General features: G+C 40.9%; 1 protein-coding gene across 1 annotated transcript; it reads right to left on the minus strand.

The window, feature by feature from the left end:
- Positions 1 to 20300: 20300 nt before the first annotated feature.
- Positions 20301 to 110493, minus strand: ZBTB20 (zinc finger and BTB domain containing 20). The gene is made up of 5 exons (XM_034074575.1): positions 110324 to 110493; positions 53712 to 53808; positions 46263 to 46449; positions 26345 to 27952; positions 20301 to 21769 (listed from the first exon to the last, which is right to left on the minus strand). Exons 4-5 carry the CDS (start codon positions 27930 to 27932, stop codon positions 21351 to 21353), a joined length of 2007 nt encoding a protein of 668 aa, XP_033930466.1. The 5' UTR covers positions 27933 to 27952; positions 46263 to 46449; positions 53712 to 53808; positions 110324 to 110493; the 3' UTR covers positions 20301 to 21350.
- Positions 110494 to 144179: the final 33686 nt, after the last annotated feature.

Genomic DNA, 144179 nt, shown 5'->3' on the forward strand with positions numbered 1-144179 from the left:
AAAGATGCTGGCATAACAGGAAAATCATCTGCCTTTTAAAATGTATGCTCTTTGCATTTATCTCGACATGAGTCTCTGCCCCGCTGTACTCAAATGACCAGGCACTATGGAGACAGGACACTGCCGGGCACAGAAAGATCCAGGAAGGATTTGGGGCGGTGAGCCCAAGGACCACATATGGGTGAGTTGCACACTTGTGCACATGTAGTATTTTAGTTGTGAAAGAACTGTTGCCATTTTGAAAGACAGAGAGGATGTTTCCATATGCCTTAAAAGTGCAAGGGCCATTTCTGGATCATAGTAGTTAAATACGCAGAAGTTTTACTATGCTTAATAGTCAAGTCCATTTTTTCTGGCAAAGGCAGGGTCTTCAACCAGAGTTAGATCGTATCAGTTCACAGCTGGGAGTGGGTGGGTAACAGCTGAAAGCTGGTAGACAAAAAGTGTCACACCAAGGTGCATCCAGAACTGACTTATTCGGTGGGAAAGTGTTTTGCCTACCCTGAACAAGGTTCAAGGGGCATTATGTGATTAACACAGCCAAAAGACCAAGAGTTTTGACAGCAATAAGATCTAGCAGTGGGGACTTAGGTACTACAGGGAAGGCAGCTGTATCTCACATACATGTGGCTAAATCCATCCTTTGTGTACCTCCTTTGACTTCATTGCAATTACATCTGCTTGCACCAGGAATGAATTTGCCACATGTGGTTCTGGATTTCATGACTGTTGGCCACTTAGGAGCCCAACCCTGCAAAACACTGTGCTAGAATACTTCAGCTTGCAGAGCTAGGATCAAAGAGGCTTCTCTCTTCTTTTGTTTGAGATTGTTTTCTTTCTAGCATATCTTTTAAAGGATGCTTCCATAATAAGGAAGAAGAGGGGAGCTTTTTCTTAGCCTTTTCCACTGTGTGGCTGTGTGTTTTCCTTTTTTTTTAATGGCAAAATGTGTTTGTGTTTACTTCCAGTGCATTTTTTTTTCTCAAAAAATTCAAACCAAAAAGGAAACATTACATTTCCCATCCTTCAAAAAGAAAACAGAACCAAAACAGACCGATAAAGTACAATACAATTAAAATCAGGCATTATAAAAGACAACATGATGTGCAACAGGAATACCAAAGAAACAAAAATAAAATATATATATATATTAGGATACAAGTACGAATGAGCCAAGAAAGCTATCTAACCCCACTACCAGATGATTGGTAAGCATTGGTTAAGAAATAGGTAAGGCTATTCTGAGATTTCTAACTTAACATAGTTAACCACTGCTTCTCTCACACCTTCACTTCCTAAATTTTTCAACTTTCACTCACTGGTCTTTTATGTCTTGAAACTGATTTTTTCTCCTTTTCGTATTTTTTGGTCTACAGTAGAATTACATATCAACAACAACAGCAAAACAAAACTCAAGCTCGTTGTGTGATTAAGTTGGTGCCACATCCGTGATGCAGAAGAAAGAGGACAGACAACAGAACAACTGCATTCATTTTTTCACACACAAAGCATATTCGAGGGCAACAGCATAGTCGACTGAAACAAGTTTGGAAGGGCGAGCAGCAGAAGCTGTAGGTTTACAAGTTCATCAGCAACCAGAGCCTGGTCTTTTGCCTTTACTGGTGTCCTTGAGGACAACAGTAGCTCAGTTGCTGTGTGGCTCTGCCATTCTTGTCATCTGGAGCAACAGCTGACCTGCCATCTACTCACCACTAACTGCACTCCTGGTTTGATGGAAAACCAAAAGGAAAAGGAAAAGTAAAAGGCTTCTAGCTGAGGCTATCTCTTGGTCACCTTGGGTGATGCGACAAATCCCCAGCCACGGTGATACTACGATCAATGAGGGAGGTCATTTGGCTGGCACGCTGTTTGGGAGCAGTCTTGAAGCAAATTCAGATTAAGGTGATGTGACAGATTGTTTAGCCTCTTCTATTAGGGAAAAAGTAAAATACTTCCTGTTAGTATAAATTCTCTTAGTTAAGTAGGGATGATAAAACATATGCTCTCTATTACTTTTGAATTGCTTTTGTAAATGTCAGCATTGCCAGCCATCAGAAATGTGTTCCCTACAAACTAGGCTATAGCACTGTGACTGAAGCTCCATCGTGATTCCTGGCATTTTCTTTTTTTCCGTGGAACTTTTGAAACTTAACATTTTCCTCAAGGGTAAGCTTTAAAATTACCATAATGTTGAAAATATCACTAGCATCTTATTGAACCATAACTATGCCACACAGTCCCAGCAAAAACTTAAGCTTATCCTCAGTAGTGCTTGTCAATGTTGAGGAAAGGAACATACAGAAACAACACAATCAAACAGTACACGGAAGTTCTGTTTTGGATCTAGCCCACTGGCCAAAGTGATTTTCATTCAAGAGAAAAGGTGCAACAATGAAGCAGGATGACAAATGGAGGAGAATTATGGAAGTTAGTGTTTCTCCATCTGGAGAAAAAAATAGGGCATTAAGTTATGCGGCATCTCTGGTCAGCAACGCATGTTTTGGCTTCTTAAAATAAACCTCAAGTTATCCTTGGTTTCTCAGTCAAGCACTATCTACGTGGGGCTTTAGTACCATGCTGAAAAAAACATAAGTTTGTGCTATATTTAAATGCAGTTCCAGTTAAACTAGCTTCAAACTGACCATGTGAAAAGGAACAACTTATTTAAAAGCCATTAAAACTATACAATCACACGCTCAGGGACTGGTCTGGTCAAACACTGTAACTGAGTGGGAACATAGGCTGGAATCTGGCTTTTAAAAAATGGGTTAGTTCCTGTTTACATGTACTAGACCAGCTTTGCTGAAACTGAGTCAGCTGGAATCAGGTTTAAACAGACTGAATTCAAACCTGGGTTTGGAGCATGGCTCAAAGCCCACTTCTTCAGGTTGCAGTACTTTTTAAAAACTAGTGCAAATGGCATCTTATCACAGCATTGCAAGCATGCAGTGTTCCTCTCCTTGTCCAAGCATGGTTGCCATCAGGTCACACCACAAGGGAGGTATATGCAGCAATCAGTCAGCCAGAACAGCTCAAACTACACAAGTTCTTTCACAGCAGGAAAGGCACTCTGGACACAGCAGGCTCAGTAAACCCTCAGCTTCACCTTTTTCTGGAGCAGTCCACTACTCCTCTTTGACAATGCAAACCTACTCTGACAGTAGCAATATATGCAGCTGCCTTGAACAAGAAAACAAAACAAAAACTCACCTAAACAAAAAAGGGGAGTATTGGCTCATAATGTGAATTAACTTCAGCAGACAGACTTCATTTCTTCCCATATCATGACTCTGTAGTGCTCATTACTCTTAAGAAGAGCAAATGCCACTTTACAAATTAAAAGTGCTCTCCTGTTTTATGCTCCAGTATAATGCTGGCTCTCAAGTGAACTGTGCTTTTGTTGGGCATCCACTGCCTCATTACTGGAAGATGACCCTCCAGTGGTTTTCATCTTCTAGGATTCCTGCAGATGGCTCAGAAAGAGACTGCATGTTCTTCTGTCCTGCTTGCTTTCAAGGGAAGAATCATTCAGTAGTTCATCTAACAGTACATCAGGGGATAGCTCCAATTCTTCTCTTCCAGTCCTTTCAAACTAGAATGGATGAAATCTGAGAGTGAAAGTCTCAGAGCTTGTCAGAAAAACACATCCCTAACTCTGAAGTCTTTCCTGGTTCCAGACAGACCTGTTCCTTCCCACCTTAACTCTTGTGTATTAGTCCTTCTCTAGTTCTTGATTTTTCTCGAGGCAGTCCAACAGACTGACAAGCAGCAGTCTGGTTTGCGTTGTGCAGCCCTGTGTAAGGTCTGTACTACCCATTCCTTAGTCCTAACGAGGCCAAAATGTCTTGGCTTCAAGTCAAAGGAGCAATTCAGGGCATAAATAGATTTTTGACCATTCAATTCCTCTAGACTTCCCTTAGCAGCTGGATGACTACCTCCCCTGTTTTGTCCATGAAATCTCCTGTGTACATTAGTCAAGCTGTTCCTCCCCTACTGGACCAAAGCAGATGCACTCATGATTTAACACTCTGCCAGTTGCTATGCACAGCATTTTTCATGATCCTGTTTTACCTTCTGGCTGAAGTTGTAATTTTAGTCTTACTGAAGAGATCCAACACAAACTCTTGAGAGTTTAGAGACCACAAAGAGCTATAGCAGAGATGGATCTTGCTGCACATTGTTACTGTTTTCTTTTTTCTCATATTATGCTTGTTACAAAGTCAATGACCACAGGCCACAGGCATAGGCCAACATACATCTTGACTGTAAAAATCCTTTCCAACTTAAGCCTCCATCTGGCTCCAGCCGAAACTCTTCATAATGCTTAATTATCTGTTTGATGAGAGAAATCAGACTGAAGATTTTAAAACTGCAGGCAGCATCTTTGCCTAAGCAAGAATATTCCTGTCTGAACTTCACATCATCTTTCTTGTCCAAATGTTTCTCCTGCTCCCTCTGCCCCAAAGGCTGGACTGGAACACCTTTAATTGAGTGTTCAGGATGACTGTTTATTGCACTGTTCCCATAACAGCCTCGGAAAGAAGTGCTTTGTTTTCAGTGACCTTCCCCTTTGGTAAGCCTGCTTTGTGCCTTCACTTCTTAAGCTGACAGATCATGTTCATACTGAAGGGATGCTAAACAAAGTTAGACCTCTCTGAAGAGACCCTATCTGACAATGCAAGTTTTGACATCTGAACTAGGAATTGGTATCTTTATGTTGGAGCCTTACACTGGTTTTCATGCTGAGCAGTTCTCTTAACTCTTCACAGCCCCAAAGAACACTCTCTAGGAAAAAAGGGGAAAAGATCCATAGCACCCTGAAACCTGTGATGTCTCTTCAGTTTCTATTATACTGCTTCATTTATTTATTTAACAGAAGCTACCCAATACAGCTATCTCAGTGTCTGACTAGTTGCTTAAAGTAAAGGTAACCCAAGTTCTCTTTCAACCTGGTCAGGTTTATGATACATCCCGTTTTCTGTGCCTATCCCTTTCTCTTCTCACTTCCTGCTTAATTGGCCCCTTCCAATCCCACCACATGTAAATACGTTTCAGTAGTGCAATGCAGTGCAGTGCAGTCATACTTAGTGCAAAAATAAAAAGCCTTATCCAGACCAAAAAAGCACAAACTCCCTCCCCATCCCACCCAGCCCCCAAGAAATCAGCTCTCAGTAAAAGTATACGAATGCCCCAAAACAAAGGGGGATTTGCAGTCTCCCAGCCACACTTTCACATGCCTCATTTTCTTTCCTCCCACTTGATGTAACAGATAGGACATTTATCAAAAACATAGCAAGTCAAATGACAGGAATTGGAAAGGAGACAAGCCATTGTTTGGGGGCTGCAGAAAGAAGGGAGAACTAAATGGATACAGCAAAAAGGTCAGTAGTGGTTTTACACAAAGTTGTCAGATGCAAACTTTGCAAGGGCACACCTTACAAAGGGCATGTGTAAGTGTGGATAAAAAAACCTAAAAAGCTTCCCTGTTCCCAGTATACAGTCCTTATTTTAACAGTGCCCAAGCTAAAGTTCTGTAGTGCAATCAACTCTTCAAAGTGGCAGCTCTCTGCGGCCACCCTAAAACAAATGGACAGATCAACACTAACTTTAGTTTTCTCCCTCTCACGAGACACGCACGTGCATGGACAACTCCCCCCATCCTGCAAATACACAAGTACATATACTATATAAAAGGGTTTTTTTTTTCATGGCCCTTCTAGGCCAACGGTGGGAAAACCAGGAATTTTAATGACAGGCATATAAGCTCTTAAGTACCTCAAAATGAAAACACATAAGAAAAACAAAATAAAGCTCACTAATAACAAAGGCAAGCAGGTTACCAAATCCCAATCAGCCCATGCCTCCCCTAGCCTATCTATCTCTTGAACAAAATAAATACAACATCTGCCAGGGCTTGCCACTCATTAAGATATCACTTGGGAAAACACAACAAAGACTTTGGGGTACTCACTGGTTTGGAGATTAACTTCAGTTTGGACAGCCACAAGAACCTCCATCTAACCCTTATAACTACTAGAAAGGAGTGTGGGCAACCACTAAAACAGTGTAAGAGGCCACAACAGGGAAGAAGCAAGAAAGGGAAATGTAGAGGAAAAGGAACACATTAGGGCAATACTGCTGCTGCTATACTAACCTCACTGTAATTGCTCAGTATATAGAGGAATATTGCATGCTGCTTCACTTAGGCTCAGCCACATGCTTCCTCATGCCTTCTACTTCTTCTCTCACTCCCTGTCCCTTGCTGAAGATGGCAGCTCACCCCAGAATGCGAGCAAAAGCAAATTCCAACAACTAAACCAAATGGTAATAGAAAAGCAGGTTCCTCCCTTTTCTTTCCCTTGCAAACACAGATGAGCTGTGCCCTTGCCTCCAGCACACAGATATGCTGTTTCATCCTAGTGCAAAAAAGCATTTTACATGCACAGAAATAAGGAAAGATCCCAAGAGAAAGAATCTAAGCATGGGTGCAGGGATGCTGAATATCCACCTCAAAATCAGAAAAGTACCACGACTTTCTCTGTTTATTACCAATGAGCCTACCATGAAAACTAAAGAGAGCACAATGCAATTGTTAGCCATGGCAAGGCGCTAGCACCTAAACCCAGTCTGGGCACTGAGCTACAGCGGTGTGTCCGTGCCAGAGCATACAGAAGTCACAAAACAGATAATGCTTGCTAGCTCTTCTGTAAAACCTATAAAGACCAGTTTAACCAGTATAACCAGCTAACCATCAGCACTGAATTTTCTTGCTGTGTGTACTTTGAGGGTGTTTGCTGAACTGGTAAGCTCACACTAGATTATGTGGGTTCCCATCCATTCTCCTGCATACCCAATGCAGTAGCACTTTAAAACAGAGATTCACAAAAAGGCTTGATATACAATCTGAATTTGGGGTTCTATAATCAGATATTACAAAGAAACATCTTTATTTCACCCACACAAATACGTGATCACCATTACAAAAAAGTATGGCCAGAGTGCTTCTGGGTAAACCAGTTGGAAATCTAGAAACGAGTAACTTCAAATATCCAAATACCCAAATGCTTTTACATTGTTCTGGCGATAGGGAAGTGAGACAGCAAAGGTGTAAATTAAAGTAATTGCTGTGTGTCATATATCTACACTGTGGCTCACTATTTAAGATAAATACACCATCACCAATCAAACCCAAAGAGGCTACATACTTGTGGAATGGAAGACTCAAGCCTGTTCATGACTCTGGACAAAAGAAGTCCCATGCCTTGTTGAAAGGGAAGCAGCTGTCTTGCCCCATACAGTTCATTTGAATTTAGCCTCCTAGCAAGGAGAGACTATTTAATCATGGATCCCTTAACACAAGTAATATGCCCAGTCGAGTGAAACCAAATCTCGAGTAAGTTTTATGAAGGATAGAAACTCCAGGCAGAAACATACAAATTATGGGAACTGTCCTGTGGCATCTTCAAGGGGGTATATGAAACTAGCTTTTAGGACTGCAGCTTCCTACAGGAGTAGGTATGCTTTTTCTGTCAATGAACACACACTGAAGTCAACAAAAGAGCACGTGGGGCCTGCCTGAAGAGTTTGGCCTGCTGAGTATCACTCCAATCAGTTTCCAGGATTAAGTACAGGCCTCACTGATGCTGACAAGAAAGGTCATGCAGTATGCCCTCTCTGAACTGAGCAGCCTATTTATCTACCTTCTGTTTGACAACAAAAGCTCATTATGGGTTGAGTTTATGGGAAACCACCAATTTTCTGCTTCATTTCATGGTAAGAATTTCTTTGACTGAACTTTGGAGCAAGGATCTAGGGGACTGAATGTTCAGTACATATGAAACTGAGAATGAATTCCACATTTAAAAGGATCCCTATGAGTTTCACAACAGTCCAAGCTACATCCTGACATTAGGACAAAGGAAACAGGGCACCCCAAAGACAATGTAACTTGCTGAAGAACTTGTGAACAAGTAGTTCTGACTCCAATAAATGAGTGATGCCTCTTCCACCAATATATAGGAACTGTATTTTTTCTTAAAATATTCATACATTTAACAAAAGAGCAGCAGCAGATACTGGAGATTCAGGTTTTTTTCCTCTAAGTGGCACGGGTGAAGAGCAAGTCCCTTGTATGGAGTTCAAGCATTCCTCTCTCCTGGGAGGCCCCCCCAGTCTTTGGTGCAAGCACCCCCAAGGTGGGGGACTCTCCTCATTCAACCTTGAAGCAAAAAGCTTTAAAATCCCTTTCTGTCCCTGCACAGTAGCATAGAGCAACATTCTCTAAGTACAAGGTTCTCCCTCTCGTGGTGACAGTGTTACCTACTTCAACTGTTGTGTTCCTCAAAAGCTGTGTAACACACAAAAGAAGTGCAAATAGGAGCTGAACATAAATGCTGTCGACCACAGTAAAGTGAGACCACAGCCTTGCATTAGCCATGGAGGTCTACTTGGTCAACGAGGAGATTGAAAACAAAAGCAGTAATGAAAACCATATACTAGAATAAAGCTAATATTTGGCCAGAGCCTTCCCTTGATGTTTGTATCAGTCAAGGAAAGCCTCCAATGCAAGAATCTATAAACTGTAAAGCCAGTATCATCTTCTGTTTTGTCTCTCCTTAGAAAAGCAGAAAATATGCACATATGAAACAAGTTTCTTAGAACATCACAATTCTCAAGATTAGTATTTCTTCAGAGAATGAAAAAGAAAGGATACATGTTCAAAAAAAAGCAAGATTTCTGGATTCACAAATGACTGACTGTGTTTTATGTAAAAGATATGTTAAAATAGTGTTCACCAGCTGATTATTTTGTTAGTTTCACTTTCCTTTAGGCAATTGTATCTGTACACACTGCGTTCTAAAAGTACAATCTCTAGTGTGGATAATCTACCTGTTTGGTACCATCCTGTTTGTAAAACCACTTCTTAGCCTAAAAATATAAACTGTAAACTGTATAACATGCAAAATGAACTGAGGTGTTTAAAAAAGCATTAGGAAAAATAAAAGGCAACAAAGAAGTTAAATCAAGAAACACATTAAACTAGTAATTATCCTAAATGAATTACTGAACCTTACAAAGGCTTAGCAGGGGAAACGTGGAATGGGTATGCAGCCATTTAAATTATCAGGTATTCTCAGTGAAGTGAGAACACTCTCTGTGAAGATATGTATGATTCAGCATTCAGTCAAAGGAAAAGGCAAAGATCATGGTCAGAAAATGTGGACCACTGAATCAGCACTATGTTGCAGTAGCTAACTGGAATTTATCTGTGAAATGGCACCAGTTTGGCTTGATAGGACAAAGTCCATCTTTTATGTAATAGGGTAATCTAGTTTTGTTACCTGCATAATGAATTTTGAGAGGATAGTTTCCTCCTTCCCTTACAAATGGGTATACACAGAATAAAGAAAAGCCAGACTTAGAAATCACTGCTGGAAGACCATAATTTTTAAACTGCAAGTAGAAAGAAAAAGGATGTGGCAGTGGCCTCCATGTTAAGTGCAAATGGCAGATGACAGAAGTCTGTAAGGAAAGCCAGCACTTGATGATTCCTATGCTTGAAGTTCTAATTTCATTATCCCAAGATGCAGCACAGGTAACTCTTTCCCTCTCTTCCCAGTCCAAAGTAACTTTTAAGTTCACTGATTTGCAGTGAGAGAGATTTCCTCATTCTCAGTGAAAGCACAGTTTGTAACTGATGTGACCAATCTCTTATTTCCTCCAGTCTTCACAGTTAGGAGAAACGAGATATAATGGATACCTCCTCCACAACCCTTATCCACTTGATTTTGCACATTTTCAGTCAGGATTGACATGAACGTCAGCTGAGATGTATCCGAATTAGAAAAGCAAACAAATTTCCATGCTCCTACAAGTTTGCACTCTTACGAAGTTTGGATCTAGCCAGCTATTGCAAGATGACAATACAGAAAGGACTTGGGTGTCCATTTGCTTCCCCTGGGCTATTTGGATCAAGATGTTGACACCACTCTAGTGACATTCTTTTTCAGCAGCTCTGTGGTGACAATTAAAATCTAGCGGGACTGACTCAAACTTCAGAACCAACAGCAATGAGGCATGAAGATGGTAAAGGCAACACTCACCTTGGAAAACTTTTGAACTGAAACTCAAAAGAGGTTTTTTCACTTGAAAAAGTGAGGATCAAGTGGATAAGTAAAGATGCAATTGGAATATATTAATAGTGGTGGATGGAGGTATTTTTAATCCAATTCCTGGCAAAACCACTGGCCACATTTAGCATAACTGCACAGAGAATAATACTTATTCTACCCCATGTTCGTGTGGGGAATAATTTTAGGAAACCTTCAAACTCTAAAGAAACGAACTTGGAAAGAGTAAAAGACCACTTGTGGCATCTTCCTCCAAGGCTAGGAATGGAAGAGGTAAGTCTGACATACACTTCTACAAATGAAATAACAGGGTATCTTAGAAGAGAGCTAACAGAAAACCTTAATTGTCATGATTGTTCTTCTGATATGAAAGGGTAGCAGGGAACAAACTCTAACTTTTTGTAGAGCCTAATACTGTTTTTTACCTTTTCTTAAAAAAATTTACTTTCCTACGTCTTGCTACACAGAGATTTAAAAAAGCTGAAAAAAATACTTGTAAAGACAATAAAGAAGCCAATAATATGAAAAAGCACACTAGAGCTGTAATAATTACTGTTAAATGCTTCAAATAGCTGCAGCAGTTGATTGGGTTGTGAATGATACATATGAAAAAATTATTTTTCTATGATCATAGGCAGATGCAAAAGTTAAATGATTATACTATGTATATATATTGATATAGAATTGCTATATATATTGTGTACTGTATGTTCTAGTTTTCAGAAATACTGTATTGTAGTGTACTGTACTTAGCTAAGCAGATCTAAATAGCAACTTGTCATTTTCCACAAAGTCACTAGTACTGTTAACGAAAACCAAAGTCTATTTTCTCCAGTAAAAGAAATACATACTGTTACAGTCACAGACATTTTGACTATAGAGAGACAATGTACATTGAACCAAAGAAAAACCCCAAACCAAAATAAAAATCTCACCCCAAAATCAACCAGCCAAAATTGTTGCGTTCATCATCTTATTCAAAAGGGGAAGGGATATGCCACCAATCTAAGAAGAGGAATATCATTTACTCAACTTTGCATGAATGAAAATGAAAGAAAAAAAATCCCTCCTGAATCTCCAATTATCCTTTATTGGACAAGGAGAACCCCCCCAGTTGGGCAAAAGAGTTAGAAGAATAAAATGCTACTTTTGGGGCCAACACAATACCAAAATAGGCAGCTGTAAGCAAAACGTACATATTCATCCCACTAATTAAATGGGCGCAAAGTGAGTTGTAGAAACCCTGCAGTTCTCATGGATTCCATACTGAATACTCTCACTGATGAGGTTCTCCTCCCCCTGACAATCCACTGGTTTTTCAGACACACTAACCATGTTCCTGATAAGATTTTGGTAAAGACCGAGGGAGAGAAAGTTAAATGCTAATTATTAGTGACTTCACATTTGGAATGGATTACTCAGCTTACTTGTAAAGATATTCGTAGTCAACGTATTTCAGAGTATATGAGGTGGGGAAAGAGCTGTTTGATACGGTGGTTTGGTTACTAGAGACTCCAGATCTAGAGTATTTTAGAGCTTATCAATACACTGCATTGCTAACTGTTTAAAGACTTGATAATTTTTTTGCAGTTCTTTTTAAGGAGCAATTATAGAAGTGAGATTTTTTTTTGTTTAGATTTTATCCCTTTGTCAGGTGAACATGTTGAAATTCAATGGAAGTACATGACTGGCCTCAACAGTTATCATTCCAGAGCTGGAATGGATGCCCGTCTCTGCTAGTGAAGACTGCTGGGTTGGACTGTTCCATTTATTTTGTAGCTGAAAGACCACACAAGGCTCTGAGAGGCACGCTGCAGCCTTGACTTCAAGAATGAGTACTCACAAAAATATACTGGACTAAATGTGGGTGGCACATTTTGAATGAGGGCAGACATCCTATTTGGGCAAACATCAAGTTAAGAGCATTTGGCTGACAGAATGTGTTTTATGAATATATGTGTGCATATATACTGCATGAGTAGTATAGTTATTTTTCACTAGATTCATATAAATTTGTGCCAATGCTCCACGGTTAATATTGTAACAGTTATTTTATCTAAAGACTTCCCTGAACTATGAATGTCCACACAATTAGCAACCTGTCTGTAAAGCCAAAAAGAAATAGCGAGCTACCTACCTACACATGCACACATACACATGCATACTCATACATACATTTGCATTCACACACACACAGGGGCCATATAATTTGGTCTTATTCAAAGATACCATAAATACCAACAGACTATGTGACAAATGAAAGTAAAGGACTTTGTGGGAAAAGTGAGAGGAAGAAAGTTGTGATGTATTTCAAGGAAGCTGGGTGAATGTAGTCCCGCTTCCTGAATGTGGTGGTCCTCTCTAGACAAACAGCATATATTCAACACAGGGGCTAAACTTTTAGGAGACTTTATACGGTTCAACAAAGAACATGGTAATATCCAGGTGGCAAAAAGAAAAGGAGCAAACTGAAATAGAAAAGGTGCCTAATTAAATATATAGATCTCAGAGATACCTGCCTGTTTTGTAAGAACAGGACACTGTAGAATCGGACACTTGAGCACAACAGTAAGCATCTAATCAAGCTCTGCTCTTTTCTCAAGCATCACAGGACTGTGAAATTGGCAACAAATCAGCAATAAGTCAACTATATGAAGTGTGCACACTGTAGAAGTCTGCAGTTCTGCCTGAAAAATACCTAAAGCAAGAAATGCTTTGGTACACTGGTACCAGATTTTCCAACAGGGAAAGTCCCAGTAGGGACATTATGAAAGCATGTGGGCTACAGTAATACCTAAGCCTAACCTGACAGCATTTACAAGGGATCCTTGGGGTATGGCTGCATGACTGTGCATGAAATTTTGTAGCACAAAAAGGCCTCAAGTGCTAATAAAGTTTGCATGAGGTACAGAAACAAGAACGTCCCTATGGGTTGAACTGGATAGAAGGAAGTTTTCACACATGGTGGGATATTGATGGGTCTTTTCTTTGTATAATGACTTTGCTGCAGCAAAAGGATATTGTTAGGATACCTTTTTCTTAAAAGAAATCACAGCCAAGCCAATCAAAGCTCCTACGTTTATCTCCAGTGACACAAAAGTGCAAATACAGGTTGCACTGATAAAAATTAGGAACAGAATTTGTCATTGGATTTCTCTCTTATGAATTCCGCTGGTATTGGTGGAATTCGTAAGAGGAGGAGGCTGGAGTCAGCAGTCAAATCACACAGCCTTAACCCCGTATTATTTGGTTTAGGAAGAGGATTAACCCTCCAGTATTTTACAGAGAGCTGGTGCCACCCAACCCAATCAAAAGGAGATTGCTTTGGAAAAGGACCAAAACTAGAGCTGTGACTGAAGATAAAAAACAGCTGAGAAGCACCATCCAATATGAAGAGCCCACTATGCCTCACTAATACTTCTTTACCTGTTCTCTATCCTCAAACAGGAAAGTATAAAACACTTTGTACAAAGGGAATGTTTTAGATGAAACTCTGCTACAGATAAAAAACACAAGTACACTGCATACTGCTCAGACACATTTGTTTTAAGGCAGCAATTGTATATGAGGCTGTAGTGTATTCAAGGCTGCAGTGTATTTGCTTCCCAAAGAAGTAGCTTACTGGTCTTCGCTTTTTGGAAAACAGTTAAGGACAAATGTTTAAATAAGGGGTTTAAAATATAGTTAACAGAATGTCTGGAAGACCCTCTTGATCTGCTTACCTCAGTGTTAACACTCCTTTTCCTACGAGAAACATTAAGTCTTCCTTGGGCCTATGTAGTTGTGAACAAAAATCTCAGTTCACCGACTGCAGGGAAGTCAGTTAGTGAAGCAGACTTAGTTCTGGTGGTGGAAACTGTGATCATGTAGAGCATGAAGAGTCATGTTAATGTAGCAGAGTTCTGCATATCTTCAGTTGGCCTCTTATTATTTTAAAAGCTTTTAATGAAGTGCTCTTGGGGAACCTGGCATCTAAACCCCACATCTAATGCTTCTCCTGATGTGACTGTGCTAGAAATATGTTTAGAATATTTGACTCCTTGTATTTTAACATAAACCTAGAAGCTCTTGATTAAAGTTATCAGTTGCAACATGAATACTGATTTAAAGCACATTATGGGTCCAATTTACTTTTTTACTTTATTCATTCAACTCTGTTTCTCCTACACTTGGACTCCTTTGCAATGCCTGGGGATCAAGCGCTACCTCAGAGGCTAAAATGCAAAAAGAAGGCAGCACCATTGCTAAATATATAATGACAAAATATCTATTAATATTTAACTTTGTATTTATCTCACTAAACCATAGATTTTAAACCAAGATTATCTAAGTGTCCTATTAATTATTAATTCAGAACGGATATTTGTCTAGATACCGGCAGACATACACATGGAAACAATTATTTTGTTGTAAATTTTGTATTTGTATAACCACTGTTTTCATCTTAGTTACTCCTGATCTATAGCAGAGGGGGGTCAGAAACAGAAACATTGAATGCGTAACATTTTGTCTGTTCCTAGAGGCACTAATCTAGTTGATTAATTATCAGCACTGGGAATAATTAAATGGATTTACACTATTACCTAACACATCTTGTTTCTCATTTACATATTTTCTTAGAAATACTAAACAAAGATTCCCCCTTGTGCTTCACAAAAATAGGTCTAAGAGAGTAAAGCATTCTTATTTTTCAGATGAGTTGTCTCTCCGTCAGTGCCTCCCTTGTGGATCAAATCTCTCTGTTCTATGCCAAAGAAAGCACAACCTACCTTTTTGTTTTGTCTGAGTTAGTCTGAAGAATATCTAAAATTAATTCCAAATTTCCCAGGTTAGTCATCTGCCAAAATATGTGGAATCCTTTGCTCCTGCTGAAATGAACTGGATCACTAAGTAGCTTTAAATGAAGTTAGCTGAGAGCTTGTTACTTCTGGCAGATCAAATAAAAAGATTAGCAGAAGCAAGAACATAGACTTGGCACAGCCAGAACAAGCCCCTACGAATGTAGCATTAAGCCACCTGCACATTTGGCTCTTACTGGACATGCTGCAGAAACTTGGTACTTCCAATATCTGCCCCTCTGCAAGGCCTTCCTACCTGATTCTGGACACTCAAGTGCTGGGAAAGGTTTTCATTGCATTTACACAAACTCAAGACTTCACATTTAATGTAGTATCTGTTGTTCCTCTCATGAGCCTTTCTTCAGCAGAGTTGTAATGACTTAGGAGACAGATCCTACTAAGTGACAAGCCCCCTGGGAGCAGATGAGGCTCAGACCCTGTGAGGGCCAAGTTCTCATTACATTACACCTCCTCCACAAATTTTCACAGCCAGCATAAAAACAAATCAGGGAATGTGAAAAGCAGCTATTTGCTTTAGGCTGATCAGATGCTGCTTCAATTAGGCTACCTGCTGATTCATTTCTATCAGGTTTATTTCAATAGCTCAGAGGAGCTGGATGCTGAATTGAAAGGGCTGGATTACCAAGGTCCAGTTTTCCTTGACAGAACAACCATTAGGTGCTAATTTGGTATTGTATTTCTTTATGAGTAGCAAGTCATCTTCAGCAGTGAGAGTTGGAGGATTTCCTTCATGTAAGACTGTCAGAAGGGTCACAGATCCACAGTCTTAGGCATACTGAAGGTCTGTTTGTGTTCCAAACGGCTTGGGTGCTTCTGATTTTGGATTGGACTCAACACTCTGGCAAGTAATATGTTTTGTACCTTCTCCCTGTGGGATTTGTTTTCATTACTAAGAAAGAGAGGCAGAACATGCTAGCATAATACTCAGTAAAGGCAAGAGACGCACTCCTCCACCATGTGAATGATCCAGCATTAATCCAGTAGCTCACAATTGACTGAAATCAGTCAGTTTGGGGTTGGTAAGTAGTGAGGCGGGTGATGGTATCTGGGTTATTACTCAACTCTCCTTTGGATGAAAAATAAATTAAAAGAAGAAAAATAGGTACTATTTGGCCTCTTTGATTTTAGAGCAAAGGGGAATCTCATTCTCTTAGAAAGTCAATTAAATGCCACTCTTCCCCTTCCACTGTGGATATGAGCTGCTTTTGAAAACAACTAACAGCATGGGTCAGAAGTGGGCCTACTGGGAGCAGGATAGTTGCTGAGAAAGTGTCCCAAAGGCAGCTCCTTCAAAATATCTATACCTATTTCCCTTATGATAGGCTATTAATAGGGGTTTTGTGAGAGGAGAGACAGATTGAAATATCAAATTACAATTTCTAGTCTGGTTTACACTATTGGTATGTTCCCATTGTTTACAAGTTGTACTTGCAAGTCCTCTGCAAGAGGTCACTGTAGGAGAACCTCACTAATGCACACACCCCAGACATGCACACACACACACTCGCTAGCTGTTCTCTCCTTACTGACCAGCAGACACTGATGTTGTGGTCCTGCATTCCTTGTGGATTCAGATTTCCCAGAGAGAGGCAGACTTTAGCAGGATGGGCAAGAGAAATTTTGGTTCTCTGATTTATGATTCCACATAATTCAAGAACAAGGGTGTTTCGATGAACAGCAACAAAATTAACCTGAAAAGGAATCATTTCAACAACATCGTAATTAACCTGAGGAACTCACTTTGAGAGGATAGCACTGAGGCCACCTAGGAATTAATAAGCTAGATCTTTAAAGGATAATGAGAATCATCTGCCACAATATATATGGGATAAAAAGTTAAGGCCATAAATTATTACGTCTTTAGGTTATAAGCAGATACATAGCTAATGAGGAATCAAAATAAATCTCTCTTAGGATTATTACTTCATAATTATCCAGCATGGGTCCTTCATCTTCATCCAAATCATCTATAACTGGCCACATGTCAGAGATGGAATACTGGGCAAGGTGGACCACAGGGTAGATCTGCTCTGGACAATCCTACATTTTCAATTGACTTCATCAGCCTCAGCAGCAGTAAGAGAAGGCACTCACCTCTCATCTACTCTAAGGCTTACCTTATTGCACTTTGGCCTTGCAGAGAGGTCTTGATTTGTATGTTTGAATTTACATTCTATTTAATATCCTTTTCCATTGCAGAAGCAATATAAAGAGAGCTTTAGGGAAAGTGAGAATCAGGCTCAAGGAATGCAGGATGTTGCATGCTCCATCAGAAGGATGTGTGCTACAGTCTGCTCCTTCTCATCTGTATCATTTTATCAGGTGTTTTGAAGGAACCCTTTCAAGCATGGATGTGTTCAAGCACTGACAACACCAGTCTGTAGATCATTGTGACTGCTAGTTTAGCACAGGTATTCTTTCTGCTAAGGAATATTGTAGCAATACATGAAGCTTGAAGATACCTGTAACATTCAGATTTCAAAGTAGTAAATAAATATTTAAAACTTTATGGATGGGAGGAAGCATTATTTAAAAGAATTTCACATTTCAAAAGATAAAGGGCCTATGTTTGATCTCCTAAGTTCACGGAAAGGCATTTAAATAAGTGATCTGATGAGCACTTCCAGATACATTCACAGTCACTGTGCAAGCTGCTCCATGTTTCGCAAGATCACGTCACTAAGTTTTAAGTCTGGAAGTTCAACAAACCAGTTTACGTTTCAGGCAGCCATTTGTGAAGACCTTAGCCTAAATTCTTTGAGAAGTGATTTAAAATTCAACCTAATATGCCTTTTGCTTTAATTTAATAAGTTTATATTTTTAATTGGCCCCTTTCATTCATTTACTCACAACTGATCTTTAATTCACTTTAAATTTGTTAGGCCCCATAATAAATTTGCATTTCAAAAATGATACTTCTTCAATTTAGGGAAGGTTGAAAATCGACGAATTAAAATTGAGATAGGATTTTCCTCTCTAAACACTGTAGTGTTTGGATTTTGTTGATGTAAACCCTGATTCTTATTTCCTGTGTATTAGAATATCTCTTCTGGTATCAGAACCATATTCCAGAATATGCTACATCTTGACTATAGTTTACCAGATTCAACAATGGTGAATTAAACAGCTTTTTCCCAGACCTCAGATGACAAATGAGCAGCTACAGATACTTAAGCTGGGTAAAATTCTTCATTAATTCCTTATATGGGAGAACACCGAACTCTTCAATCATAAAGATCCCAGGAAAAAACTCACTTCCCCAGAGAAAGACCTTCAATCCTTTTGCACAGGTTCACCTTCCCCATTTTCTTCTACACCTTTGTCTCTAGAACCTTTATTTTCTGTTCAGATTTAGTGTGGCTTTACATCTCAGATATCAGTTCTTCATCTATGTGTCTTAGGCTTTGTCTTTTCACTTCTTCATTTACATGCCAGCATTGTTTTTACCAAGTGTGGTTATGAAAACAACATTTGTTAACTAACTCGTGCTCCTTCTCCAGCCCCTTTGAACTACCCAAACAAACAGGTAACAAAAACCAGATGTTACCATATAAGAGACTTTTTTGCTCTGGCACTCACCTCAAAGTCTCTTTATGCTGCCTACTGCAGCTGAGAATCAGGGCTTCCTCATTAAGGATCTGCTAAAAAATACCTTCCAGGGTACAGAAATATTCTAACACTAAACCACCTGTCAGGGTTTTTTTCTCTCCAACATAAATCAGTAATGGAACAGGCGCAGAACACAGCATGAGGTTACCTGTGTTGAATCACAGACATCCGATACAGAAGCCGCAGGTGTAAAGAACACACAAAGTTGTGTGTGGAAATCTATCAAGTCGAGAGTTAGAAAGTTGTCCAGCATAAAAGAATGTCTCATGTGAAATGCTCAGTGTTCACAAGCAAAAGTTTTGTAAACTTAAGAAAGCTTAATTTAAATATAGACACAAGTAAGAGCTAAACTAGCAATTCTTCTTTTTTTTCTTTTTGCATATTTTTGTTAGGTGCTTCTTCTCTGCCTAAAATATAAAGTCCAGAGTGCAGCTGGTGCAAGTCCTAGCTATGGATTTCAAGCAAGACAAAGATAGTGTCAGACACTGATCCAACTGAACTAAGGACCCACATACTTTGGGAGTTGGCTTTGGGGGAAAAATTCTTACACAAATACACAGAAGACAACCAGGGAGAACACCAGCCCAAATACAATAAAACAAAATACAAAACACGGACATACATATGCAGATCAGGAATCAATCTTTCACACTGATCCTACATTCCTTGCATAGCTTTGCATATGCAGAGAATGTGGGATGTGGCCCTTCAGTTACGTGTTTTTGCAAATGAAGAAGGGGAGATTATTTGCAATGGTAACATTTGAAGTTATTTTGGCATCAGCACAAATTACCAGGGGCAGGATCAGATTCCCACACAAATATGGAAGCTCTCTAGCGAGCAAGGCAGGGATGAGAAAACAATACAGCAGATTAATTCTTGTCCAGTGACCAAAAAGAAGGGAATTCCTAGTTATTACACACCTTCAAAACTTTCATTACTTTTTCAAAGAAGAAGAAAGAAAAGGCTACAGATTCTACCATCCCTAAAACCATAGGAACTTTGCTAGAAAAATCTCTTTCTCAAAAGGAACTGCCCTTCAGCAGAAATAAATTCTGAGATGGAACCAAAGGAAGAAACAACAGAACCTTGGTAAGAGCCAAAAAGAGAACCAGGTAATTCAAAAACAAAGTAGCAGTTCAAATGATACTGCAGGATGCACAAACTCTAATAGATAATCTCACAGATGACTTCACAGAGCCCCTCATCGACCCAGGTAATTCTTGATTCCATTAGAAAAGAGAGAGAGAGAATAATACTAGGAAAAAAAAAATTAAAATTAAGAAACAACCTTCCTCTTTTTTTTAAAATAAAAATCAAGATCATCTCCCCTCCCCCCTTCTATCTGGAAGCAGGTTAGCTAACCTTAACAGTCTCAATTTAAAATAAAATATATATTTATATATAGATTCATATATATAATAAAAGAGAAGATATTAGTGGCAGTGTACGCAAAACAAAAAAAAAAGAAAACAAAGAAAAATTACTTTTAACAATCTCACTTTTTTTGCTTTTTTTTTACACAAATACTGTTGTAAATATATTAAAAAAATCAGCATTCTATCTGGTAAACGTCACTTTTGCCCCTCTATAAAATTTTGAATTAAAAAAGTCCCAAGAACTCTTTTTTTTTCATTATTATTCCCCTCCCCACCCCCCCCCTCTATTCCTCTTTCTTCCACAAGAATAAATCCTGATGCAACTTTTGTATTTTTTTTGCAAAGATTGTGGGAACTAACCCTTCTCTTGTACCTAGATCCATAGGTTGCAACCTCTGATATCTTTGATTTTCCTCTGTGTTTCTCTTTGCCTTCTGTGAAAGTCCCTCTTGATTGTGCTGAGGCCCTGGGCTCAGCGAAGACACTGAATAAATTACATAAAAGCCACCGTTGCTCGTTGTCTGAATCTTCTTGGTTTCTGCTATAAGGTGGTGGTGGTGGTATGGAAAAAGCAGCGGGGAGGGTGCGCCAGACAGCATGGGATGGAGCAGAATCGTGGTGAGGAACCTCTGATTCTTCTTCCTCACCCTGCAGGGACTCGACACTATCCAAGCCACACTGCCTTGCACTCCCCTCAGCCCTTTCGTGTGTTTGTGGATGCGTGTGTGTGAGAAAGCAGACACGTGGTGGAAACCAGCAGGGCCTTGTTTCCTCTGGTTGCTGCTCAACCAGAAGCAAAATATTCCACAGTTCTAACTGGATACTGTGAAGTCCAAAAGCGGTCAGCATTGTGAATTATGTCCATTGAAACACTGCGAGCGGTGTACTTATAACGACAGTAGGCCTTGTAGATTTGTAATATATTTGTTTTGCTTCTTTTTTTTGTAGTGCTCTTCACAAGTGAGAAAAAAGAATTTATTTTTTTTTATTTTTCGTCTGTTTTTTGATTTTTTTGTGTTTTTTTGTTTGTTTGTTTGTTTTTTTGTAGTAAAGAAGGGTTGTATTTAGAGGCCAGTAGCTAGAGATCCAACCAGTGGAGCTCATGAAGCACTACCTGGCCTTAAGGCCACCATCCAAGGGAGGCTGGGAAAATTATTACTCTCCCAACCTCCGGAAATGTAATGTACCAGCAGGCAAAAAACAGTTCTTCATGTAGTACAAAAACAACAAATCGAAACGAACCCAAAAAAAAAAAGGAGGAAAATAAAGGTAAAAATGAAACAAAAATAATTTCTTAAATTCTAGTGCCATAGCTTTTTGTTGTTGTTTCTACTTTTTTTTGTTCATAACAAAGAGAGAGAGAGAGATTCTACTTATCCGTCTGACACATGCATCCTCATGTGGTCGTTGAAATGCTCGATTTGGTCAAACTTAGCTGGACAGACAGAGCAGACGTACGTGGTCCCCTCCGTGCAGGCCACCACCCCGGCAGGGACAGCCCTTGCGCCGGTTCCGGTGGCTCCAGGCGTGCCGTTGGTGGCACTGTGCAGAGCCACATGCCTCTCCAGCAGGGTCTTGTGGGAGAACTTCTTCTTGCAGATGTAGCACTCGTAGGACTTCTCCCCGCGGTGGAGGCGCATGTGCACATTAAGGGAGCTCTTCTGGGTGAAGCGCTTGTTGCAGATACTGCACTGGTACGCCCTCACGCCAGTGTGTGTCACCATGTGTTTGATTAGGTAATCCTTTAAAGAGAAGGAGCGCCAACAGATGCTGCATTGGTGGGGTTTCTCACCTGCTCATTACCAACAAGAGAGAGAAAGAAAGAAAACAGACAAAAGGAGACAATAAAATTAAACCGGCTTGGTACAACTCTTTGCAATAAACTAACGGCAAGTCTCACAGGGGTATTTGGAGATGTGCTCTGAATAAGGAAGAGTAAGTGTTAATAAGCGTGTTTTGATGCACAGCACTTTTTTGCAATCAGAGGTTCCAAAATTCTTTACAAAGAGTGCTGCAGGTATTTCCAATCCACACACAGTTAAAAGGAGCTCAGGTGGTTTCTTCAAGTTTGCATAGTAGATACTGACAAAGACAGGACTACAGTTAAGATGTCCTGGCATCTACTCTCAGTTTCAGTGGCACAGCCTCTCCTGCCTAATGCTCCTGCCTTCCTCCTCCTCATGCTCATTTCTAGGAAGGTCTTAGTCAGAATCATAGAATGGTTTGGGTTGGAAAGGACCTTAAGATCATCCAGTTCCAAACCCCATGCTATGGACAGGGACACCACCCTAGACCATGTTGCCCAAGGCTCTGTCCAGCCTGGCCTTTAGTGTCTCCATCTCCCTACCTGCATGAAGCAAAAACATGGACAAACCTAGTGATTACTAGATAGCTGACCTGTAACACAACCGTTTTTGTCAAATTGCTTTACATTTCTCAGGCGAGAAATGCTAGACATTGCCAAAGGAATTCAGCATGTTATGAGAGGTTCATTTTTGTTTCCCCTTTTTCTGGTCAACTCTTATAGCTGAAGCATGGATAAGAGCAACTGAAAAGGCAACTTCAGTATATAGAATTGCCTAGGCCAGCCAGTACCATGTAAAGGGCAACCTAAAACCTCCAGGGTAACAAACATGAAACTTAAATGATTTGACTGCCAGTGAAATAAAACACCTTGTCAGATAAATCAGAGATACAAAATACTTATCTACCACTTGTGTGGCCAGGGCTGCTGTAAAACTGATTCTGGCAACTTCTGTAAGTGAACTCTGATCACATCCAGACAAACCAATGGCTACAAGGATGAACTGAAAAAAATACGTAGCTGAGCTGACGTGATTGGTTTGTCCAGACTACTCTTAACTCCTCCTCATGCTGAAAGTACTTCTGCCTCATGTTTCATGGTATTAGGCAACATTTTCATATGTTGCTGTACTGATAATGTAGACAATACCCAACACTCTGAGTGCCCCACTAAAAGCCGCTTTTTAGTTTGATTTCTGCTTCACTTCTGGTATATTTCAGGTGTGGTAATTCATGATCCCCAAAGCTGTCAGGGAAAGAGATGGTACCACAGCTCTGCAACAATCAAAATGAGCCTTTTTCACTGACTGAAAAATGATTTTAATTTGGTCATTCTGCAATTTTCCTTCTAGCAGATCTTTCCTTTATTTTTTCCCCCAGACATCCTGCTTCCTCCTTTTTTACAATCTGACACTGTTTTAAATCCTGAAGAGTTATCTTCAAGGCCTGTTACACACCTGTGGTAATGTATCATTTACTCTTTGTATAGTGAGATTACAATACATTACTTATATTCAATTTTAAGAGATCATTAATATGTATTGGATGGTAAAGACCTACTTTTTTATCTCCCCTGAGTCTCTGTTTCTTTTGATTTCACAGTTTGCACATATGATGGTGACATCTGTGAATGAAATCCACATGCTGCTCTTCCTTGCACCAGTGATGAGTTTGTCCCTACTTGGTGAAAGACACTTGGTCAAAACACATTAAGTCTTTACTTTCCTGCTGGCTTTGCTGAACATAGTAGTGTGTCGAGTGTAGACAGGCCAATATGCTTGACGCGTGTTATGCGGAAAATGATCGAGTGTCACTTATAATAATGTCTGATAACTTACAAGAGACTGATTATATTTACAATGCTTATTTTTGCCTTAGGCAATATATTTCCCAGAGTTTGCAATAAGTTGGTCTCCTCTGCTCCAGACCCTGTTAAGACTATACTATAAAAACATCCCAATTTTTGCCTGCATATGTTTCTAAGATACACTGGGTTCCAGCTTTCTAATCGTAGCTTCCAAACCTTTCTGGGATTCCTTCTCTTCTAAGAATCTCAAAACTTTTTAAGTTTTCTTTTCCTTTTTTTTTGTATGCAAATATATGTCCTTCCTAAGTGAGCACTGCAGGTTATTTATTCCCATGATTCTTCATGTTGAAGTCGGCAAAAACTGCTCAGTGAATTAAATGTGCATATCTCTCCTTGTGGTTCTTTGTTTCATATTTGGCTGGCTTTAGACAGCAATGTGGGACAGTTATTGGATATTAACCACAGCATGATATGTAAGAGAAGGCAATGATGGCTTGTATAGTACACAGGCACTGCATGCATTCTAGCACTAGTATTTCCACAGCATTGCATGTCTTGCAGAACAACACTGTGAGATATGTTAAAGCCAATCCAGGGCACATGGAAAAATATCCATTTCTAGTATGTTTGTGAGTGTGTAAAAGAAAGGGAGGTAGGTTTTCATTGCAGGCAACCTACATCAGAATGTAGTTTTGGGAAGCATAAGATATATAGAGATGAGAAGGCCTTTAGGTTGGTGAATTCTGGTTTATGATTAGGCTTCTCCATGTCTTTTCGTACGAGACCCCAAACAGCAAGACTAATTCAAACATTTGCATCTCCCATATCTTTCCTTTTTCCCATGGAATCTTTTCCAGAGCCACTTTGCCAGACTTCTTTTAAGAGGACTGAGGAAAGTCTCCCTGAGAGTGGGCACAGCTGCCTCCTCTCAGTTTTCATTACGAACCTGCTCAGCACTAGCCAAGGTAGCAGACATCCTTTCTCTGAGGCTGTACATAAAAAAGGTTATTTTACAAAGGGCTTTCCGAAGCCCTGCTCTCTGTTGGTTATGGTGCAACTATTCTCCCAGCCACTCCAGAAGCCAGTCTGTTCCTAAATGAACTTTGCAATCATTTGTCTACCTGAATCTCTCCTTGCCACCAAAATTCATTATTTTGGGAATTCTCAGACCCACACAAATAAGGTATTATTTAACAATTAGAGGTGCCTATCAATTTCTTTGGTTGACTTTATGTGCAGGAGCTAGGAATATTTATGCCAGATCTTCCAATATTGCTTTTATCTGACTCCAAATATCAAATGCAGTGCACAGCTGGGGTGGGGGAAATAAAGCACCTAATCTCAGTGAAGTGTTTTGTGAAGAAGCCTTTCTAGCTTTTACAACAAGGGTGCACACAGATATATTTGACTGTGTTCTGAAGAGGTAATTTTTTCTGAATAACACAACACTATCTAGTATTTTCTACTCATCCACAACAGAAAAAGAGAGAACATAGGCAGACACAATGGGTAATCTTGGGATTCCGGATTCTTGATCCTTGCAGTCATACATTTTGTACCAGTGCTGAGAAGTTGACCTTTTTGTATATATGTACATGTACAAGTCTGCCTTAGATGCCTAGGGCAATTTTTCATTTAAGTGGCAGTTACAGGTAAATAGAAGTTAAAAGTTTACATGTGCATATGGAAGTGAAAACTGCTGCATACAATGGGGACTCATGACTTACATTCCTCCCATACCTTGGGCAATTTCTCCAGGCTCTCCTTCATGTATCACAAACCCAGCATTTATTTTAGGATCTGACGTCAACAAAACCACTGCTTGGTGAAAGAAATATTTACTCTTTCTCTAAACTAGAAGTTCTCTCCAACATCAGAATAAGTTGAGGGCTAAAGCAAGCAAAATTTAGTCCTGAACCCAGAATAGCTTCTTCATATAAGACAGATCTATCTCCTTGAAGTCTTGTAACTTGACAAAACTAGAAAAGGCAGTTTTGGCTTCATAGTAAACACGGCTACCTACATCATCTCAAAAGACCATATACCAAAGCAGTTGCATTTTTAAACAAAATGGGTCCTGATGTTGTGTTCTACATTTATTATTTAAAATTCCCCTTACATTTTTAAATGTTTCAGTGTGCACAGCTAGTGAAGCATCTGACTTACCACAGGGGATTACAGCAGTCAGCTTCAGTGAAGTACAGAGGAACTTCCTGAAAACACTCCTAATTTACTTTCTTATAGGAATATAGAAGATTTAGAAAATATGTGGCAGTGTGTCTAACACACAGGCCTGGAACTACTGCTGCCATTCCATGAGGAATGAACTTGTTCTAAACTCATGCCAATGATCACCACTTGAACTCCTGTAGCTGTAACACTTACAAGGTGCCCTTTTTTAGTAGATGTAGTTTTTCTCCAATGACTTGTAATTACCTTTTCCTCATGCCATTTCTACTTAATGTTGCCTGGTCAGCTTACAAGGGACAACAAACCTCTACCATTTCCTTGAATGGGTGCAGAACACATTTCACTCCAAGTGAAATGAGCTTGTTTCTGTACCATGCACAGTTAGGCCCCATAAGGGACCTATATGTTTCTTCAGGGGCTCAACTTCAATGCAGCAAGCTGGGAAAGTGTTCAGTGATACCAGCTCCCTCCTGTTTGTTCAGGGGCTGTTGGTAAACAGAATCTAAGTCCATGTTTGTCAAGGACTTTCTCTGGCTTCATGTATAAGCCAAAGGAACATACTCTTACCTGTGTGTACAAACATGTGCTTGACGTAGTTCTGTTTGGCGGTGAAAGTCTTGTTACAGAGAGTGCACTCATAAGGCTTTTTTTCGCCTTGCCCACCTGCTGTGCTGTGGCCCGCAGATGGGGCCAAGGGCTGTGGGGCTGGCAGCTGGGCAGTAAAGGTTGACAGGCCAGGCTGGGACACTGTTACAAACTGTGCCTGTTGGCCAGCTAAAGGCTGGGGCAGGCTGAAGAGAAAAGGCTTAGGGCCACTGCCAGCAGACTGTGTGGTGAAAAGGGCAGGCAGGTAGGTGTTGCCAGCTGTGCCAATGACCTGAGTGTTGCTGGTCAGAGTCAGTGGCATCCTCAGATTGCTGGTGAGGGTTTCTGTCTGGCGTAAGTAGATCTGTGTGGTTGGCAATGGTTGGGCAACAGTTGTGTTGACAGAAGGCTGCAAAGCCCCCTTTTCGGTGCTGTTATTGACTGTGAGCACTTTGTTGTCCATTTCAACGTCATTGCTTCTCTCTGGCGAGGAAGAGTTGGCATCTACATGCTGCTGCTGCTGCTGCGGCTGAGTGCCATCAGCAGGGACGTCATTTTGATCTGCTTGAGAAGGTTCTTGCTGCCCATCCCGGCCTAGACCAGACATAAACTGCTGCTCCATGGAATCGGGCTCAGTGCCAATGGAGGAACTGACCCCCGAGTCAAAACTCTCTCCTTTGGGCTCACTCTCAGTGCCTTCTGCTTGGTCAGTGTCCTCAGTGCATTCCTCAGACTCATTGCGCTCAAGGATCTGCACCCTCTGTTGGCCATAGTAGTCATAGTCATCCTCCATCTCCTGCTTAATATGGATGTTGCCCATCAGGGTTTGAATTCGGACAGGCCGTGGTTGCTTGCGGCAGTGTGTGGTCTCTGGAGTGGTGGAGAGGTATCGCTCCATCTGTTGTGATCGTTCATGGATCCGGGTTATCCAGCTGGGGTCTTCCATGTGATGGTCCCTGGGGAGCCCCAGGGCTGTTTCATGGTGGCTGACCACAGCTCCACTGTAAAAGGAGCGCTCCCCACTCCCATTTTGCATGGAACAGGCATAAAGGGCTGAATAGATCCTGTCCACACTGTGCTGTGAATGGCTCTGCAGGTAGCCAGACTCTGTGTCGGTGCTCTGCCCCGAGGTGCCTGATTCGGGTGTTCCCCTCGGTGTCTCCTGGCCAGAATCTTGAATGACCGGGTAGACCTCTCCCACATTTTGCGAGACAATCCTTGTGCACTCATCAATCACAGTCTTGATCTGCAGGATGCTGGCAGCTGTGAGGATTTGGAGGGCCTCTGACTGTGAGACCCGCAGCACCCCGCTGTACATGAAGTCAATGAGCTTTTGCACAGACTGGACCGACACCACTGAGGGGATCTCGATGTCGCTGTAGCCCAGAAGCAGCTTATCCTGGAAAAAGGGGCTGCCAGCCGCCAGCACACAACGGTGGGCGCGTAGCATGCTCCCGTGGATGCGGACCGTCACGTCACAGAAGTGGCCACGGTTGCGCTGCTCGTTGAGGGTCTCGAGCACAGAATTGCTGAAGTTGTGAAGGTTGATGCTATGAATGCGCTCTGTCATCCCCTTGCAACTGATGTTACCTGGAGCAAAGCAGGTGACAAAAAAACAAAAACAAAACAGACTGAGTCTTGTCCTCTGCAGAGCCATAGTCAGGGCATTGGAGAAGGTGACTGCCCACTGGGCACACAAACCAGATTATACTGTAAAAATCACATGCCAAAGCACCGATAATGACAGCATCTTTGTAAGGCTGGAACTAAGCTCTGCTACTCGTTTGCAGAAGCTCAAGTCCTAAATTAATAGGAAAAAGTTTTAAAGCCAGTTTATCTGGTTTTAAAAAGCCTAGAGACAGCCTGAGCTCACAGATTAGAAGTGGATTTTAGGTTGTTCAGATGTGGACCCACTCCAGAAAAGATCAGATTCTTACTTTAATGACCCTTTAGATCAAGCTGTTAATGTAAAGAGTGTGTATGAAAATGTCATTTCTATCTAGATTGGTATTTCAAGGAATTTGGAGCCTGTGCTTTATAGTACAGTTACTTCTATCTAAAAAACTGGCAGTCACTTTGTAAAATCCAAATCTGGTTAAAGATTTAGGCTGTAAATGTTCCTAAAATCCCACGCACAGTTTTGTCTGGGGTTGTGGTTTAGAACATTTGCTACCCAGTAGTGACAAACAGTCCTCTGTAAGAACCCAAAGCAAAAAGTTAACATAAGTTGTCCGCTTCAGTTTTAGCATATCCCCAGTTCTGACTGGCACCAGAATGCCATCACATAAAAACAAATGTTCTCCTGCTGTTATTTACTTGACAGAAACTGGAAAATTACAGACATTTACTCTAAGGAAGACTTTGTCTTCATTTGCCTGAATAAATCGAGAATAGTTTAGAAAAGCACCTAACCAATTCAGGTACAGAGCCAACATAACCTTCACAATTGACGTTTACAAGTGACTAAAAAGTAACTTCTTCATGTTTCAGTCCACTCTTCCCTATCTCCATCTTGCTTGCTTTGGTTTTAATGCTTTTCTATTTCCTTCCATGTTCTCTACTTATTTTTTGTCTCTTTAGATTCTGATGGGCAGAAACTATGGTTTGACTTTTCAACTATGAAAAACCAAATGCCTTCTACGTGGTAAACAAATAAGACATTACTAATAATTCCTTTCTCTTAGCATTTGTAGTGCATGCATCACCTTGGTTCCTAGAGAAGTATGCAGAGAAAAGTAATGCAAAATCATCACTAGTATTACAGTCTTTCTGTTTTGAACGTTCCTACTAAAGCTATAACCCCTCTGCCACAATTACTTGTTTATGTATGAGAATCCAAAAGTGAAATCTGGTAGAAAAGCATGAGTAAATTAAACTAGCTTACTGTTACTGTCTGCTTTAACAGAAATATACAGAACAAATACATAGCATTTAAAGTGGTTTAATCTAGATGCCTTTTAGCTCAACAGTGTCCCTCTGCTCCAGCCTAAGGGGTCCTTTACATCTCATACATAGATACGCTCTCTGCAATTTGCAGGAAAATGTGGTATCCTCCCTGCTCTGCCTTTTCCTTCTCATTTATCCACTCCTGACATCTCAAGCACCCTGTATCCTGGTGGTTCAAAGACAAACCACCTTGAACACAGATGGTTATTTTAATTCTCTGAAACAGTCGAATGATAAAAGGAAAGCACAAAGGTCAGGAACTGGAAATCCTGATGGGACCAAGCTGAAGAAGTCTGATGTTAACAAATGTAAACCAGACAGTATCAGAAGGGTACTAATTTCCATGTGAGATTAGAGCACTAGGGGAAAGCTCACATAGTAGGAACAAGGAGGAAACTACTAATAGTATCATGGAGGTTGCGTATTACATCTGTCTTGTCCAATAGCTCTGCTGGTTTCCTCTGATGTGACTGATCATAGCACTAGAAAATATCTCAGAACCTGGGAGACTTTACTTCAAGGGCACTGCAACTATTATTACACAAAATAATGTACAGAAGAGATGCATTCCCCTCTTTCCAGAGTCATTCTCCAGAGGCTTCCATGGCAGTTCCAGATTCTTTCCTTCCCAACATGTCAGATCACATGAGGATTCAAAATGTATTTACACAGAAAGTCAGAATCCTTGTTCTGAAAGGAAGAAAACTTGATAAAAGCTTTGTACTGGTGGGGAAACAGAAGGACTGAAGACTAATGATAAACAGATGACCCCTCTTTTGAAGACCTCTTGTAGGCCATGGCAAATGATTGCATTGCTACCCATTTATCTCTATCTCCCTTTTCAGTAGTTGCCTATCAGTATGCTAGAGATCTTTCCATCAGAAAGTATTGATCATTACTTGGTTTGACTCTTGGGCTCCCTTTCCATGCAAACATGTCTCTAACATTTCTTTACTCTTTCACATTAAATTGGAACAACTACCGCTTCTTTAACTGAGAAACAACTGAAGTTCACTCCTTAAGGATAAAACAAGAAGGGTGGGTGGAAGAGACACACAACAGTAAAAAAGCTAGTACAGATTTTGAGGATATTTCTTCTAGGCCACCATCCTTGACAGTCAACACTGAAAACTATGCCTACCCAAAGTACAGGAAACAAATAATCCACAATTGTGTCCAAGATGCTACTACACAAACCACAGCAGTAGAAGAGAGCGACTTTAACAAATTCCAGGGATTGGTCTGTAGCAAAACCTGCTATTCCACGCAGCTCCTCTCCCTTTCTGCAGGAAACTGTCCAGATCCAAGTTTTGTGGTTGTCCCTTACTGTATACTGATATAAGCTGAATGTCCCAAGGGGATGCTCCCCATAAAGTAAATGCTACATGCCTACAAAGACTGCTAGAGCCTTCGACAAGCCACAAAGTGTGTCAGCTCTTCATAAGAGACCCAGCTACACACGCGCACACTCACCTACTTGTGCACAGAATGCCTGGCTCAGGAAAAAGACTGCTGTCTCAGGCTCTTCTCAGGCCTGCCACTCTTTTAAATTTGAGACAGTGGGAACCTTTTTATGAAACTCAAGTGGTCTTTGTTAAGTACTCCCCCCTTTTTTGTCCAGTAAACATGATGTAGAGATCCCAATGGACTTAATTCTGAGAAACTCCTGTAAAATGGTTTTGTCCCTTTTCTGTGAAGTAAATTCTGATTGGAGGGGTATTCACAAACCATATAGGAAAGAATGGGTGTGAAAATGCAAAGGCCATTCTTACCCAGATGGGCAATGAATAGGTGTTTGCCAGTTCAGGGAAAAAAAAGGGAAGAAAAAAGCAGGAAAAAAAGAAAATAAAAAAAAAGCTCAGACAACTGCACACATTATGCACACTTGCAATCCTCCTGGGATGCAATTTGAAGCTGGCATGGCATAAAGGTGAAACATATTACTGTGCAACTTTGAAAAAAGCTCCGTTTGCCCATATGCAAATGTACCGATTAAACTGTCAGCCTATTCACAGAAACATGCATGGAATTCATCCTCGATTGGTAAGAAGGAGCACAACGTGGATGGGAAAGGAACAAACTTTTGTGTGTAATACATGACTGAGTGCTTAGATTAGTGTTTCCCTGAATTTCATCCACCCCTCCTGCTGACTTTTATGCTATGGGCATTCAAAAGAAAGTAGATTTTACCATGACAATAACAATGACAACCTCTCCAAATACAGTACCAAAAGGGAAAGCAATGGCAGAAGGAAACAGCAGGCAGTGGACGCTTGGAAGATACTATAGAAAATGTGCAAGTGTAGTAGTGAAGTACACCCAGCACGGCTTGAAGGCAGTTTTCTATTTGCCAAGCTACCATACATAGACCTACATAAAACTACAAAGGTGATTTTTTTTGTTTTGCCAAAAACATAAAGAATGATCCCAGCAAAAACATGATGCAGAGCTACAAAGATGTATGGAATACTGAAGACAGCAGGTCATACACAAGTAGGTATGACATACAGTAGTCATACATATATGACTTATTTAGTCAGACATGCAAGTATTTGATAAGGCTTCATTAGAAGTATTTTAGGCTTTTTTTTTGTACAGCCACTAGATGTCCCTTTCTGCAAAGCCAATGCTTACAGCTTTAATGCTCATAACAGAAAGATATCACAGAATTTGATTTTCTCTAGTGTCCTTTAAAATCACAGTATCTCAAAGCTCATTGCACAATAATGACTACCATTTCTAGAAACACAGTGGTGATGAAACCACCACAGTTTCTGAAACTCGGCAGTAGCTCAGTACATAGACTTCACCTGAAGCAAAACTGCCTAGGACACTGGAATCCAAGCTCTTTTTGGAAACTTACTGTGTGGTCTTTCACAGGAAAAACTAGCAGAGTGAACCCCAAAGGCTCTAGTCTCACTTTCATACTTATGAGGCAAAGAGAATAATTGTCCTCTATCCCTTTATCTTCTATCCTTGAGAATTGGTAGGCTTGCCAAGAGAGAAAGAGATTGCATTTTTGCCTCAATTTTCTGCAGTAGCATTTAGAAAACTGTTTGGCAACCCATCTCTCTGATACTTGAGACAAGATTATTTAGAACTAGCTTGATACTGTTGCCTAGTTTGTCTTCCTGTCAAGATTCTCAAGTCTCACATTGAGAGGAATACACACTTTGAGAGACAGCACAAAAGTTGAAGGTGTTACACTTTGTATAACGTGGTATTCTCATCACCAAATGCAAGCACTTTCTTAGGTGGACGAACACCCTGGGCTAAGACAGGGATGTCGAAGTTAGGACTGGTAGGCTTTCTTCCCACTGCTGTTTCTCCATGCATCTGTAATCCAGCAATTAGTGTCTGGGAGCACCACAAAAGCCAAGTAACCTGCTGCTGCTGCTGGAGACAAGCATTATAATCTACTTAGTATCTTCCTCTACTATGTGCAGTTTTGGATATCTCTAATCTTTAGTCTTTGCACTAAGTGTTGGATGACCAGTCTCCTGACTGCATCACAAGGATGCATTAGGTTCTTCAGACAGTCATCTAGTGGAAAAGGAGTACCTTTTCCTTAAAGTGAAAACAATTTACCTACACTATCTCTTCAGAAATTTGTCAAATATGTTTGCAAAACCCAGCAAAAACCAACACTGGGGGATTTCCACTCTCTCTCCAGACAGATAGTCTAAAATCCTTATAGCAAGAACGTTTTCACAGTATTTAAGTTTGAAACTGATTACTCATTCTTTCCTCTGGCAGAGACAGAGAACTATTAACTGCTTTCATCTTATATATTGGAAACTGCTTCACTTTTCTTCTTTAGACCTTACTTTTCCTAGAAAGTATAGACTCAGGTCTCTCACTCCCCCTCACTGGTTGTATGTGCTCTTCTCATTCTTGTCTCCTTCTGTCTTCTATCCAGTTTGTCCTTCTTTCATTTAAAATGCAGTGCCCTAAAGTGGATAAGTACTCTAGCTAAGCGAGGTGGATAAAACAGTTGCTTGAGACACTTTGTATACGTTACTCTTTAAAGACCCTACAGAATAAATAAACCCAAGCAAATAAAGTACTGTTATCAAAACAAAATCCTACAGATTCTCATTAAGAAATGCACATCTCAGTAAAGAATCCTTAACTTGGAATGAAAATCTCAACTCTTGTATAAATATGACGCTGGAGTGAAAATACAGCATTTCCATCACAACACATGAAAGCTACTGCAGCCCCACAATTTCCACACCAAGTTTACTCATTCCACACATTAGTGCCTCCCGTTCCCAACTTTGTACCATAACCATTGGAGATGCTTTCTTCAGCTCTGATGACCTGATTCATCCCAACTGCTGAAGTTTTATTTTCTGTTGTTCTCAAGTTAGTTACTCTAAAATAAAATTGGATTAACAGAGCAAAAAATTCTTATCTAGTGTTTTGACACACAAAATTAGCTCTGCATCAGGTTCCAACTCTCTGAGACCAAATTTAGTGGAGCAACATTTTTTCCACTGACAGAACAGACTTGAATTAAAATCCTGAAACCCTGGTAGAGGCTGACTTCTCAGTATATCTCTATGATGCTAGAAAGGCTGATATAGCAAATCCTGCTCAGACTGATTCTCCTGTATATTTGGCCTCATTCTGAGCAGAGGCCTGCAAGAGGAAATGTTTGTATGGAGTTTCAGGAACACAGAAGAACATTTGTATCCTCAGCAGGAGATCTGACCAGGAGCAGCCCTTGCTTTCTGTTGCTTTAAAGGTTTGCTGGAGTTTTCACCCAATCATCTGCTTGAACATCTTGAAAATCAGTATCTTCTTCTATAATATCTATCCAAAACAAACACCAGATGACACTACACAAATTGCCCTAACCCTACCAGATTGTTGTTAGAATCAAAATATGTAGCAGTCTACATTTAACAGGAAGTACTGTATTTTTACCAGCACAACGTCTATTAATGTGTCAGTAATATACTCTATGGAAGTTGTGTTCTGAAAGCTGTCAAACTTCTCTACATTTCATAGTCTAATAACTACATTCATTTGAAAGAAATGCATGCACACACAAACACAACCTTACTCTCCAAGGAACAAACATATTGAGTAGATGTCTAAGAAGAAAGAGTTTGCTTAAACTTTGTTCAGGAGACAGGCTTTCTCTGTCTTTTTTAGCATCTACCTAATGATGACATATCCATTTTACATAAAGCTGAAGACTAAACCAAAGGTGTCTGTACATAAAATTGCTTCTATATCCAGTCGGCATTAATTCCCAACGTAAAAGCCTCTTCAGCCTACACACTTGGGGAGCAGTCAGTGAATCACCTTTCTCTGTTTCACCTGAAAGACTGAGAGAGGTGTCCATCAGCACTAATCCTGTTTGCTCTACAACCTGCAGGCAGCAATGTCTGTGCCTCAGCTTGCTGCATTTGTAGAACAAGGAGCATCATGCACCCAAGTCAGCAGCAGGACTGCACACCTTAATCTTCACAAATTGTTCTGTGTTGCTTGGATGTAGAACACTACAGGAAGATCAAGAATTAACTCCACAGGTATCTTGAAATTTTTTCTCCAGGGTTATGAAAATTAAGCTTTCCTCTCAAACTACTCTAGTGACTTGTTCCTTTATACCTCTTTATGGTGAACATCCTCTTTATAACTGTGAAATACCATGTATAAAAAAATTCCAGTTGATAGCAGTCTGGTGGCCATGGGCTTCGAAGTGTTACAGCACACTCAGTTATTTTTAAGTTAAAGAAATACTCCATTTTTAGCCAGGGCATTTACTTTTCCAACTTTCACTCCAGTTTGTATTCTTGCTATTTTAGGAACTCCAAAAATACTTTATGAGTAAAGAAGGTATACTCATAAGCCATTTTTATGCGCAGGCACATATTTGGGGTACAGTCCAATGTACCTCCACTGTAAACACTGGCACACATATATACACACTGTTTCTCTCAGTTCTCTCTCAGACCTTGTCTGCAGACCCTTTGCTGCTACAGCCATGCCATCAGATCCCCCTGGTATAAACGTTGACTTGTACATTTATGGGGGGATGCTTCTGTAGGTATCTACAACATCTCTATGCAACATATACCACATTAGCAGAACAGCCAAAGCTGTTGTCACACCTGCATTAAGAGGGGTATCAAAAGGCTTGTCATATCATTACAAGGATGTTAATTTCTGTGCCCTATTTACATTGGCAAAAGACAGGCTCACCAGATTGCATTTTAACGTTAAGGGAGAAAACTTTGTACAACTGCCCTCTTGGAATCTGAAACAGAGAAAACAATGTAGCCACATGATGGCACTATTTCCTAGGAAAAGAAATGAGGCTGTGCTAATTCCCTCCTTCAGCAGGGAACAATTTTCATGTTCTACAAGAAAACTGTTTCAGCCGTACTCGCTTGTTCCCAGGGAGCTCACATACAATCCTGCCAAGCCCCAGCATGGCCTAACTGTTTTAACTGGTTGTAAGTTTAAGGCAGTTTGGGTCTTTAAAAATCTAGGTGCATCTATTGCTCGTTTTACTTCACAGTGCCAGGTGTTGTTACTCAGTGCACGTACTGCACTTGCCAGACCTGCAACGGGAGAGCCACTGGACAGGAAAGAGGTGAGATGGGCCAGTGATGCTGGTGAAGTTACAGTGTGAACACTCCTAACTCATAGAATAGGGGGATGCTTCTTGGAGAAAAAAAGAACAAACATTGTGGAAAATATAGGCAAATAAGATGATTGATCTTGCTGTCCTATGGTTCTGGTCAGAAGTTTGCCATAGTCATTAAGAATACCTTCACCTGCTTGAAGGGCTTTTGTTTAAAACTAGTAACGCATTTCAGACTGAATATCCAAAAGTGAACAGGGATTGCACTTGGTTATCTCTCTGTGGTAGGCTGTAGAAACTTTTATCCTCTCTCAGTAGTGCTGTTTAGGGAGGAGAAGGGGCTAAGGCTGGAGGTGGGAGCAGAGTCTGGAGGGGGAATGAATCAGAAGGATAATAGGTACAAATATATTAAAACATGTCTCCAAAAGAGACAATTGCTATCCCATTAACTCTTTCACATTTGCTCTGTATTGTTATGTATTTCCCCTCGGCAAAAAGACAAGGAGGAAAAGCTTATCAGTTTGAGTGTGGTTAAATACACTAAGCCTGAAAGCCTGTGGGCTTTGGTTAAAAGGAAAATATAGATTAAACCCTCTTAAAGTAATTACCTGTTTAGAAGGTTTCTATTCAAGCTAGAATCCTCTGCAGGGAGTGTTTGCAGCAGTCTGTTAGGAAAAGGGTGCATCAGAAATGGAGAGCTACTGCCTATGGAAGACCACTGCTTACACCCTCCATATTTCCAGAGAAAGGCCTTTCAATGGTCATCCATAACTACTGGATGATGAGAGAAACAAGGAATGGACAAAACCCTGTAAATGCAAGTCCTCTCTGTAAATGCCAGGCATCTCTTCCAGTGGCTGTGTCTCAGCCCTGAGAAGAAGAAAGCTATCACATGAAAATGCTAGATTTTATTTGGTTATTTTTTCCATTCATCTTCATTATGTATTAGTGAAAGGGTAATTGTTAACTAGTACAACTGAGTGCTTTGATGAGTATTTCAAGTTAGAAATATCCTGAGACAGATATTCATACTGGTTTGGACTGTGGCTTCTTTATTTTGAGTTTATGGGATGTGTTCAGGCCTGCTTATAATTCAAATTTTTGATATTTGATATTTATATCAGTGGGAAACAGCACATGTTCATATCAATGATGCTGAAGGCCACAGGGAAGATTTCTGTCCTTAGTGAGACCTCCACAATCCCTGAGAGCAGACTTACTTCCAAAGTCACCTACTTAGTTCTGATAGGAAGAGAAATGTATGGCAGAATGCTTTAAAGTAATAAATAAACACAAACATAGCATTCATGCATAGCTTGACATCCTCAGATGGATTTGCAGCATTAAATGTACATTCAGTTCCAATTCCAAGGCTTTTTCCTTGAGAAAAGGCTCTGCGATCAGATGTATACACAAGCATACAGACACCAACAGGTGATACTAATACAGTACAGGAGAGATATTTCTCAGGTCTGCCTTCAGCATATTCTACCTTCAGCTCAGCCAAAACCATCAGACAGAGTATCTGGGCATTTTACTTTTGAATACAGCGAATATGCCTGTTTCGGAACATGGTATGGGATGAAAGCAGAAGGTGTTTTTGTTCAAGTTGATATGGTTGCCCACACAGGCATGAAGCTGCGGGGAGAAGTCCCTTGCTCTGTTTTTATTTCCACTATCATACCCCTTTTCACACAAAAATTGCTACTTTGTGGTTTCTCCTCTATCTGTGTAACATCAATAAATTACACGTTATCACTCCTATCATCTAGTTATAAAGAGCCTTTCAAGATTTTTAATAGATGCACAATATTGCTACACTTACATTTTCACTGGTTAAGAACTCAAAAATAGCTGTTGTGAGATTACTCTTAATTTATACTACTTCTCTCTTGTGGGCTTTCAAGAAGAAGCATTTCACCACATGTCACACATTGATACAGAGTATATATTGCGCATCCCAGCCAGGCAGAGATCCTTCCAGTGTTTAACACAACAAAGCTGGAATGAGTAGGGGTTCTAGGATTTGTTTATCCTTTTTTTTCCTGGGCACAGTTAATTCCTCAAGGAGCTATTCGTGCTGACAGATTAACTAGAGATCTTGCATTCTCTTTGTATTCTGGTTCCTGAGTGATAGTTGCATAAGACTAGATCTCATGTTATTTTAGCCTCATAAATGACTCCATGGACAATGAAAACAGTCACAGAAAACATAAATGAAAAGATGGTGCAATAGCATTGCCTCTAGAAACAATAATAATTGGGTGTCTTCGGGAACCCAAATGCAGTGTCAGCCAGGACATGTCACTGCAGTCCACCGTGCACCAGGGTGTGAGGCAAATACCCTGATGAAGGAGTTTAGCAGTACTCTGATGGTGTACAACTGACTTTCACCTATGGAGTAGATAAAGCACCACATTTCTTGTAGAAATGTAATTATTTCGCTTCCTACAGCATCCCCTAGCATGCCATATAAATATTAGTTGGTGGTATTAAATAGTACCTTGGTTTTACCTTTCAATTTCTGTTCTAGTACCACATTAAGGCTTCACTTCAAAAACATTCTGAATGAAAAAGCTCTCTTTTCTCAGCCAAGAACAATTCAGGAATTGCTTTGGTTTTTGCTCATTTTAATACTGCTCTGGCCCTGAAGTTACTGAGTGGGATCACAGCACAAACATTACATGGCTACTCTATCACAGGTAAATGACAGAAAAGAGGAGAAAGTGACTGTGAAAGCTTAGATGAAAAGAGCATAAAGCTTCAATGCTAGACAGATCACAGTGGTGAAAAGGAATAGAAAGTGAACAAGTCTATTTTTACAGCTGTAACTTCAGAGTTGTGTAGTTGCAACAAACCAGGCAACTAATGCACTAGTCAGTGTTTCTTAAAGCATAGAAGGTGTCTTTCTGTAACATCCAAAGGACTAACCACTACGTTATACAGGGTTTAAACAACACACAGGAGGACAAAAGGAGATTAGGTGCAGCTGTTTAGTTTCCTTCAAGTATGAGTCACTTGCCAAGCACTGGAAAATCTGTTATGTTCGACTGTCCCATGAAATGCCCCTCTGCAGATCACATTAGGGAAATGGTACATTTGGTTTAGTCTTCTCACCCAGTTAGGACAGAGGAGATGACAGCAGTAGCATGCACAGTTAAGACATGAAATAACAATGATTGGCATGATTATGTTTGACATCCTTCAAACAGATCATAGAAAGTGGCAGGTTTTGTATGTGCAACTTCAGGAGGAGCAACTATCAGAAGGGCAAAAGAAAAGAAGAGGAAGTTAGTCAGAAAGGGTCTGAAAGGAAAAGATAAAGAATTAAAATCCATACGATTAACAGGGAGGTGGCCCTAATACACAGAGTCCCTGTGTATATCCAAGGACAAGAACAAAAAAAGTCAGGAAAACAGAAAGTGCTACAATGGTTAAATACAAGGTATAAGAGTTCACTAAAGCTGAAAATGTATCCTTCTAAAGATGGAAATCATGTTCAAGTGACACTAATAGAACTGAGCATAAACTGTAGCAGGCTAGATGTAAAACAAAGATTTGGTAGGATGAAGGGGAAATTTAAAGAAAAAAAAACCCACTGAAGGCATAAAGACAAACAATAAGACAATAAAGACTGCAATAAAACATTATTTAAACATGACAGAGAAAGCTTACAGGGCAATGACCGGTACCTAAGAATGCTGTAGATCATCTGGATTGATGGATTAAGTAGGGAAGGAGTAGATTCAGTGGTTAGACAGACTAGTGATCTGTGAAAGGTAAAGGTAGTCAACGAGGTTACACAAATTCTGCAGTGGAATTGACATTACTGCTTTCATTTTCAGAACAGAGGATGATGGAAGCAAGTAAGTTACTTCAGATGGGAAAAAAGGAAAGCACTGTTCTGGAGACTGTTATTAAAAAAAACCCAAAACACCACATACAAAACCAAACAAACAAATCCCAAACAACAGAAGAGTACTAGAACATCTTAATATGTTGAACAGTGATAGACAGTATATAGTATTCATCAGTCACTCATTTCATGATTGAGGCAGTTGAAGCACTCATGCAAATATAAAAAGGATTTACTGAAAGACTCACAATTTGAAGAATGGTAATAAAAATCTAGGGGGGGAAAGATTCTGAAGCTGGGAACAGGTAAACTCAGAAACAAACTGCAGATACCTTACTGGACAATATGTCTCAGTGGCTGCAGCACAGCTTACAAACAGAAATATCACAGTATTATCAGCTCAGCCACCTCAAAATCTTCAGAATGGAAGGTATGGAATTTTAAAGAGCAGTAAGACCTTTTTATCCTTTCCCCTGGTACTGAGAAAGAATAGAGACACTGGGGACCTACCCAAGTTTTCCCCTGAAATCATAAAAGCTAGAAATTTGCATGGCTGTTTGAAACTGAAGCTGAAATTATGCATGTTATTGCTCTCTAAATGGAGAGCAGTAAGAAAAGCACTGAACACCACAAGAATTGACAACGTAGCATCAAGCCAGTATTGCAAGGCCATCAAATAAGAGAAACAACATTTAGGATAATTAGATGAATTTTCAAAAGCATCTACACATTATAAATGTAACTGATTTATGCATCAGTGAAACTTAAGCTCCAAAGTCACACAATTGCTTCTGAAAACATAGTCACTGACTTCATAACTGAAGTACCATATGCTATTAGTCATTTCTCATGAGAAGAAAAGCCCGAGAGACCAACCTGACAAAACTCACTTAGTGTACTGATTAGGAATATGGAGACCAGTTCCTATCAGCAGTAGAACATTTTACACCACCAATTCTTTAGCGTATTGTGATGGCTTTTTCAACAGAGGCAGGTGAGCTCAGCTTAACAGTCTTACCTGCCTGTACTTGTATTTACTCCTGTTTCTGCACAAATCAAGAAACATTCATTTGCTTCTATGAAAACACAAGTCATTCCTGGCTGATATTTCTTTGATAATGTTACAAACAGAAATATAAACCTTCAGGACATAGAAACTACTTATAACTGTTAAAAAGAGAAACACTAATCAAGATTTCAAATGTTCTGCAAGATGGAAGTACAACTAAGTATTGTGACATCAGTATTTGAGAACTATGGATGTTCTTGTTTTCAGTTTAGTTTGCTACAGAAAAGGCCTGTATCATTATTATTATATCATCTAAAATAGATATCTAAACATACACTATTTCTTAGGTCACCAAAACCAACCTAAAAATATTCAGCATTAGCTAACACATGCCCTACATAGATCAGCAAAAATACAGATTAAATTATTACTGACATACTGCCTGCCTCTGAAAACAAGGGGTCTGGAAGAATCAACATCCCCCCCCTGCCCCCATCCTCTATGAGAGTGGAGATCATGTGAAAGCACCAGAGCACTTCCTAGGGAATCACAGCCACAAATGTCCAGAGACAGAGGGAAAATGATAAGCGCATGTTATCTTCCTGACATAGAACTTCTTAAGAGAAACACATGAAACCTACAGTGCAAAGATGAGGCCAAACCACCTTCAGACCCATCTAGCCTCTATTTGCACCCCCAGGTAAACCAAACTTGTTGATTCATGGGAAATAAATGGTAGTTTCCTCTATATGCTCAAGAAAATGAAAACCTGGAGTTTCCACATCCACTTTCAATGCTCTGTGGGGTTCAGGAATCTTGTGAGGTTCCCTCTCTGCCTTTCCCCATTATGCTGGAAGGCTAGTGAGCTACAAAAGTCTGAACGTAGGAGGAGAAAAAGAAAACATACTGTCTCAAAGTTCCCATCCTGTTAAAGCTAAAAAATGCTGGAATTGGCCCACGTCAGCCATGTCACTTGAGCATGTATGGACAAAGGCTTCAGATGTGGCACATCACAGGCAGCGTTTATAAAGTGCATTCTATTTAATACATAAAAACTCCCTGGTCTCTTGCTAGAACTTAACTTTAGAAAGTCCTCCCCCATTTCAATGTCTTGCCAATGATTATTTCATGGATTTTTCAGAAATTATCCATGCCCCACTTTCCTGCTCAGCTTTTATTCCCTACCAGAATCTCAGGTCTTTGCCAGAATTGTGTTCTCTAAAATCGTCGAAAATGCTTCAGCAGTTTTCACAATGATACTCCAACCTGCCTCTCAGTCCCATGGAAACTCTTCACAAAGATGTTGCTTTTCCCTTGTCTGGAACAAATTCCTTCACAGATGGACCATCCAATGGCTAAGAATAACTCTTTTAACTATCAATAGAGACAAAGAAATTCAGTTGTACTGTTCCCATGGGATTCCTTTGAGTTTGGACACATCTGTTAAGATGCATACATCAGAGCCTGAATTAAGTTTTTGTCTGACTGTATCTCTGAGAACTGGTGAAAGTTTCTGCCAAAATGATCTTATCTCTTGGCACTTGCAAAACGTATATACTTACAGATGCTTTATGAAGGGCTCCTGAAGTGAGTGGCCTATACAGACCAAATCAATTTAAATAAAGCCAAGTCCTGATGACTTCCTTCCCTTTCCTCTCAGCAAAATCTTTAGAAGCTTTACCTAAGGCAGTTCAGCCCTCAAAGTAAGACCCCAACAACTATATACATTCCCTATCCATAAGCAAGAAAGTATGTGGAAAACTGCAAACAGCACCAATCTCATATGCTTTCCTTTGCTTCACTGTAACCTTTCCAGAACTTATGCCTCCAAGCTTGTTCTTGTAGCTTTTTCCACAAACACCCTTCTTCTGGTAAGCAGCTACATCTGTTTATGACAGCTGAGTAGCTAGAGGTATAACTCATTTGGAGCTCTATCAGCACACTCTATGACTTAATTCCAAATTAATTCAAAGTGGTGCTTTTTTGTCTGCCAAGCCCTACATGAAAGCAATTACCTCAAGAAGACTTCTTCCTCTAACTTGTTTCTCCAATTGCATTGTATGAACTAGCATTTCCCAACACTGAGAGAGATGGGAACTGGACACAATGCACTGAAGGTTCTGGATTTTGCTTCAAGGATTCATCTTCATTGGAAATCATAAGATCACAGAATCACAGAATGGTTAGGGTTGGAAAGGACCTTAAGATCACCTATTTCCAGCTTCCCCTGCCATGAGCAGGGACACCTCACATTAGACCATGTCACCCAAGGAAATATATCATAATGTACAAATCTAGAAATCTAGGGCTCTGTCCTACAAAGGTCAGAAGTAATACCATTTCACTGGGAGTAAGTGGCACCAAAGCCAGTATGTAGAATGTAGTACACTATAGAATTAAGCTCTAATTTGTGTGTCACATATGACTTTATCCAGATTTTTTTGCTAAGTACTTGTTTCAGTAAGACTGGCATTCAGACTATTGCTTCAGCTTTCTTCACCTCTGCCTTTTACAGCTGAGGAGCAGATGGCTATCAGAGAGTTTTTATTTCCTATGCTTGGAAAAAGAATTTTGATGTGAATCATTCCAAAAGCACCCTGACTTTTTAAAGTAGACTTGCTTCTGAATATTTCTCATAATAAATATGTGGTACTGTTTTCTGCCAAGCACTGGTGACTGTGCATGCAAAATGGTCAGTAAAGATTTCAAACTGATTTGAATAGGTGGGCTGTAAATTCTAAGTCATTTCTCCAGATACATGAATGAGGGCTTATGGAACCATCTGTACATCAGTGCATTTTTCCAAGAATTGATACAGCCTACCACGCTGACTCTTTCGGGTGTTCCTAATAACTTCCATGAAAACTCTTCTCCTGAAACTTTCCATCTAATCCTGGTTTTTAAGTATTTTTAAATTATTCACTACCCACTAGAAAACTTCCCACCAGAATGAAGAATGTCCTCTTGTAAATGAAACATAACCTGCCCAGCTGTGGGGGTAGAGGCAGTATGGTGGTCTGGGCAAAGGAGGAGAAGCAATGTTGTAGTGTCTAGAAGGTAAAGAGAAGGACCTAAAAAGGTAAAGAATCATCACAGGTCCAAAAGTTGAAAGAAGATGTGGCAATGTAGCTCTGACAGGAGGGGAGGAGAAAGACAAAGTGAGGGAATTCTAAGGTGAAGGGAAATAGTGAGTCTAAAAGGCATGGAAGGCAAGAGGTAAGGAGAAGGAGTTTGTAATGATGGGGAAGCCCATTTTCAAATGTTGGGAGCCACAAATACTAATCTTTTGGGCCAGTGAAGGTATTCCAGCACTAATGATTGAGGTAATATTAAATAAACCCCACATAACACAGGAGATAGCTACAGTAAATATGCAGTAAATATTCATCATGAATCAATTTTTAGTTCATGTAAGAAACTGGCATTGCTATTTCGCAAGGGCATTCCAAACACTAATTATATGCATACTGCCCTGAACTAATACAGCCTGATAAAGCTTATGACCCATCATAAATAAAGGAAGTTTTTTAATCAGTTTCAAAGCACATGGAATCAGCTAACAGAGATCAACACCACAAGAGCCGATCTTGAGAAAAGAAAAGGTCTTACCATTTCTTAAATTCTTGCAGGACTCTAGCTGCATTTTGGGAACTAAATTTCAACAATTCCTGGGATAGCACAATATTAATGCTGAAATTCTTATTAAACCTTCTTTTCTGAAAAAAAAACAACCAATTTCACCGTGAAAGGAGCATCTAACCTGGGTTTGAAGTTTATTCATATTGGTAATGCGAATTTAGTAGGAGTGAAAGGTGATTTGGTAATATCAAAAACTTTGGGGTCTAAAAGACTGTTGTTCCACAGAACAGGTAGAGCATAAAGAGCTGGAGGCTCCACTTCCCCCCTACTACCCTCTGCCAATATTCCTCACCCTTGAACTTGGCCACCTCAAAAAGCAAAAGCAGGAGTTCATTCTCTGAGTTCCCTGCAATCCCTGCTGGCCTCTGTCCTAAGGTTGCTTTCATGGGTTTCCATTTGTACTGTCAAAAAACATCAGTGTGAGGTTTCAAATCCCATTTACTAATGAACTCTTTCATCTTTGTGAATGGGATAAAGAGATTCTTTGTCTGAAATTAAGGATTATTTTTTCTTGTTGTTCTGCTCATTTTTTGCATCTTTTCACAAGCTTTTTGTTTTCAGAAAACATTACAAGACAAAACTGAACCACGGTTCTAACAAAGAGCCTGACATCTCCAATTTGAAGAGAATTCTTGTATATACTAAATTGCATGCTGCCTGCTGCTCAATTGTTTCACATCTCTTTCTTCTCCCCAAATCACCAGGTGAGATTTAGGAAAGTCTCCCCAATGTTTACCAGCTCTATTAAAATCAAGATCTCTAGAAGAAGCTCATAATGAATAAAGTCAGAAGCCAACAGGAATGAATTGCAGCTAAAGTGATTTTGATAGTGATGATCCCTATAACCCGGCTGCTTCCAAGCTTGGCCCTGAGGCAGAATTTTTAAATTAAAAAAGAAAAGGATATACATCCTTTTTAATCTGATTTTTTATTGTCATGCCCTGATTTTTTTTATAGGTCTTTGCAGAGTCTCGTTGGCTTCTGAGCTCTTGAAACCTGGTGTCATCATCTTTCTTTCTCCTTTTTTCCCCCTCGTAAATTTTACAACATCCTAAATCCACTGCAGAAGAGGTAAACCATCTATTCTAAAACTACTGAGTGCTGAGGTTCACATCACACTGCACATTCCTGCCCAAGAGATTTCCAGGCAGGGACCACTGTGAAATGAGTGTTTTGAAAAGCTGACAGTGTAAGTTCTGACCTTCCAAAATCCCGTTTTAATAATTCCCTCCCTTATTTTTGTATGTTTTGCCAAATGGAAAAGAACATTTTTAAAAGGCCAATTAACCCGTGCTGAGTAATCTCAAAGTGAACGCACTCAAAACAAGGGCCTTAAACTGGTACAACCACACAGGTCTACAGAGATTTTCCGGACTCTCACAGACTAGTCCTCTCCACAAAACACTCCCCCCCCTTTCTTCATGGAAATCCTTTACAATCCTGCGTATCAGAGGCAGACACCTGCTTTTAACCATTGCAATACAGCCCAGGCTGAAAATCCCCAGTCAGCAGATATGCTTGGGTAACAAGAACCATGACCTGGAGAAGAATAACTATAGCTCTAGATGGAAAGAGACATGTTTGAGGGGTCTTCCCTTTTCCATTTTTAAGAAGCAGCAACCTGACCCAACAACAAGCTGTCAGCTTCCTCTGGCTGACTGCATTACCACAACCTTAACTCCAACTGCTATGTTTCAGTGGTAATTCCCAAAGAAGGGAAAAGGTAAGCCCTGAAGAAGTCCTGCTCATGCCATTATGGAATGAGCATCCAACTGGAAAACCTGTTCCACAGTAAGCAGCGTGCTTTCACGAACCCCAGTGCAACCCAGCAGCACGTTGGTGTACTCACAATCAGATGACCCTGTGTGTGCGTGCAGGTTTGTTGGTGAATGTGGTGAGTGATGAGGGCCGGGCTCAGAGACAGAACAGCTTCAAGGTTCAGGCAGGGAAGGCCCGGCTTGGCGCTGCATGCACCCGTCTGAGTAATCTCATTCTCCTCAGACGCCTTCTGGTTTTCAGCTGTCTTGGGTTTCTTCCTGAAAATAAACAAAGAGACCTTTGAAGGCACTGACTGCATATTTGGGAAAAGGCATTTTTAGAATCTGTTAAAGATAACTTTCTTTCCCCCCCACTACCTCCCTCTCTCCTCTCTTCTTCCTTACAGGGAAGGAGGCAGAGAAGACTTTCCTCCATGCTTCTTGTTTGGAAACAAGCTGCTCCTTGTTTTGACTCTGATGCAATGGCCCTGAGACCGTGTTACAGCAAATAGGCCAAGCACGAAGCTCCTCATTCTGCCCCTACTGCTGACATATAAAATGAAACTCGTCCCAGTGGTTTAGACAGTCTGAGCTCCATTTGACAAATATTAACTAAGGCTGTAGCATTCTGAATAGAGAGAGTTATACAGAAATGTAACAGAAATGTCTGAAAAGAAAACAAATATGCAAGTTTCCAGTTCAAAACAAATCAATGCAGAGACTCATTTTGTAGTGAAAACCACTGAAGTAATTCTGAGATGAAGAGGTCATCAAAGGAAAGCATTAAGATCTGGAGCCTGAAACAACATGATATGAACACAGTGCATTCAAGCTCTCAATGCCTCACTCCATCCATAACCTCCAAGCATCTTGTAAACACAAGGAATTAAGCCTCAGAGGAACACCAAGTATGGAGTTAATCACCACCTTTATTTCACAAGGGGCAGAAGGGGAAGTGGTGAGCACTCTATAGGGGAGAGAAGCACCCACATCTCACCGTTTCCCCTCAGTTTTACAGGTGAAGGTGCTTCCTCTTCTGCTCCCCCAAGGCAGGTAGCCTCCCAGCCAGCTCATGTTCCAGCTGGGAAAACCACTGCCCTGACCCAGCACAAGGCGATGGCACCTGGGTAAACATCCAGATGGGATAAGGGGAAACAGCCTCAGACTGTGCTATGGGAGGTTTAGTCTGGATATTAGGAAAACATTCTTCACCAAAAGGATAATCAGGCATTGGAACAGGCTGCACAGGGAAGTGGTGGAGTCACCATCCCTGGAAGTGTTTAAAACCTGTCTACAAAAGCCCTTAGAGACATGGCTTAGTGGTGGACTTGGCAATCCTGGGGTAAAGGCCTTCATGATGTTAAAGGTCTATTCCAGCCTGGTTGATTCTATGATGCTACGACTCTATGAAATTAAACGCCATTATCTCCTGCTGGCACCTGAGGCACAAGCAGTGGCAGGTCACCCTGGGAGCAGGCCCTTCTCAGGGTGGCACCTTGCACCATCTGGATAACAACAGTTTTGGGGTAGCATCCCAGAGCATGGAGGTGCCATTGCAGCAGAGGCAGCCCTGCTCTGTGCCCAACCAGCCCTTCCTGGCTCCCCATCTTGCAGACAAAGCCTTTCTTGACAGGGACAGACTCTCCTGAGGGGCTGAGGCAGGAGCCCCTTCTCTCACACACCCTCCTCTCCCTTGTCCACCTAGGCCGGCATGCAGCTGACATGTTAAAAGCATGAGTTTTTAAACAACTCGATCTTACAGCACGGAAAGCCCTATTCCCGCGTGGTGTCGGGGGGGATAAGGAGAAGCAGAGCCCCGGCCAGTTACATAAAGGCATTACATAAGGGCGGCAGGGCCGAGACCCGATGCCATTTCCCGGCGGCCGCCGTCGGGGGGCAGCAGCCGGCCGGGGCCAGGCCTGGTCCGGCCGGGCACCCCCCACACCGCGCCCCAGCGAGGTGCCTGCTCGACAGGAGCCTGAAAGCTGCGGGAGAGAAGGGAGGAAAACTGTAATTATAACACAAAATTAAGTTAAACGGGCCAAAAAGGAAATAAAGCAAATCTTCTGCTCCACCTCCTGACAGGGTGCTGAGCTCTGCAGGTGAACCACTGCCATCAGAGGGTCATGCTCATAACCCTGCAGCTGCTGGATGCAGCATACACATCAGTGTGTCTTGGATTACATGGGCTCAACACCCCCATGCCACAGGACAGGCAGATGGTTCTGCTGCTCCATCCTCCATGTATATAATCAATATACTCAAAACATACCAGGCTATCTAATCTGATCCAAATCGATAGCAGATGGTTAAATATGGACCTTACTTAAAGTGTAGTGATAGAGCAAAGGGTTGAACGGATTTGCTCCGTTTTAAATGGAAGGAAAATCAAATCATTTAAAAACATATTTTTTTTCCTGAATAGTAAACCATGTATCTTTTCACTCCACGCTTGGGCATCCTTCTGTCTGTTCCCCGTTCTGTCCCTGGGATCCATCTCGTGCTACGCGGTTAAGGATGCATGAGACGCAGAACTCCTACACGGACACATACACTTTAAAGTGCATGGACTGCACATTTAACAGTAATATTATATGTAATGTTAAATGTAATTAAATGTAATGTTAAACCGCACATTTAACAGTAACAGTCTGTGTTGATCCTTGATGTATGAACTCCAACACACCTTCACACACCTTGTTTCCAGATCCCATGACTTTCCCATGTGCAGCCAGCACACACCAGGGGCTGCAGGGACTATGTGTATAAAACAGTTGTTAGTTCACGGTACTGCTGCCAAAGAAGGTTTCAGATAGCACTGCTTTTTGTCCAGGCAGCCAAGGATGTATGTAGGAGTAGACTCTAAATGCACAGAAGCCTGGAAGCTGAATTGCTGTACTGAAGGTCTGTTTTCAGCTCAGGGTTAACCCAAGTTACACACTTAGAATACAGCCTCTGACTCCAGCTCTACTAACACACAAAGTCACCTCCTCTGGGCAGGATGCTGTTGTTATTTGCAGGGTAGGAGCTCAGCCTGAGGAAGTTAGATCAAGCACTGACAGATGCTTCATCATGCGGCTGATCTGCATGGGCCTTCCAGACCTCTGAAACTCATTAGAGGGATAGGTTAAAAAACACTTCAGCAATAGGCAGTGACACCAATGAGGCTCTGCACAGCACTCCCTGCTTCTTCCTTTCCAAACCTGTTTGGTTTATACTTTGCTTTTAAGGCTGACACTGTGTTATCAAGATGCTCTTGTGTCATCACTTTTCTTCATCAGAGCCCTGCAGGTTGGTGACTTGTGCTCAATAGGATGGGAAGAGAAGCAATGGTGTTGACTGGCACTAGAGGCGATACCTCTCCATAGCAGTTCATTCCTCTTACACTGTTCACACATGCCCTGCATCTCAGTACCACCTTAGAAGAATGCAGGCTTCCTTAGGGGGAAGGCTGAGTAAGGGAAACAGCCAAGTCAGCTAAGGATCTGAAGAAAGCTTTTCAGAAAAGAAAAATCCTGGGGACACTGATCAAAACTATCTACAAAGAAACACAAACAAGGTTCTTCTCCAGTCTGCAATATCCAGCTGCTGTTGCCAGCAAAGGACAATGGGAAAAGCCAGAAAAGCCCTGCTGTTGCTGTAAGTATATCGCTCTCCTTTTATTCTAACTTATGGCCCACATAGAAAACTCTTATTGCTATGATCTTCACCTATATATTCTAATTAAATATTCTACATTCACTTACATAGTCTGCTTCTATTGCTATCTTATTGCTAAAGTCTTCACAGGCAGAGCTGTTAAACGCTGATCAGGTTGTGGCATCTCCATCCTTGGAGATTTTCAAAACTTAATTGAACAAGGCCCTAAGTAACCTAATCCAACTTGGAAGTCAGCTCTGCTCCAAGTAGGGAATTGGACTAGAGATCTCCAGAGGACCCTTCCAACCTAATTTTTTTCTGATTGCACACTTCTTCTATGAACACTTCCACCAGCAAGCTCTCTAGTATATCTCCATGTTACAGAAGGTAAAATGGCATGCTCACTGTGGAAAAGTGTGATCTGTCATAGCTGTATCAAAGAGCCTGAAAGCACAGGGGTAGGAGTGAGAATGAAACAACTAATAAATATTTTTTGTGGAACCTTCCCAAATTATACCTGTTCATGTACCATCCCTGGACTTCAGTGGTTGGCAGCCCTGTGTCATTATCTCAGTAGTAAGGGTCTGTCTACCTTGCTACTTCAGTTCACGTCATTACGTTCTCTATGGACTAATCCTGGAAAGAAATAGTTTGCTATTTACTTGTTAGTAAGGGCAATAAAAGTTGCACTTATTTGCAAAAGACTTGGGCATGTGCCCTTGGAGCAAGAGGCTCCATTGTGATCTCCAGTTACCTCTAAGCTCCTTCCCCACACACATCTCTGGTGCATTACAGGTCCTTTCAAAAACTGCATTCTTAAAATTATCAGAGGCCCAACATCATCTTTGCTTCTCAAGAAGGATGGCAGAAGGCCAATATAGCAAAGAGATGGCCCTTCTGTATACAGACGTGATGCACAGACTCCCAGAAGTTGGGGACAGAAAAGATGCTGACTTTTCTAAGCCAATTTGAGTCTTGCAGAATACCTGCAGAATTCATGTTTGCTAATGATTTATCTGGTCCATTTCTAAACATTCTACCTTCTCTCTTTACACTTTCAATCCCACGTGCAGCTACTTCTCTTTTGTTGGTATTCACTTTTCAGGATTCCCTTCTGTTTATTGCAGGGTTTTATTTTCCATTATGTTCATTTACACCACTTAAAATATTTTCTCTTCTTTCTCAATTGTATGCTCATGCTAACTGCATCCAGTGTTATCCCTGAACTGAACTGTGCCCATCAGCACTCTCCAGCTCATGCGTAAAGAAAGACGTACCATCACCAGCATCTTTTTATTCCTGTTTTCTGTCAATATTTTATTGCATTGATGCATTCCCTCATTTCCATGTTCCTTAACACTACATTATCATACAACAAGGTCTTAAAGGGTAGACAACTTGCAGTGCTGCAGCAACTGCCATGATCTGGGCACTGGCTGCAAAACAGAACTGGCCCCTTCCTGTTTACTTTGAAGGCAGAAGAGATAAAATAGTGGATGTCCTAACCTCAAAGCTAACTAGAAACTAATTACTACCTCTGAGCTTTGGAATGCCCTGCTACATTTCCCCCTTCTTGCTGCCACTCTTGCATACATCCTTATCTCCACTTGATCTCCACACACGATTTCTTTGCATGTATCTCTCTTGCAACCATTCATTACTTGGGTTTGGAATGCATTTCCCCTTGATGCTCTTACAGTGGGGCTGCCAAACCAGGTCTCTGTCAAAAATAGGCAATATATGTTGTATTTCTCACACAGCAGCTATAACTGATGCTTGAACCTTCCCTTACACAGGGAACAGCTCTCTGTCCTGCAGAGACACCAGGTTAGCAATGAACAAATTAGCTCAGGTATAGGAACCAGCATAGCTGTGCAGAACCCACAGTAGCATCCTGGCTCTCAGGGGAAGCTATGATAATGTGACTGTATGAGAATAATAGTACATAATGAACAATAATGAGGCAGTTTTCAGCCTCTGAATACAGGGAGGGCTGGGTCACCAACCAGACCTTTGTTCACTGCATATTAAACAGCATGGAGGGAACACGCCACAGGGCTGCTGATGTTGTTACAAGTGCTGCTGCTGGCTGATTCTGCCCACCCATGTTCCAGGCATTATCTCCCCTCTTCACAGATATGGCATCACCTTCTAGTAAATGCCCTCAGGTCAGAGATGCCTGTAGTGCCCAAGCACTGCACTTAACTCACTGGTGTACAGATCATCTGTAGCCCTAGTAATTCACAGAGACTGTACATAATTAAAAACAAAACAAACCTCTGGATTTTTTTCAGATCCTAAAAACATAAGGGTGTATAAATAGTTCACGTTTGATTATAAGTGGTACTTTTCCCGAGTGTTCTACTGCACGTTCTTTCTCTGCCTGTGTGCGACTAACACAGCTCCCAGTATCAGTGCTTATCACTGCCAGTGTTGTGTCTCTTCCAGACATGACATTGACAATACATATTTAAAACTGACAAAGTGAAAGAGAGAGATAGTATAATCACTGAATATTTATATATATATGTATATATATATATATAGAAAAGAAAAAGCCCCAAAGAACAGTAAGAAGAAGAGAAATCTGCCCAGAGACCTCACCTTAAAATTCAGTGTATTCTGAACACCAGAGCTGAGGGTGAAGATTCCCAAGACAAGCTTGCTTTAAACCACCTGAGCCATCCCAGTTTTCCTGTCAGAAGTGTTGCTTCAGTAGTGAGAAGTCCTGCACAGGCTGACTTCCTGAATATTCACACAGCTTCTCTGATGATTTTGCAGCCACATTGATCTTCATGCTGTTACAGCCACATGACTGGCAGTTTGTTTAAAATCTCTGATTGCAAGTTTGTGTCATACAATGGAAAACACAAACTCCTGAAAACATCACCATAAAATGTAATATGAAAGAGGAATCCCAGCAGAACGCTGCAGAGCAAGAATGGGAGGCACAGAGAACTGACAAGAGAGGCCCAATGTTCTATTGCAATAAAAGCCTGGGAAATTTAATCAACACAGAAAAGTAAAACAAACTCAAAAATCCCTTACAGGAGACTGATTAACGCAATTAAATTAAACTCAGAGATTAAGTTAAACTAAGATTTAAATTTGTTGTGTCTGTTTCAAGCCTGAAGTGGGGTTTATGTGCTCCTGAATTTGTCTATTTTTTTCCGTCTAAACCACAAGTCCATGAAAGTTAAAGCCTCACTACAAAACTTGCCCGACTTACAACCTCAGAGCATCTTGACTACCCCAACACTGTGACAGTACTGGCAAGCACCGAGAACTGATCGTAAGAAAACAAAACTATGAGATCTACAAGGGAAAAGTGCAAATAGCACATAGTTGATCATTTCAGAGAATAATAAAGCACAACACAAAGTCAAAATTCTCTCAGGCAACTTTACCTATGCAATCCAGCCAAATCTACCAAATTGTAATGGCCTTAAATCATAAATTACTTAAGGCCTGGAAAGAAACAGCTCCTTCAAGGGGCTGCAAAAAAGCCAATCTGTATTACACGAAACACCAACAAGAGGAAAAGTGTCTCATTAAAAAGGAATAAGAATAAAAAAGAAGATAAACATTCTGAAGACAAACATGGATGAAGCAACTAGAAAAGCACAAACTAGAGCAGTAAGCAGGGAGAATCTGCCAACCTAAAAGATACAAGCAGATCAAACCAGCCATTGCTGAACTATGCTGTGAGGCTGACTTAAATATTTACCAGGTTTTTATTGACATTTTTTCCCCCCCACATACTTCCTTGTAAATTTCAAAAGCAAAACTTAGCTTACCCTCATGAGTAATGCTCACAGGTGCTGCAGTTCGTTTTTGTTTTTTAAAGTTGTCTTTTTTTGCTTGAAACAAGAAGTCTTTTGTAAGAGATAAAATATACTTACAGTGGTTTCCAAATGGTATCACTCTTCAGGTAAATTACTCCAAGCCTTGGACCTAGTGCAGACGTTCATTGGGGCAGGGAACAGAGAGAGGCTGTGTCTGTACCAGAAAGAACCAAAAGGAAAGGTCAGGGTGTTATGAACCATTAGCTATATGCTTAGTTTTAGCTTCAATGTAACTAACTGCAGCTGCAGACAAACAATAGCAAGCCAAGATAACAGGAACTGAAAATCCTGAGAATTGTGAAAACTACAAGCAAGGGCAACCAAACATATAGAAAAAACAGTTCAAACCAGGTTATTCTTGAGGAATAAGCAACTTGTGACTTCTGGCAAGGTGAACAGAATCAGTGGACAGCAGGAGAATGACCACTAAGGGTCCTGGAGACCCTTGGAGATCATCAGAAGACACTTGTCACAACAGGAAGGACTCTATGATAATGAGGTTGGGGAAACCTTTTACTACATCTGAGTTTTCCAGGAAAAAGAATAAATATGTATGTTTAAGCTGTACATAAATATATGCCTCCTCCTGAGCTCAGAGGACACGATCGGAGGAGCGATCCCCCATGTCCCCAGCACTGAAATAAAGGAACTGTCTGCTTCTTAACACTTAAAATTATGTGTTGAGAGGTTTCTTTATTGCTGTTTTGGGCAACAAGGGGGAAATAATAATTATTTACGAAGAGCATGAAAACTTGCTGCAATGCTAACTGGCATTCTCTACTGTTAGTACAGCTGGCAGCAGCCTGGTAGCGCCAAATTCTTCCTGCTTCAATCCCTCCAGCCCTGGCTGCAAACCACAACAGAGTTTGTTCCCAGCTACCCCACTCTGCCCATCCAGCATATTCTGGTGAAGTGAGGAGAGAAGGAAGATTAGCCAGCGAAGTGCTATCAGTAGAATTCATTCTGGGAAGTTGTTCACTCTAATGGCATGAGCATGGAGCAGTGATGGTGAGCTAGCACAAACTTGGCAATAAAGTGCATCTCGTCAGAACAAGGCTAGTCCTGTTCAGAGCAGCAACAAACACTTCCTGGGGACTGAAAGGCAGGAAAAGGAAAGAAAAATCCTCCTTCTCTTCTATTGCTGTCTCTACATCACAAAAACAATTGCCTGTACCAAAGCAGGAGCCCCACTTACTCCCATGAGCCTCCAGGTCTACTGTGATGAGAGACTGGAGAAATAACTTATAGTCAGCCTTTCAGGAAAGATTCATTCCAGCAGCAGTTTTATGCCTGAAATCTCCTCAGCAAAAGAGGGAGTTGGACTCAGTAGACTAATACAGAAAGGGATCCAAAGAAAAACCTCAGCTGCAATATTTATTAGAGGGTGATTTCACCACCCAGACCTAAGTTGTTGGAAGTATTTACATTTTTGGGGGACGTGAATCCCTTTCTAGACTAACATAAGCTCTCCTCTGCTAGCTTCTTATGATCTTTGGGTGGCTCACTGTGGATGTTGGAAGTACGTCTGAAGTTAACATCCAGGGATAGAATTAAACCCTGCTCACTTCACCTATGCAAAGAACTCCTGGGACATCTGCATATTCAGTCCTACCCACAGTGAAGCCAATGGTGCTTTTTCCATGAATAAATGATTCTGCCTTGTCTGATCAGACAAGAAACGCAAATATTTGCTTTATCAAAGAAATCAAGAAGGTGAACGAAAAATGATAAGAGATGTAATTGTTATTTCACAGGTAGTTAATGTCACTGTGCAAGCTGGAATTTATGTCTGCAAATGCAACACAATAAAAAAACCCCACTGTTTGTGCAGCGGGAACACTGGAATGAGTGCCAGCAGACACAATGGAGGATTTTAGATGATACTGTAATAAAGTACTTGACAAAATATACATTCAGTTTTATGTTCAATTTATACATTTTGTAATGATGACGTTTATCAGAAACTGGGATATATGCTACATACTGATTTCAAAAGGCTACGTGAAATCCAGCAGCTGTACTTCACAGGGGCTCAAGCAAACATTTTATTTCATTCCAGTTTCTGTAGGTTCTCTCCTCTTGGAGTCTGCTTTGAATTGCAAATTGAGTGAATTCAAGCACACAGACACAAGAAATCTTCAACTTAGCCTGAACCTCTGAGTTTCACCAGGGCTTGGGAGAGATACTATATGCGAGCACCAGGTTAGCTCAAAAAAATCACATAAAAGAGTGATACCTTTGACCATTGCCAAGGGTTGAATTTCAAAGGTGCAACAGCGCCTGAGGATTCTGTGGATTTAAGTCCTCTCTAACACTCAGCATGGCTTACTTTCAAGCTCTCCTTCCCACTTCCCTATATACACCCACCTAGTCTGTTAATGCTGACCTTGCTTCTTATATCCACTTTGCACATACCAGTCTGTCTTTTATCTGTCTGTTGCTCATCTTTTGAAGGCATAAATCCCATGTGGCTTAAAGACTGCCCAGTACTTCAGTTAACATGAATTTTTAACTTGTACTAGAAGCAGAAAAATCACAAGATCAGGTCTTTAGTCTTTACTTCTCCTCACTTCACTCCTAATTTCACACAAGAGATGCCTAAGAACTGCATGTACTAATCCTGCATATTTTGTCACCTCTCTTTTTATGTCATTATTGCTCTTCCAATCTCCAGGATCCCAATCCAAGTGGCTCTCTCTTGTAGCACTGCCTAGCACTCAATCTGCCTTCACATCAAGGGTCAGGCAGACAAGTTGTTAGAGATGGGCTGTTCAAAGTCCTCTACAAAATCTGGGCACTAAAATCTCTGTGAAAGGCAACACTTAAAATATCTTAAGTTTTCTCCATCATTTTTGCTATGGCCTGAGAAGATAGATATATCTCTTTTCCTCCAGTGGAAATGGAGGAAAAGGATTTTTGACCATGAGAAGACTGGCAAATAAGACAGACAAGCAGGACAACAGGGGAATAGGATGCATGACATTGGGTTAAATAACCTCTCCCCTCTACCTGGGCTCCTTTATCCAGAAAAGGAAAGCATTCCATTTCTGCTCCATGAGGTACTGTGTGTTTAATTAAGATTTTGGAGGATAAGTTTTCTGCATGAATGCATTCCAGAAATGCAGACTCTTATTACTTAAATATTTCCACTAATGATAGTAACTTGGGCATTTTATATATGCTTACTTTTATTCCTTCTTTCTCTTTCCAAGCTTCATCTGGTAATTTCGAAGGTGTAAGAAGCCTTAATTGTATTACTGGTTTTTATTAGGGAGGGTCCATTTTATGGTAGCAATGATGTACTACAGATTGTGATTTAAGATGTACACTTTAGGTCAGTTCTGTACTGGCATCAGTGGAGTTGCAGTGGACGTTAGGTCAGGAAAAAATGTGGTACTTTACATAATAATGCTGATGATTAATGGGCTCCTGAACTATAACTCCATATTCTGAAGGCACTGATCCTCCTTCTTCTCCCTCCTGATATTTGTGTCTTTACCCTTTCATGTATTGTTAGTTACCTTTCTAGAGCTGTTCATTAATCAGCACCATTGATCTGATGTGGTGTGTCATGTCATATTACTCAAAACACACATAAGCAAGAACTGGCCTGACTCTGGTCTTCACACAACCCACCATCACAATATTTCCTTTACAGATGACTTAGATATTATAAACATCAATTTCCTGCTGGTGCTTGGTCTCTTGGTTTCTATCTTTACCCCTGGCTGCACTGTTTTCTGCTCAGAGACACCACCAAACACCTTCAGTATTCCCAGTTTGTTAAAGGCACTCATATATCTGACCTGCAAGAGACAATCAATGGAATAGCTCTTTCTCTTTGCCCTAGACCTAGTACCACAGTCTACTGTTACTTTCTCTTAGTGAGTCCTGATCAAGGGGACTCAATTTTTTAGTTAATCTCTATTTGTTTTATCCCTACAATACTCTTTTCCCTCATATCTTCAGAAGTCTGCTTCCTTCTGCCTTTCGTGTGATCCCTAATAATGAAAACATTAAAAGATGAGCTTCTTGTGAGCTTATTACTAATTATTCTTATTTGCTGTGCTGGCACAGTGCTGTCTATCATGAGGCAATGCAAAGTAAGAACGTGTTAGTGCCACAGAAGTTAGCATGCCTCATCTTAATCCACGCATTGTACAGGTTTCTTGAGTAAGGTGAGGTCATTTTTAATTGACACTTTCACAGCCATGATACATTTTCAGACTGAGCTGTCTAGGTTAAATGCAATTCTTTTTTGGTCACTTTTTCTCTCTGTGAATAGCATTTTAGGTGAAATTCTTAAAACAACAACAAGAAGATGAGAACAGCAGTGTTAGCCATCAACAAATGTGATTCAAGACATGCTATCAGAAGGCCATAGCATGAATTTTTCACAACAGTCAGGGTTTCATCTAGGGGAGGAAACTGCTCATTTCTATATTCTACTGGGAGCACTGTATGTGCACTATCAGTAATTGGGCCTGAAGTTCAGAAATTAATTTGTTAATGGATTGGACATTTGCAGAAAGATTGTTTAAAGAGGCTGGACTGCTCTAGCCTGGTAGAGGCCAATTTTGCACAAGGACATACATAGATAGGTGCTGCCTATTTCCATTAATGAAAAATCTCAACATGCTTAGTGTGTTGGCTGTATAAACCCTACACTTGCAGAGAAACAGGTTAGATGGTGCCCAAGCAGGCCGTATGTCTCTGCTGCAAGGTAAAGCAATGTTGGGTAATGTTAAGCCTCTGTTCAGCTTTGCACACCTGACTCAAAATGGCGAAGATAACTGGTACCTAGAAGAAGCACCTATAGGTCAGTAGTTGGTAGACTTGATCAGAGCAGAAGCAGATCATGAAAAGCCCTAATATAACATTCAGCTAAATGAATACAATGCTGTAATGAACAGAAAAGCTATGATGCCAGACTGAGCTGTGATAGTGTGTCAGACCACGAGTTATATTTTCACTTGTGGTGAAGAGAAGAAACAGTATTGTACAAACAGATATATACATATATAGTAACCATATATATACACGTCTGCCTGCCTAGTTATATACACAATTATTATTTAAAAATTATGTTATTCTGACAAAATATTGCTGGGTATAACAACACGGAATTCTCTATATTTCTACTATGGAGCCTTCACAATCATATCTGAATGCTGAATGAAATGAGATACTTTTCAAAGCTATTCATTAAAGTGGGGTGTGACTGAAGCAAATATATAAAGTCATGATTTTACTGATGCTGGTGTCAAATATGGAGTATATCTTCTGTGCTCGGTAGAACTGCACCTACATAAACTTTCCAGTGAACAGACTGATTTGTGGGTAGTGCTTGTACACTGCTGGAGTTGTTGAGTCTTGAGTGCTAGTTTCCTACAGATACTTAGTATTAATAGAAGCAGTTTGAGAGTATAAACAGCCTCAGGCATTCATGTGCTGATGCCGCAGGTTACAAGGCAACAGCATTATGGTATGAAACTCAAAAGGTTCGTTGGAGGGGAACAAGGTAAAATGCTAAAGTTTTGAAGCCACTGTCTTGTTACTAAGAAGGTGACAAGTGGACAATATGACATTGCCTTGCTACCTAAAAGCAAGAGTTTCACAAAACTAAATTTATAGTTGTGCTGCAATTACTACCCATGTTTCTGCAACTGAAATATGAGTTGCCATCACTGCAATCACCAGAGACGAAGAAAATGTGTAGAAACTAAATTGCTACAGTAATATATCTGCCTAAGCTACTGCTTTGGCTAGATGAGCCAGATTAGCTCATGACAGATGAGCTTCATGAACATTTCATTGCCAAGGAACCCTGTCAAAATATTGGTGATTTCTCCGAATCTGTTCAACATCATGGAGATGTCAAATGAAATCTGAAAGGACATTATTTTTCAGGAAGAACAAAAACAATGAAAGCATATGAAGAGAATGAGCTGAGTCTTTTCCTCCTCAGCTACACACTGCTTTGGTTTCATTGAATGCTGTCCTCGCCAGTACTTTGGCATAAACCCTGAAACCCTTAGTCCCATAGATGTTGTTGAGTTGAAGAAAGTACCACACGTCCTCAAGGAACAGATCTCTATGTTTCAGCAACCAGGTTTGTAAACTGGTAACATATTTGCACCTAGGTGCAGGTACTGTATGTTCTCAATACATAACACAATTTAATGAAGATTTACACTGTTGGCACTGGTTCTGTCATACGCCCCTCCCTCCTGGTCACAATGGTACAGCACTTGATGCATCAATGTCTGGCCACCAGATTTGCAGTTCTTATGCTGAAAGCTGATCTCAATCAGAAGTCTGAAGTATATTGTCATACATCACAGAATCATAGAATCAACTAGGTTGGAAAAGACCTTTAAGATCGTCAAGTCTGGAAGATGATACAAAATGATAACTTGATGGGAGTGATGAATTCCTGTTTCCTTCATGGCTTGTCACTTGCAGAAACTATTGGATACTGTTTCCGTTCATTTAATTCCACATAGGACAATGAAATACCACCAACTATAAATTTCAATGGACTTCAACCATTTACTCAAGGTAAACTAGGAAGTGAAACTTTCACACGTGTTTCTGTCAAGCACCAAGAGCCAGTTTATCCAACAAATCAACAGAAAAACTGAACAAACTCCTCTCCACAAAAAACTCTTAGCATCATCTTGATGGAATTCCTCCCTCTCACTGAACTTTCATTAAGTGACTTGTTTTACAATGAGATGAAGAAACTTGCAGGATTTTTGCCTGCCTTTACTAGAGGAAGATTCACATTAAAAATCACGTTTGCATGCATTCTGAGGGCAGGTCTGACACAAGGAATCTTTTCCTTAAGTTTTAAGATTCATAACACCGCTGCCTGAATGCTGAGCTAAACAATCATGCTACTGACAGTCAGGTAAAACACTCAAATGATTTTGAATATTTTTGTTTTGTTTTGTTTTGGATGACTGTCTTCTGTCTCTGAAGATTTCCCTTGCAAGTCAATCATTAAAGAGTCAGTAACCAACACAATGAAAAGACTAGGTAAAAAGCATCACGAACATGTTTTCCCATATCATTCTTCCCATGTGCTTGCTGCCTCTGGCCTCAAACTGTACAAATGAAAGCTTGTTTGATTTATGTCAAAAACTATATATAAAATATCACACAGGACCCACAGAGAAACAAAGTCACTCTGGGCTTTGGTTACTTTATCCATTGAGGAATAACTGACTACAGCCTTGGAGTACGTAGAACTGATCAAAGCATTTACTTCCTCACAAGCAAAGAGAAACCCACTGTAGATTTCCTGTTTCATGCTTCAGTGCCAAACCACAATGAAAAAAGTTCTAGATGAGTATGTGAATTATTCTAAAACATTGTTCAATCAAATCTGATGGTTATGCACATTTGTGAAACTCGTCATTTGAAATGTCAAGTTACTGACAGCAATGTGTCCTGAGCTGTGATGTATATTTGTGATAATTATTTGCTTTTCTAAAGTTATGTATCATCTTCATCAAAACAGGATTTTTCTTAAGTGTTCCTGAAATGTAGAGATGTGAGTGCCAGCTGTGTTATTCAGATCTGGGTTTTAAATACCCTGTGCCAGGAAAGCACAGAGTCACGATATGACTACAATGCCGTTTTTAAGGCACTTTGAGTTATTTTTCACATTTCTCCTAAAACTGTATTCATTGTGGCTGATGGAGATGACTACTGACATTAATAGCAGCTGAAGTGATTTCTACTCTGTATGGTAAATACAGCATGATGTAGTAATGAAAATAACATAGCAGTAATTGTTGTTATTCTAACTCCAGAATTAGCAAATGATAAACTCTTGGAAGTTATTAGAATCCAGCATTCAGATCTCTTCTGTGGCTCTTTGAGACTATTTCTCTTGTCGTTATAGAACTTTCTTGAATGAAACTGAAGGCAGTTGGCTCTGTTGTTGTTCGTAAGTTCTGCTAATGTAGGAAGGCTGTCTCCTGAATGCTAAAAAGACCATTTCCAAATCTTCAGCATCTTCTTTCTTGACAGCAGAAATTACTACTCAGAACAGTTTGGATGGTGCTGAAATGAAATTTTACAGGAGATTCTCAGTCTTCCAAGAGGAGACAGGTAGGGAATGGCAGTGACTTGAGGGGACCCCATAGCAACTTCCCTGCCTTTTATTTCTGAAAGGTGACACCCTGTAAGCAAGCACCCTGCTGGTATTCACTTTGGTATTCTGAACATAACCCTGTTTTCCATCAGGAAAGAAAATCTGTGAGGAAAATCTGTGAGGAAAAGATTGGATCTTTGATTGTAGACAATCTGGCAGCTACCTTACACCAACAGATAAGAAAATGGCACAGATGAACAAAACCATGAAGATACTCTGATATGTGGCAGATCCTCTGATCTCTGCCACAACCAGCAAGAAGTACCGTAGGAGATGGATCAGGAATCTTAGCTGCAGGGGAGCTCAGACCTATTCTAGTTCAATCAGATTTCACAATTTGCTCTAATGAAGAGCGCTGGCAGAAGTTCAAAGCTACTCCAGGTCTCGACTCTCCCTCCACATTACTATAAAAATGACTGTAGAAGTGTTAACTGCAGAGAAGCCAAAAGTTGTTTTGGTTCCAGCCTTTCCCAGCAGGAGTAACTGAGAAAACAGAGTAGGTGTGCTACTTCTGCTCACAGCAACCCCAGCCTCCCGCAGAACACCAGAGACGCAAAGTGTGTGCAGCTCTGTCTCCTCTCGCAGCTCCTGCAGCCTCAGCCGCTCCCTGCAAACACCGCTGATACAGATGCACCAGCTCAGTAACTCCAGAAGTCTTTGGAATTAGCATCAACCTACACTGCTGATAACCCGGTGGCTGTTTGAGAGGCAGGAGGTATCAGGAGAATGGCTGTGTTCAGCCAGCATTGATTTCTTCAGCCTTTTGTCTGTGTCTGCTTTCTGTCTCGCTTGGAGGTGGTTACTGTTACTACAAGTAGCATGAATCATGTCTCTGTTAAAAAACAGAGCTTCCATTGTCTTACATAACCCCTGGTAACTGCATGTCTAATAATAGCAAGCCATTTCCAGGTAGGGAATCTGTCTGTGTTCCAGACCCAGACACATCCACATGCACACACATATTCATATTACTTTCTGCACCTCAGTTCTGGGAAGGAGTGAGCTTTAACATGCAATACAACAGTTCTAAGCTGCAGGACCTGGCAGCTATTACTTTAAAATGCCGTTTTTCACTTGTTGCCCTGAGAAGCCAGGCTGGAACACACAATTTGCTTCACAGCCTAAGCAGCAAGAGGACGCAAAAAGAAAACCAAACAGTACCATTTGGTTTTGACAGAGCATTGAATTCCAAGGGCCATGACCTGAAAGCTTTATGAACTCTCCTATCTCTTAAAGAAGGCCCACATTTTGATAAACTTCTCATAGTTCTGACAAACCCTGATTTTTTCCACCCCTCAGTTTCCCCCTTGGAAAAGTAAAGGACAACATTCAACTCCCTCATTACTGTAAGGCTAACAGATAAAGCTGCAAATCAATAATGAGATCTGCAAGTGAACATTCTTTATAAATTGAAAATACTAGTGATATTGTAAGCCATGAGTGGTCAACAGAAAGGAGTTTCTGAAGATTACTATGGTGTTGGAAATTCAACTTTCATTCAGTAGGAGGTCAAGGAAGAAATTCCTGCTGGTAATGTTGCTGTCATTCTGAGAGTCATCAAAATGCCTGTCCTTTTGCCAAATGAGATGAAATTGTGCTGCAGAGAAACATGCTATCAGGTCCATCAGCTTTAGTATCAGGATTTGGTTAATAACAGACACAAGGCTCTTCAAAGGGAGAGAATCATAGAATCACAGAATATTCCAACTTGGAAGGAACCCATCAGGATCATTGAGTCCAGCTCCCTGCTCCTTGCATGACTACCTAAACCAAAATCATATGACTAAGAGCATTGTCCAGATGCTTCCTGAACTCTGACAGGCTTGGTGCCGTGACCACTTCCCTGGGGAACCTGTTTGCAGAGTAGCTCTAGACTGTTTAATGAGGTTTTCCAAAGAAACAGTTCCTTCCGACCTCTTCACATCAGTCAGCGTACCTGGGCATCTAAACTTGACTTATATGCTATTACCAACATAAGAACCAGACTACAGCCATTCCAAACTTCTATATTCTCTTGGTTTAAGAGATGGATCAGAACCAGTGATTTGGAAAGTCAGTTTGACTTCTGGATTTGTTCAGCTTTGAGAGTTCAGTTTAGGTTCATCTCTTCACATTATGGTAATGTAATAAACAGTTAAAAACTTAGCTGATGACATGATAAAAAATGATCCACTTCAGTTTTTATTTTTGTACCTATTATCTTTCTCGACTCAGATAATCTTTCTTGAAAGTTTGTTGGAAGTACTTGTAAACAGTAAAGCTTAGTGGATCAGATGTCACTCTGATTCTATGCCTACTCATACAGTATAACCAGGAAGGATCTTTGGAGGAATCATTATTTGCCTGTTTCTCAGGATCTACAGGCAGTAAATGACAATTTGATATTGTTATTATGGGATCAAGAGCCTTACTTATTATGAATCCCCGGATCCACAAATCACCTTACAGTAAAGTCAGAACCAAACTAAACCTAAATTGTGTTTGAACTCACAAGGTGACTGGTCTAGCCAACAATTGCAGACCAGCTTCCCTGATGCCCTCCCACTAAGTTAGTCCATAATACTCAGAGAGATTCCTGTGGGTGCTATAGGGAAAAAAATGGACTGCTGCTTTTATTTGTTATCAAATAAGAGCCTATGGTTCAGCAACAATAAGCCTACTGTGAAAAGTCCAAAGACTCAAGCAAGTAAAAAAAACCACACCTGCTGAGTTGTAAACTGTAGTTTATCAGTATCATGCAGTCATGAGACTGTTACTGCCCTAGGGTAAGAAGTTCTTACCTTTTCTGTAGGAAGTCAAATTAATTTGCCTTCGCTATCTAGTAATCCCCTTGTCAAGCAGTAAGCAATTCAGATATCAGCCACTCTGTGTTACAACGTACTATTCAGAAAGTTGAACGTGAGGAATGAATGGAAACCACAGATCATGCACCACTTACTGAACCTTCAACATTCGTCCTAGAAAAACAGTATTAATATTTTAGCTGCTGATCATAGTGCTATGTCCCAGATTCCAGCTAAGCATCTGAGAACACAAGAGATCCTGCGCATTCAGGTTATTTTTATTAGGACTGAAACTCCTGGAGGAAACATTTTCACTGGGGCCCAGTGAAGAGTTAAACAAAAGTTGGACTCAAGTTTACAAAGCCATCTGAATTGGCTTCAAGTAGACATGAAACATCTATGCATCTGGAAAATGGAGCTTGCAATTGTCTTTTCTGTACCATCTGCTCTCAAGAACATTTTCTGCTTGGGAGTTGCATAAGCAATGAAAAAAAGCACACAAACAACTTCCTGTACCATGTTTTTGGTCACTTGTAATGACGCATTACAAAGCAAACCACCTAAATATGCACAACTGTGCCTCACTCCAGATGACAACATGTATTATATAAGAGCAATGCCTGACATGGAAACACTTATTTTAAGATACCAAGACACAAAGATCACCCAAGGGGAAATATTCACTACATGTGAGAGTTGGGGGCAAGTGTCTGGGAGAGTTTTGCCTCCATCTTGACAGGCTAAGTGCAGTTCAGAAGACAGAAAACCCAAAAAGAGGATTTTTGTTGGTTTACAAAGTAAAATGACAGAACTTGTTGCATCTCCTTCCATCAAGGGGAGTTTAACTTGTGATGAATGTGAAATTTTTGTTGTTATTTAATGTCACTTTAATGTATTTTAGAGTCAAAATTATTCTTGTCCCAAAAGCTTTTAAAAATATCATTTGTTTAGACTCGCTTTGCCTGTTGGGAAGCCATGGCCTGATTTAATCTCATATTGTGGCATAAATAAAACAATATCCACAGGAATTAGAACACTTTCACCAGAATAAAAATATCTACCTCTCCAAACGGGTCCCAAGCCTTTAAAACTGTACGTATGTATGTGTTGGCCTCCTTTTCTTTCCAGTGAATGCACTAATGGACTTGAATGGAGACATATGGGAAAGCCCAGTACCCATGCAAATTCAAGGAACTGCTGAAGATGAAAGGGGACTGAAGCAGGGTGTATAGCTAAAAGAAGGTAGTTTGCCTCTACTTGGTGGATTTTACGCTGAAGTTGAAATGAACTAATGAACAGATTCAGGCTACCAGTCAACAACCGTTACCACGGGATCACTCTGCAGTATAGATCTGACCTGGTTTGGGCATGGGCACATGATCACATTACTATCAAATTAGCAAGAGTTTGTGTCACTGCAAGAGAACAGATGATATATAATCTAGCCTGCAGTCAGAGTGGCGCAGACAGGTGATATCTGACCTGGCATAAAGCCTGCCATCTAAAGTTATCCATTTGTTCTGAAAACATTCAAACCAGTATGTGAATCATCCTAGATCAATACTTTGTGTTATACTGCTAACAGTGGGTTTGATAGTGTATTACGACCCAGATTCACTGTGCCATCAAACCACAGCTTCAGAAACTGCCCCATGGAAGCGTGGAAGCAACCAATTCTACCAATGTACAGGGTAAATCTGGGGTTCCAAACAGCTCTAAGGAAGACAAACACACAAAAAAAAAGGTGCAAGAATAAAGGAGTTAACTTCCAAATCTGCACCTATTACTTCACACTTAAGACAACCTGATTTTCTTCCTACCTTCAAAACACAGTGGTTTTGTTATTAATATGGGGTTTTCCTAGATAATGGACCCAGTAGTCTAGAATCTGCAGGACTAGATTAGTCTCAGGAGACCAGTCCATCTCAGGCTGTGGCAACAAAGTCTCAGGTTAATGAAACTTGTTTTAAGATTTCAGCTGAATTAAGCCAGTGTACAGTTCATACAGGTCACCTCTGCATGGGAAGGAACATCAATATGTTTTGTGTATCTACAATTCATTAATAACAAAACCTGGTTCATATCCTCTTTGCTACAGCATCCTTCCTCTGCCTCCCTCTGCCGCCTGGCCCCCTTCCTGACTCTAATGCTTTACACCTCCAGCCATCAGAAGGACTCCATATGAAATGTTGCTTATAATTACAGTGGCAAGACTCCTCTGGTTTTTGTGGAAGTTACATCCTCATAAATGAGAGCAGAATTTGGCCCTCTGTCTTTTCCAAAGGAAGACTAACGATCAAATAATTTCCTCACATCTCTGTTTGCACTTTCACAGTCTGGTTACATTGATTTGTGTCTCATAAGTAGATGTTTCCTTTGTTGGTTACAAATCAATGTTATAGACCTAGCCTGCCTGCACATTTTCCCCCTTCCCTCTCACTGTGTGAAAAACAAAGTGCAGCTTCAATTCTTCTTGCTTTATAAATGTAAACTTCCTTGATGAAGCATAAGAGAGAAAAGCAGATAAAATTCCAGCTCTCCCTCAAAAAACCAGGAAATGTCTGTGCTTAAATTTCTAATTACTGAAATGCTTTATGGGATGATAAACACCTTTATCATTTCAGCCCTGCCACAGTTTTGTTAACCTAGTTATAATCCTCTCCTTCACATATCGCAAGATTTCCCATAGCAGCCCACTGTGATATCACAGCTATGACTTCATGGCATGAGTAAGGAGAAGAAAGGCAAAGGTTTTCATCTGTAGCAGGACTAAGCTGACACACAAATCTCCTGGAAAGGATAGAAAAGGGTTTGCAATTGGTGCCTGAGAGGCAATGAGCTTTTTGACTGAAGTATGAAAATACAACAGTGAAGATAGATGGGTATTTTACTACAAATGGATACGCGTGATAATAGGAAAGAAGTAGTAAGAAACAGAGCCATCAATCAGAATTAATCACGTGAAAGAAGGTACAGGTGTAAATGTGGAACATCTCAGATTGATTTGCCTTTATTAAAAGAGAAGGAAAAAAAAGAAAAGTTTTTTTAAAAACGAGTAAAAGGAGCCTCAACTCAATCTCATCAATTTTAATACTATGAAGAAGTTCAGTAAGTGACAGTTCCACCAAGCTGATGGAAGACTCGTGGCTGCCAAAATAAAAATAGAAATAAATTAGAGATGCCATCAATAAAAATAATAAGGTTTAAAGGATGTGAGATCAAAAAAGGAAAGAAAAATTCTACAAATACGAAACAAGGCTTGCTACACTGCCATCGCCACCATCAAAGAGGATCCTCAGAAGTCAAAAGGGAATTTTATTTATCTTAAAGAACAGCACTTGCAATCAGGAAATCTGGATCCTACTTACACCTGTGCTGGGGAACCCATGCTTGTCTTTGAGAAAGCTATTTCAGTGCTCTGTGCTACAGCTTTTCTGTAAGGCCAATCAAGATAATAACAGATCGACTTTACAGGCATCTTAAAAAGATTAGTTTACGGGTGCTGAGAAAACACTTTAAGGTTTTTATGTAGAAACTGTTAGATGGAAGGAAAGACGAGAAGGAATTTAAAGATTTGGGGAAAATTTGAAAAAAAAAAGATTCCACAATTCTCCTGGAAATCATAGGAAAAAAACAAATAACCTCCTTTTTAGGATTTTATTTCCAAAGGAAGCTTAAAACTTCCCAGCCACATGGACAAAGAAGTTCCCCCTGCAAATAGTGTAAGAATCAGTGAGTAGGTGGTACTGGGGAGCCCTGGCTTTGCTGCATGCTTGCACAGCCTCACTCCCTGCTGGGCTGCAACCTTGCCACTGTATGCATGTGCTTATTACCAGGGAGATAGCACCCTGCTGCTGGACTCATGGGAAGAGAGGTGAGGAGAAATTATGACTACTTGGATAGCTGTCAGTTTGCCCAGACTCTTGCCAGCAGCAGTTCGGGCAAGAAAACGTAACTGTTGCTATAAGACTTTGGGGAGCAACCATTCGGTCTTACTATTCTATCAGTCTATGACAACTACCTGCTTTGGTTGTGTTTAAAATGGGCCTGGCTTTCTAAAACTTTTGAGTATTGTCATAGGAGATCCATCCTTGATAGATTAAATCCATAAACTAGGTTAGAAAGAAAGAAAAAGAGATACGAAGTAAGAACACTGAAACTAGGAGAATTATAAAAACAAACCAGAATTATTCTGATCTGATACAACTTTCCCAAACCATTTTACTTAGACATGAGTGACAAACTTAAGATACCAAGGTGCTATGAGTCAGACCTGTAAAATCAAATCTGCTCATTGATGTTTTGGTAGCATCCATCATAGTCATAACTCTTGTCTGTAGTAAGACTTAATCCTAAAGAAAGAACACAAAAGATGAAACTGCCCAAACTTACGTTATTTTAGTGATTAAGCAGATAGTCTGTCAAAAACCCCAAGCAGTGATATATTACCAATCAGAAGGACTATCACAAGCATGTTTATCTATAGGACAGATAGAACTCAAGATGCATTTCAACTCAAATATATTTATAGCTACTTGTTTATGGCTTATGGTGCCTTCCACTGTATTCTGCATATTTTTGTTATCTTACGCTATCAAAGTTAACAGGAAATGGAAGGGTATCTACCTTTTTCTATCTTATCCTTCAGGCTTCACAAAGACAAAAATTCTGTCTGCTGCAATTAGCTCAGAGGTCATGACATTGCAGTTAGCACAAAGGTCACAGTAGTGCAGCTACCCAGGATTTTCCACGCTAAGAACTAAGCATGAACCCAAAGCACATGGGGCATATAGTAATATATAGGCTTTTTTTTAATGTCTGTATATATGCATGCCAGGAGTAAATATTTAAGGAACAAACAACATGATAACATGAGAATGAGAAAAATAATAAGTGTACCAGTGATCAAAATATCTAATTGCCCAATAAACAACATTGGTTTACCTGGTGGTGAGCACTGTGGGGAGAATGTAAGTCTTCTCTTTTATGTTTCATGTATTTTAAGAAGCTGCCCAAATAATTTGTTCACTTTAACCTGGTGTCAGTTCTGTTGACAGTAAGCGCTAGAGCAAAACTTGTACTGGAACACAAACACCTTAAAAATTCCAAGGTATCTCAACACGACATTTCTTTTTGCTTCTTTTTATATTGTTGTATGGATATACAACAAAAGGAGAAGCATCTGGGTTCGAGTCAAAGACTGGGGAGAAGTGCCCTGAATGAACATTTTGCTGCAGGTACTTGTTACTTTAACGCCTATTCTCATGAAGATTCATCATGGGACAGGATAATTCACACTGACATTTTCAAAGAAGACTTGGATGGACTTGGATAGCTAAATATTAATGCCAATATTTGTTACACATTGGAGCAAGTAGCCCAAAAATCTCAGCCCACAGGTTTGGCTCAGAAAGCAGATGGAGCTGAACTATTAACTGTAGTATCCAAAACACACATAACATGAGAGGATTCTACTGAGTTCTGTGACAATTACACTTAAGGAAAAAGAGGAAGTAAAGGGGCTGAAGAAGCCTGAAAGGAAAATAAATAAATTCAGATCAATGGAACAGGCCTGAAGGTTGCTAAAGAGGTTTTTTTAAGAAGCACAGATGATGGCCACAGTCTAGACCGAACACACACACACACACACACACACACGCACACAGAAAAGTCAAGATGAATCAGCACCATTAAAAGCTAAGTAATCACATCACATAACAGTGAGATACAGCAATAGTCTCTCTGTTTCTGCTCTGAGGTAAAATCACCTGGAATGTGACATTTGTTTCTGGGCATCTCCTCATCAGAACGATTGGAGAGAGTTCAGAGAAGAGCCATATAAACGATCAGGGTGGTGGAAAGACTGAGCTATTAGGAAAAGAAATGAAGAGCTACATCTGCATAGCTCAGTGACATGCCAGTGACTAGCAGACGAAGGGAAAGGCATGAAAACAAGCTGCTTTTAATTGAAAGGCACAAATGCCAAGAAAGAAAAAGGGAAAGAAGAGAGGGTAGCTAATAAAAAAAGGTGCATGGGTGAAATCAAGAACAGTAACATAAAGCTGAAATTCCCGGGAGCAAATAGGGCAAGTCTGAAGAGTAGTCTCATTACGGAATAAACTGTGTATATAAAACTGCCCTAGACAAAACACTAGACATGTGATGCACACACCATCCTTCACTGGCCCTGGGGACATGGGCTGAGCAGGTCTTGATTGTTTTTCCAGTTTGATGACTCCAAGGTACACTGTGTTTTTCTGGCCTAAAAAGCATCCGTAAAAATATGGAAACCCATGAAACACTCTTTGGCAGGTTAGATGATGATTAACCAGAAGACGAATAAATTCATATTCATTGGATAATCCTGTAAATTAGATAGAGTTGTATATGGAGAAATGAGTAAAAGAATAAGGAGCAAGTTGAGGAAATGGCTCTTTTAGCATCAAATGGAACTATAAGGGACAGCCACACAGCAGAGTGGATAACCCATTGAATAAAGAGAGCAGCAACTATGGATTAGGCAACAGGATGTGACAATGGAGTCAAGGAAATGACTGTAAGGATACATACTCTTGAACCTGAGTTTCCAGCTAGTCTATGGCTTGCATCACAAATCGAGAAACCTGACTGTGTGAAAAAGGAACTAGTTTGTCTCTATAAAGCATTCTAAGAAAGTCAATGGCAGACAGACAGAGCGAGCCTTGCACTGTTCCATACTACTGAACCATGGAAATAAGTCTGCAAAAGAAAAAAACAACAATTCCCTCACTTGAGTATCAAAACACTGCAAAAAGCTGCACACACAGGCAAAAAGTATCAGAGACACATGCAGCGGGTGGCAGTGGAGGGAACTCAGGGTCTGGACATGATAGAATACTAGTGTCACTTTCCACCCATGCTCCCCCAGCAACAAGGAGTACAGACAGGAAAACATCCAGCTAAACCTGAGATGTAAATGTTATTACATAAGGCAAACTAGATCCTGACTAATTCCAACCCATACTGGATAGTCTTCAGCAAAAAGCACGAACTCTGCCTTTACAAGATGTTATCAAAGAGAAAAATTAGGTTAGTGGGATATACATTTGAGTGGCATCTGTTCATCCTCACATTGCTAAGTCGGCCTGAGGTCTTATGAGTCTGTGGACTGTAGGATCTTTCTATGATGTGAAAGGAAAACACCTCAGAAGTTTCAGGTGATATTATGCAAAGTTCATCTTTGCTTCTGAGTTATTCTTCATAGAATCATAGAATGATTAGGTTTAAAAAGGATCTGAAGATCATCTAATCCCCCTGCCACAGGCAGGGATGCCTCACACTTCTGCTAACCTTCCTCACTGGCTAAGTATAACATCCAAAAGACTCTCCCTTTGCTCCTCCTGCAGAAGCACAGCTTCAAATTCAGCATTAAAATACAGATTTGGAGAAGTGGAGCTGTTTGTACCAGCAATGGTGCTTCCTGCACAAAATGATAAACATAAACACAGACTGTGCAAACCATGCCCTGAGGCTCAAGGTCCAATGAAACAGTGATTTCAGAAGCATTATCAGATAAGGTATTCTCATTACTCACCAGGTCATGGCAAAAAAATTACTCCCCAGTCCCTGTAAAAATCTGTGATTTAAAGAAATATTGGTTGTCTCCTCTCATAGCCCAACTCTACAAACAGCTGTGCTGGCACAAGTAGAGAAGTTGTGCAATGTGTTGGCAAATCTGAGTAGCCAAAGAGGGAAATTTGCTCAACTGGTTTGGTCCCTGAAGCCCATGTATTGACAAACCAGAGCCTGTGCCTCTTATTAGTTTTCTTCAGCTCCCTGCTAACTAATGGTATGTACCTGTCCACCTGCAGAGCCAAATATAGCTTCTTTTAAAAGCACAGAAAGGAATCCCTGCTGAGCCTGACAGACGACAAGCCCACTGTGTGTCTGCCTGGTGCTCTGGAGTCCTGTGATCAAGGTGGTTTGAGGCTGTGTATTTATTTTCCAGCTGATGCACACTGATAACTTGACCTCTACACTTACCAGATCGTGTAATATTTCATTGCTTACCCCAGCTTATACAGGCCCCATCTCTCTAAAACCTCATGTACGTCACAGAGGACCTTCAAGCAGCTGACGGACAAAGCACTTCTGACAGCGCTAGGATAACACTTAAACATGAGGAGGAAATACAATGCTGCTCACTCCCCCAAGTGTGAGCCAATTTTAAAGTTATACTGTAAGTCCTTATAGATAGGATTCTTTCATTACCTTCAGCCTGTCCAAACCAGCACTACTAGCCCTATGGGTACTGCTGATAGGAGTGACAGCTGATAGCTCTTCTAAACACCAAGCACAACACTGCAGTCACTAGTGACTCAAACTGCCTAAAATGGTGTGATTTTTATCACTTTGACAATACTTATTACAACTCTCTTTAAGCATAAAGGGATTTTTAACAGTTGTTAATATTTATAAAAGAAGCTTATCGAAAAGTTTGATGGGTGTATGTAAATTGGTCTTTAAAATCGCATAAAAAGAACAGTCTGATTTTGCCTCATTCCAACATTAAAAATGTCTCTCATCTCACAGGAACAAGCTTGGCCCTCCTTTCCTCAGTTTACATAGCCTCGTAACCAGCTCACTCTCCCATTCTTCCTTTTCCCTAAAGCCTGGAGTAACAGGGCTCTCCCCCCAGTATAACAATCTTTGACCTCCCCTGAGGAAGGCTACACAAATGTGGTAACCACTGAGACAAGGCATGCAAGAGAATCAATGGCTAAGTGTATCAGGCTAATTCAGTTGTTAAAAAACCCAAACAAACCCTATAAAGCCTCTCAAAGGTCAAAAAGCATCTCATAGATTGTGCCTGAGAATGACTTGGAAGTTGGTGTCATCTAGAGAATGCTAATATATTAAATTCCATGGCAGAAAAAAACACTATGTGTATGAGCTTGCTGTGTATATAAGCTGAAGTTTTTAAACCATCCCCCACAGAGATAATCATAGTAGGATCCACAACGAGATCTTGTTACAGTTCCCCAACAAATACTAACATAAACAACATCATGCTTCTATATTCAGAAAGCATCTACATCTCTGACAAGTCTTCTATGTTTTCTGAGACCACAGCAACAAAAGCTAGCCAGATGCAAATAAGTCTTAATTTCCAAATACAGGTATCTCAACATCCAAGGGTGCACTAGGAATTTTTTCTGGCTCATAAAGTATTAGGTACTGGAATACCTAATCTCTAATTTATGTCTGATTCGGCTTCTGCTAAAATAAGAGATGCTGGTGGATCTAAACGGGAGGCTAGGACTTTTCAAGAAACTCTCCAGCCATTATCATGCCTCCCTGGCTATGATACATAAGATGCTTTTTCAGTCAAAAGCAATAAGCATGGCTCCAAACAATGCAAATTGTGGTGCTTTTAGTAGAGATCTGCACACTCTCCCCTGTGTTTCTGACCTTCTGTATACTGTCGGCATAGGTGCACCTACTGCTGGTGCAACAGATGTTAAAGCAGGAAAACCTGACTCCCAGAGCAGAGGGATTAATGGGGCATTAACATTAAGGCCCCAGTCGCGGCCATTAAATGCTAACAGCTTTAAGCAAGTTATCCTAAACACAAGCTTGCCGTGTGAGCCACTAGAACTCAGCTATAGAACATCTGGGGCAAAAACCTGCCCCAGGATACGCATGAAGTCATCCTGGTGATGCTAATGTGAACCCATGTGCTATATATTAGAAAAGCATTTGAAAAGGGCTATTTTAAAGCAGAATGTAACAGGTTAGCTTTTACTGAATAGTTCTTTTACTATTTACAGTTGCAAAAATTAAGCATGTCACAGATGCCCGGACTCATCAGCTGGACTTCCATTTACATGCTTTACTAACATTACTGCAAAATCAGTTAAAGAAAAGCTTGGTTGAAAAGCCTAGCATGTTGAATTAATGTTCTGTTAAATCTGGCAGATTTTGTCCATGGTTCTTTATTGACCCTTGTTGTAATTCTCCTTTTGACACTCTGCTGATGCACCTTTTCCCATCCAAAGTGTATTTCATGGTCCAGAGATGGGTTTTGACTGGGTGGAGTGTATTCTCACCTCCTCTTCACCTCCCAGAGCAGTATTTCGGGACCCATCATAAGATGTGCCATTAAACCTAAAGCATGCACATGGCTCCTCTCACATTGCAGCTGAAAGATCTGTTAAGACTTCAAATCTGCTGGGCAGCAGCAGGTAAACACAGCTTTTGTTTTAGCAGCTCAGTTACAGCTAAGTGAGCATCTGCCTTGGCTGTACACAATAAACTTTCTATTTCAGAGTAGTGTAATTGTCATTGCATCTCATTGTCCTTTGAAATTTGGAGGAAGAGGCTTCAGCCTGGGGGTCCCCTGCAGTCCTTAGAACATTAAAATCCCCACATCCTGCATTGCTTACTATCATATGCAATATTTGGCATCTTTGTAAAATGAAAGGGAAATATCTCACTTCCTAAAAGCCTCAAATGGTCCACTTGGCATGGGATTCATACACAAGAGACAAAGCAGTAGAAATTCAGTATTGTTACATGGTTATGGTACTTGCTATATGCAATATACTAAACAAAACTGCTGTCGCCTTAAAACTTTCCTATTCCTGTTGACAGGTTAGGGGGCTCTAGAAAAGTGTCTGATCAGACTGTTTCTCAGCTCTAATGAAGCTTTCTGTGCAGTGGGAGCTGAGTGGGCTCCATTTGCCATTTCTTTTGTGAGAATTTCACCTGTGGAAGTTACGGGCCTGGCCACTTACATCCAGCCCCTTGCTTAGTTCCCAAAAAGGCTTTTATATCACCATTTCTCCAGGGAATGCATTCATACTTTTGTTTTATGTCTCCATGAATGGCATAGATAAAACTCTGAAAGCAAATCTGTGATGAAATTCAACACAGGAATGCAGCAGGTATGTGTTGAGAACAGAGTTTCCACAGTGTGAACACTGTGAGATAATGGGCACCTGATGCGAAATCTTAGAATGAGCAAGTTGAGGCAACTTCATCTATGTAAAGTTATCAATAGCATGTAGGGAACACATACGTAGAAACATATATGCTTTTGAGAAAAAATGCCAACCTCTTGGTACATGCTGACATCGCGTAGTACATGCATTAGCGTTTAATGACGTGTAAGGGGCCCATGCTAACTTTGATTTGTAGGGCTCTAAGTCATGCAGCTCATGCTAACACTACTGTATTCTGCTATGAATACAGAGAAGAATTTTTAAGACCAGCTCAGTGTGTTACAACTCTCACTTTTATTTCAATGTAAATTACGTGTTTAATCTCTTTTGAAGGTTTCAAATATCCTATCCACCTCTTCTGGGTAAAGTCTCATGAAAGGATGCAGTGTAAATTATACCTACTCATTCCACTGCATTCCTCCCTGTTCCACACTTTTCTTTCTGCCTGTCCCTTTATCTGCCTTTTTTTGGCCTCTTTACTCACTTCTACCCATTCCCTTAGCCTGCCATTTGTTTTCCACTTTCAGATATGTGTTTTGTAATACCCTCTAATATACACATTTTTCTTGCTGTCCCTATTTACTTCACTTGGCACTGTCAATGTCCTATGATAACACAGTACCTGGGCTGTAATTTGTGTGTTTACCTTTACGTTGCATTTATTATGATAAATTCTCCCCATCTCACACTCTCACCTCCCGTTAACTCTGATTTCCTATCATTTTCAGTTCCTACCACTCCAGGAAAGGCAGCAGGGGGAATGAAGTGCATGCGGAGGCAGTGCTGGCTGTCACAGACTGATTGACAATGAGCATGGTGCCTGCAAGTGCTGAGATGCTGCGGTTTGTGGAGTGAAGTGAGACCTTGGTGCCTGGTATGCCCTCCTTGATTGAATACACATTTCGAGTGCGGATGCTGATCACAGTTAGCCCGGTCTCTCCCTGCGTTCTCCTCACTTATTTCTCCCAAGCTGTCAGACTGGCAAGGCTCAGGAGAAATCACAGGTTTCCTAATTGCATTTGTGCCTGCACAGAGACAAAACTTAAATAGAGGCTGGTCAGATCTGTATGGATGATGGAGAATGTTTTGCTCCATTCTGTGCTAGTGTGGGCTCTTTGATTTGTGCCTGGCAGCTTTCTTATTCTTGAGGACAGAAAGAGAAACTGTGGCTTTGTATGGATGGGAAGGCAACAAAGAAAAATGAGAGAAAAGGAAATTCATTACATTTATCTGTGCTAACATTTTCTCAAATGATTCCTGCAATTTCATGTACCAAATCCCCTCCATGGGCACATCTATCTTGGATGGCTCTATCTTGGATTTATGGAAAAACTTTATCTACACAGTCAGACAGAAGTCCTTTACTGGTGCTGACTGGTCTGTTCAGGCTCTTCTGACTGCTCCTAGCTCAGAGGCAAAGCATCATGCATTGTTTTCAATGGCTATTTAAGCATCAAGTTGGCTTTGGCAGCTAGGCAATCCAGAGAGAACACATAGCATCAGCTGGTCTGGACTGTGAGTCCAATACTCAAAGGTTAAGTTTGCCTTTGACTGCACAGGATAGACTCATCTTTTAACAGTCAAACCAAACACAAAAGTTGACTATACCAAGATGACCTGGCAACTCTTGGGAATCCCAGTGCCTTCTTATGATCTGAGAGAAAGCAGGAGCCATTTACAGTCCTTCTCCCAGGATATGGGTAGCTCTATGGGCAGCCTTAGTTTACTTAGCTCAGTGGCTCATGATTACTGAAATAACAACAAGTTGCTTTCTTCTTTTTATTGCAAAGTCTCACGGGAAGCTTATTTTGCATACAGTGACTCAGAAAGCTTCCTGCTAAGCTGCACGTACTGTATGTCTGTCTGGAACAAGTCAGAGTAATTTGTCCTCTTGTTTACAGCAGCCTATTTATAACAGTACAAAGATGACCCAGCGATACACCAAACCTATCCTCCAAACACCCAGAAAGGGGCTTTTCATACTCATCACAAAGCCACAAATACTGTAGCTCCCTGAACTCCTCCTTCCTGTGAAGATGATCTCCAAGGGCAACAGGGAGCAGAGCAGGTTAGAGCAGGCTTTGATAAAATACACCTGCAACAACATTTGTTATGTCATAATCACAGCAAGAATCAACCTGCCTGAAGATGATACAAGGCCCAAAAGATGGAGGACAAGTGTCCTTGAATACCTTAGAATTACGGTATCCACGTGTTACTATTTCCTCCAGAAACACACTGTTTGCAAAGCATAGTACCCTGAGGGATGCAAACAGATGATCTGCATCTTTCAGGGTTTTTCAATGCTCAAAACTGCTAAAATGAAATCTATAAAGCCACAACCTTTCTCAGTCAGAAAATTTCATCTCTTAATAATACATGTTTCAGAAAGCACCGTATGTCATGTATGTAGAAGCAGTAGGCATGCAATGAATCATATATGTGTATTGTAAATTAATTTTTCACAGGAGTAATTTTAAGTGTCCTACATTAGCATCTCCTCCTGGCTAACACTTCCTCACAAGAATTAGATTCACAGTTCTTCAACCTGTGCACCTTCCAACAACTGCTTCTTCCCAGACAAGGAAACAGATTTATTTCAGATATAATGTTTCTCCTTAGAACCGCAGAAGCCTGAGGTCCAGCCTATCAAAAGTATTGTCTTTACATTCACATGCAATTTCTATTTTGCATCAGAAGAAAGGCAGCATCAATGCTCTGGAAAAGAGAGCAGGTTTCTTAATCAGAAATGTCATGCTTGTTTTTGACCCTGTTACCAGACTGAAATTGGTGACTGCATGAATACCTTTCATATATTTCATATATAAATATATATGTCTGCAGAGATAGATGCAGTTATGCATATTCATTGATGCATGCATATGTTTAAACACCTATTTAATTTTTACATATATATATTTGCAGGCATGTTTGTATATACTTATACATATATACATATACTCACATATGTAACTTGCAAGCATTTTACATTCCTTAAATGCTTCCTGAGCTTTGTGCTGTCTCCTGTTATATCTGAAGTATCTGGCTAAAGATGAAGGGCTCAATTACCCCTATATTTACATAAAAAACACCCACTATGCTTAAAGCTTACCTGAAATGTTTTTCTGTAATATATGTATTGTTAAAGAACACAAAACATTCTCCCCACGTCCTTTTATTTGGGCTGAGCAGCACCACTTGGAAAGGAAGATTAAGAACATCCAAAGTTCATGTCAATAAAACTATCTATATCAAATCACCAACAAGCCTGCGATTTCTACCACAACACTCTCCATAAGAGGAGCTACAGCAGATACTGATTCTTCTGTCTTTGCTTACAAGCTTTTCCACAGTGCAACTTCTACTATCACAAGCTTCTTAACACTTAAAAAGAGAACTATCTCTTCCCCTAAATGTGGAATATCTGACCATAAACTAATGTGGTCCAAAGTTCTTCAATGGCAATTTTGATTCATGAATCACTGAAAAATTCCAGGTGTGAATTTTGGAATTCATGATGACAAGTAAGGGAATTCTGTATCTAAGCAATACATTTCCTTTCAGTTTCAAATACAATATGCAGAACAGGGCTAGAAGCAGCTTGTAAGGTCCTGAGATATCAGCAATAGTATGTAAAGCATCACTATGTACAGAAAAGCCATATATGTAATTTTCAAATGATTCTGAAATATGCTTACAGCTATTCCCTATCACTGAAGCTGCACTGGTAGAGTTGACTGAATGACTGATTCAGAATGTAAAAATTTACCCTTTTAAATTTGGTACCCAAGTCTTAATGTTTTCAAGTGATGTCATTGTTTAAAGGCATGTGCTGAACAGCCTGGATGAATGGTATACATCCCTTTGGCAATATATGAAAGATTCATTTTTTTACCATTTGTTATTTATATCGTGTATCTGGTCATCTACGTCATATGCTTCCTGTTTTTAACCAAATGACAAACTTTTCAAGCAGGAGGATAGATTCCAAATGATGCATAATTACTTATAACCATGATAGTCTTCACCTGAACATTTCTGAAGTGCTCATTAGGAAAGAAATATGGCAAAATAAAACAGAATCAGGGCAAATATGCACAGACACTGTTTTGTGATGTTTTGCCAGGTGTAAGATGAAGTAATCAAAATACAAATAGGTGAAATGAGGAACCTTAGTATTCTTGCAAATAGTTTTACTCTACAAAGAATTGCTTGCCATGAATTAGAGAGGGATATAAAGTGAGATTAAGGCTTTCCAACATTTATGTGGGAAGATTTACATTACTGACTTATCACAAACTCTTTTACTTTCAAGGAAAATAATCCTCCCAAACTTTAAAGATGTTACACTAGTTGGCAAACATTCTCTAGCCACATCACAGCAATGAGAACAGAAACCTTCCTACTAATTACTCCATTTCACCTGTGGCTGCATTTTGTTATTTCCAGGCAATCCCTCTTCAGGTCCCTCAGCCTTCTCCATCCAGAAACACTGGGAGAGAAGTGGAGGTAACAAATGTGACTATTAGTTCAGAGCAAAATACAGCTCTCCCTTCCCAGAGAAAAGATTTCTACAGCAGCATGTGATGGCAGTTGCAGCAGGGTAGCACACCTAGGGTTGCCAGGAGTTTGGATGATTGTTCTTAGCCTTGGAAGAAGAAGCCTTTGGGCTCAGTTGTGCTACAGTCCCCTAACATTCCCAGAAAACAGCTTAGTAAGGTGCGCCTGTCACAGGGAGCAACACTGGAGGGGTGGGCAGTACCAGCTGGAGCGCAGCACCATGGACAGAGCCTCCAAGGCCTGCTGTGAGGACCACCACCACTTCCCTCATGAATGTGAACTTGCTTCTTCTTAGTCACATAGAGCCATCAGACTCTTTTCTTGCACCCACTAACATGCTGACATTCTTGACAGCTACTATCTTAGCCACTGTGGCTTGCAAATAAAATAATGGATAAAAATGCAGATAAACTCCAAGCTGCCAACAATGATTTCTTCTGTTTGTGAGAGGTGCTGAGATCATATACCACTGACATGAATGGAAGTTTGTGTGTACCTCAGTATCCATCAGATTCCAACACTTGGTTGTGTGATTAATGCATTAATGAGTCACAAAACTAACTTCCTTTGCACAATCCTTTGAAAATTACACTTTAGATGGGGAGGAGAGCTGGGCCTCACCATGCATTATATCATCATCCTTTTATGATGGAAGAGGATTTTGTACAAACAAATCTACACTCCACTGCTCTCAAATTAGGTCTCACTCCATACACTGCATTCCCAACATTTATCTCTTTTCTAGATATTTATGCAAATCATAGAGCTGTAGCATTAGTTCATGGCAAGGCCTTAAAAATATTTTGTCTCATTAAATCCTTGTAGTTTACTGAAGTGCTAGCATTCCTGTCTTACAGGACTAGAAACAAAGGCTTAGAGATGTTAAGTTACTTGCCAGAGTCACAGAAGAAAATAATAAGCAGAAATCTGAAAGTCAAACTTGAGAATTCCAACTCAGTAATTTAACTCTTGGAATAGTCATGCTGTGCACTACAGGATTAAGATGAACAAGACCCTTTTCCTCCTGCCCTCCCACATAATTAAATCGGATCCTGACTCTTTATCACTTTTCATTAGGTTTTGTCCTGTGCTTTTCCTCACAAAATATTTTTGTTTGAACACTTTCATCTCTTCCAGCCATTTCCACTACTCCTATCTCCTCCCCCTTGCCCACCTATTCTCTTACCCTCTTCCCTTTTTTCCCCAGGTCCTAGTTTCCACCTTGTTCTCAAATTCAATCTTCTCCATCCTTTTACGCTCTTTTAATCTTTGCTTTCATTTTCCCTTGTTCTCCTCTAACATCCTCTGCTACCATTCTCAGAAGGATTGATAATATTCAGAGAAGTAATATTTGATGCTCATAAGCTCTTCTAAAAGAAAAAAACCCAAGAACAGTAACCTCTTGACTCCTGGATGTCAGAAGGAGGGGGGGTGAAGAAATTATAAATTTCAGGTAAACTTCCCTTTGTATCCTGTAATATATATTTTGGGAGTGAAATTCATGATATATAGCACATGGCTTTGAAACTCAGTTATTTGAAACTGCTTTTCCTTCTGTGTCCACTTGTTTCAACTGAGATCAGCAGAGGCAACTTACTAGAAGTCCCCAGTGTCAGGCAAACCCCTCACATAGGAGTTTTAAACTTTCGACCCTACCTTCTCTCTTTGCTTCACTGAATTGCTTAAAATTCCATGCAACATGCAAAGCTTGAGTCTAGTTTCTCTGCATGCAGCCTGGTCTATAATTTGTTATGGCAACATTCACTGGGGATGCACACTTCTTTCTATTGCATTATGTATTTCTGATTTTCATTCCGGATGCTCAGAGAGCACTAGTCTTTCATAAATCTGAACTCCTTGCCTACACCAAGATTCATAGACCAGTTAGGAGCTTGGTTGTTCCTCAGTCCCAGATCATCTTTTCTCTTTTCTCTGCCAGTATGTTCCAGTGCACCATCAAGAGGTCTCAAGATGGTGTGTTTCCCCTCAGCTCTCCTGCCTTGTGCTCAGTGACACAGACTGTCACATGCAGCTGAGATCATTCAAACCCTATAACTGAGCAATCTTGTACACCAGCAGCAGCAGTAGACTGAGAACATCTCAGTCAAGTGTTATAGAAAGTAAAATGCATCTGTCAGTCTCAAAATTCATTGCATCCCTAGCAAAGACCTTACACAAAATGATGCTCCCTTGGTGCAAGAACCCTGTCTTTATGTATTTCTTTACAACTTCAAGTTCAGTCCTAGAGCCAAATTGATGGCAAGTGAGAAGTCAGCTGAAGGCACTTTTCCTGATGGAGACAAATAGTGAATGCTAGCTACTTTCAATACCCTGCTCGCTGTGCTTTGGCATTTGGAGACATCCTGAAGCATGGATTTCTTGGTTTCCATTGTTTGTATGTTCTGCCCCAATGCCATTTCAGTGTACATTTTAATGAGTGAATTTATTATATAGCTCACTGCACAAAATTTCAGTTACATAATTAAAAACTCCCTAGTACTGATTTTTGGATCAGATATTTCCTGCATGAATTTTGAATCCACTGTTGGGTTATTGGGTAGCTTTTCTTCATTTATTTTTTGCCATTGTTGTTCTTGATCTCGCATGGGAATAAAGCTTAATAAGGGTCTGCAAAGTACTACTACCTTTTTTCCCCCTCCCCTGTATCCCAGACTATAGACCTCTCCTAACCCCAGTGAGACAAGATAAGCCTTTTCTGCCTGGCAGCATTTCAGAGACATTAAGCGTAAGAGAGAAGGTAAGTAATTCACCATGCCTCCCCATTTCTGTAATGGGGGAGGACATCTTGATACATTTACAATACTCCTCTGGGTATATTTCATCAGTTATACCTAACTCTAATGGACAAGAATTGATTTGAACTTTCTACTTAGCACAGAGCTGTAAACAGCTTCACTCCAGGTTGCAGCAATGAACTGGTGTTTTGTAAAACTGAGAGGAATTTGGAAAACTTCTGCCTCGGTCTATTAAGTATGCTAGCAGCTGTACAATACGGGGGTAAAATAACCTCTCTTTTCAATTTTAATAACACAGAGAACAATTATTAACCTTGATGGTACAGTTTTTTTCCATTCAAACATCTCTCCTCCGTTTTTGTCGGGGTTGGCATTTTTTAGCTATTTCATTTCCATTTAGTCATGATTTATCAAATCAGGATACAGTTTCAGAAGGTATTTTTATTGCTCTATTTAATTTCAGATGCCTATTTTTGTAGTTCTCGGAGAAAAAAGTCCGGAGAACTCCTTGTCCTTCTGTAGCCATTAGACAGTAATTGCTAATGTCTAAAGTCTATATAAAAAACAGCATCCAAGGCTCTTGGGGTATTCCCCCCACCATCAAATTTTCTATTGGTTGGTACCTTAGGCTGTTTTATTCCTGGGCATGAAAGCAAAATTCCATCATTTTTGAAAATTTGGCATATACAGCATTGTATCTTTGCCAAGGTTTGCAAAGTGAAAATACAGAGTTCTTTGTAGCTCTGCTAGGGAGTAACTAAGCAGCTCCTGTTATCACATTCTGTATTTTTTAATGCCTGTTGCATTAGACATTATCTAGAAAGGTTGTAACTGCGGCAAACGATCACATCAGTGATCTGTATTTTAAGATTCCTATTTCCAACATCCTGATCATCATTGTGAGCTATGAAAACACTTTTGTAAAGTGTTAACAATTCTTTACAGATAATACCAATAGTCACAGAAAACAGATAAGCAAAGGAACTATTTTTCATATTAACGCTAAGGTTACAGATCAGGCAAGCATAATAAAGAAAAGCTAAAACAATGAGTTTTCCAGTTCAGCCTTTTGCTCCTCTGAAAAGCAGATGCCATTCTAGAAGACTTTGTTCCCACACTGTTTTCTTGTGTTGAGGACAGAAAGAATTGTCTTTTTTTGGTTGGATCATAATCTGGGACTGGTGATGAAACAAGATGCTGACCTTGAAAGCTTTGCTACTAGGCCACAGAAGTGCCTCTAACACAGGCAGGGCAGAAGATGTCGTGTTTTAAAATCAAGCAGCTCTAGCTGCCACCACCATCTGACAATTTGAACGGGATCCCAACCCAATTTCAGTTGGTATGAACACCAAGAGCCTAATCCTCACAGGTCTTTCTTGTTTTGGCAGTCTTACTGATACCAGTGTCACCATCCCTCTGAGCAGGATCAGGCCTTTTTGCTTCTAATTTTTCACAAGAGATAACTAAAGATCTTCTGAACCAAAATGGCAAAGGCGAGATGGCCACCAGACTAATGTAACTTTAATACTATGACTGACTGGGACAAACAATGAAAAACAGCCTTCAGATAGCTGAGAAACATGGCATTGGATGTGCAGCTTCCATAGCTATGGTATTTTAAGAGAGAAATGCTGTTAATTTCCTGCTGGTCCCCTGTTTGAGCAGAGCTTCTGGCATGCATCCAGCACCTATTTAAGGAGTTAGTAGCAAATACTAGGTGCAAGTCTAAATTTTACTCTGCTTTGTACCAGTGCTACAAATATAGCAATAGGGAAATTGGACTACTGCCATTAACAAGCTGTATTCTCTTCTGCAGTTTGTAAATAACTGATTAAATGGTGTATTTCTATATTATAAGGGTCAGGTGAACCAATGTTGAATGCCAAGATGTTTCTACTTATTACTTTGGTGCTTTTGTTCTCTTTTATTTTTATATAGTTCAGTTTAGCTTGATTTTATGACAAGAAGCACAGCTGTGTTTTAAGCGTTTTCTGAGTTACTCTAAGGGACACATTTCTTGACCCAATACCTCAATTTAGCATCTTTCTTGAGACAAATCTGCAATTTGGGAATAGCAGAAGATGAAGAGAGAGAGGTGCTAGCACAAAGGATTTCATCTGAGCACTTCACATTCCAGCATATTTCAGGGAGAAACTGCTAAAAGGAACTGGCTCTTCTATTACAGCCTTTATCATGAAACCACAGACTGGACTGAATTTTTCTCTTCTGTAGTGATAACATTTGCCCCATCATGTCTCTCCTCATGGATATCCTAGGAAATGGAACCTGGATGCAATATGCAATGCCTATAGCTGCCAATTACTGCTTCACAGACCACTACCTGGCTAGCAGCAGGCAGCAGCAGAACCTCCTGGCATTTGGAGCTTCAAAAGGTACCCTTATGCAGAGATGACACCTGGGACCAGAGGGATGGCCTGGTCAGGAGATGAGGCTTTAGGTATCAAAGCACTCAGAGGTGAACAGATTCTTCCAAGCAAGTGGAAAGAGCCAGTGAAGACTAATCAGCCTATAAAAATTCTGTATCATTTTAACTATAGTGGTAAACAATTTAACAACTAATGAAACAAAATCTGCTAAGTGCATTCATAAGATGACCACTTGGCCTTTCAAAGTAATGGAGCAACCTTTGAATCCCCTTGTTTCTGCAGCTAATTTTAAGAGCAGACTGCATCCTTTGATAGGAGCATCAACACCACCTCAGTTCCCTGAATGCTCTAGGATTCATATGCAGTGTGATCCCAGATGACATGTCCTAATTGATATTTATAATTATATTTATATTTATTTTCCTTTTTTTTTTCCTCTGTGAAATTGGTCTAAAAAGAATCTTAACTACCTGGAAATCATAAAAGTCTTCTCCAATATATGCAATGATGGCAAACAAAAATAAATTCTTTATAATGTCACAGTATTCCTATCCTTAAATCTTTCCTTTCTTCATTCACCTTTCTGCTTCCCTTCTTCTTGTGCTTTGCAATACCATGATACCAAGTCTCCATGACTCCTCAGGTAAGCCTAAGAAGCCTCTGTGAACCTTCTGACACCTGAATTTTACAGTCTTCCTTAAATTACCTCCTCCCCCGCTAACTCCTTCTTTTTAAGCCAAGATAAAATAGGCTACAATCATGTATCTGTTCTGGTATTCAGCAGCATCAGAAGTGTTTCCAAAGCAATTCCTAAACACCGCAGTATTGCCTAGGCCAAAGAGCAGATCTTTAAAGACATGTAAATGAAAATGCTCTCCATAATAAACGCTATTCACAACGCAGTAGAATCATTTGACTTCTTCCTTCTAGCCACTCGCTAATGAAAATATTAATATTTCTAATTTACCAAAATAAATAAGCATAGGTGCAACATCTAGTTTCTAGCAATATTCTCACTCTTACAAAATCATATTAATGTACTGAAATGCAGTGTGATGAATTTATTTTCATAAAAACAGACAACACAATGGATCCAGCAAGACAAGATGCCAAGATCTTTATCTACAACATCCTTGAAAACCTATCTGTTCCCATTCCATTTGAGAAATAAATTCTGCTTTGAAATGGCTTAACTCAAGGTGCTATAAACCTTGGAATTGAAACTAAGTGATTAGACTTTCAAATAATTCTTTGATACAAACCAATCTTACACATGGCTCCTAATCACGGACTCCAATATAATATTGCTAAAGGAAGGTATAATTTTTATTGCTCACTTCTCCAAAACTTTCCCCAAGCAGCAGCCCACACATCTGACACTGGTATTTTTCACTTATGATTCTGGATACAAGCAACACAACAATTGTCTGGAAAATATTGCAAGGTCCCTTTACACAGGGTGAATTGGGTAAAGACTCAAAATAAGCGGTGCCAATCCTTTATCCATCTGGTTTATGACTGTTCCAGATGGAAGGAAGCTATTAGAACACCACTCTTAACTCCCAGCAAAGGCAGAATATAGTATCCAAATTAATGATTTACCATATGAGCGACCCAAGCTTCATTGGAAGGCCAAGAAAGTACTTGGCCCACTCAAAAATGTTCAGATCCATCTTGATATGGAAAAGACCAGATTAACAGTTCCTGAAGTCTAGTAGTGAGAGGAGCTAGGACAGCTTGACAATGCCTGACAAAAGCAGGACAGAAGTCAGCTCTTCTACTCTTAGGCAAGATAAAACAGCATCTTCTGCCCAGGACATATTTTAGGACACCTGTGCTCTCCTACAGCACTTTCCAATTCAGTAATGCAGGTGCAGCCTTTGACAACCAGCTTTGCTTACAATGAGACAAGCTACCAAAATTAATTACTTACTCTTCAACAGTATTTAAATGCTGAACCATAAGTAGTGCAACTAGTGCAGACAATGACTGCAGTCAAGAAGCGAGGGAGGCAGTAGCTGGGGGGTGACCAGTGACCCCCAGGTTGCTGGGGCAATTGAATGGCAGGGCAGGGCTGAGCACACAAAGGGCTGGATGAACAAGAGGAACCCAAAGCTTCGAGTGACACCTAAAGGCAGCTGGGATAATAGAGACCTTTAAAGAGGTCTTTGAAAGTGGAATGTGGAGCAGGGATAGCAGGGGGACAGGAAAGGCATCGCTGAGGATTTTTCTGTTCGTTAAGGGAAGTAAAATACAGCCCTTGCTCATTATGGAGGCAGGCAGCCTCGCCAAGCTGATACATCTCATCAGCCTATTAATAAAGCTCTGCTCGAATCTAGTTTCACAAGGCAACCCATCGGAGTCTGTGCTTCCAATGCATGGTACAGACACAGGGCCATGGAAAATCTTACCCTCCGGGGAGACCTGAGTGAGGCAGTCTTTTTCATTAATACCAAGTCTGCACAATGAATCAACAACAGATTCAATAAGGCCAGGAAGAGCAAAAATAGAGCTTCTGACCAAATAAAAGACATGTAATGAGATCAGAGTGAATTTAATGGGAACCTCTATTCCACTGAATAGACAAGGTCCCAGACATCCTCCTTCCTGGGTCTCAGGACTAAGCCAATAGACTTCGAGTGGCATCATTAAGTTCAAAATCAGAAGAACTGTAATTGAAATAAAAGTCTTATTTTTGGCTTGTTGATCAAAATGGAGCTCAGATGTGCCTGAGGGCATGATTTTCATCAGGACCTCAATGTAATCCTTGATTTCCCAAGCACTGCACCTGCAATGAATCATGGGCTCAACTAGTAGCATATTAATACCCAGGTACCTGGTGTGCAGGTGGAAATAGAAAATGCAATATTTAAATGCTTTAAAAGCACCTACCATTTATAATGAACACAATTCTTTCCAGGCACAAAATCGCATCTTAACACACATATGCCATTAGTGAAAACCATGCCCGATGATTCTGAAATACTGTATTGGATATACTATTGAAATTGTATATTCACATTTGTGCCAACATCCTGATAGATTTCCCCTCCCTCCAATAACTGTCTAAAAGACCCTCTTCCTTACTAAACAAGTTAGTAAAGTAGAATCTCCATATTGTGATCACAGCAGATCCATTAACCTTGTAGGAGAGTATCACAAAGCACACACAACCAAGAGCCGAGCAATGATCCTACCCTGCAACCTGTAGCCAAAGATCACAAGTTAAATCCACTAAAACCAGCATGTGGTGTGCCTCCTTTAATATGTAATACAGCAGGTGATGGAGAACTGAAAGAAATGAGAAATCTTGTTCTCATGGGCGAAGGGACAGTCTGTCATCTGTCCAATTTTCCCCACACATGAGTAGGTAATAAATATAAATTAGCATTCATTGTCCTAATGTCTTGAAGCTTGGCCTCTAACCTAGTGCCACACACAGATTCAGCAAATCCTGTGGGATACTCTGGTACCTAGAAGAGAAGGTAATTTGGGGGTTTGGTGATCTGGGGCAGATAAATGAAAGAAATAAATGGCTTCTTCATTTCACTTGTTTCCAGCAGAAGAAAACATCTGCATCAAAATGAGTTTAAACATAAGGGAATACATTTTCAATGTGTTGCACAGGGATTTAGCCACATGACTCCCATTGATGTTTATGGGAAATGAGTGGCTAAATCCCCATGTAATAGGTTGAAATTTTAGCCCAAGGAGACTGACTGTGGAGGAACTCGTCAAGGTCTTTACTTACAAAAATTGTGAGCGTATCAACCATTCTCAAACACCATCTCTCTATAGTTGTATATATAATCAAGTGGACCCCTTGAAAGGACCAGTGAAATTACCTCTATTAAAAGGTTACTGAAAACCTTTAAACTGCTCTACTAGCGAGTGCATGAACATGATCTGTGGGTGCAAGGGCATGTCAGAGGCTGACTTTTGTGTTGATCATGTCACTTTTTACAAGCTGATGCTCTCCTGGAAGACAGAAATAAGGGGTTATTGAATGATTTAATGCTTCAGGCTGCAGCAACAAAAGGTTTCTAGCAGCATGGACATCCTGCTATAAAAATGCATCAGGAAGAGATTCTAACCATAGTTAGTCTCAGTAGGTTGTAAGGAAAGAAGGAGGATTCTAAATCCCTTGGCTCTTCTCCTGCCTTAAGGAGGATGGAGATAAGTGTCAGATTAAAGTGAGGGAATCTCTTCTGTTTTCCAATTACACAGATACAGGCCTAGCACAAGCCAGAAAATTTTCAGTAGCCAAAATTTATGACCAAATCGGCTATATGAATATCAGATTAGAGGTTTAAACAGGAAATGCAAGTCTAATTCTTTCCTCAACCACACGATAGTTGCCTTCTGAGGATAAATTAGCAAAGGACTAGCCTATTCCTGACTAAAATACATAGTTGGGACAACAGTGTTTCTGTGAAACCTGCATCCCTTCTGCAGCAGTGCCAATGGAATTCCTCAGCCCATTTCCCCTCCCTCCTCCAAAGAGGGTGTTATGGAGCTACTATGGACAAAAAGAAAATGTTTTAACGTAGCAGATTACATTATTGTGTATCATCCAAGTGCAGGTTTAAAGGAAGTCTAGCTCAAGTACACTGATTACAGAAAGGAGGTTCTTTACAGATGTGCAGCCAGCAAAGAGATTGTTGCATTTCTGTAATGTTCTGGATATAGCTGTTGAAAAAACTCTTTTCTGTAGAGGTTAGTATTCCTGATTATTATACAGAATTGAGAAACTCTGAAGGTTTTGATTACAGGAAAAAGATTCCTTTCTTATTTGACAACTAGAAACCATCGTTCAGTGGCATTTTATGACCTTAGAGCAATGAACACCTATTTTTCTTTGGCCATCACCCCACAATTTCAGAAGATAAACCGCAGTCCGCTGTGTGTTTCAACACTGGAATACTGTATATGTGAAAATTAATCTGGCAGGCTCTTCTGAAATCGCAGGCTTCTGGGATGAGCAAATGGGTACAGTTTTCTTTTAACTGTTTTTTGAACCCCATGTGTTGAGAGAAAACAACAGAATGGAAATTGCTCATCAAAATGTTAACTTGTGGCACGGCAGAGCCCCAAAGCAGGTGTGTGGCATTCCGTTCCCTTTGCTGACATGCCTACCACATGGCACCCAGTTCTGCCACCTCCATCCCTTCCTTTTGTAATCCCTCCTCCTGCAAACACTGAAATGTGGCTTGACACCAAGTCTAGTACGGAAATGATGTGACCTTTCAGAGAGCAGGCATCTTGGGAAAACCTTCATTAAGGATAATCCATCACAGAACAATCCTCTGGATTATCTGTAGCAACCACAGTTCTTCCAGCCCAAACATAACTGTGTCTCAGCTAATACTTCTGCTATTAGGAGCGTATCTAGTCAGAAAAATAGTATGATCTTGCTAATTCAAGCTAGCAGCTAGGATGCTGACCTATCACAAATAACTGAATTTTCCGAATTAACAAACACTTGAACAGACAATACAAAATATAAATAAATAAAGGATAAAGCATCACAGAGCATACTTTGCTCATTTATTTTGACAACTGCTTAGGTTTAATTTGTGAAAATACTTTACAGTGTACAAGTAAATGTGCTGTGATGAACTTTCTAAAAATAACGAAGGCTTCATCATCTTTGAATGAATGTCTATCCCTGCTGCTTGTAGCTGGAACAGAAAGCTGCTAATGGAGAAATTTTTGTGGGAGAAGGAATGTCTTTTTTTGACTTGTTATTTATTCTTCAGTGTTCTGTGTACTTGGACATCACAGACTGCAAGAAGCCAAAAACTGTTCTATGTCTCCTGGACCCCCTGCTAAACATGTGATGATTTATCCATCATATGATAAAATATGATGATTTGTCCATCATATCTGAAAAATCATGGCAGTCAGGTGAAGTTCCCAACAACTGGAAAAAGGGAAATATAACCCCAGGTTTCAAGAAGGTGAAAATGGATGACCCAGGGAATTACAGACCAGTCAGTCTCACCTCTGTGCCTGGCAAAATCTGGGAGCAGATTCTCCTGGAAGGCATGCTAGGGCACATGAAAAACAACAAGGTGCTTGGTGACAGCCAGCATGGCTTCACTAGGGGGAAATCCTGCCTAATTTGGTGGCCTTCTATGATGGGGCTACAGAAATGATGGACAGGGGTAGAGCAGCTGATGTCATCTACCTGGACTTGTGCAAAGTGTTCAACACTGTCCCACACGACATCCTTGTCTTTAAATTGGAGTGTCATCAATTTGATAGGTGGAGCACTCGGTGGATAAAGAACTGGCTGGATGGTCGCACTCAAAGAGTTGTGGTCAATGGCTCAGTGTCCAGCTGGAGACCAGTAAGGAGTGGTGTCCCTCAGGGATCAGTGTTGGGACTGGTCTTGTTCAACATCTTTGTCGCTGACATGGACAGTGGGATTGAGTGTGCCCTCAGCAAGTTTGCCAATGACACCAAGCTGTGTGGTTCGGTTCATGCGCTGGAGGGAAGGAATGCCATCCAGAGGGACCTTGACACACTTGTGAGGTGGGCTGATGCCAACCTCATGAAGTTTAACCATGACAAGTGGAAGGTCCTACACCTGGGTCAGAGCAATCCCAGGCACAGCTACAGGTTGGGCAGAGAAGAGATTCAGAGCAGCTCTGTGGAGAAGGACCTGGGGGTGTTGGTCAATGAGAAAATGAACATGAGCCAGCTTCAGTGTGCACTCACAGCCCAGAAAGCCAAATGTATCCTGGGCTGCATCAAAAGGAGCGTGACCAGCAGATCAAAGGAGGTGATCCTGCCCCTCTACTCTGCTCTCGTGAGACCTCACCTGGAGTATTGTGTGCAGTTCTGGTGTCCTCAACATAAAAAGGACATGGAACTGTTAGAACAAGTCCAGAGGAGGCCACGAGGATGATCAGGGGACTGGAGCACCTCCCATATGAAGACAGGCTGAGAAAGTTGGGGCTGTTCAGCCTGGAAAAGAGAAGGCTGCATGGAGACCTCATAGCAGCCTTCCAGTATCTGAAAGGGGGCTATAAGGATGCTGGGGAGGGACTATTCATTAGGGACTGTAGTGACAGGACAAAGTGTAATGGATTAAAACTTAAACAGGGGAAGTTAAGACTGGATATAAGGAAGAAGTTCTTTACTGTGAGGGTGGTGAGACACTGGAATGGGTTGCCCAAGGAAGCTGTGAATGCTCCATCCTTGGCAGTGTTCAAGGCCAGGTTGGACAGCGCCTTGGGTGACATGGTTTAGTGTGAGGTGTTCCTGCCCATGGCAGGGGGGCTGGACCTGGATCATCTTAAGGTCCTTTCCAACCCAAACCATTCTATGATTCTATTCTAAATCTCAGCAATCGACCACACAGATTTCCCCAAAATGCCTAATGAAAACCACAATATTGTGTCCTGGTCTCTCGTATCCAGCCCTGTCTGCCTTGTGTAGGGCCTTGCTAGACTTTCACTGGAGACTCAGTCTGATACGCTAACTTCCAGACATCTGCTCACAACCAGGTTTCAATAAAGAGATGGATTTGAACTAAAACTGCCCATGGGCCTCAAATACAATTTCACTTATTCCAAAATCCCACATTTCTGAAGATACTACTCAGAATTTCAAAAGTCACTTGTGAAATATGAGCTTAAGGTAATAATCTTCACAACCTTTTTTTCCCCTCTCTTAAAATGCAAGAAAACATTCTGCTTTTCTAAGGCACAAAGACAAATGATGCTCAAAAGACTACAGACTTCATGCAACAGTGTTTCCCCATGGGTTTACATTTTCTTTCCCATCTAGAGAGACACTATAATAATCACCTGAAACAGGGAACTTCTGATGTTTTGGAACAGAAGGAAATCTCACTCTGAAAAGGTAATGGCACAAAGGAAGTTCAAGAAAATCCTGGTAATGCCAAGTGAGTTACCAGACTGCAAGAAAGTCTGTGGGCTACAACAGCCTTTCTTTGGTGCCTCTGGTATATTTGCTGAAGGATGAACTACTGTTTCAGGTGGTGAAGAGCACACACACATGGCATGCTGATAGATGGGAGCTAAAATACTTATAGATTCTGTTCTTACAGAAATGTGAACTCTCCACTATTTCAGCCACTGGGTTCCAGCAGCTGCTGGTTATTCCTTTCACCCACAGAGTGAAAGCTGAAGAACAAAAGGCTGAGGACAGAGTACTGCAAGTGAGCTGGTGCCACTCAAAGAATTACACTTTAAATAGATGAGAGATTAAGAGGTAGTTGGTAGTACATGTTATGCTAATGGCACATTCATTTACCACACTACAGAGCTGAGTTAACAGGTCAGGGGAAAGCATCCATTGACTACACTGGGCTGGACAAAGGTGAAAGGCTTGACCAAAATCACTGCACACAGCATTTCCAGCAGTGAGTGCTGAGTTAGTGTAGTTTACAATCCAGGTGTGACACAGTATTCAGAGGTGAAAAAGGGTCAGCACTTGTTATGTGAACAGCAGCAATGGCATTTTCAGGCTTGCCATTTTCCTGCAGCCAGGCAGGTAAATAACTCGCAGACACTGCTTGATTTCAGCCATGGGATGGCAAGGAGAGAACCAAGTCACAGCTCCACAGATACCCAGTTGCTCCACTGGCAGCCTCAGTCTTTCCTTTCTTCTCAGGATGGAATTTATTAACATAGCTCTGAGCTCTGACTTCATTCTTAGTGGCTGATTTTGTGTCCAAATGTCTCTTTGCTGGCTGCTTAGACTAGGTGGGGGGTATTGCCCTAGAGGATCATGCTGTTTGAGGACAATAAAAAGCTCTAAAAATTCATTACTCTTCTTTAACTTACTATCCTTTTGCAATGGTACACACAAAGTGCAGATGAGCAGTGAAAACAGAAGACATGAAGTACCCATGACAAAATACAGAAGCACTGAAGTGATGCTTCCTGCCTTCTTTACTTGGAGCTGAAGTTAGCTGACATGTTAGGAATCATAAAACTGAACTGAAAAGCAAAAGTACCTCCATAAAAAAAAGTTATTTGAGATTGGACACCAATCTCATACTGTCAACTGAACTGCATTAAGAACCATCTGATGCCTTGTGGTCTAACAGCACTTCCCAGGGTATGCAGTACGGATCAACCCATCCCCAGGTTTGGTGGGCACAATCTTCCCAGTACAATGCTCACTCACACCCTCAGCATTAGTGAGACAAAGCTCAAGAATCTTTTCTTCTTTATGACTGTCTTAAGAGACAGATGTGTCCTTAGAGGAAATTCTGGGGTAAAAATGCCTGAGTATTATTCAGCATTTTCCTGAATTTTTCCAGTGCTGCTCTTATTCAGGATTAAGTTCTACTTTATTTTGTTGTACCAACAAACAAACAACAAATCCAACCCCACAGCACTTAGTCTAAATCCACTGGAGTTTTATTGCACCACTGCTTAAGTGGGAACAGACCTCAAATGTTACTTCTCCCTTTCTGAAAGCAGAAGACCATAACACTTGAGCTCAGAAGCTTGACCATTAATTGTTTGTATTACAGAGCCTATGACATACTTAAGTAGCTGAGCACAACAATAAACACAATAGCCAGTTCATTAAATCATTCTTTGTTAAGACTTTCCAAAGCTTTGGGCTTAAGCCTCTTAAAATTGAAATCATTATACTATTTTTTTTAAACAAATGAGCAAACATAACTCACACGAAAAGGGGAAAGCACAACAGAGCCTTTGATGTATGCATCATCACTGTGATGCCTCACTGAGATTAAACTCTATGTCTAACACCGCTAAGAGGTTCCAGCAGCTCTTTCCAAGGAGAAGCTGAAATCAGGAAGGACTATAAAGTGCTGCCGTTGCTGTCACCTCTCCTGCAACAGCTTTCCTTGGCCTGTCACATCATGAGAGAGGCTATCAATAAACTCTGTAGAGTGGTGTTTGTGGTTCCTCTTGTGCCTGTAAGATCCTGTCAAAACCTTGACTTGCTGACGCACCCTGCCAGGCTCTGAGGATGACTGGAGGTGACAAAAGGTAGAAGTAGGAATGGAGATTTACTGCCATGGAAGGGTTTGCTCTTTTAACACCATGTGTTAATATTCCAACTTAGAAAAATGAAGCCAAACTATTCACACCCTTGCAGGTATTAGGCAGGCATTTTTACACAAGGCTATTTAGATAAGGCTAAAATACCTTAATAAAATGCTACTGTGATGAGCACACTGAATTATGCTCCCTTTTAAATAAAATCACAATCCTCACCCTTTCTTTTACCACACAGCTCTGGCTCCCCGCAGCTCGTTTCTTCTCTCCACGCCAACATTGCAGCCGCACTGCTAAAGAACTCTGTTTCTCTTTATTCTTAAAACAATCCTGCACCTTTTCTCACATCATATGTCACGGGCAGAATCTCTGCCTTTCCCTTCCTGTAAATATCTTTGGGATGTGAATTCACAAGCTATTAGCACAAGAACATATTCTAAGGAAAGCAGAAGAGATATGCAGAGCTGAGCAAAGGACTTAAAAGAAGAAATCACAGTCTTTTTTTCCCCACTGTGGCTACTATCTGCTTTTCCCCTTCCCTCAGCTATGTTGTTTATTCTGTTTGGTGCTACAGCATGTAGGACTAAGAGCCTGCTTCTGGTGGGTGCTGAGTGCTGCTAGCTCCTGATCAGGCTAATCAAAGGTGTCAGTGCTCAGCTCCTTTGTGGAGATGTCAATACACTATAAGCAGTTTAGGGCTGCGGAGTGCTGCTTACGGGCCTGCGAAGTGACATGTTCCTTTTGGGGATTAAGAAATACAAACAATAAGGGATGTGGCCAACATCCTATTCTAGCTGACCATTAAACCTCTTTCTTGAGTTTTTACTGTTTTTTACAGTTGCTGCCACTGTGATTTTGAAGACAAAGCTCATGCTGATATGGAAGTTACAGAACTGCGGCTTGGCACAGGATCCTGCTCTGTGGCATACCAGCCTCCAAGGCAGTTCTTCCTGACATGAGGAGCATGAAGAAAAAAAGGTGGTGGCACGAGAAGGAGGCAAAGCCCAACTTCCTTTTCCCCATGTTCCTTTCCCTCAGCTTGAGCAGAGGGCTTGTAAACTACCTGCCTAGGACAGTTGAGGCTTCAGACCTAAGACTAGGTTTGCTTGTGTTAGACGCAAAGCACATACAGCTTTAAAAAAGAAAGGCATAAATGAATTGAGAGTTAAAAACTACTAGAGAATACTCCCTGGGATTATCTGTACTATCAAGACAGGAAAACTTTGCAGATGCTACTGTCTCTCTAGAGGAATAAATGCTTGCATTTTAATATTCTCAGCAGCTGGTTCCTGTTGAATGCCATCAGGATGATTCAGCCACCCACCAGGAACACCAGTAGCAAGTGCACACACACACACACACACACACAGAGAAATCTGCAAAACTTTCTGCTCCCGATGCCAATGCTGTTCCTTTGGCAGAGTCTGATGTGCATTAGCTATTCTTTGTTACTACCAGTAGCGGGTTTAACTTCACCCTGGGATGGTGAAAGAAAGCAACTAGTCCCTGGTGCTGCCCTAATCAATCCAACTGCCTATTGTGCCTATTAGTGCCTATCAGTGCTTCCCATAAACTGTATTGTCAGCAGCTTACACTGTGGTTACCTCATTCACCTTCAGCCTTGCCACAAGTCACATATCTCTCCTGTGAGCTTGTCTCTTCAAAGTGATGGTTCAGGCAGTCTGATGTCCTTCCCCCATAGTGGTCAACATCTGATGAAAGGGACATCACCTTAGAACATACTTAGTTTCTACATGAGACTGAAATGCAATAGATTACTTCCTTACCCTAGCTGATGAACAATCTACATCTGAAAACATGAGGTTTGCTTTCCCTCCCCATTTTTTTTAAAACCCAACACCACTGATGTTCTGTCTGTGGTCTGTGGACCATTTCCAGGTGTTTTATGGAGGTGCATCTGTCTAGCTGCAATAATGAAGCATTTACTTTCCCTCGAGTGGCAATGCTTCCTGACAACTGTTGACCGGGTCAAATCACTCAAGGTTTCCTCTAATCCTACTGGGACAAATTTCTGCTTTTCTTTTGTCTCGCATTTCTTGGAAGTAGACTAGACTGATGCCAATGTGCACAAGCCTACATGGAGAAGAACAATACTACACAAGGCAGAACTAAACAGCACAGGCAATCATAGAGACTGGGGGACCTGTGACTATAGATCCTATAGTAGGAAAAAATCTTTTCCTTCTAATTGATGTGATGACTGACAGCCAGAGAGTAAAGACAGCTCAAATGCAAAATGGGGGGACTGTAACAAAGCAGTTGCATCCATCTGGTCCATAAAGTCCAACTTAAGTCTTCCTCCTTAATATTACCGCTATTGCACTGGGCTCAATACGAAAGGCACTAAAGATGGACAGCAAAGCAGTATCAACATCTATTCTACAATTACATGGCTTACTTCTACCATCATGGAGCATCCTAACTTCACCATTATTCAGTGTTAACTCAGACCAAACCAGCAGCGTTGGCCTTTCAACAGGAACAACCCCTAGTACCGGTCCCATACATATAGGTAACTCCTCAAGTAATCTCTCAACAAATGACAGAAATGCAGATTTATTACCCATGCCAAGTTGTTCTCATGTAGAAAATAAGCCAAAATAGAGAAATCAGAGATTGTGCATTGAATAAGTGACAGAAACATCACAAACACAAGTGTTCTCATGTCAGATCCCTGATGTACCCATATAGCTTGTGATGCCTACTGCTGACTGCAGTGATATTCCGATTAGAAGTGATGCTATCACACTCTTTACTTGCTTCTCAAAGAATATTTTCTAGAAACTGTGTCATTTCCACAATCCAGAGTGGACTCTACCACGATCTCACCTTAAATCAACAAAGTTACAGAGCTGCCACTTGCTCACTCTAATGAGTGAAACAGTTAAGTGCCATTCAGAGTCAGCCAGGAGTCTGCATGAATATGGAAAAGCGAGGCAGGAGGGCAGCAGAAAGTGAGAGTATAATCTTTTATACTGAATTAAAAATTAAAAAAATAAAAAAAAGAAAATTTAACTGCTATAACAGTTTTCTGGTATTTCATCTCAAGTAAAAAAAGGAGAATTAAAGTTCCCAGAAATTAAAATCACTGAAAACCAGGGAGTTATTTTTAATTAAACAATAAAACCGGCGCCTTCCATTTTTCTGCCTTGTAAAAAAGAACGTGAGGAAGGGGAAAGAGAACATTTCTTTTACTTTTCTTTTTTTTTGTGATGAATAATGAGAGTTTTTTGACCAATTCTTCCAGTAAGCTATCTCATTGGATGTGATGTGGCAACAAGGATCTGTTACCCATTGTGGTTTCAGGGCTGAGAATGGATTGGATTGTCTTCTCTGTTATTTTAGCCCCAAAGTATACTTTAAATACCCTTAAAGAGAATGAAAATTCTTCTCATACCAGCGACAGGGAGAAATGGCTTTAGAAATTACTTTCATGTTTCCAACTGTTTTTGCCTTTTTCTCCTTCTGAGTTCTTATTTTTCTCTGCTTGCACAAATGCAAGGGGATAGCTTTGTTTAAAAGATTTCTGGAATACGACACTTGGTGATCCACCATCAATCAACAAAAATACCCAGATATGTGTTTAGAGTGGGCAGCGAGTGTTGGGGAGTTCACTTCCATGCACTTCATTCCCATCCGAGACAAATCAGTCACACAAAGCCAGTTTGAAGGGCTGGCTTAAAAGCATGTATCTTCTTAAAAGCTAGTCTGACTGGTCCAGACTGGCATCATTTCAGTGCTTGGCCTACAGTGGCAACTTAGAAATTATCTTTTACCTCGCTCCCAGATTGGTTAGGACAAGGCATCTGTTTTGAAAAGAAAATCCAAGTCCTTTAGGAAAATATTTTTTCTTTTGTAATAGAAACCAACCAGAATGTTACCTCGGCCAAAGGGTTTTATCGAGGTTCCGGAGAAGAACACTAATACCTTCCAAGCACAAAGAACTCGTTACACTCAGTGCTTTTGTAGCATCACTGACAAGCAGTAGCAGAGTTATTTCATAGGTAAAGGAAGACAGGAGAGAAATGACACAACATTTGAGTGAAGATGCAAGAATTCTGCATACTTGAACTGCATGAAACCCAGCGATAAAGGCAACCTGGTCACTTGCACCTAATGATTTCAAAGCATTTTACACGCCACGTTGGTCCCATCTTTTCAGCTGCCCCAAGACAGGAAACCACTGGCCAGTTTTAGAGTTGTTTGGAGTAATCTGAAGCCAGAGGGTTAAGTGATCAGTCCCAGGCTGCACTGTGAGCAGGCAGCGGCTGAGGAACATGTCCAAATCTCGATGTCCCAGCCACCAGAGCAAAGAGAAGTGCTGCTCTGGAGAGGGCTGGAAGAGAAACAATTTGGGAGAACTAAAAGTACATTTACCCTAAGAAAGTTTTACCCTCTGCTTTGTGCTTTTGTCAGCAGGGGGAAAAAAAAAGCTATGTGTGTCAGAAGAGCTTTCTCTCTCCTAATTAAGCCTCCCTTTGGTTATGCCCTGAACATTGGAGTTTTAATCCTGAGCACACAGGGGCCTTGGGTAGAAAATCTGGCCAGCCTTTTTCACAAAGTCTGAATGTGTTCAGACCTTTCAACACTGTACCAGCCCCTCTCTAACCTTCAGACTAAGCAATGCATTTTCAAAGCCATAATGAGCTAAGCCCACTGGCCTCCTGTGAGATAGGAAACTACCGGCTGCCTGAGAAGACAGAGTCCATAGTACCCAAGGTGAATTACTGCTACTTTTTGTTACATTATTAACATAATCTGGTATTTCCCCATTGGTGCTGACCTTACTGACCACCGCAGACTACATTTGTTTCTCTTTTCTGTCCTTTAATAGCTCTACCATGCTTCTCTTTTCATGCTACTTTCTGTGTCTATTCTCAAGATTTTTTTTCTCTTATATTCCCACTTCTTTCCCTCTTTATAAGTAGATCTTTACCCATTTATTTCTTTAATTTCTGCCTCACCTGCTTGGGAAGAAAAAGAGACCGACTGTCTCTGCATACCGCTTCTCTATTCACCCATTCCTTCTGCCATCGATAACTCCCCACATCTCATCTCAAATCCCACTACTCACCTTCCCAAACCTTCAAACTGTACTCTGAGTGTCAAAAACTCAGCAAGACCAGCAAAGTTGATTAATATCAAGCACGGGGAAAAGTTTCTGACAGTAGAGGGCTCCTTAATACATCAGACATAGGCACAGCTGAAGTTAGTCAAATTCAGATTCAAAAGAAGTGAAATGGATTTTAAAACCCTCAGAATAATTGTTTTAAACATGTGGTCATTCCCTTACTTATAGGCTCTAAGATTACCTGAACATACCTTCTGAAAGGTATGTTCTAGCTCACCAGAAGAGAAGAGCTTTAGGAAACTTAGTATGCTTTATCTCATGAAGGAAACCAGACAGGACTCTTAGAAAGACCCTTGCTACTTGACCACCTTCAGAGATGAAAAGGCATCAGTGTCCAATTTGCTTGTCTGACTTTGCTTGCTAGTCTCCCCTCTTGTTCCACCTGCTAGTAAATGTTGGACAGTTTGGGGCAACTCCTTCACTCTTCAGCCACAGTGATATTTTCCCTGTCTGCAAGGGTTATCCTTTCCCAAGCCAGGACTTCACGGCTGCCTTGAAAATGGAAACTGTGAGGATCTAAACAAATGTCTTCTCCTAACACCCATTTGTACATTGAGAAAACAACTGAGCAACATTTACTTTTCAAGAGCCTTTCCTCATTTTACAGCTCCAGTCCCTGCCCCAGCTTCTGCTCGGGGCTATTCCAGACTGCCTCCAATAAAACTGACCTAGTTCTCCGTGGCTCACTGAGGTCCCCAGAAGCATCACTAAGAGCTCAAGATTAATACATTTTTTTCCTACTACATGTTAAAAGGATCTTAGCAGCCACAGAGCTGTGAGGCCCAAGACACATGAAGTTATCAATGACTCAATTTACATTAAATTATCATTTTGAAATGTATCTTTTTAATCATATCTATGAGAATGTACAGTCATGTCTTAACTATGGTACAACTGACAGATACGGAACCAACCAGCATTGAATACGTGGACTTTTCAAGGTCTGTTTAAATTCAGTCTAAACTGTGGGTTTATGGCATTGCAAAAATTTACTGAAAAAACATGAGTTAATATTTGTCCAGTTCTTTCACATGAGAAGTGCTGTTACTGTTGTCAAAAAGTCTACTGTGGGCTTAAGTAGCTGTGAGAATGCAAAACAGTTTAAAATGTGAATAGCTTTCGTAACTAATAGCAAGTAGGCAATATAACAGATGGCAACTCACATGAAAGATAAACCACATCTTTGTAACAATAACTTACATTCAGAGGGGTAGCATTTCCCAGAGGTTAGAGCATGAGACTAGAATCCAGGATTCCCAGATTATCCTCCTGGCTCTGCCACTAACTTGCTGTATGAACTTCAAGAAGCCACTCAAAAATCTCTGTGCCTCAGTTTCCTCTTCTGCAATATGGAGATCTTAAAAATATCCCCAGACCACCGAGGGTAAAAGGCCCAAGCGATTGGTTTTTGTAATAAGCATTTTGAGACAAATGAAGGGATGGAAGAACAGTGTTTGCTGGTGCCATTATTTGGACATTGATAGAATTGTACACTGGTTACTATGCTCAACACTGAGCTAATACAGCCAACCCCAGCGTGAGAGGTGGCAGCTGCTTAACTGTGCTCCATACCCTTATGGTATGCTTCAGGAAGTGAATATTGCCCTATGCAATTGGCACTTCAGAGAGAATTCAATGAGGGCAAATACAATTACCTTCATTGAAATTTAGCCAGGACATTATGCAATCTTTAACAGCAGTCTGAATCTCTATTTTATATCTCCAACAAAAGAGAGCACCTACAGCTCTCCAGGTTTCTGTCATCATTAGTTGGCACATTACCGCGTTTTGATCAGGAACAAGATTGCTTCTCACTCGCTGACTTTGCTTTGTGCAGCTCTACGGAGTTCCACAAAGGTCCTCCAAAGCAAGCACCACAACAGTCTTATGCTGTCTGACATGAGCATAATACAAAATGAATAGGCTGCAAATAAATGTTCCCCTTTGCTTTCTACTATGAAAACTATAAACTTATCTTTTTTATATATTTTTAATGAGTGATGAATTGTTAACTGCATGAGTAGGAGAGACTCTACTCAGAGAGGGTCCATTTTTGCCATGCTTCACAGGCAGAGAGTCCCCCCTGACCCTGGCAAAAAATGTAATGAAAATAGAAATTACAGTATTGGAGCAGGAGGGAGAAAATGGTTACAGAGAGGAAGATTCCTTATAGGGTACACCCTGGTGCTTCAGCAATGCACAGGCAATGGCTCAAACTAAAGCTCAAAACCAGCTTGCTGCCTTGTCCCATGAGCCGGGAAGGCTGCCTCAAATGAGCTGTTTTACTCTCTCCAGCTGTATAGGGTTATTGTGGATAATTTTTCGTGGCTTGGGAAGACTGTGGGGATATATTTCAACAAGCCAAAAAAAGTCACAAATTAGAAAAAATAAAATATATAAAGAACAGCTGATCTCACTGAAGAAGACTCTGGCATCTCCCTGCACTGAGTTTTCACTGGTATTTCCTGATTCTCCAGCCAAAGAAACCATCACTAAACCCTTTTTTCCTGGGAGGAGGGAACAGGAATTATTTCTCACGCTAGCTCTTTAAGCTTTATGGGATATGTAGTTGAGATTAACAGGTCAAAGAGTTTCAGGAGTCCTACTCAGAGGACTATGCCTAAAGAATATTCTATGCAGCTAACTTCACTGTGCTCTCCAGATGGTCAAAACTGAAAAGGCCATCTGAGCAAAAATCAAGTTTTGGAAAGTGCCATGAGAAATTCTACCCAGAGGATGTGGATTCTGCTTGTGCTGGTTTCAGTGGAAACAGAATTATTCTGATTTATTAACTTTTCTTTTTTTAATCTTAAATTCATACAAAGAAATATCTGGAAATTCCATGTTGTTATTTTCAAAAGTGATGAGCTCAAATCACAAAATCTGGATCTGGATGCCGAACGGTGCCAGAAGTTCAGGAGAGTTTGGACCGAGAAGGCTGGCTCAGGCAAGTGTTGAGTGTTTTCCCAGGATTTTTTGAAGGCCAATACAAGGGTTTCAAAGAGAAGAGAGGCATGTGCAACATGGCAGAGTTACAGAAAAACATCGCTTGGAATTTCCTGGGTTTTTCGAGATTAAAATTGTGAGTCTAATTAGTTTAAGGAAATTAGCTCTTTGTAATTTTCATTTCGTATTGAAGAAACACGAAAAAATTAAAAATAGAATGAAAATGGAAAAATTAATGGGTTTCAGTAATTAGTTAATCAGAAAATGCTCCTGTCTTAGTGTGACTGCCCAACACACATTAAAAAAGAGAAGAAAAAAAGTAACCATGGTTTTCCTCATGCTTTCCAAAATAATATAAGCTTCACCTCTGTGCTTGGAACAACTACTTGACATTTCAATTCAGCTCATTTTTTAGTGGTCAGCCACTGAAATCAGTGTCTAGGTTGAAATAACATCTCACCGTAACATTAATACAGACATAGTATAGATACACGCATCCTGGCAAAACTACACCAGAATTTGTTCCTCCTACAAGCCACATCATCACATTTACAAGAGTTGCATGCTCTAATGAAATGTTAAATGGAAGGGAAACCTCTTCTGAGAGCAGACCTTTTCACCAAGTGCTGAACTGAGGATCTCTGACATCTGAAAGCAGCAGGACAAGTTGTTACTCTGTAGGAAAATGCATTTCTCTTAACAGTGGTGATCCAATCTGAGGCCTCACAAGCCACACACTGGTGCACTAAAGAGATGCGTTAGACAAGCTGTTTTGTCCCTTGGCTATCACCCTCCACAGCACTGAATAGATCCGGATTGGGCTGGCTTAGAAAAGAAGTCAGATGAAAGCAATGAAGTTAAGCCAAGTCAAAACACAACTTTGGTGCAATTACACTAAGTCCAAGTTATGCTAACAAAACTTCGGCAGCACCGAGCCTGGTCTTTGCCCAGCCCAGAGCTACACTTTCAGCCATGACCTGCAGCACCAAGCTTTCAGCTTTCCGCAGCTCTTCCCTATATTTATTTAATAAGATAGCTAAAGATGTGTTTTATCATTATTTGAGCTTATAGTAACTTTGAAATCGAATAATCTACTCCATAGAAAGTCACAGAAGTTTGAGGAGAACATTTTTTACTTTAAATCAAGATGCTGAGCAACAATCCACCGCAACGGCCACAGATTTCAAAGACGCCTTCTACCTTACACTTACATAGCTCTTGAACTTCACCCTCACTGTTGAGCTGTTTACTGATCGCCAAGTCAACTAAACCCACGGGTGGCTACCAGAATGAGCTCACAGATAAATACAGCTAAGACTGCCCAGAGCACTGGAGCGTGCGTAGGGTAACGAGGAACATCATGTACCGTGCACGAACAGTACGCGACTTTTAAACATTTGTAACACTTATTTCAAAACCCAGTTTCTTCCAACTAACTCTTTAATTCCCTCCTCAGGACCATGAACGTGCCTAAACACAGTATATTAAAGCAAAGCTGGTTTCGAGTTGCTAGAAGAAGACAGAAGAGGAAAGAAGACTCAGAACACTGTGTCTCTGGTCAAAGAGCCTCTTACTCCTCACTGGGATGACCAGTAAAAGCCAAATGAAAAGAAACGGTCTGTTGCTGAGAACGAAGAAGAGATACTGTTAATCTTCTGACGGAACTGAAGGCATATACAAATAAAGTTTCAGATTGCAAGAGTCCTTTCAACTCAGCTCTAGCATCTCCACTAAAACACGCGCATCCTGCGTGCTCCAGTGGGATGCTGTGCTGTGTAAGGGCTCGTTCTGGGGTGTCTGGTTTCCAATGCTGATTCAAGGGGATCACCCTAAATCCTGATGTTTTAACTCTGTTTTTCTATTAACCTTTTCTCAGGAAAACCTGCACTGATTTCAGTCGGAAGGTGTCTCAGTCAGATGACAAGTAAGAAACACCACCACCTAGCAGGGAGACCTCGATGTGGTTCAGCACACCTACAGTATGGCTGAAATACAGCTGTTTCTGGATTTGTAACAAAACCCCCTCTAGTCTCTATTTGCTTCACTTACAAGACTGCTTCTGTATACTGGCCTAAGCATACACTGGAGAGGAAATGCTAAAACTCACAGACCTTCAGCTACGCTAACAGGACTATCAGCACGAAATGTATATGATTTATATGTATTTTGTACATACAAAATACTCCCGTACTCTCTGCCGGAGCGTGGTGATCGGCCCACACGCAGCCAGCTGCTGAACAGTGCAAGCTGGTGGAAGGACTGGCCGGCCAAAGCATCTACCCCTGACGGAAAGCCCCAGTAACTCCTTTTTGTCTCTACAGTGCAAACAGGATTTCGGCTTTGATGATCTTACCAAATTCAGATCGAAAACCCCACTCAGTTCCACAGAAATACAGGAGTTATTACAAAGGCAGCAAAGTTGTGTAAAAAGCTCATTTTCTGGTTTGCTTGCCAAAGTATATCACAATTCAGGTTTTACAAAAGTGAAGCAAACAAAACCCCAAACGCTTTAAATTCCTCCCAGAAAATCTAAACCTCCCCCCTTCAAACCTTCTCACTTCGGAATGTTTTTAGGGATTTTCCCCCTTTTCCTTTAAAAATCAGTTCTGCAAAATTGTCAAAATAAATCCTTAGCTCAAAACCAGAAATGAAAACATTGCGTAGGAAAGTATCAAAACAAAACATTACCTCTCTTTTGGCAAGACAGACCTTTTTTCTTGCAGTGATTTAATACATTTGATAGCAATCCATTCTTTCTGATGAGGTGACTTTACATTTTCAGGCAAAAAGTTTTGTAGCCGTGTTTCTCTAAATAATATATTGTGAAAGACAGCACAAAGAGAGAAAAAAGTCATCTCCTATACCTAAAACATGACTCAGTATATTGCTGCCATAAGGCTACTTGGCTATACACCTCCGACTGGTAGCTACTGTATGGCTCCCTCCATCCTATTATTAGGCAGCAGCGTTCTGGTACAGGAAACTTTTATGGGTGGCGTACACAAAGCACGTCTAATTTCTACCTCGCTCTGCACTTCATCCTCTTGTTCCTTCAGCACGTTTCATTTCCTTAAAGCCTTAACTCCCCCTGTTTGCTCTCCTAAATGCAGCAAAGCTGGCATAGGGATGGCTACCTGACAGCTTTTCAAACTCGGCATGGAGAAGGTGCCCAACTGAAATAAATAAATAACCTGAGGAAAGTTTATGAAAGTGAAACTAACAGCGCAGAGCAGCAGGAGCAGCAGCAGCAGGCAGCTCTGTACTCCTCCTTACACTGACATAGGTGTATCCCAACTTCACCCACTCAGGCAGGAGAGACAGACGGACATACACGAGTGCGTACGGACACACCGAGAAGTGCCAGAAAGGGTGGAGGAAGAGGTAAAAGAGAGAAATAAAACCGAAAGGTGTTATTTATTTTTTACAGCTCAACAATGAACTTCAATTTTGGCAGAGGATTAAAAACAGCCCTGGGAAATGATTAAGTTTTGGGGTTGTTTTCTTTCTGTTTCCCTTTTCCATAAAGCTTCAACACAAAAAAAGAGAGATTATAAAAGGGATACGCTTGCACGGGCACACATAAAATAGTGTGGGGGGGGGGGGAACTGGGGAGAAGGAAATGAAAAGAAAACAAACAGCCTCCTAACAGGCCCATACTGCTAACGGGAGTCCAAATAAAGAGTCATATGATATCTGATAGTGCAGGACACGTCGCCAGGAGCTGGAGCGGATTGCCTGCAGGAAGAAAGAGCCAGTGTGTTACTGCTCAAAGAGCTTTTCTTTCCCCTTTTTAGTATTTTTTTTCTTTGGCCCTCTCTCTCTTTTCTCCTGTACTGGGAATGTGCTACTCTCAGGTCAGGTCCACGGAGTCCCCAAAAGACAGCTATCGTCTTTCTCCCTGCTTCTGGAAGCAGTGACAACTACTGGAAGATGCCTTCTAGTTGAGACTGAGGGGGGTTAAATCTAGGTATGAGCTCTGTTATGTCCTCCCTCTTCTGTCACTATCTTCACGGTTGCAGATACAAAATGCTCACAATGTTAGATAAAATAATAATAATAGTAATAACAATAATAATAACAAAGGGGGGGAAGAAGAGAGAAAAAAGAATCGGGAAGGAAAAAAAAAGAGACTGCTTATCCTATGGAAAACTTCAAAGGCCAAGTCCCATTTCTGTGCTCTTTTGTTTACTTTTCCTGTGATTTTCTTTTTAATGCCCTTTTTAGAAAGTGAGAGAGCAAGAGAGAAAAGTCACAGAAAACAGTCACGCCATGAAAAACATCAGGAGTTGGGAAAACTCTCTGGAGGAATAAGGGAAGGGAGGATTTTAAATAAAAGGCAGGCATTCGTAATTCGCCAAAAGTTCCTCTGTTCGTTACGTTTGCCATCAGGAAGATCAGCTCCTTTTGGTGGTCCATCCCTCTCTGTCAAGCATTCCACATTAAACTGAGGAGCCCGCAACGTACTTCTGACTCGACGCGGGTATTGCTGTTACCCATGGCAATGCAGAGCATTACCTGCAGTAAAGGTACATGGACTAAGAGCGGAGGACTGGAGGCCATGGCCACTCACAACTTCTGCTGGGGAAGCGGTGCCCACTACAGCTCTGGAGAGGGAAGAGCCCCAGCTAATGGAGCTGGAGGGGTACAAACTCCCAGCCTAGATACTGGTACGAAAACAGAACTGTTTTAACTGGTAGTTTCACTTGTCGTGGACAGTTTCCCTTCACTTTTGCAAGGGATGGGCTGTATCCTGCGCACTTTCTGCCACCGTAGGGTACTGGCACTCCTGAAGTGGTGCAGGCAGAGCCCAGGGATGGATTTCCCCCCCCTCCATCATCTGAGGAGATGTATATGGACTAATTCCCCGTGTACATTTAGACAATGCATAGACGTTGCTTATAAACAGTGCCACAGATACGTATGCATTACCTATGTAGCTGTACCAGACAATCTCTTCTGAGGGAAGCCTACAGCATGAATATAAAAATCAAGGTATTGTAGCAATAATGTCCTGCATCCACAAACAATCGTTGTAACTCTATAATAATTTGATCTAGTTCTGTATATTGTACACTTATGATTTTTTGGGGGGGAAGGGGGAGGGATTACAATATACATCTTCCTCTCTCGTCTCCTGTACCACTGATAGAAGATGCAGTTTTTAGACTTGCAATTTGTCAAAGCCAGGAAAATACAAATCAATAAAGGAAGGAAGGCAGAATTTGGCTAAAGAAAGCACTTCCTTAAGCTACTGAATTTGCAACAGTATATATTCTCAAACACCCTAAATATGGTACAGGATACACTGTAGACAAGATACCCTGCATGTTTGTTATACGCTATATGCAATAAAATTCCAATCTAAACATCTCCTTCAATGTGATGCATTATTCCGTTCTGTTCTACGTGTGCCTTTTCCATGTACAAATAGACAAAGAGTGTATCCGTGAGAAATACATTCAGAAGAACAAAAAATGTGGAGTTCGAGGAGCTCCATCCTGAAATCCTCGATTCAGGGCTCGATTAAAGAACTAAACTCAGGAGGTGAAATGGAGCCATTTGCGAGAGGGTCCCACCGAACAGGAGGAACAAGCAAACAAACAAACAAACACAAAAATCCCTGAGCTCCCACTAATCATTCGAGCTGCCAATGAGAGGTGACTTTTAGACAGATGGTCAGGGAAAAGCTGGGTCCGTGGACACAGGCGTTAGTGCCCCATCTGTATTTTAGGATCCCAGCTTCAACAAGCCATTACCAACTTTTTTTCTAAGTGACAGAAAGTGAAAGATCTCTGTTCCCACTTTTCCTACCGAATCCACCCCACTTCCCTCTTTTTCCCCCCCTCCAAGGAAGAATTTGCTGTTTAAGTCAACAGAAACTGTTTGCACTATAACTTTTACGCCGAAAAAGGGGGGAAAAAAAGGAAAAGGAAGCTAGGTAAGTTGGCAAAACAGCAATCGGATTTAAAGGAAGAGTTTTTACAAAGGGAGAAAAGAACAACACATCAAACTCACTTGGTCTCGTCCCCCTTCCATTCCTGTCCTTATTAATTCCAAACTACAATTTGGAGGTAAGGGAACTGCATTTTCCTTTCAATCTATTTTGCTGCTGCCACACATTCTGTGCTTTGCTTCTTTCTCTCTTTTTAGGGGGGGGGGGGGGTGTTGGAATAAAATTCCCTAATAAAAATAGCAAAACATATCCGAGGCGTTAAGCTTCGCTCTCCCCCTGCCTTTGTAAAGAACTCTTTGTTCTCTAGTGAAAATGCTGAAGAAAAAAATCCCCGGGCTCCCTGAAACAAGTGCAAAACACTTAGAGGCTTTTGGGCTGGCGAGAAGCCAGAAACCCTCCCGCTGTCTGGTTAGGAAGAGAGGAAAAGAGAGAGCAGAGAGAGCACGGGGAAAAAAATTGGAGCTTCCTTTAATAGACATAGGAAGCAGATCCCTTTTTTTCCCCCTTTTTCCCTGTTTTTTGGTGTGTTTTTTTACCCCCCCCAAACTGGCGGTCAAGCGTTAAGTAACTCCCTGCCTAAATCCACCTGCTGGCAATGAACTCGGCTAACCCCCCCCAGGGGTGCACAAAGAGGAGACACAGTAACACACTCCCGGCTCTTCTCCCAGCCGCCCCCTCCCCGCTGCCCTGCTTCCATTCTCCCTGCTCCCGAGCACACAAATGCCCACGGCTCACGCTCCCCCTTGCCACCACCAACCCACGTACCAAAATAAACGCTCGCTCCGTCTCCTTAAAGAGCAGAGAGGGGGGAAGAGAAAACAAAAAGAAAACGGGGGGAAGAAGAAGAAGAATAATAAATAATAATAATAATAAAAAAGCTTTTTTTGGGTTTTTTTTTTCCTCTTTTTTTTTTTGTTTTTCTCTCCATCCATCTCGCTTGCGACAGTGATAAGGGGTAGGGAACATCTCATACCTGGTGTGAATGCTAATCAGCCAGGAGTTCTCCTTTTTTCCCCAAGACGGGGAACTGTTTCCTTCCAAATTTATTAGAACCTCCTCCACTGCCTCTTTGAAAAACCTTCTTTGTCACCCTCTTCCCAAGTCCTGATACTTCTTTAAAAAAAAAAAAAAAAAGAAAAAAAAAAGAAAAAAAAAAAGAAAAAAATGGCTTCGGAGCTCCTTCTATTCTTGATATTGATTCTCTCTCTCTCTCTCTTTCTCCCTCTCTCTTTCTCTCTACCCCCCCCCCCCCCCCCCCCCCCACCCCCCCACCCCTCCTCCTTTCTCCTGTCTCTGTCTCTTCTGAGTGGTCTATTGATAAGTCCCTAGAGGCACTGGGTCAGCCTGCCCGTAGGAAACCAGACACAATGCACAAATCTCCGAGTGCCATTCTGCCATCAGCAAGCAGACCACGTTTAGGAGAGAGGAAAAAAACCCACCACACACACACACACACACACACGCACGCACACACAGTAGAGCAAAAGACAGAGAGAGAGAGAGGGAGAGTGTGAGAAAAAGACTGATTGGAACAGGAGGGAGGGAGGGAGGGAGGGAGCGAGGGAGAGAGAGCGACACTGCCAGTCAGGTTAATCATCCCTACTTTAATTAGCTGTTCGGCTTAGACATAAAACAATTGAATTTGAATGATCTGTCAGTGGGCTCGGCTGAACCAAAGGGGAAATGCGAATATTACAAAAAAGACTGTTGGTGTATTCAGATAAGCTCGCCGGGAAAATCCTCAAAGGATAACTATTAAAACTTACCACCAAACACACAAAAAAGTACAGATTCAAATGGCATCATACAGGGGCCCTCTCCTAAAAGCTGGGAGATCCCTTCCCTCTCTTCTTGGCTTGTACACGCCGCCGAAATAAACACCCACTGCCTTCAAACGCTACCTGTCCTGTGGGGTGGGGAAGGGACTGCAGGTTTGGCTGCTACTTTGGATCGGTTAAAGGGAGACCGTGTGGCCCTTCAGTTGAATTTTCCTGATGGATCACTGGAACCTTATGATTCTGGAGCTACACAAGCTCTGAGAGCACATCCTTGCCATGCATGTCTGCACAGACACACACAAACTGAGTACCTGTCGGGTACAGGCAGGATGCTGTAAAATGGCAATGCTGGGTATTGGGATAGACAAGTCCCCCATGGGGAGGGGAGAAATTATACCCCAAAACAGGCAGCAAAGAAATCCATTCCTTCTACCCTGGGCTGCAAAACAAAGTGCAGCTCAAGTGGATGAGTCCTGGTGATACCCAGCACAGTGGCAGCACCGTGTGGCAGGCAAAGCAGTGATTTATGATGCTCCTGCAAAGTCTGCTTCTGAAAAGGTGTGGGGCAGGTGGCCTCTTCCCTGCAGAGGGAAGGCAGCAGGTAACATGCTTCTGTTAGAGGGAGCTGCCAGCATGTATAGCTCCCTGACACCACCCTCTGCTGCCCTGCATGAACTTTCCCTTGTCAGATGTTCAGAACCTACTTTGGGTTTCAGGGCACACAGGCTCCAATGTCCCCTCCCAAGTGAGCAGCACAGTGTGTGTGATTTTCTTGCATGAGACAGGTATATTCTCTGTGTTTTAAATACATTTTCTGTATTCCATATAGGGCTGCAGCTACAGCAGCAAATCCGTTAATTCCTGATCTGCTCCATGAACATCTGTTGTACATAAACTTTCCAATGGGCAAGGCTAACCTGCAAGCATCACCCTAAAGCATGGGAAGAAAGTGGAGAAGGATTTCACAATGCGGCTGACTGCTGGCCTTTGAGAGGGAGCGCTGGGATTCCCCCTTCACATTGCATTTTGGGTACAAATGCTTAAGGAAAGAAGAAACAATAGACAGACAGAAGCTCTAGCAACTTCTCCATATTAATTTCATCACCTTTTCTATGTACATCTCCAGGCAAAGCTAGCACCAGTTATTAAATGTTTGGCTGTTAATGGGAAGCTGATGGGAGGTTTCAGTATTATTCTCCCCTTCTATCACCCTCTGCTGTGGGAAAAGGTGAGTTCCTATCCTTTTTCACCTCTTACAGTGCACATGCTGGGTGGCTGTGTCCCATCTGCCCACCAATCCACTGGGGCCTGTTGACTCAGCAGAGATTACAGGAAGAACTAACCAGGGTCAATAGGAGGAGGATGCACTGTAGAAACAAATGGGACATTGGACTTAATGAAGTCTATTAAATGCTATTTATGAGTCGGCTCCCCAGCCTTCCCAAAATACAAATTGCTCCCATTTGAAATATTATGGGACTGTTGGAGGCAAGATGCTAGCAGAGAACAGAAAAGATATCAGAGACATACAGTGCCATCAAGGCGTCAACTGCTTTCCAGATAAGGAGCTTTTGTACAGCACAGTGACACAAAGTAGTTTTCTCTTCCCTGGGTCAGTACCAAACTAATAATCCAGCAGGGTGCAAAAGAGCTCTGGGCTATGTTTGTAATGAAATACACAGAGGACCTGACCACTTGATGCAGAGGTTCACAGTGGAAGAAACAGTGTGCAGTCATGTAATTACAGGCTATGGTAATGGTACAAGGGATGCTCAGTAAGGTTGCACGGACAACATTAACTGTGGCATTTCCTAACTTAAGTGCCTGACTCAGTAACATTAACATTACAGTAATGCATTTTCAATATAATTTCTCAAGGTTTTCTTTCAAACCAACTTAAAAATGGAATGCAGTTCCATGCTGCTGATGCTCAGGTGGGTTAGCACCTGTGGAGCTGTAGTACAGAACTTCACCACTTCAGCCAGCAGCGTCACTGGCAGCACAAGAAAAATGGTGCTTACAAGGTGATCAGCCACTGGAAGAGTGTGAGGATACTTCATTCAGGGGTTTGATGGTGTCTGTCTGACAATGGAGATGCTGAGAGTCTATGCTCTATGGGAAAAGACACTTTGGTCCTCCAGGCCCCCAAAACTGCATCTCTTCTGTTGCTGTTGTTTTTGCTTCCGTCCCCTCCACATTCAGTTGACTCCATGGACTGCTGTTCCTCCTGTTTTCTAGCTTGCTCTCTCTCATGCTGTTTCTCCCTCCCTACACTACTCCTTGTCACAGTGTCTTCCCCATCCCATTGCTCTAAAATGAGCATCTCCTCAAACTCCTCTTCACCTCTTCTCTACCCCAGGCCCGGATGGACCCTGAGCACAGAGGAAAGCAAGCTGCTCAGCATGGTGAATTAGGCCATGCAGTGTTCCAGGCTGCCTTAACTAGACCACTTCTTGCAAGACTGTTTAAAACTAACTCGGGTATCATAATTTGCAATCCACAGTGTAGACATATCAAAATGTCCTTGTTCTCATTTCCAGTGCTTGCTGCCATAGCAACCCCTGGTCAAAAGGAAATTTCCATTGATATCAGAAGGAGCAGCATTTCACCCAGGTGAGTTTTTACTCTGTGGCATGTATTTTATTAGCATGTGTTCCTGATATGGTAGATCCCCAAATCTCCTATAGTGCTTCACGTAGAAAGCGCTACTGTTAAGTCCTGCTCTCAGTAGGCCCCCTTCTACTACAAGCTTCGCAAGTCAAAAGACCTCCTGAATTCTACCTGAATATCAACCAAGAGCAGACCAGGAGTCTAAACACAAAAGGCCAAAAGCAGCTCCAAAAACAGTACATCATCTTCCCCTCCTGAGACTTTATCATGGATTTTAATTTAGATACATGGTGGTGATCTCTTTCTTTTGCATCACACCCTCTCGCTTGCGTTTCCTTCACGTAAATCATGGCATGTATCAGGAAGGCTTAGCCAAAGAAGCAAGAATTGCAAGCTCAGTCTGATCAGTTGAATGGAGTTTGCTGTTTGTTATGGCAAAGGCAATTAGTGCTGCAGCAAGCTTTCAAGCTCACGTGTACAATACCTGCTCCGTAGGAAGAAAGTGTGGCTACAGCATGGGAACAGATCTGTATGAGAACTGTACCTGGATTTGTCAGTGGCAAATGGCAGGATTGAGGAAAGAAAAAGCCACCAGAATTGCCACTTGCTTTCTGCCTTCTACGTGCATCACTTAACGCCAGACAAAAGCTGGACACAAAACAACAGGAGACTGGGAAGCACCTGGAAATGGCAGAGTACTTGCTCCTTTAATGTATATAAAGTCCTCTGTAGTGCAACTTGTAACACTCAGTAGGGCTGACATGAGCTGACATTAATGGAAAATCAACAGAACTGGGTAGCACAGAGAGAAATTTGGTTCCTTTGCAATGAAGGAGCTCTGTCTACCTGGAAAAAAATGGCATTTAACTATGTAATCTCAGGATAAGTTATATAAATATATTCCTCTAGATTTATTGGCTTATCTTCATAAACAGCTGTGAGTCTGTGCTTTCTGTTCAGAGATGTAAACCAGCACAGCATGTTGGAGAGGGTGAATATATGGTTATTATTCAGTACATAAGAAATTGGAAGAAAAGACTGGAAAGTCTGCCTGTTACAGAAATCTACTCCTTGCTTATCTTTTGGGAATGCAATAATCCCTAACTTGCACCACTATGCTTGGTAGATATCTTTGTGTGCTAAGGTAAGTACCATGCACTGCATCTTACCCAGTTCACTTCTGTCATCGATGCAATCTGATTTCATAGGGCAAAACAAACAAGCTTATTTCCTATTGCACTGATTACCAGAATCCCCCAACCAACCAACAAACCTCCACAAACAAAACCAACTATAGCAAATGTCCAGGACTGGTTCCTAAAGCACCTTTTCCTAACCCTGCGCAGTTCCCAACACAATTCCTTTCAGAGATTTGCTGTCAATAGGGAAACATAAAAGGAAACATCACAGACTCCGTATTTTTTCTTTTTTCTCTTAGACAATCCAAATATAATGGTCTATTTTGTGGAAGAGCCTCTCTTTAAAAAAAAATAATCAAAATAGAACAAAATGTCTCAGAAATAAGATGTTGAAAAGTGAGCCATGCCCTCATGGGCACCAGTGCAATCCCCTGGCCTTCACTGGAAAAGCAGCAGTGCAACCTAAGTGAACTCTATAAAACATCTGGTTGAGAAGACACAAGAAGAGGAAGGCTCCTGCCCTTCTTCCTCTTCAGCTGCACTGGGCTGGAAAGTAACATTCCAAAAGTGTGTTTTCACAATGAATTAAGGAAATCCGAACACTGGTTAAGAAGCGGATTAGTAAGGGAGTGACTTTTTGCAGGTGGTATTTTCTGTATGTTTATATGGTTGTTTATTGTAAAGGTCTCACAAGACTTAAAAACACTGAAAACATTGACTCACTCTCTACCCTCTATCGTGATCCATACTATTGTTACCATATTGCATCTCTGCTCCGAAATTAAAATGACTGAAACAGCACTGTGTGTTATATTCAGCCTATTCTACTCTGTTCTATTTTATTCCATGATTTTTGAAGGAAGCGTACGTATCTCAGGGTGTCAGGAGGCTTAATTTTCTCCCACACTTTCATGGGAAAACAGTTACACTTTTGATGTGAAGAACTTTGAAGCGGACATCTGCCCCACTTCTGTTCTAAATGGTGACGTGAAGCATGCTATCGATCCCTCTTGCTAACTTCAGTCCTGTCACTCATTCACATACCTCCTGCGTTTGGAGGTGACAGGTATTGTGCCTCTGCCTCCAGTCTTTCTCATCTAAAGGTGTCTTGTTTCTGTAGGCTTTTCCATAGGCTTAATGCTGAGTAAAAATGGTAATTATTGTCATATTGCTCAGTCAGGACAAAACCTCTGTAAGAACAAAAGTATTGCTATCTGCCTGGGGAGCTGTACAGCCTCAGTATGCTAAAACCGTGAGATCCCCCCAGAATCGCTCCACTGAGGGCTTCTGCCTTCTCTGTCCAACCCTTAGGTTTGTTTCGGGGACAGCTGCAAGGGTCCCTACTCTGCACATACCTCTTGCCCTCTTAGACTTGGATATAAATAGAATGGGAAGCTAAAGAGCCAGAGGAGGGTGTAGAGTTCTGCCTCTTTTCTGCAGCAGATACGATTGTCCATCATGTCCTTGGGCTGCATGAAGCCGTAAGGAAAGAAGACACAGACAGGGTTGATCTCCACCTCCACTATCCCCACAGAAACAGCCTCAGCTTGCAAGGTGGCTGGAACAAGAGTGGCTCAGGAAATGAAGGGTAGCACATCACTCATTTTTCCTGCCTGTTTGCTCCTAATTATCTTGCAATACATTTCACTGGTAGTTTTATCATACGGAAAGACAGAGGATCCTTCTGGTTTCTGCACATAATGACTACTTTTTAAATGGCTTGCTATTCATTCTTGGGCAAGCCTCAGTCTCTTGCTCCCTCCCTCAAAGCCCACTGCCTCTCATTCTGGGTTTGTTGGGGTTTTTTCTGGGGGGTAGGGTGTCAATTCCATCATTGTGTATTCAGACAAAAGGAAAAGAAGTGGCAGAAGAGGTGGCTTTCATTTTGTTTTGATGAGATTGTGGCCACAATGAAAGAAGTGTCAACAATCTCAGTAATTTCATTTTGGCCAATACAACACCTCTTACAGGCTTGAGCTATGGCAGCTCCCATGTAGCCCCTAGTACAAATCAACAGAGCCTCTTTTATACTTGTCTTCTAATATTTCTCTCCAGCCTTAGAGGAACAGAGAATTGCTATAGGGCAATGAACTCTTATTTTGCCACTGACACTTGTGCAATCCATCTCCCTGAGTTGAGAGACCCTTTCACAGATTCGGAACCTCACCAGCATAAGGAAGAATTAGTATAATTAAGAATTAGACACAGGGTCTCTAAAATGGGAATCGTAACAATGACTAACGTCACAAGAGTGTTTCCAAAATTAATTCATGTAAGTAAAGGACTGACAAGATAAAAATGTAGGAGCTGACACATCAGATTAGACCACTGCTCCATCCAGTTGAACATCCTGTGTGCAACAGAGAGTAGTGATAAATGCAGGGCGGCAGAATTGGCGTCCCACCCCATGCATGAATGGGGTTCAGTATAAGCATTGCCAGTACTAGCCCTTGGTTACAGCAGTATTTTATGTCTTAGGGGACATATTTAAGCCCCATATCCCACTGCCACTGAATGAAGTGGTCTTGCAAATAGAGGAAAGAACCAGGCACAGCAAGAGTCTGGTACAGTGGCTGTACAGCTGTACATTCATTCCTCTGCAGGGGAGCTCCAGATTGAGAGTTTCTGCTTATTAATGAAAGGACCTAAAATTACTCTAAAAATCTCAAGTGTCAGAAGCACAGTTATTGCAAAAAAGGTGCAGGTGGATGTAAGAACTTCTAAAATGGGTACACAGAAGGACATACATGCACCCAACACAAACAAGCTGGTTAAAAAAGCAACCTCATCCTCACAGGCTCCGCTTTTGAGCAGGGTGAGAGTTGGACCCAGATGACTTCAGAAGATCCTTCCTGATTCTTATTGTTTCACGATTCTGTGATTCCACAACTTTCCATTGCACAGGAAGCAACTTGCAGTAAATGTGATTTTAAATGAAAATATTATGAGGGTAGGTTTTGGGGTCCAGGACAGAAATTCTAGCTCAAAGCCAGAGAAAAAAAGTTGACCATAGAGCCTGATGAATAAAGGTGTGATGAGGAAGACCTGGAAGGGAGCAGACTTCCACATTCCCTTACCCACTGGAAAAGTGCTAGCCCTTGAGGCATTAGTTCTACTGAGGTGTGTCTTTTGACAACTCTTTTCTTTATGAAAAAGTCACATAGAGTTTCATTTTCATATTCCAAATGTCTTCACCGTGGGGCATTGCTGTTTCCTGGCCAGCTCACCTATACGACTATGCATTCTGCAAGCACCTGCAAACCTTACACGACAGCTGACATAGGCTGTGACAAAGGTAATGGCAAGTCTTTCTGTGAAATTTCATTATTTGAGATGGTTTGGCACCTTTATTTTCATTCTTACATATTTTTCTCTTTATGGAACAGCCTTATCTGAAAAGTAAACGCATGCGTTTGGAAGTGTTTGTCTTCACTTAAGAGGAGGGTTTTTATATTTCATTTTACTTTTGTATTAATCATGTAATATTGAAGAGAAACTATCCATACAAGGCAAAACCCTGCTGAAAGATAGAGCTATAAGACTTCTGCCTATGATTCTACTCTATTTTATATTCTACTTTAGGACAGAGTAATGAAAAAGAACAAATTTGAAGATAATCTGTGAAAAAACAAATCCCTCACAACTGACCGAACCATAAATGAGTCTTATATTACTGGGACTGGATAAAGTATCATCAGTGCTGGGTTATTACATAAGAATATGTTAGTAATGTAGCAGCAGTCTAGTCTTTTAAGATGTGAAAGAGCGTTATCTAACCTTTCCGCAAAGTTCAGGAAGAGGAGCCATATGTCCAAATAATCATTTTCTTGCTGGTGTTTAACATGTCAGTTTTTTCAAGGGGCCTATTTCAAGTTTAAAAAAAAAAAAGAAAAGTGTGAAATGCATTTTGATTTTTTTTTTTTTGGCAAAAGCAGCTCATTTTCAAGCTTGCAAGGAAACAAGAAAAACAAAATCAAAATGTCAAGTAGATTTGCTCTTTGTTGTAATTAATACGCAAGCGCTCACTTGTAGATGGTCCTGAGCCTGAAAACGAGTAGTGTCAGCCGTGGTGCTATTAAAAACGAGTGGTTCTCTGGGAATCAAAGAGCCAAGTGTTCAACCAGTGAAAATCCCCAATGGCCCCAGGCCAGTTTACATCAGCTACGGATCTGACCACAAAGGAAGGGCGGCAGGAAGCCCGAGGACACGCCATGTGCTTGCAGCGTTGGGCTCTACATGCGATGAGACAGCAAGGAAAGATAGGACAGACTCCTTCAGAGAGGGAGGTGGGAAATAATTAACTGAAAATAAGGAAAACGCAAAGCCCTATGCTGCAGACTACACGCACGCTCAGCTTCTGGTCAAGGAAGTTATGTGAGATTTCTCTTTGAGTCGGAGCAATGTAGTGGATAAAAAGGCCCTGTCTAGCCAGGGGGGTTTCCCGAGGCCATCACAGACCAGCTCCACACGCTGTTAAGAAGCTCGTTTTCATGAGAGTTTTTATTGCATTTGCAATGCTGGCTCCAGGTCCCCTAGAGCTTTAAGTGCCACATCACAATGCTACAAGCTCAGCGCTGAATGCCTGGCACAGGACCAGGCATCTTCTCTTTCTTCTCCCGGTTTCCTCAAGTCAGCAGGTGGGGCTCTAGGGCTCCATCTTGTTTTGATTTGTGGGGGGAATTCTTTTCCTTCAAGAAGGTTGAGGGAGGAAGCAGGAAGCAAAGCCAGCACAGCAAAAAACCCTACCAACAAAAAGTGCGTGATACTGGACACTGGGATAACAGAGAAACAGGGCAATGTATATTATTTGTTGCTTATTTTCCCATACATTCGTGTCCGACATGTAATCCTCTCCTATCATTTAGGTCACTGCTGGATTTAGCCCTATGGGTTTGAATAATTAATTGTTTTCAGCAATAGAACTATTTCATTTTTGAAACTGGTTTCAACAGTAGATTAGTTCTAGATTAAGTAATTTAACTACAGATCACTAGTAGGTGTTTGCTTTATATTAACTTGGCGTATCCCTGTGCAGGTATTTCTTTTTAACGTTTTAATATACTTGATTTATAACGCTACATTGCAAACTGGCTGAATAACCATCACAATGGAACACTAGAGCAAACACTTCCAAATTTAATCTCCAAAGAGCCTTGTTCAATCTTTTGAATGATCAACTACTGAAAGAAAGAAGGAATTTAAGCACAAAAGTCTACGAAAAGAAAGCTGCTTAACTCTGCAAGCATCAGCTCTCAGGTTGTACGACCTTAAGCAAATGCTGTGCCTCGGTTTCCCCATCTCTACATAACAATGGTACCTAATTATTCACTTGCTATAACGACCACCCAGTTCTTTTTAAGATGCTCTTCAGCACACTACTTGAGGCAGACATTTCAGACAATTTCTCTTAAAATAACCCTTACATTAAAAGAAATTTGTGCTCAGATGTTCTGTCAAATCAAGAATGTCTTAGTTTCCTCTACAGACAGGTGTTGAAAGTATGACCTCCTTATTTCACAGAAACCCAAGGAAAGTTGAGTCAGTAACAATTACACAGTAATTCCAACTCCTCAGGCAGAAAGTCTTGGAGGATGCAGTAACATTAGATACTAGAGATAACTGAGGCAAAAGAGGCTGAGAGTTCACACTGTGGGAACTTTAGAGGTTCATCGTATCAGAACCAAAAGGATCTGAAGTTGCTTTTGTACAGAACAGCAGCAGCTGTGAAGAGGGAGATGTGTTGTGCTCTGCTGCCAGGGGAAGAGAAGGGCTTAAGCCTGCTCCCTCCCATGCTACTTCTCATTCACAGTGAGAACCTGAGGCTGCTGCTTCTCTGCTGGAAACAGGGGCACCATGCAGATGCCTTCTCTCTGAAAGGCAAAGCAAGGCTGAGAAGAAGAGGCACATGAAGAAGGGATGAAGGAAGGGCATATTTTCAGAGAAGGAAGAACCACCAAACACTCGGAAATGCCAAAATTACTTTCTGGAAAAGGTGAACAGTGGAGATATTTAAACTAAACAAGCTGCTCAATGTTGTATTTAAGTTCATCTGATTATATGAAGGGTCAAGAACGATCGGTCTGGGTTACAGAAGTGTGCAATTGGCCAGCTGCACTAAGTATGGCTTTTACCGTCCTGCAGTACTTAGATTGGGATAGACCAAAACTGAGGCACTGGAGGTCACTTCTGATACACAGCAGCAAAACCTGCCCTCCCATGTATTATCATCACGAGGTCTGAAATGCTGCAGACAGAGGACTGAGCAGCTGAGAAGATACAGTCTACATTATGGAAATAAACTGGAAGCATAGTTAAAGGTTAGCAAGTCCTTTTCCCTCCGGCTGCCACTGATATGAATGATGCCCATTCTTGCACTGGCAACGGGAGAGAAAAGATGAGTTAATGTCACTTTCCCTTCCCTAAATTCTCAGATTTGATGGCTAACAGGCTACACTATTTCACTATGAAAAAGGAACTGTTTTTCACTTATAAGCACAGAAAGCAGACAAAGTAATTTTCAAGGTCAGAGGGTTGTTTTGACATTTAAGAAACACTAAACCAGATTTTGGCTTTTAAATCTGTAAACCAGAACTACTTCCTGACCTGAGGGACTATCTGCCAAATTTCTGGCTGACCACAGGCTTTTCAGGGTAAGCGAGAACCATCCAATGTATCCTGTTGCCTAAGTGCGCACCTCCATGATTTTAGAACAAAATGTTGATCAACCATTAAAGCCCCCCAGTTTCTGAGAGCGTTCTCACAGTAACTGAAGAGGCAATCTTCTCTTTAATGTTTTGGTACAATATTTTGCTTACTGCTGGAGAACTCAATAGCTTAATATACCAATAAAAAAAATGGAGGGGAATAGAAACATTTCAGCACACAAAAGGCAAATAACTCCTTTTATTTTATAGCAAGACTTTGATCCTCCCATTAGTCCTGCTGCAACAGAAACCAGCTCCATTGAGCACCACATCTGACAAGCCAGACTTCTCTGAGATTGCAGAACTCTGCTAAATCCCATGGCAAACTGCAAATGGGCTGAGGGAAAGGTTCACAGAGAGCATGTACATGCAGGTGGGCCACACATACACAGGTAGACCGATCTTTGCTAGTTAGCAAAACTTTGTGCATATATAGTATCAAAGGGTCACCTTGTTGTGAAAGGCATGCAAGAGATTGCCTTACTTCTCCCTTGCAGCCTCTTTCTCTCACAACCTGTCCTGCCTATTTCTATGGATCCAATTGTGCAAAGTGGGTTGTACAGTAGTTATGCTGTTTAAAACAGAGAGGTTGTACTTCTGCCTCATCTTTCACGCCAAAGTAGCCAAACCAATTTTGCTGCTCCACTTAGGCAAGAAAACTACAATTTTCACTGTTTTCTCTCCATATTTTTCAGTGACAAAGCCTGGTAACTTTCAGCCAAAAATGGCACAGCTCAAGATGCAGCCTTGCAAAGGCAGCTATGCTGAAGAACAAAAGCCTGCTGGAGTGAAGTGGGAGCAAAGAGAATGCTGTAAAGTTTCTCTTGCTTCCCAAATGCCTCCCAAATGCACCTGTGCTATTTGAATGATGCCAAGTTTTGTACGGACTATAATGGGAAATACTTTCTTTCTAAGACGGCTTACTAGATTTTAGTTTGTTTCCTCTACTTCAGTCGGAGTTGAAGTGCAATTGTATTTAAAGGTCTGTTGCAGGGGGGGCTGGAAGTTCTGTTTGTAATAATAAGCAGGAAAACACAGAACTTGTCAGCCTGCAAGCCTGCAACACTCAAAATGCCCTGGGCCTTACAGGATGTAACTCCTCCAGGGAAGGGTCTATCTCCAACAGACTACTGCCCACCCAACCTGATGACTTCTGCTTTTCGTCTTCTCTTTCCTATACCCAGTCATCTCAACACATCATCCTCTAGTCAGGAAGTATCTAAAAGTCATACACTCTGAAAGATGTCTTGGGAAAGCAAGAACTGATGAGCTCTGATAAAAAGATCCGTGAACCTGGCACTTCCTGGTGCACAGGACATACACACACAGGAATCATAGAATCATAGAATCATAGAATAGTTAGGGTTGGTAAGGACCTTAAGATCATCTAGTTCCAACCCCCTACCATGGGCAGGGACACCTCACACTATGCATAACAACACTACTAAGCATTTGGTATGAGAATTGCAAAACACTTAAATTGAACAGTGGAGAAGTCTTGGACCAGAAATTATTTGTGAGGCTGAGGAAGTGATGCTGCTAGCAAAAGGAGAAGAGCATCATTTCCTTCTCATGCCCAGTTAAAGGCTGGCTTAGGCTTTGATTCTGGTTTTGGCAGGAGTACAAGGACAGCTTCTTGTGAGAACCACTGGCAACACTAGATACCTCAAAGGGGAAATAATAAAGGGAAAACAAAACTGAGGCCCTTCATGAGCAAGATGGTCAACATACAGGGCACACAGCCAAAGCTTCCAGAAAGCTGAGAAAAGCTGGATGGCACCCTGGTGTGCCAATGGGATTTGTGGAGCTAGGTGTTCCTAGCTGGCTAAATTTAAGTTTCTTCTTCATATGAGCTTAGGTGCACAGATTAAATCTAATTAAATCTGGGGCTACTGCAAATGTACCTGCAAAACCAGTGAGCTGAAGCCTGTCTCGTGATTACCCTGTCTCAAGGAGCTCAGACCACCTGTGCTTAGAAAAATGAAATTGTATTTATGTCCCACTGAAATACCAGCAGTGAATCCTTAACCTGGGAATGCCACTGAAAATCTGCTGCATAACGCACAAGGCAGCACTGAGTCTTGCTCCCTCTCCCAGAATCAGGGGTTCTGCTGAGCTAGAAAGAGTGAAAGCCATAAAAGCCCATTTAATTGGGAAAGTAAGACAAGGGCACTCTGAATGTTGACAAAGAGTGGGCTTGTTAAGTTAGAAAACCTCTGATGGTAACTGAACTTCAAGGGGAACAGCATTCTGGCGAGCTGGGTCATGACTGCCACTAATAGAGAGAGGAAGAAACTGAGGTGAGACGACAGGAGCTCAAGTGATTTCCTCAGCTTCGGAGGGAGTTTTACAGCTAGGGTTAAAGTGAAAATTCATGTCTCGGTCCCGTTAGCAAACCACAAGCTCATATTGCTTTTACTACAAACAGATTTCCCTTCACCATACTGTACTTTTCTTCTTGCTGACTGTTCAGTACGATCATCCAAAAATACTCCTATTTGTGTTATTTTTCACACACACCACCCTGAAACAAAATTCAGTACGAAAGAAGAGCAGTTTCCTCCAATACAGCTCAACATCCAAACTAAGCAGCAGTAAAATCATATTTATTCACCGACTGAGGTTTCAAACAGTAAAACGATTGTTACTGAGTTACAGATTAGACCATGCCCTAAATCAGACCCTAGAACAGGTCTCTGGTGAGAGCCTTCTCACTTTGACAGCCCTTGGGAGAGCAGGGGGGGGAAGGAGAAGTGTAACTGGGGGCGATATTTGATTGTAGTCAAGCTTCACAATCAGGGTAGGCAGAATTTGGCAGACTTTGTCTTTGGGAATGAAGTGGGAGACAGAAGGAAAGGTACCTGAGCCCAGTGCATGTGTGTGAGTGAGGCTTTTCTCCTGCAGGCTGGGTGTGCTTGAAATGGGAGTCAGAGAGGGAGAAGAGCCAGGAGCTTCCCAGTGCCAAGCGTGCCTGAGAGCACAGCCATGCTGCACAAGCTGAGTGATGCAAAGGCATGGATGCTAAATGTGGTCACCTTCTCTTTCTGTGTAAACTCTGGCAAGCCCTGTACCTTTCTCTGTCTTTGTTTTCCTGTTCGAGTATGTGATATTCCAATGAAATATAAATATTAATATTTGATTAACTCAAAGCTACAAAGCTTAGTTCCTTAAAGTCTAGTACAGATCTCTGAAATCTTTGAAAAACTATATAAATACGAATTCTTTTGTTTTTGTACCATTACACTAACAACTGTACAGTGAAAGCTGAAGAATTAAATAATCTCTGTCTATATTTGCTTATACCTTTCTGAAACTGTTACCTTTTGGGCAGCTATTTCTTATGCCTTGTCTCAATCCAGAAATGACATTTTTGGTAAAGCTTTGCAAAAACCCATTCAGCTGGTTTTGCGTCATCCAAGTAAGTAAAAAACAGTTTCCAGCTGTTAAGTTTTCCATAAGCCTTTTTTTTTCTTAAACACGCTTGTGTAATTATAACACAGCTTTGTTTTAAAACATCAAACTTGACACGTACATAGTCCTGAAAGAGACGTAGCAGCACTGCCATGTTTGAAACCATTTGGTTTTGAAATAACAAGGTTATTACAGGATTAAAATATCTTCCTTAAAGATTCTCCCAGACACTAAGCTACACTCCTGAGGATCATGGCTAAAGCACTACCTGGTGTTTTGTTCAGACCCAAATCAGCTTCATGCACTCTGGAGAGACTGGACCCACGCACACTTGAGCCCTGTCTGCTGGCTGGCGGCTCAAGGCTGCTCTCTCCAAGCCCATGCAAACTACCCTGAGTTTTAGCAGCTAGTGGGCTACTAACTGGCAATAAGGTCAGAAAACATATAAGTGGCATGGTCTGCTGTCAAGATTATGCTTCAATTACAAGCTAGGATTATGTACTCACGAAAAGCCTCAGAACTGGCACTTAAGGTGGGACAAGGACAGCCGTATCCATCCCCCTTGCTACAACGCATGGTGCTTCACTGTGATGGCTGTAGCTTTCTGTAGATTCTGAATTCCATTTGGCATTGCATACTTCCACAGTTAATTATTGCATATTGGTACAGAATGGCATCAAATCAGACTGGAGATGATTCCTCACTTACATTCTGCTTAGGTAGAAATGCACTGACATCATATCAAGCAGATAAGAATCAGCCATTTACTTAATTTAAACACTTCATTTAATCTGGAGTATTTCAGGTACAAACGTCTTCGTAGAGTAAGGGTTGGTTTTGAGAATATTAATGGTGGTTGAAACAGGAGCTGAAGTCTGACTGATTACTGGATTGTATGGGTTTCTTTCTCAGAACTATCTTTTTATATGATGATGTAAAGGCATATGTGGCTTTTATGCCTTGCATGAACCATGGGCCACTGACATTCTTCTATCAGGGTGGAGGAACTCTTTCTAAAGGTGCAACAATCCTGCAAAAGGAGTCACTGCATGTGTAGGTTTTTATATGGGGCTCAACTGTGCTGATTTGTACAGACAAGAAGAGGCTCCACAGCTGTTTCTCTTTTAAAGTAAATAGCAGTAGTTCCTGCTCTTGCCTTTCCTGGGACATATCCTCCAGCTGTGCAGGTTAATGTCCATAGGAACTATCAATGTTAGTAACCTGACAGTGAATCTGAGAAGACAGCCTGCCTCATCTGAAAGTAAAGGATACAATTCTGATGGGCTTTCACACAGAGAAATGTGTGTGTGCATGCATACACTCTTCCTTACCTTATACTATCTGTGCGTTATCAGTACAACCTATAACACAGTTGTATGTCCATTAGTTTTAGAGGTTTTCTAAATGTATTTCAAACCACATAAAACATATAGGCAGTGCTCAATGACCAAAATGTCACTGGAACACAATTACAGGGGTAAAATTCAGTAGCTTCTACCCATCACAGTGTCTTCTCTCTGTACTATCTGCCTTGGTAAGCCCACCACTAGGAATCATACAGCAAGAGACTCTACTGCAAGCGAGGAACAGGTGTAAGGTTGCTGTAGGAACCTTAACTCTAAATTTCCTGGGTTTAGAAAGACTAAAATCTCAGTCTTCAGTGCACATTAGCACACTTTTTGTCCATACAGAACATAACTTATGCAAGTGTATTGGCTCTAAAGAAAAAGGTATAGAATTGGGTAAAGAGGTGTCTGGGCACATTCTGGCAACTCTTAACTTACATAATTCAGCTCTAATCAATGCTACCAGATTTTAAAACCTACCAATATACTAATGAAGAGGAAAAGGCAATGGAAAAAAGGCAAACAAGCTGTAAGTTATGCTATATGCAATTCTGGGAGTCAGTTTCAAGACAAAAAATGGGTAAGAGTTTGCCATTTGCTAGCTGTTAATCAACACTAGATCTGCCAGACACACTTTTCAAGGGCTCTGTCTGTCTGGACCGGGTAGATGCTGCAACACACAAAGGACTTCACACACTGAGAAAGAAAGAGTGTTCATGGACAATGATGCAGCGTTCTTAATTAAGATTTTCATTACTGATACATACATTAAGGTTTTGCTAATGCAAGTGCCCAAGCACTCTCATGTACAGGTAGATGTCTGTGATTCTATCTCTAGAAACCCTTTTGCAAATCATCACCAACATTCACCAGCCGAGGCTCAAAATCAGCTCACCTGCCCTTTGCTATAATGACAATGAAAAATAAAACCCGATACTTTATTTGTCTGCTGGATGAGAACTTAGCCCTTTGCAGGCATGAGAATGAGCGGCTTTTGCAAGCCTGTGCTACAGCGTATTGAAACTGATTCTGATCTCACTTACACCTCTTTCATGTTGACATAACATCAGGAGCTTCAATAGCATGAGTGCAGCAAGTGTTGAAGGAAAAAATAAAGAGACTTGTAGGTAAATGGAAAATGGGATAAAACACGAGTTTGCCAAAGGTAGTTTGCAGTAGACTAACTTGATAACTTTCTTTGATAAGTGATTATCCAGACAAAGGAAATACAGTAAGTTTAATCTATCAGCACAGCATTTGCTAAAGCATCACAAGGGAAATTATGAGCTAAAATGAAGATTTGCAAAAAGACTGTGAGGTGAGCAAATGCTTACCTGAAGGGAGATGGGGCAGTGGTAGGAGAAGGATTGTTGGGCAAGGTGAAGGCTGTATTTCCACATTTTTTTAGTTAAACAAAATAACATCTTCTAACTAAGAAGATTTGGGGTGAAGTGGGTAACATTACCTCGTGAGGCACCTCAAAGTGAGGGGGTGTAGACTAGGAAAAGGTGGGAGTATACTGAACAGCCATAAAAGGATCAATCAACTTCAATAATTTGCTCATTAACAATATTCAGGCCTCATTCATCTGTGATGGCTCAGTGCTATTTCTATGGTCTGCCCATTGGGAAGTTCAGAAATGCTCAGTATGATGGAATGAGAGAGGGCAAGTTCTATTCAAATCCAAAAGCATTTGTTTTCAGTGGTGTGCAAAAATCTACTATTTTGGGCATTCAAACGTATGCAATGAAAATATTACCTGGGGGGCTGAATTTGCACACCATATTCAGCATGATATTATCCAAAATGATGGAAAGAAGCAGCAGTGAACAAGAACTTCAGAGGAAGAAAACATTATTTCTTAATACACTGTGAATCTTTTATGTCTTAGAGTTCCCACAAAGAGGTAAAAGAGCCTTCATGAAGCATGGCCCGAAGACTAATCACATATATCCTGACATATACACCTGTGTGATGTTACACAGCTAACTTACACAGCAGATGGCTTCCCTTGCTTTTTTAAATGGGAGAAGCAGGGAGAAAAAGGAGACAGAGAAGATACTCCTACAAACTCATTTTGAACCACAATGTTCTACACACAGGACATTCAGCATGCATATGGAGACATGGTCTGGCATTCAGGCCTCTGTGAGTACTTGTATTTCAGTGTCAGTTTCAGTAGTGAAATCCATGATCTTCTGATCAAGATGTGACTTTTGGGAAATGACATAGTTCTGGATATGCAGTTTTAGAGTAACTAATTCTCCATTACTACTTGCTTATGGTACCATTCCAATCTTATAAATTCTGTGCACATTTTAGGGAGACAGGTATAGAACATAATGCTAAAGCAGGGTGCATCAAAGAGGATTTCTGCTTAAGAAGACTGAAAATACAAACCAGAAAAGAGGGAGAGACATTGGGTGATATAACTGTACAATATCACGTGCTTGCCAAACCTGGAAGACAATTCATCATAACTGCAAAGGGAATATTCTGACAATCCTTGCTACACTCTGTAGTTGTGTCATTTTGTGCAGTGATTTCAGACCTAACAAACTGGACTGTCTTAATATTTTGATGGTTGCTGTTCAAACCACTCTAAGTAATGTGGCTACTGATTCAGCAAGGTGATCTTTTCCATCCAAATATATTAAATTATGCAGGTGTGGGGTAAAGGGAAACTGAACAACTGCATTTTCTTTTTGTCCCTTTCTTTTTTTCCTAGCTCAATCTAAAATATTATGCTCCCAGAACTGTCTAGTTTGAAGTCCACTTTTTTTCCTACTGTGATCTGTTATATTTCAAAAAAGGCTAACACTCAATATATTATATTATGCTAATTAGATGAAAAATAACCGAGAACAAAAATATCTCCAGTAAGCATAATGGCAGAAATCGTGACATTTTCAGCTGTCATGCTGGCCAATCTTAAATTCAATCTCATCCAACTTCAGGGGACATCTTGTAGGTATCATAATTAGAAAGCAGGCTGCATACACGCCTCTCATGTAATCCACACAGCAACTTCACAGTTTTGGGCAGCCATTGTTATTTGTTAAACAATTTGATGTTAACATTTAAACGAAAAACTAGTATAAAATTCTGCTTTTTTCCCCATCTACTTCTCTGGTTTTCTGGACATTGAGTCCATTGTTATTAAAGATGTTTTAGAACAAAACCATGAACTTTGTCAGATTTCTTTTAAAGAAGCTTCTCCCCCACTCCTTCTAAATCTACTGTTTAAGTCCATTTGATGGTTATATCTCCAGATAAAGAATAAAGCTTAGAGCTGCGGCACTTGCTCAAGAACATCCATCCTGAGGTGCGCTCCCAGTTACACAGTTTGATTTCTATAAACACATGAGAGCAGAATTTCTGCTCCACTGCTATTTCAAGCCTGTTTCACCATTTCTCTCATTTGCAAATGCCAAATAAAGGCATGCCCATGTTGCTTTCTGTTATGGAACATTCCCTTCCTTCAGGACACTCATAAAAGCTGGGGAAATAACATCCCTTTCCTGTATCAAATTGCTGTATAGGTGACCATTGCCTTCCAACAACTCCTTATTTTCAGAAGCAGATCAACTGATTCTTCTAGATAATTTGCATGCCTATTTATTACATTATTTATGATAATTATTGAAAAAATGCTAACTTCTGAAACCTAAGAACATAAGGCTTATTAGATCCAGATTTTTTGGCATTTTGCAAATGTTCATTTTTGATTCATGAATAAGCTTGACCTGGAGGTTATTATCCTCCTGTGAAGTAATGGAATGCTTCTTAAGGAACCTGGGAAAAGATTCCTCCTCTCTGTTCCTGATGCAGCAATCACTGCTGTTGATCCTCATCTGCAAAACAATACTAAACCAAATAAAGGATTCAGACAGTGCTAGTTAGTTGCTATTTCACAGTGATTGTTCAGAGTGCTAACAGATGACAGTCTGGTGGTGAACAAGTACCAACAGCAGGGACATGTATAGAGATATCAAAGACTATTTGAGCATCATCGTGTCTGATAAAGTGAACACATACTCTCAAACTGGCAGGCTGGAATACTGCTGGGTGTCTTTTGACACACAAATCACTGACCATATGATGGATGGTTCTCATAACTATGATGAGATCAGTTAGATGCTGCACAGCTTCCCTTAGGTCATCATTACTTGACCGAATATGTCTTCATGAAGCTGAGGAATAAATGGCACTTTCTAAAGTTCTTTTTTTCTTTAAAACAGGATGTCAAATAATAAGGATTAGAATCAGTGCTGAATCTGAATAGGAATGGAGTTCAGAACAACTTGGTTCCATCAGAAACCTGTTTCAAGGAAATGGACAGATGTTTGTGAAATTAGGTGAACATTTCCTGCAGCTTCTTTGTATCTGGAACACTTCGGTGCATTTCTGATTTGCACTTACTAAAGCTAACAGCAGACAGCTCTTCAATATCGTATGGGTTCCATCTGAGCAGGTAGTGCTCTGGAAATCAAAGAAGTGTCCTCCTGTAACTACTTCTCCTACTGCGGCTACCTATCTTATCATAAAGCCCCTTAGTGTTGCTGATACTCTTACGCACTCTTGATGACATGATAGAAAGTCTCAAGACTGGTTGTAAGACTCTTCTTCTATGAAAAGGTTGATTTTTGACAAAGAATCCATCTGCTTCCCTCAGATTCCCGAGAACATTCAAGTGGAACAGAGATTAACTGTGCTCCTTTTAAGTGGGAATGTCATTTGGGGGAGAGATCCATGAAATCCTTCCACCTCCAAAACCTTGATGCCATATAGTCAGACAGACACTTGTGTAACTTCAGGGAGGAGGAGGAGGAGCAAGAAGACTGAATCATCAGCAAGTTACGGGTAGGGATATGAGAAGAGAGCACAGTGCTGGTTACTGAGGCAGGAGGCAGAACAAATCTCTCTAGATCAGAAACATGCCTGAGAGGTACCATTAACAGCTTCTACTGTAGAAGTACCCCAGTTCTACTTCTGTCAACCCAAAGAACTCAGGGTGTCAGTGGCCTGAAGGATGTATCATCCAGAGGGAAGAGACCCAGTACAAACAATACAAACTTTATGTACATGCCTGAAATAAAGTGAGGCTCCTACTGAGCTTGCTAAGTTGGGAATGGAGGAGCACAAAGAAGCCCTTGGCTGTGGAGTGAGTTTGACTTAAAAGAAGCAAGAGAGTGTGTGACTCCAGTTTTACAGGTCCAGAAACCAAAGCAGAGAGATGGGAAATGACATACGATGGTCACACAGCAAAGCACTGCTGGAAAGGGATTTCAGCCCTGGCTTTCCACATGCCTACCGACCATGAAGCCAGCTTACTGCTTCCACCCAAACTACCCTGTGCTGCAGAGGTAGACAATGACAAACCAGTACCTCTGTGCAAATACTGAAGGCACAAGGTTCCTGCCACAGACATCAATGATTTTGCTGCTGCTGCAGGAAGCATTAACACACGCAGTGTGTGCTTCACATCCCTGGGTATCATTAACACTTTCTATCGATATTATGAAGTTCTGCAACAAAAATAATAGGATTTGTCAGGGGCTGTTATGAACCGCCCCTACTGGATAAATACATAATACATGATGGCAAAGGTCTGATGGGACTTTAATCAATTGCCTTTCTGAGTCAAATAACTGTCACATTAGATGTAAGCCATGTTGCATTCTGTGGGGGCCTCTGCTCCCCTCGTCTCATGGGCCTGACACCGCCACAGGGAGCTATGCACGCGCATAGACTCCTACTTATTTGTGGCAAATATATCAGAGCAAAACTGGAACAGCATGTTGTAAATTACAGATTTGGGACACCTTATAATGAAAGGCAAAGGGGAAAGGAGAGAAATATGGGGACACCACAGGCATGATAGGTCAGCTTGAATCCATTTCCCTGGTAGCTGGCATTGTCATACCACCTTTCGCAGTCACTGCAGCATATCTCATGTTTCTGCCCACAGGGCAGGAGAGAAGGAGGTGTGCCGTTTCTTTCCGCACCACAAAAGTAGCAAGCCAACTTTAAATGTTAAAAGTCACGTATTTTGGGTCTAGCACCAGGAAAATAAAGCTCTTTGATTATTTCAGCATGAACCTGAAAAAATTATGAATGTCCACTTGCACTTCAGCATGCCTTTGAAGAAATTCCAACAATCAAAACACAAATAAATAAAAAATTGAACATAAATTTGAAGGTTTAATTCCTCTTCCAAATATGAAAGAGCTGTTTTTCTTACTCTGCTATGCTTTTTTATTATTATTATTATTTTAAATTCCAGGCAGCACTTTAACAGCCATCTACTTGCCTCTCTGAACGGGAAGGAGACATGAATTTAAATTGCAAAATGGAGATCTGAAGTAACACAAAGTCTAAGCATATTTGGACATCGAGTTTGAAACTTAAATTTAAAAGCTCTCATTAGTTTTGGCATTCACTAAGTACATCCAGCTGGGACATCCCAAAAAAGTGGCTTAAAATGCTGGTGGACATTTGGAAAACTGTGGTCTTTACTTAACTATAGTAAATATTATGAAGTGGTAGTGCTATATTTCCCTGTATATCGCAACAAGAAGTGTCATTGTTTTAGGAACACTAGATTTCACTGCCAATATACACGAAGGAATCCCAGCGAAACACAAACTTTTGTTCCAAATGCACAAAACCAGCACGTGTCAGTACCTCGCAAAATTAAAACCCAAATGATAACAAACTCTCCCAAGGGTTCTATCCACTATTACCCAAATAAAATGAAAAGCAGAAACTAAACCATGAAAATTTATATTCTTCCTGTTCTAGACCTTAAAAACACAATTAGCTGGATTAATATAGTCTCTTCCTCAATTAAAAATGGCACCAAACTGACAACCTAGCAGCAATCAAACTCAAGTGAATGAGAGCAGGTGAGAACAGAACGCTACATAACATCATCCAAAGAAACCACTAACATTTTTAATCCTGATACTGTTAGATGTCAAAGAAAATACAGCATATTTCATCTACCCAGATAAGAAGATAATAAAGTCAGTATTAGGCAGGAGACCACACAGGTCTGAATAAAGAAGAGTTCCATGCCACAAGGTCAGATTTCAGTAAGGACAAGTTGAAATGCTAGTTGACTGTTTCCTATACTTCATGCTTGCACAACACAGGACACTACATGTTTTATTCTGAATCAGAGCACAACATTATAATGACCACCGCAACATGTATATCTCCAAGTATAACTGAAATCTTCTATACTGTGATCCACAAATGCGTGTATAAACTCCAGATCAATCACACAATGTCACTGAACCAAGTCCCATAAGCCGACAGTGCATTAAAATCCAGGACTGTTGCATTAGGATAAAAACTCAGTACCAAGTCCTATAGCCATGGGGAGCAAAAGAGAAGTTCACAGGGGCTCCAGGATGACTTGGATGGAACTTGAACCAAATGCACAACTCGTATCAATGAAAAGTATAAAACGTTTTGTACACGTCTTGTGTACATGTACTTACACAAGAGACAGGAAAGGTTCCTTCAGAGGAAGGCCACAAACTGATCGTGAGTGATCTGAAAAGGGAGAAAGAAAAAAAGGAAATTAAGTGACAATAAACACACTAAATGATACCAATATAAAACAGGGATCGAGGACACTCACAGACGGTAGCAGTTCCACTGGACAGAAAGAGAAACCCCCCTACCCCCCATGTTCGAAATTCACAAACTGCATAAATCTTCTAAGTTTTGAAATTACCTGACCCCAAAATTATGTAGCTGAGAAAACTGGTAATGGCTCAGAAGCCTTTCAGCCCTGGGATGATTCCAAACCAGCAGAGACTAAATATCCTCTGGTGGCTGTTCAACAGCCTCCGTGAAATAGGCTTGTGGCTCCTATGGACAAATGCTCTTATCACAAAAACACTGCCAGATTTGAATGGCATCCTTCTTAGCAGTCATGCCAGATGATACAGGCCTCTGAAACAGAACTCTCCTTCTTGATCTTGACCTTCACAGAACAGAGGTTAGGCATATTATTAGGGCTGAGGATGCTTACATTATGGCTGATAACTGCACAGAAAGATTGTGTTGTCTTAGCTCTTTCTGTCAACACAGTATCTTTTGGACCTGATGGATTTGCTGTCCTGAGACCTCTAAGGAAAAAAATGGCTGCATGAATGGCTAAAGGATTTCAGATTCTTGGTAGACTATAGATCTAGCTATCAAAGTCTACTATGGAGTAGCTAAACTTTAGTGCCAACACATTTTCCATAACATACAAGCCTGGGAGGAAATAACAGGCAAAATAAATCAAAGCCTGATGCTCTGAATTGTAAAAATAAGATACACTCCTGTTGGACACAGAAAACAAAAGCAGGTGCCCCCAAAATGTTCAAAGCCACAGACCAGTCCTATTCCCCCTTCCCTTCAACTAAGCTGAAAGACATTCAGGTAGTGAGACCAGAGAGTGCTCACTGAAGGATCAGTATCAGGGGACCAGAAGCATGGGGAGAAAGACCACGGGAGCCATGTGGTGTACTCCAGTACTTAAGACATGACCCTCACCTACTGTTTTCTGTCCAGTTACAGGGAGAGATTGGCTCTATCCTTCCTCAAAGCAATTAAAAATAGTCAGAGTAATACGACCCTAAGTTGAGATAGAGGAAAAAGGAAAAGTGAGGAGCAGTCACAGGAGAGAAAGAGGGAAAGCAGGCAGAAAATCTGTTAAGAGATGTAGCCATTATTTGTGGGGATTATGGGCCTGGTAGAGGAGAGTGTGAAAGAAAGCAGGTGTGCTTATCTAGTGGCTGGTCATTCACAAGGGAAGTGGAAGAAACAGAGCAAAGAGCAGAGAGAATCATAAAAACTTCAGGGCAGCAACCAAAATGCTTATAGCACACTTTGGACAGGCCACTCAGAGAGGCTCTATATAACAGCAAATTTCTCTTTAAAGAAGGTAACATCTCCCACATGTAAGGAAGATTTGCATGGGACTTAAGACAGACTGAAAAGCTAAAGTGCCATAAGATGAAAAGAAGGGAAGATCAGGCTCGTGGAGAGCAGATCACTATCTTACTTTCAAGAAACCATTACCCTGATAAACTTTAACACGTTCTCCTGGTGGAAAAAACCTTGCTTGCTAAGCATGTATCCTTTATTTTCCTTTTACATCGCTCCTGAAGATTTAACCATGAAAGCCCATCAATTCATCTGCGATAGGCTATATGTGAAGGGCTGTTAGTGGCCGGTAGGTGGGAAGTATTTCTTTCAGGGTTTGGGGCAGATAGAACAAAGAGCTGTAGACCACAGAAGAACCTGAGATAAGAAGTCTGAGTCAAGGAAAGTCCTTGAAGACCTGGAGTTAAAAAAAGGAGAAAAAAGAGAAAAAAGTAAAATAAGGAAAAATAAATTGGGAGGCATCCAGCATGGGAAAACCCCCAAAGAATGGAAAATTCTAGGCCGAGTGGTTAAAATCTGGCTCTGTTATAAGCAACGTAAACCAAGTTCTCTTAAGGGAAAGTGTCAAGCAACTCTGATGACATGGATGCCAAAGAACTGTACAAATTATGGCCTGAGACTCTGGAGGTGCTGAGTAATGACTTACACCAACATTACCATCAAATTTGCTGTAAGAAGTGAATGAGATTGTCGTTCCTAATTGAAACTGTAGGGTAATTTTAGACAGGCACAATATACTAGAAGCTGCAAACTAGAACCTGGCAAATCACCAGAACTGAAACACCATCATTTTTTTAAATGATCACAACTGCTCTGGACACTTGATTACCATTAGTGTTCAAAGGAAAACACATGAAAACAAAACTTGCCACGTAAAGCATTGGAAAAGCAAGACGTGTTTGAGGAAACTCTGATTTATTCCAGGTTAGATAACTGCACAATACGTATGAGGGAGAGAAGTGGGCCAAATCCTGTTCTCACCGCCCTGTGCAATCATGCTGACTTAATTGAAACCATGAGCTGAACCTGAACCATTAAAATGCTGGGGTGAAACTTTCTATCTTATGGCGCTGTTTGTCACTAGAGACATACTTAACCTAATTAGCACAGTAGATTTCTTCAAGATATATTATTATATAATAACATTAAAACCCAAAGCCTGATAAAGCTGACTGTTTTCTCCAGGTCTCTGTGTTATAAGCAGAATAATTTCCTGTCTTTATGTCATTTGTTTTCAACCCACTATTTGCTCTATTTGGTGGGGGGGGACGAAGGGAATCCACTCATCTTATTTCATATTGAATTCCTAGTGTTAATTAATCTTTATTACTTGGAAGCTCTTTTGGCCATTGGACAGAATAGCCAGGGGCTAATCTTAAACCTGCCCTTACTTCACTGTGGCCACATTCTACCCACTTTCTCTTTGCTACATGAATAAATTCCACTTAAATCACAAAGATCAAGAGACAAGCAAGTCCTAAATGTCAAGGATATTTAGGAATCTATCCCCCCTTGAGTTTAATGAGAATAAGGTTCCTAAACATTGAAGAATTTCTATTTATGGAGACTTATGATAGTGAAATCCAGTCATATGAATTACATTATATACACAGGTAATCACTTTATGAGGCTAACTGCAATTTTCAGAAGTGACTTAAGCATTCATGCCGAAGTCCATTGGAAGTCTGTGAAATTTTGGCTATAAACCCCCAGGACTTGAAAATACTTTAACTTCAGCACTGCTTACTTTCAACAAAATTAACATCTTAGGTGCCAAAGTCATTTTTGCAGTTGGCATTCAGTTGCTTCTTACGATTTATTTGCTAAATGGCTTGAGTTCATCTGTTTCAAGTGTCTTTTAGCAGTAAATTAGGACAGCGATTCTGCTCCAGTTTTGCAAAGTGATTTAGGATCTCTCTGATGTAATGCAAGGGGAGAAATTTTATTCCTTCAGCCCCTAGACTGGCAAGAAGCAGGCAAATTATGACACGAACATGGCAGACTAGCAATGGATTCAGATAATCTGAAATTGACTGCTCTTGCCTCAAAACATCTTCACCCTTTACCGATACAGAACAAATGAAGGGAACAGCTTTACCCTATGTAATCAACTCCGTGAGCTGGATCCAGGATGCAGAACCTTTTCACCCTTCTCCTCCTGCATGCACTACCCCTGCTCAGTATCTAAACTAGAATCTAATCCCAGTGAAGATAAACATTTACTAGAGAATCCATCAGTTCAAAGGGGACCAAACAGAGCCAGTGCCATGCTGGGGGAAAGGGGAGTGAAAAAGGAGACTCAGCTGAAATTCAGTGGAGCCCTGTAAATGATGTGAGGAGGCAGAAAGGCTGCACTACATCTCTGACACAGCAGAGACAGATTACAGCAAAATTAAATTGAGGATTTTAGTGGATATAATTGTTGTTTTTGTATATTAATGAACAACAGTAATACGCGATTCTAAACTGAATACCAGGTTTGACATTTAATCTGAGTGCTCACACTATCCATAAATGTTCATAAACGTCACAAGACCCCTACCCTCTGATTGAATTACAATCTAGTATGCAATTTAGGAAGCACGGATTAATCTACATAGTTTTCTATTTCTGCAGGTTACATTGTTATTTGTTGATTTATACCCTTTCCCCCTAAGTGTCCTTTCCATCTAGAATCCAGGGAAATACATGCAAATCTTTATTAGGATTGCAGCTCAGAATCCAGTGACTAGCAGCAGATGGAAACTTGGTTCAGTGAAACCTATACTAATTATCATATGCTTTTTGAAGTCACCTCTGTTAATGGCCAGCAAAATCTCAGTCCCTGTGATATTTTCTATTACCTTCGCATTAACTCTTACTACCGCCAGCAATCACCTAACATGTTTCTTGGCAATGCTGTGCAATTAAACCACCTTTCAATCAAGCTTGCTGAGGAATCCAGAGATGGGAACAGCTTTAATATTGGGAGTTAATTACAAAAATGCAGAGGAAGGCAGTCAAATGTTATGTTAGCATACCAGAAATGTGACAACGCCTTAGCCACAGATGTCACATGCAAGGTAGAGTCATATCAGGGAAAATGACATGGCAACGTAAAGAGGAAAATGATCTTCAAGTTCTCCTTTTCCTTTTCTTTTTTCCTACTGTGCTCAGGCTACTTGGGGTGATCACCTCCTTTAGCAGCCAAAATACCTGGAATTTCACTGCTACCTGTATTAACAGGCTTCTTTGCACAATGCTGTCTGCTTGGGGACTGATAATGATGCCTACTTGAACAGTGTGTGGGCAGCATGGAATCAGCCCAAAAAGCTGATCAGAAAATCACACTTCTGCACATCCTGACCTCTGCAGAAGCCTAATCCCACTCTCTTTGAAATCAATCAAGTTTTCTCAAAGGGTTAATCACAGAATCATAGAACAGTTAGGGTTGGAAAGGACCTTAAGATCATCTAATTCCAACCCCCCTGCCATGGGCAGGGACACCTCACAGTAAACCATATCACCCAAGGTTCCTTTACTTTCTCTGCAGCTTTACCTCTATGTACTTAGGAGAAGAGGAAAAGTTCCACACCCTGGTCCTTGTGGACAAGACTGTCCCTGTGGACAAGACTTCATTCAAGACAAGACTGAAGAGAAGGACTGGATGCTCCATCTAAGAAAGGATATTACTCAGTGTGGAACATCACTCAGTCAAGTGCTAGGAAACTGATCAACTGAGGAGATGGTTTTAGAATTGACACCATGTTGCAGTGAGGGAGAAAGGAAAAATGGGAGAGGATCCTACAAATTCAGCTTGACAGTCAGTTATAGGCCATGTATCACCTCTTAGTCTACGATACTGGATAACGAAACTAAAATGATCTTTGAAAAACAAGGAGGTTTTGTACATACGTTAGAATTAAGGTATGTCTGTATACACTGGAACACACTCACACACCAACTGTGGTTATGTATCATTAAATAATCTGAAAACATCAACCACAGGTGTGCACGCTCTTCTTAGTGAAATGAACATCCAAACTGTGGCTCTGCCCAGAATGCAACAATGACCTGAGAACAATCTTCTATCAAAATTCACTGATGATATTTCCATCACTCATTTTCCAAAGACAAAGTTTGTTTGGAAGTCAGAGTCCACAGAATATAACAGAAACAGGACGTTTTTCCTCCCTCAAACAGAAAACCTTGCCGTTTACATTATAACATAATCTAACAGATTTATGATACATCTATAGCTTATATTTTGTTTAATTAGTACATTAGAAACATTTGTCAATTTGGACCAGAAAGAATAGTAAAAGGAGACTTTTTTTTCTGTAATTAAGAACTGTTTGCCATGTCTTTTTAATATTAAGAAACATGTACTGGGAGAAGGAGGCTTTAAATGTGCATGACTTTAAATGTGTGTTCTATGTGCACACACACGCAAATGCTCTTATAAATGAGAAACTTCATGGACCCTTAACTAGAAAATACAACAGAAAAGTCTTGATGGAATAGATTTTTCAGCACACTCTGCTTGCCAGGAAGGCTGGATGATATTATATTTTGATAAAACAGAAGAAACTAATCCAGTCAGAGTTTGGACTTTCATGTGTAAGTGAGTCAATTCAAAAAGACATCAAGTGAAGGAGCTGACTCATTCCACAGGTAATGCAGCCCAAAATAAGTCTTACCAGCTGTTCCCAGTGAAAACAATGAGATAGATGAAATAAGAAAAGGAATAACTCACATCTGCAAACAGAACTCTAATTAATATCCATCGGAGGTCTCCAGCTCCCTAAAAAGAACTTCGGTCAAGAAAAGTCTCTATACAAAGCACCTCTGAGGAAAACATCTTTAAAAGAAAAGCAGAAGTCTCTGGAAGCAACACCACATTACAGCTTCAGCAGATGTTGCTTTAAAGGGCTCTGGTTGACAGCAAAACCAGTAAGAAGTGGTGTTTAATATATATGTTTAAATATAATCCTTTTTGGAATCTAAATGTGGCATTTTGAGCATGCATCTTGACTTAAAGATGGCCTGGAATGATATTACTCTCAACTTCCCGTAACTCTAACCTGGATGTTTGGTTGGCAGGTACTTGGCCATTGTAGCCTCACATGGCTCAGCCTAGTGGCATAAGGAAGCTGTACACCACCCCCCTTCCAGTGCCACAGGACTACCCCTTCCCTGCCTTCCTTCACCACCCCAGAGGGGTACATGGACAATGAGCTGTCGGCTCCTGCCTGTCACCCTTCCAACATCCTCAATACCCTTCCTTCACCGTGTGACTTTGCATGCTCCCATCAACAGGCAGTGAAGGAGCAAAGACAGCCCTTTTCCTAAAGATGGCAAAGATCGTGGTTTGGATGTGACTGGGTTGTTCCTGTCCAGCTAACAGCCTGTTCCCTATCCTTTCCTGGAAAAGAGGAGCTAAAAAAGAAGTCAACTGTTGACCAGATGAGTTGTCTTTGTGGTCCACAAACAGTTTGTGAATGTAAGTTTTATAAAATCTTTTGTGTTAGCTAGTTTTATCACTTGAAACTCAGCTTTGAATCCTTAAATAGAAGAAAACAGAAAACATATCTACATAAATATACAAAGATATATATATATGTGAAAGTTCTGTCTTTCAGGATCATACCCTAGAAACTAGGTCTTGGCTCTGCTCATGCCTGTAGGTGAATTTTCTGCTCTGTGGCAGTGTGGTTGAACTGGCAGCTCACAAGTTAGATCTGCTGCATTATACCATAGCCACATTAAGTCATCCTTTGGTTACTGTATGCTGGATAAGCACAGAAGTGTATCTTCTGCTTCCCTGCTTGGAGGTTTGCAATTCCATTGCATGGTCCATGTTCCCTGCACCCTCTCAAGTACCTGTCCTGAATTCAGCAGTGCCAAAACTGGACTACACAGCATGATGAAATAGAATCAAATAATACTGAACTATTTTAGCATAATGAACTTGAGTAACCAAAATGTCAAGCAAAGAAAGTATGGTACTAGGAATTAAATGCATTTGTATTAATAATAGCAATTAGAGAAGTTTGTCTACTATTAATAAGAAGGTAATTGCTATAAAATCTAGTGATACATACAAATAGGTTACTGATGTGAGGAAGTAACCCTGGAACATTAGTTTAAGTTACTGCTGGGGAGCTTTCTATTGCTAATTGTTATTTTCTTTCTGGGTATTAATGTTTCTCCAGGATGATCTGATAAATCTAGTGGTGCTGTGATCACTTCTCTAAACACTATCTTTGGATCATATGTGGTCCCAAGAGCCATGACACTCCAGTGTACTTTATGTAATTTATTTCCAAAGTGAGACATGCTGACTCTCCATAATATTTCTTCCATTTTAACATCTAACATTCAATTTGGGACATAAGTACTCTGATATATCATTTTTCCCTGAAGACACTGCAGATCAGAACCAAAGGGCACTGTCTGAGTTTGAGAGCCCCATGAGGCTCAGAGAACAGGGTGGGCTGGAGTGGAGGGCACTGGTGAGCCTGAGCTGCAAAGGCACTGAAAGGCTGTGCATAGATGTGGTCTGTACCAACCATGGGTGCTGGGGGGCAAAGGGTATGAGCAGAGCTCTGGCAAGCCCCAGGTTGGGATTACACCAGACTTTAAAAATCCAGTTTGCTCTCTTTGGTCAGAGCTGCATGGTTGAAGACTTGATGATGACAGTGTCTGTTACATCAGGAGCAAAGTGGCAACAAGGTCATTATGGAGAAGCGTAAGTATGTCAAATCCATAGTCACAATCATTTGAAGAAATGTCAGAATGTTTTCCTAACTCCCCCTCTAGTAAAGAAATCACAACGTGACTGTATAAAAACCTTTAGGAAAATGCTAACTCAACAGACACTGTACACAACAGCAGCAAAGACCTGAAAGAGAAGGCACCATGTGGGTTGTGCTCCATTTTTACAGTATGCACTGTTTCGAACTGTGTTCTTGTGATGGTATGCAACACTTGGAATGAGACTAAAAGCATTACAGAAGTATTTCATTTGCCTTTAAACCCCTGCAGGCCCACTGAAGTCACCAGGGTTATGCAGCTGCACCACTGCATGCAATGTTAAGCCCTGAGCATCCAGGAAGACAGCTTAAATATGTGCTTTTACTGAGTTTTCAGGAAGGAAACTCAGCTTTCTTCCTCTCCTTCTCCCCCTCCCCCTTCTTCTTTCCTAAAAGGCCATAATTAATACTTTGGAATTTATTTTTCACTGGTTTCTTTTCACTCTATGCATACTAAAATAAATCTAAACTACCTTATAAAGATTCACTAAAACAGCTTCTGGGCACAATGGGAACTCTCCATTTTATGTTCTGTATGAGATCAGTGTACTCTATAGCATGTTCTTAGACTTGTGACACATGTCCTGAAAACTGAGTTTCAAGCAAACTAGTTTTCATTGCTTTTTTAGATTGGGGTAGGTGACAGAACAGTCAAGAATGCAGTCTCTTATCACTGAACCTGATCCCTCTTATCACCAAATCGGATGCTGTTTTATAGGATCCTATCTCTAATTCAAAGTTTTACTGCTAATATATCTAAACCACCTCCCCACCTTTATTCTTGTTTTCTCAGTTTGACACACCTTCCACCATGACCCTCACCACCAATGTGATGATGCAGGAAGGGAGTTTAAGTCATGCAACAGCAGGGTACCTTAGGTGGCTATTTTTCATCAACTCTTCAATTTTAACTGGAGTATTCACTTGATAATATACATAAAGGACAACACAGGGTAGTTGACAAAATCAAATTACTGCAAAATGTAATTGAAAAGGTATATATACCCCAGTCATAGAAACAGAATAGAAAAGAAACCACACTAAGTCCCTAGCACCTTTTTTAGTAGGACTCACCCACTGAAGCCCACACTCTGTTCCAGTTCTGATCTTCCTCTCCTGAATAATAACCAAACCATCTTGGGCTATCCTGTCTGAATTATTTCTTGTGTTTGCCCCAAAACACTATAGTTTATCCATATTCACACAGCTTATCCAGAGAGAAACTATCATGCCTTGAATCTGTGGAGTTCAATATACATAGTCTCAAGAGGTTTATCCATAACAAAAAATAAACAAGCCACCAATGAGCTGAAAAGTACCTTTTACTTTATAGAGAAAATTGTCCTTATTCCCATTTTATGGAATGAATAAAGGAAAGAGGAGAAAGCTGAACTGATCTTGAAGCTGATCAATACTAAAGCAGAACTGCAAAACGAACTCACATCTTTTGATGCTCAGTTTAGAGCCTGAATCACATAAGGTTCTAAATGAGAAGAAAAATCCTTACAGAAACCTGAAAAGCCACCTGCATGCTCTTTTCAATGAAGAAAAGCTGATCCCTTTGATGGCTGAAGCCAAACCAAACGGCAGACACTGAGATTTTACAAAGTCTCTTAGTGGTGAGCCATAGTTTATGCTATTTGTCAGCTTTCCTGTGAAGTGTAAGTGTCCATTTCACAAAGACAAAACCAAAAGCAAACAATCCCAAAAACTTATCCAAACCCAGTTTACACAGTTCACTGCATCCATTCGCTGCAGGAAAGTAAACTCTTCTTTATGGGTTGGATTTGAATGCAATCATTAAACCATTTTCCCAGCTCATCTAAAAATGCAACAAGTTACAGCAATCAAAAAGATGTTTGTAGGTGAGTCAGTTTAAGAAGCCACACAATTAACTGGCATTGTACTCTAAGAACATGTCACTCTATAGATGGACTCTGTCTTATAAGCTATTGCAGAGTTTGGGAGACAAGTGAGTGGGGGAAGAAGGACTCAGATCCAAGGAATACTGTATAGCATGAGAGCAATGCTAGCTTTATTATGCAGCCCCTTCTTTGACCATGGTAAGATGTGAGAACACGAATCAAAGAGATAAACT

Source organism: Melopsittacus undulatus, chromosome 2 (assembly GCF_012275295.1).
Source record: "Melopsittacus undulatus isolate bMelUnd1 chromosome 2, bMelUnd1.mat.Z, whole genome shotgun sequence".
In the NCBI taxonomy this organism is placed as follows: Eukaryota; Metazoa; Chordata; class Aves; order Psittaciformes; family Psittaculidae; genus Melopsittacus; species Melopsittacus undulatus.

What these genes read in the sequence shown, in the direction of transcription:
- ZBTB20 (XM_034074575.1), bottom strand. Translation starts at nt 27,932, where the DNA reads ATGACAGAGCGCATTCATAGCATCAACCTTCACAACTTCAGCAATTCT. An exon ending in GCACATGTTTGTACACACAG is followed by an intron (nt 21,770 to 26,344) that starts GTAAGAGTATGT and finishes GGTAATGAGCAG; the next exon opens with GTGAGAAACCCCACCAATGC.